Raw genomic sequence first — 121,896 nt, 5'->3', positions numbered from 1 at the left:
GCTATTGGAGCATGAAGAGCAGAAGCTGGTCGCAACTAAAATTTTTGTCAAGAAATAGACAACTGGAAATACACATGTTGTGAAAACTCAAAGAACAACAAACCAATGGAGCCTGCTGGTTACCATAGCGCTACATCCTTCAGCCTAGTTGTGGACATCGAGGAGTCCGAAACTTTTATCCACTTGTCGATCGTGGAAAGTCGGCCCTAGCACATTGCACTTGAATCCTACTTTGAAGTCGTCTTGTTTATATTGAACTAAACAGACGACTGCTTTTGATTGCGGCATCCACTTGCTGGCTTTGTGGTCACGTCGCGAAATATTTCGTAACCATGGCATCCTGGAGTTTTTACATTACGGGGAGCTCATGGAATAAGCTTCCAAGCTCTTTGCACCTTTTTTATCTGCATCGCCGCTAACAGCTTATGACATTACGGTTACCATGAGATATCTGATCGCATTAAAGGGACCGACAACCAATTTTCATGGTACCTATTTTCTTCAGCGCAATGGAAAGCTCACTGGTCAGAGTGCCTAATCACGGAATGGTAACGTGGAAAATGCCACGAAACATTTGTAATCAGAATTTTACCATCTGCGGCAAAGATGAAGTCATTATATACACGAGACAACATATGCTGCAAACAGTGAGCACGAGAGCGGTTCGTGTTCGAGCATGGCGAGTTACTGCGCATGCGCCGCGGCTCGACATGGTCCACTGGCGGCCGCGAAGGCAGCACCGCTTCTCACCGTGCAGCTCCTTTTACCTCATAAGCAGCACAGGATTGAGTGGGGCTGGATAATAATATACATACTCTAAATTTGAGGACTAATTATGGCACTCATGACAGCATCAGACTACGTACAGCAAAGTGATCGACCTCATAATCCAGCTTCAAGGCTTTTCCGCTAGGCTACGCGACATACCGGTTTTGTTACTTTTACACACGATTTAAAAGTATAAATCCTACCCACAACGCGAAAAGGATGCTGGAATCGGTCACTATATTTTACAGTCTTTTCATTAATACCAGGATCTAATCCCACGTTCTGGCCAGTTGTCGGTCCCTTTAAGCATGTAATGACAGAGCCAACGCAACAAAAAGAAACCACACATTTTCTTACTTGCGTGGCCAAGCATGTCTACTTCTAAGCTAGAGGGCTGGCTTGAGTTCGCCCTGGCGTTCACTTAAGAGTGGCCGTAGTTTACTGATGTGCAGCACCCCCGCGGTAGCATCTGAGAACATTGTTTCTCATGCGTTCCCCCATTTAAAATGCACCCATACGGCAGGCCACATCTCTTTTTTATTGAGCAGCCGTGCTTGAACACTACGCCAAGCGCCCATGCTTGCCCAATATGAACTGAACTGAAGCACATGAATGTGTTCTACCAACAATGCAAAAACAATTGGGAAGCAGCACAGGTCGGCAAACGCACTCATGAGTCGACTCACTCGGGCTCAGATTGAGCCGCGAGTCTGGGTGAGTAATATTTAGGTGAGCTTGAGTCCGGTTGAGAAACATTTTAGTGAGTCTAAGTCCGAGTGAGTCCGGTTGAGGAAAACTTTGGAGAGTCCCGAGTCCGAGTGAGCTCCACACCTACACCACTTCAGCATTACTATCAGCCTTATGACGGTTCACAGTTATACTCCTGTCGACACATACTTCAAAGCCCTAGAGTTCATACCCCAGCTCAATATTTGTTGATCAGAGGCGCGAGTTACGGGGGGGGGAGGTGCCATGACCTGCCCCCGAAAACTCTTTCACAGGAAGTCCTTGATAAAAATACTGTGTGCGAGTCATCTCTTTCAATAAAAATGTCCTTACTGGATTGCAACCGCTGATAACTCAGATTTGAGTACGAGATCAAAAGGACCCAAGAGCACCAATTATGTGAGATATCGGTGTGAAAGAACATTGAAACCATGGTTGATAAAGCCAATTATGCGCTAACGGACTCGTGAGTGTACTCACTCAGAGCCGCGAGTCCAAGTGATAATAATTTGGCGAGTTTGAGTCTGAGTGAGTCCGGCTGAGAAAAATTTCAGTGACTCTGAGTGAAGGAAAACATTTATTCAGCGAAGGAAAACATATCGCTGCCCATTCGCACCATCGTAGGTGCAACGTCTGGAGCTATCGCGCCGTACCTGCTGCTGCTCCTTTCTTTCAGAAGCGACACTTCTTTTTCAGAAATAGTTAATGACGGGTGGCTGATACAAGATGACTCCCTGATGTGGATGTGATATGCCTCAGCGAGCTCTCGTGTGGTGCAGTCATGGTGCCTAAACAGAATGACTTTATCTGAAAAGCGTGCTTCGCACCCACACTGCGCCCAATGCATCGTCAAATGCGTCAGTGTCCTTCCCTTCGAAGACGAGTGGTGCTCCCTTAGGCGTATGTTTAAGCAGCGACCAGTCTGCCCCACATACGCTTGTCCACATGTTAGAGGAATACAATAAACAAGGTTAGACGCACATGGAACAAAACTAACCTTGTGCTTAACAGCTTATTTCCAACCGTGGGGCACAGCTTAGCCAGTTTATTTTTGGCCGTAAAAACAACTTTCAGCCCATACCTATCGGCGGTCTTCTTAATTCGGTGTGACAGCGCATGTATTACGTACGGTATCACTGCTAATCTGCCCCATTCACGCTCCGGCTGGCGATGTTGGCTGCCTTTTGTACAGGCCATGTGGTGCGGTATCTGCCCATGAAACACATAACCTCTAGAAAACGTCTTTAAAACGTTTAAAAGCTCTATAAACCTCTATAAAACGTTTTATAAAGGTTTCGTGGGTGGTCACTAGACGACTGTGATGATGATGATGTGCCTCTACACATGGCTCATACCCACACTGGGGGATTGGCCAAGAATTGTTGACACGAAGTTTTAAAGTTATAACTCATCAGCTCAGGCCTCTGCTCATGCATACGCTAGACGACGATGCTTGCTTCCACTTTCTTCTCTCTACTCTTTCTCTTTTGTGCTATGCCTTACTCTCCTCCTCACTTCCCTTTCTCACTGCCTTGCTACACTATACAAGGCTAAGCCATGCTCTGCTAGCGTGCCTTTTCACTCGTATGGCTATTCATGTAAAGATTAATTAGAACTAACAGACAAGAACACCAAGGAAAGTCTAGGGGATGTTATTTCTAGTAATTATGATGTAAATGTGAAGAAAGTAAAGTGGACAAAAGAATAACTTGAACCTAAGAATTAATCTGAATTCTCAAAATACTCTTTCCCTTGGGGCGTCTTCTCTTGGCTTCAGCAACAGGAACGTCTGCTCAGCCCTATGCGATTCTCGGTGAGACATGAAGAATTCCCTGTTAACTTATTCGTGAACAAAATTTGGTACTCCAGACTTCCTTTCATTCATTCGTTCTTAAAATTTCGTTTATTCCTTCAGCAATTGATTTATTCCTCATTCTTTATATATATATATATATATAAAAAAAATATTAAATTAACCGCCGGTTTCATGGCCGATCCCCCGTAGTGGGTAAGAGCCAACAAACTGGAACAAGCAAGCAAGCAAGCAAGCAAACTTGCCGCTGGCAGGGACTGAACCTGCGAACTTCGAAAGTGCGTCCGATGCTCTACCAACCGAGCTACATCCACTGTAGCTCAGTTGGTACTTCATTGGTGCTTAAATTCCAGCACCAATGATACACAATATTTGTTACAAAATCTTTGCATGACACATTCTGAGAGGTCTAAACAGTTGAATTTAATGGACATTCGAATCTTCTGAACAAAAAGAAAACGAAGAAACTGCGTGAGCCAGCACAACTTTTCGTAAAGTCCAATGTGAAATGTTTTTCAGAACAAGTAGGTCAAATAAAGGCGTCACGCTACCATGACCACATGGTATGGTCGGTATCTGAGGTGCTAGTAAAAAGAGCAGGGAAGCAATCTTCTGGTCTACAGAAGAGAGGCAGCACCAAACAACCGGACTGACATCAACATATTTTATTTCAATGGAAAACAGGCCACCACTGCACTTCCACCTTTGTTGTGCATTGATAAGCAGGCAGTTAATGAAACAACACATCATAAACCTATATGAAACGGAGCATTTACACAAAGTTCACTGCCATCCCTGAATCTTGATCATTTAAGGGTGCATTCACGTATGCTCCACATACTGGCTATGCAGTTTTACCTTGTTTGTTTACAATTGTGTACCAGCATTATGCTCTTATGACAACATGGCATTGAATGCCTTGCTCAGCTTTTCAGCTGCAGTATTGAATGAGAATGAGTGCACTTGACGTCTCGACTGTTCTTCACCTGTCACCGAGTGATGTTCGTCTCTTACTTAAATGTTGAGATGTTCAATTAAGCGTTGCCACAATTGCTTCCACTACTGTTACTTCTATGTGTCCTGTAGTCTATTAAGCAAACCAGCACAAGGTACATAATTCACCATTTATGTGCAATACAAGCTAAATCCAGGCAGAATCAACTGAGGCAGGGAACCGTAGGCATCAAAACGGAACAAAAAAAGTGTTCTCAGCATGTTTGTTTGCATCTTGCAAGCCAATAGGTGATTTTCAATGAGCAACTCAACGCTTGACAGTAATTAAACAAATACAGCGCCTTTTTTCTGGCAAACATTCTCAAGCACTCATTGCACCCCTTATATTTCTAGTAGCAAATAAAAATCGAAACAAGACAGAAGTTCAGCGGAAGATGGAGGCTTGAAGCGATGAAAAATCATTGAATAGGGAGTCACTGGAGCTGAATGTTTCGACAAGAGGACTTGTCTTTGCCAGAGCAGCAACTTGCTTCCTTACAGCGTGTTCTTGTACACTTTGCTCACTGTCTCCCAACCTCAAAAGTGGAGGAGGAGAGGAGCAAGCTTGTGTGCAAAGAAAGGACAGGAAAGAAAGAAGGGAAGGAGGGGGTATAGTAGATGGAAACGTTGGCGCGACAAATGGAGGTTGGGTGTTTTGCAGTAAGGGAAGACATTCGCTGTTCAATGATATTTCACTTTTTGCAGGAAAGGGGTATTCTATGCTAAGGAAAAAACACAAAACACCAATTACTTGCAACTATACAAGCAAAAGGAAAAAGCCTGCTAGACTGATTTCAAATGAAACTGAGTTGTTCCTAGTGCTGCATTAATATCTTCAGAAATAAAAAAGAAAATTTACTGGAAGAGGAAAGGAGGGGACCTAGGCAGCCATTAAGACCAGTAATACTGCAGTAGTAAAAAAAAAAGAAAAACATTTCAAAATACTCACTCGAACAAATAATGCCCCACAAGCCTGCAGATTCTGACAAAGAAAATTTGGAACATGAGCTCTAGGTTGTACAGTGAGCTTGCAAAGTGGTGAATGACCATAAAGCACATGCATAACTCTGATCACAGGGCAAAGTGTAGATGAATGTGTGACAGCAATCAACACATTCTCAGCGATTCAATCCCCTCCACATGCACCAAGAGAGATGTCAACAGTCTGCAGTGGTGACTTTGTGGCATACAACATAACACTTTAATCACTTTAACCATGTTTAATGAAATATGTTAAATTCAAGTATTGAGCTTTTAAACATAAAAAAACACGCACACACACACACTCTGCACAACAAATTGGAAAAGCAAACCCACACAGTCAACTCACTGAGGGAGTAGCAGCAGAACACTCAAGCAGATAGGCATTTTTCAACTTGTTTTCCAGGCAGCGATTTTGCAAAATTGCTTGTGTGAAGCACCTAAGAGTACCATTAACTCAACTCTGACCTCCTCTACAAGTGAGGCCAGAAGGTGGCACAGCTTTGCTCTGTGTCACTGTTAATTAAACAACTTAAAACATGGTTACTCAACCGGGACAATGGGGAGCTTCAACAGCCAAAGCAATCATGATATGTATGCTCAGGTAGCACATCTAATCATAGCAAAGCGTTGTTCTACTGTATCAGTGAGAGCTGTACATTTTGAAACCACATCAACAAATGAAAAAACAAACAAGGCCTGTATGGTCGCACAACTTTCAACTTTATACCTCAAAATAAAGTACCAAAGCACGGCCAATTAAGCGTCCCTAATTTTGGACATTGCTGGCATGCATTTGGCACAGTACAGTGCCATCAACTTCGAAATGTGCAAAAATAACACCATTTATAAAGGCAACATGACTGTACATTCAGCATTCACCATCTAGTGTGGCAACGCTAAGCTGAGGATTTACAACAGATCTAGTGCTTAAAACATTTCACAAAAGACAGCTCAAGTTTAGAGAGCACCACGGTGTTCACATGGTAGGGAAGTCATGTAGTCAACGTGGGCTACACAAGCAGATACGCGTCACTCGTGTCACAAACACTGGAATAGTGCAATATGGCAGAAAAATAACGCCAACCACACGAGCACATTCAAAACGCATAAGGACTAGGGTCCACAAGATGAGATGTGGCTTTGCGTTCGTCCAGACAGTCAGCATCCCACTCAAGTGAAATGCAAGCAAATCTGGTGCTTACATATTTCACTTTGCACTCTTTGCTGAAGAGAGCTTCTCTTGATATAAAGTGCCAAATAGCACAAAAATTATAAGTATGGTGGTCATAAGTGTCTCAGTTCTTGTTTCACAGCACTTCTTGCTTGCAAAAACATTTGATCAGACTGCAACATACTAGTGATAAAAAACTGGGAATGCTTTTGATGTTGTCAAAGGAAACACCTGACTAGACAAACACCAACAAGCGCAAAAGAAGTCCAGAATGACACTTGCAAGCCAAAACAGGTAGCAAGAAAAAAATCTTGAAGAGGGAGAGGAGATGCAGGTGTAGAGTATGGACATTGCAGCATCAAAAAGGTATTTCTCCAGTGGGCACAGTCCGATGTGACGATTCAACTTGTCTTTGGCTGAGTGGTAACTTTTTTTTTTTTTAAGTAATTCTCATCACATGTTCAACATGACAAACCACCCAGTCACCCCAGTCATTCACTGGCAATGCAGGAAAATATTGTGTAACTAAAAAGGGGTCACAATTGGCTGTATGAAATGGAATGGCAAGACTTGTGACAATAAAAGTACGATGGGCTAACCCAGAAACTTGAGGCTAAAAACACAGCGTACACAGCTGACAAAAACACTGACACTGCAGAGCCCATAAAGCCGGGCAATCGAGGGTGAAAGCTTATAAATAGTAACTAAAAATGGCTGCTAGCATAAAACACTGGGCGTAAAACAGGCATTGTTAGAGCTATGCCAGAGACTTCAGTAAAGACAAGTTCAGTTCGCCAATGTCTCCCTGTAACAGCATTAAGCAACTTGAGAAAGCACAGAGTGGGATCCTGTGGAGAGGCAGCAAAGCATGCTGAACACAGAGTGAACTAGCCCACAGTTTGCACTAAACCATGAATGGGGAGACTGGCTGGTTGCCACTGCACAGCAGTTGTCATGCCGGGTGACAGTCCCTTCTGCACCGAGCAAGGAGTTGGGGCATATGTACACAGGTATATTTAAAGCTGGCCTCATGGCTGCGCCTCAGGAGCTGCTCCAGCAGGTGCAAAGTGGAGTCGAAACTGGGCTGCATCAAAAAAGTGGCACTGTGAGCGTAAGACTGCACATGAGCTTCACAGCTGTGTACTTACCGGACTTGGTGGCCTCTTCCACTGTGGCCTCTTTGCACTCGTGGCCCCGATGACCAACCAGGCCGCAGTTGTAGCAGCTGGCCACCTTGGCACTGGTGGGGGGAGGAGGCACCACCACAGAGGGCCCACCAAACGTGGCTAGGGGAACATAGGCTGCTGCCGTTGTAGGTGGGGCCACATAGCCCGCACCTGACAGGAATGACAAGTAGCCATTGCTCTGGTGGCCCGCATGTAGGAACGGGGGAAATGAGTGCTGTGGGAACACTCCTGCTGGCATTATTCCCACACTGTACATGGGCCCAAAGGTTGCTGTGGTTGTCACTGCGGGGTTACTATGGGATACGCCATCCGTGGCAGTCTTCACGACTGGTGCCAAGGCACGCACTGGCGCACGAGATGGGCCATAGGCTGGCCGATCAGTGAGCAACAAAAACCGGTGCTGAGGCTCCACCAGGACAGAGCCAGGAGGTGGGTACCGAAGGGGCATCACTGATGGTGGCTGGCTTCCTAGGCGGGCAGCTTCAGGTGGTATCACACTGGCAGCAGCCTCAGCGACTTCGCAGGCAGCAGGCCATTTAGCACCACCTGGACCATAGGAGCTACCTGTGAAAAGGAGACTAGTGTTGTGCAACTGATACAATAACAAATCTGGTTAAATAACCAACAAAATTTTCAGGCCTGCTCAATTAATTTTCCCACGGCAGGACAGTGAGCTGTACCATTAATTTAAGATCATGCAATTTATCATTTAAATTGTCAGGCATAGTTCATGTTGGCAATGTCTCAAGTATCATAGCTATGAGCAAGCCTATTCGCATTCATACTACGGCCCATACCATTTCCTTAGTTAGCAAGCAATCTTAGCTTTCTGAATGCTGTTGCAACAGTGGAAAGTTCCCAGCTGACTCCGCAGCAAACTTGACTTCCGTTCACAGGCTGACCTATTCTAGACAGAACATATCGCATAAAGATGTTTGTGACAAAGATAATTATGCGAGATACACTAACTATAAATCTGAATTTGTAATTTGTGGGCAGCTCACAAAGGTGAAAAATGAAACAGATGTTAAAGTGGAAAAAAAAAGGTTATTTAAAAGACATATGAGCAAGCATGGTATGTAGATTACTCTGTGCCGATCATGTTCGCAAAGTATGAAACAGCTATGTTGAACAGAAACGGTTTAAATTGAAAGCCATGTGTTGGTTGGAGACTGTGTGTCCAATTCTCCTAAGGGGGCCATGATTAGCGAGATTCTCAAAGCTACATGAACACCCTTTTTCAGGGGTGGGACAGTTCAGATTGCATTTTGAAAACTTTTGGAGGCAAAAAATTTGTATTTTAGAACAGGAAAACTGTGTCTTGAAGCAGCTAGCAAAAAAAGAATGCAAGAGAGCCCTTTTAGTTGCAAGGACAAATAATGTTCCACATCAGGATGAGGTAAAAGTTCAGAGGAAGATGGAATCTTGATGCGAAGAAAAATCCTTGGAACACTGGGTGTTGCTGGAGCCAACGCTTTGACAAGTGGACTTGCCTTCTTCAAGGCTGCAACTCAAGTTACAGCCTTGCATAAGACAAGCGACACCCGGTGTTCCAAGGATTTTTCATCATTCCACATAAGAGGCACGCACATGATAAACTTGCAAGCTGGGGGAAAAAAAAAATAAAGAATGAGGGCCTCTCTTCAGGCTCAGAACTGTTGAATGAATTTAGATGTCTTATTTTGACATCAAAGCTTTTGCCTTTTCTGAACTTTATCAAACAGTGGGCACAGAAAAATACAGGTGGGAATGTTGCCAGGCCAACGGTGCCTTCGAATTCTAAATGCGAAACCATGGGGGGAGGAAAGAAGTGATTGCGCCATGCAGCCAACCAACACGTGACCTATGCTTGGCGGACTATGAGCACGGTTCCCTTGAAACACTAAATTATCAACAGATCGTAAGCTTGTTTGGGAGCCTTTCCAACAGTAAACATATTTTTCACATATGATTCAGCAACTGTGGTTTATGACAACATATGCTTATAGTCTTCGTTTCAATGTTTGAGTGCGGCAGCCTGCTGTGCACATTGCTCCCGCTGCGCACACTGTTCTTTTGCAAGAATGTGTGCTCAGGGGTGCAACAGCAGAAATAGGATTTGGAGCAATTTTTGGAGCAACAAAATCCCGAATTTAGAGCAGTATAACAAAGAAACTTACTTTTCGAAAAGAAAAAAAATATGTACAAAACATTCGACATCAGCGAACTCGTGCACAGTGCATGTGAGCACTGCTATTCCAATAAAAGCGGTGTGCTGAACCACCCCACAGTGCAAACAATGACGAAGTCCACATTAGCATTTGCAGCGCCTGTCAAATCAACAAACAGGCGCTGCAAACGCTGATGTGGACCTGCCAACCTGGTGACCTCAAAATTCGGGAGACCGTCCCGAATGTGGGACTATATGCTGCCATAAAAGTCAGCGCGGTATAGTCAGATGTTAGACATACTTTTCCTGGCTTCAGTTTCATCTGGAATGTTCCACCCGAAATCACAGACAAAGCAGAATCAGTTTACATGGCTGCCAATTTCTGCTAAACTGGAGAGCAAACGAATAAATGGTTGTCGGCTTCTGTGTTTCGGAACAGTGTGGCACAATTTCAGGGAATATTACCGTTTGGCACAGCTGTACTACCACTGCTCTATATAAAACATACTGCTTACTGAGAGCAGCATTTTGAGCGAGTTGGTACTGAAGTAATACTGCTTACATCACCAATTATAAAACATGCCTTTGGTAAATCAACCAATGTAGAATGCGCAAGGTCACCGATGGAAATGTATGGTAAAACAAAATAGGAGAAACACTGATAGTAATAACAATGCATCTAATCACTATAAAAAAAGGTCCATAGTTTTATCTGCTCTAAATAATGCAGTACACATACTCGTTGAATTACCATAGCACAGAGAAACACAAACACATTTCACTCAATGACCTCAAAACACTGGCTTTCACAATGCTGGCATGATTAACGTAAGAAACATAAATGAGCATACATATCAAATTAATTGCTTTTCCCTTCTTTTAAATCATGCAAACTGCAGCATTAGGGCGTGGAGATGAAGGATGCCAGCAGATTCAAGGATTCACATTAGCTTTGGAACCAACATTGCAAATATGCCATAATGGATGGTGTGTTCCAGCAGAGCATGCGCAGTAAAATCAGCCACGCTTTTACAATACTAAAAAAGCCACTCTTACCGTGAGAAGAGGCTCGGTATGCTAGAAAAGATGCAAGAACAATATACAGGTGGCGATGCTGCCCTGAACTTTCTGCACAGCTTGCCACGACTTCATGACTTTCAACAGGTCTGCACAGGCCTAGTTAATATTTTAGTTGCAAAGGTGTACTACATTGTCTACTAAAAGATCCAAATACTGTACTTAGCAGTTTTTAGGTACTTTCGCTAAGCTTTAATGGCGCACACACCCATGCATGCACACACCATCATCAAAATCCATGGCATCACACTGACTCACTGACGCTGGGGTATTGGAGCTAAATTTTATTGAAACAAGAAAACCACTCACCATCACACTAAAGGAGATAGCATTTTCAAGAATACATGAATACAGCCCAAACTATTTTGGTGCACCTTTTCAGTGCTCCATCTCAATTCGTGTTTAGATTGTCAGACATCTGTCTGGTTAGACCACGTTTTGCTTGTGTGCAGGCTCTGAAACCACTTTATTTACCTTGAGTGGTACCACTTAGAGTGCCAATTCCATGACTGACAACTTATGTGACTTACAAATAGTCTATGCTGTATATGCAAATTTTTATTCCCAAGATCATCCAAAGCCACATTCACAAAGTGCATGCACACATGCAACATACTTCAGTATGTTATATGTAAACAAGCAGAGACAGGCAGCTGTTGTTCCCCAAGCAGTAACCCCCCCCCCCTCCTATAGCAAAATATACAAATTCACCAAGCCATCGCGGCAAGCTGTGAAAAGTTGTAAGCACACTTCCAGGCCTCAAAGAGCCCCTATACTCTTCCAACAATTTTTTTTTAAACATTTACAGGGCCCCTCACCAGGCCACATAGCAAATTTTAGTTAGACGCTGGAAGTTGTTGTATGCCGAATGAAGAGCAGTATGCCGCAAGAATTTTTCAAATCGGTTCATTACGAGCTGAGAAAAACAATAATTTGTAGTGGCGCGAAACCATGATGCGAGGAGGCGAGTTTCAAACCCTTGCCACTCGCCCCATGTAGCCTTAGCAAGCCAAATCCGTTCCCTGCCCTTTTCACTTGACACATACACATGAACACGTCATGCGCATGCATGGTCACGTGCGCATGACGTGCCCGAGCCAACCCGAGCACGCGAGCGGCGTTGCACGGCCGCTACCTTTTTTTTTATGTAGCGGCCGTGGGCGTTTTGTCGGCGTTCTCTGTGGTGTACAGCCTGTTTCTGCGGGACGGGCATGAAAGTTGAGACATTTGTACGGGCACGAGAGTGGCGGTATCATGAGCCGTTGTCGCATTAACGTTTACTTGGACGCGGTAGAATAAATGAGCATAATGAGTGCTCGAACGCGCCAGAATATTACTTTCGTTTCCAGGGCTGGCGTCTGCTCGATGCGCTAACCGCGGGGACACGAACGCATGGGAAAGGGGGGCACATTAGCCCCGCATCTCGCTGCAATTCACGAAAAAAAAAATGAAAAAGACGCACACATTCCCTTTGTGTGTCTCATTATTTCTCTCAAGTTTTATTAATCTATTCAAACAACAAATTACACAAACTACACATGTCGTGTCAAATAATTATCACAGTGTCACGTGCTACTGTTGGCGATGTCAGAGCACAGTCGTCTGCGTAGAGCAGCGACATCACAGCGCTACCATCTAGGTAGGGCCATTTTCTCATGTACATCATCCCCTCATTCTCTATAGCGCGCACCCGCGAGAAGAAGGGCAAGCAGCGTTCACCTTGAAATTTGACCCATTTCCGCGGCGCGTAGCATTGCAAATTTTGGCAGACGTGATCGTGAACGCCCATTGTATGAATTGCGCTCGTTAGCTCAAAATTGTCAAACCTGGTGAGGGGCCCTTTAAAGTAAAGAGGCACATCAAGTTCAGAATGCTGTTATGATTAACTATGCCAAATGCAGCAGCACTACAGGTCGCGGGCGCACCACAAAACCGAAAATCCCATGCTCCTTTCCAGTACCCTCATTGTGACGGTGCAGTGGTGATTTCAGCAGGGGGCACATGCTGTCGGTTGGTTGAAACAACGAACTATGACTTTCAGTTAGTCTGCTAGCAAGTATCCGTGTAGTCGGTGGCGTGCTGGCTCTTCCTCATGTGAACAATAACACGGCATTTATTCAGTATAGTAGAAACTTATCTCAACCCTATAATTGTGATTGTCAGGCCCGTTCCCACACATTTGTTTCCTCTAGGGCAAGCTTCCCGCAATGGAAGGCCAAGTTGCCAAGCCGTAGGCCTAATGAGCGCTAGCTGCCTCGTCGATAGTGGCCACGGTCAATTAAAGTTAGTTTGGTGCCAAGTGCACGAAATGCTTTGCAGTAGTTGCATTTTGGAAGGAGTGACTTACATCGTCAACGAAAATAAGGACGTGCATGGCACGTGCAACACTCAAGTGGTTAGCGGTCACCACTGCTTTCTGCACTGCGCACATGCCTGGGAAATCTAAAGGACGCAGGATTTGAGTGGGCATTCTACATAGTTCCTGTGCGGTGTGGTTCTGAGGGAAGTCCACATAAACGAGGAGGTCTGACAACTTGGTTGGCAATTTTCTGCTACAGCGCTTTCTTTATCTGCCGCGTTCATTTTGTCGGCACTGCAGGTGCACAGACATTAACTTTTCAACATTTGCAAATTTAAGTGAATGCAAATTTACAACCCAGCCATACGCTGCGATTCTCAAATTGTGTGGCTGCCTGTTCGTCATGTTTTGCACATGTGCAGCCTTTGAAAAATGCTGTTTTGGTTTAGTGTGGTACTGCTTATATAGTGCAGATATTCGTGACTTCGGCGACTTAAGTTATCAGCGGTTTATGCTGTATACCACACGAAGGGACAGACGCATGCACTTACTTTTCACTCATTTATTGCAAGCTTACATCCACACTGTTGCCAGACAGTGGGGACAAGCAATCAAACTTTCCATCGTTCAGTTTTGACGGCATTTCAGCCACTGTGCATGGAACGGCTGAGAGCAGCAGACGTCACGTTCAGACCAGAAAACCTATTAGTAGACTGCCAAGTCACAGAAGGCCACGGCTAAAGGCATTTTTGCCCATAGTGCCCCAAATAGAAAACTAAATATCGGAAACTCCGAATTGCCACTTCATGGAAAAAGTAATCTAAAAGAACATGATGCTGGGCTGGTTGGTTCATTTTAAGGGTAGACCACAAAAAAATATGGCCTGCGCTCCCCTCATTATTTGTTCGCGCTAAACAGCCATATTTTTTATGGTCTACCCTGTTTCATGGAAAATGGCAGCACAATAACCAGTTTCGTTTTCGTTCCTGGGACGAGTTGCTTTCCTTCCTATTCATGCGCTATTCATGTACTAATTATAGTACGTAGTGACTACAAATGATCAGTGGTCAATACATGCAGCATACATGGACCAATTATTGAAGAAACAGGCTTTTGAAGCAGCATGGAGTGGGCTCTCAGCTTTGGTGCAATTGGCACAGCAGTTCCACCACTGATAGTGATGTAGGAGCACTTGGCAAGGGGGAGAGACAGGCCGGGGTGATAGCAAGGGGAAGAGAGAATTGACCAGCTGCCGAATTGCCGAGCATCACATGCCTGTAACTACAATATTACGGCGCCATTCTGAAACGTTTCAGAGCTTCATGTTCCTTGTAGACTGGAAAATAACTGCCACTATACATATAACAAATTTTCCACATCAAGTGGTCTAGGGGCTCTTTAACAAGGAGTACTGTAACCACCGAGCTCGCATTACTAAGCTGAAAGTCACAGGCATGGACAGGATCACCATAGACCACCTTGACATATAGCTTAACAAGGTGTGGGTTTGAGCTAGTTGGTACTCCATGATCAACACTTCTTGCGCAAAATTTTCTCAGACAACGGACGAAACAGACACATATAGATTAAGAATTTCTGTGAGGTCATCTTGAATTCCCACAGTTGACATTCAAGGGACACCTAAGTGAAACAATGGATCAGTTTAGATTGATAAATTGTACTCTGAGAATTCTAATGTAGTTAATTTCACCATCATAGGTTTAATGATAGAGCAGAAAAATTAAGGTCAAAGATTCATTTTTAAATTTCATGCCGAAATCTCCACACATGACGTCGCGGATTTAAAAGTGCATTTTTTGTACTACTTTGGTAATGTTGGCTCAACAAAATTTCCTGAAACTTGGTATGTAACTTACTTCATTTTTACAGATGACCAACCACGTACGACCTTGTAGACTCCGTCAAAATCTGTGACATCACGGCATTTGGTGCAGAAATTTCAAGGTGGCATCGCCACCCCCGCATTTTCGTTTTGCACATTTTCTCGCTTACCAAGCATCTTCTCGCGGCAAGCGTGGAGATTTTGGTATTGCGAAAGAGTAATTTACTAATATGAGAAAAATCGTTTTTCCCTTTAGTCTCTCTTTCAAATATTAGTACTATAATGTTCAACCAGCCAAACAGCATATGCCTTTCATTACCAGTTGATGGTTGTGTGCTGTCATCCGAGCCTGAACTAGCTGGGCTGTGTGTGCGGACGGCTTTGAGTGCAGGTGGAGGAGAAGGGCTGGAACACTCTGAAGAGCAGGATGTGGTAGAACTCTCCCCACTAGCATGGCTAAAAGCAGCTGCTGTCCCGGCGTTCACGGTACGGTTGCTCAGCAATCCATTGGTGTGGCTCCTGCATACAGAATATGTCACGTGGACATTTATCGGGCTTGCATATCTGGCAGAATTACTCAACATGGATGGGCGGTGTACACTGAAATCAGTTTTGCAGCATGCTGAAGTTCCAGATGTGCACCCTTCATTCCAGTGGCTAAGGTAACAATGCATGAAATTTGCAAACATGAAAACTTGAAAAAAAGTTACCTCTCAGCTTCACAAATTATAAACTACAGTCGAACCTCGTTAATATGTACCCGCTTTAAACATACTAACAGTTAAAACGTAGTTGCGACGAATCCCCGACCGAGTCCCACAGAGCCCAATGCATTCGCTGACCGCTTAAGCTATAGTGGTTTGCCCTATGCCTACCGGTTAGTGCACACCCTGCGTACGCACTATGCCTACCGCCCTATGTCCCTATGGACCTCCTACCGCCCTATGGACCCTCTATGGCCTATGGGGGCGGGGAGGGGGGGGTACGCCCTATGCTTACCGGTTAGTGCGCACCCTGTGTACCATGGTAACTTTTTGTGTCATAAAATTTTACTGTGCCGCTGAACTTCCTAACGCCACAATGTGCCGCCAAAGGTTTTCCGTCTTTTTGAGAAGTGTGGAGATCAGTCGATCACCAATTCAGACTTCTGCACGATTGCGGCGACGCCTTTGCAGGTAAGCATTGGGAAAGAACGAAGGCGAGGTAGCGCGGCCACCGATGAACACGCCAGCATGCCTTATCGCCGACAACCTTATCACAATAAGTATCTTCAGCTATCTGCTCGGGTACGCATGTGGCGCAGCGTTACTTTATAAGCCTACTGCACGCTTTTATTAAGCGACAACCTGAATGCGCTGGGCCGCCGATCGGTGCCACCTCGTTGTGCGGGGCCGTGTTCAAGCGCACACCGCTTTGTAGAAACGAAAGCAGATTGCTGCTGCGAAGTTCAGCGTTGCGGGTCGTGGGCGCCGAGAAATCTCGCTGCATTGATGCTATCATGCTAAACGCACGCATACGGGTACAGCAAGCGTAGCACTGTTGTAACCATACTGCACGCTTTTATTAGGCAACCACCTAACACGCCTCCGTCTGCTAGAATGTCGCGGAGTGCACATCGCCTGCATGAAGCTTGTCATCGCTGCGTTAACTGAACAAGCTACTCGCCGCATCTGTGCACAATCTGGAGTGAAGTGGGTACGACGGACATTCCCACGACAAATGCACGCGTGCGGCACAGCAAGAAGCCCAGCAGTGACGGCATGAGCCGAGTAGGCAACGTGCTGCACGCAACTAGCCAGGAGACGATCGGCTCCATGCGGCCGTACCACGTTTCACTGGAACTGTGTCAGTTTTCGTGTAATAGCAGATCACGGTACAGACGCGTACACATATCGCGGAAAGCAGACACTGTCCGTTCTGTCGCTATGTAGGTCACTGCATTGACTGCGCATCCCGGACCCTGCAATAGTTTCGAAATGCTCTTTGGCGTCGCCACCACGCGCTATCAGGCGGTCGTGCAAGAGTGCCAGGATCTTTTCTTCACTTTGGCAAAAAGAAAGAAAAGGCTTTCCAGTGGGCACTTTAGTTCTCATTAATATTGTGTCTAACAACGAAAAGCGAGCCCTTAAAATTCATATTCTTTCCTTCATTCATAGCGAGGGTCTCGTTCTGGCAGACTTGATGCCTTCAGGTGGTATGTGAGGGATTAGTGGTCAGCTGCCAGCTCGTAAAAAGATAACGTGCTACGTGACGCCAACAGGCAGAAAAAGAGTGTTCCACACTCGCCGCCATGGCTGCGATTGGCGGTGACTAACACTCCTAGGTTTAAATGCACATATATACCCCATAAAGTGGACGGGAAGAAGAGCGCTGCCATAGCTCAGTGGTAGAGCATCTGACGAGTTATTCGAAGGTCGCAGGTTCAGTCCCTGCCAGCGGCAAGTTATCTTTTCGTCCACTTTACTTTCTTCACATTTATATCCGAATTGCTACAAATAACACCCCTGCACCTTCCTTGGCAATATTGTCTGTTAGTTCTCATTAATATTGTGTCTAACAAAGAAAATCGAACCCTTAAAATTCATCTTTGACATTTGTAAGTAGCCTTTTGTGATGAAGAGCGCAGCTGAATTCTACAGAGATTCCAGTTCTTTTTTTTAATGAGCTAGGCCTGATGTGGGTTCAACATTCAAGACGTGAATTTGATCTTGGAGTGTAACAAGGCAGTATAAACAAGAATTATGGTGTCCAAGTTAGTTGAATGCAAACTGCACCGTACAAAGTTGAGTGTTTTAGATGCTTATACAAGTGTTCCATGACACAGCAGATCACAAACTAACATACAGATATCTTCTTGTACATATTGAGGTTATGCAGGTTATGTATATGTAGCTATATATCATGGAGTTATCTGTAGTCTCATATCTGTGCCATTCTTTCATCGTACATTAATTCCCAATTGCTAATCATTGCACCCTTTACTAATATCATCTAGAAAAGACTGCAAGTAGCAGGTGTCCATTTACTACTTTGTGAATCCCATAACCATCAGCGCATAGTCTGACTGTAGGATACATACCATTACTAATATTAATATACATCATTTATAATTAATATACTTTCTGGGGTTCCACACGCTAAAACCATTTAAGACTATGAGGCAAACCACAGTGGAGGGCTGAAGATAATTTCGACCAACTGGGTTTCTTTAACGTGCACTGACAACGCACAGAATACGGGCTGTCATTTTGCCTCCATCTAAATATGACCACCATGGTCAAGATCGAACCCATCTTTCAGGTGAGCAGCTGAGCACTAACTACTGTGCCACTACGGCGGAGGTATATATATTGTTAACATAAAATAAAAGGCCCTAGCGCACTTCACATCTGACGAATTTGCCAATATCAAAGTACTCCAGCCTACTAGTACCATGAAGGTACAAAAAAAAAGGGGCGTGAGAGACGTGAATGTAGTGTTGCAGCACTAAGAGGGACGATATTATTGTTCATTATTTACACCACAAAAGATTATCCACAGGCACTAGTACATATGCCAAGGCTAATAATATATCTGGGGTTTACCATCCCAAAACAACGATATGATTATGAGGGACGCCGCAGTGGAGGGCTCCGGAAATTTCGACCACCTGGGGTTCTTTAAAGGGACACTAAAGGCAAATAACAATTTATGTCGCAGTGAAAGGTCAATGTGTGAGAAGATCTAAAACGTCAATAGTATCAACAGCAATGCTCTAGTAATCCAGAAATTAAGGTAAACGTAGCACATGATGTGTGCCACGAGTGGGATATTTTGGAAATGATCCCGATGACATCAAGAGTCCCGAGTACAATTAACCACTAGTAATCATACTAGCTGCGATAAAAAAAAGAACCTTCCGTGCATCACAAGACGTAATAAAATGCCGCTTGTTCGTTTCTGTTTGGAAAAAAGAACCAATTGGCGTTGACATGGGGAACGGCGCGAGGGGCTCAAAAGTTCCGTTTTTGCCGAGCTGCGCGTCTCAGTGGTAGTTTCGGTATCGCGTACTGCTGCATGTGCTTGTCTCTCGCTATTTTCGCATTGTTGATACTGTATACTTCTGCTACTGGCCAAGCTAAGCTCCGTTACAGTGAACTATACAGTTTCGGGGTTGTCTGTGGTTGCGTCTTGGCAAAGTTGATGGCCGCTGTTGCGCAAGAAACCGTAGCGTCGGCGGCCGGGCGGTAAACGCTGGGCAATGTTGGGCACGGCAGCTGCTGCGTCAGAAGGCCCGTTCAGGCAGGTTAAGTGCGCTAACGCCGTGCGTACCACTAAAACATGACTTTCTTTCAAAATAAGCGTTTCCTTGGCACGAAACAAACACTACGAGGTCTCTGGAATGCTATTTCGACAATCAACGTCGACTTAATATTTGCCTTTAGTGTCCCTTTAACGTGCACCTAAATGTAAGTACACGAGCCTCAAACATTTTTGCCTCCATCGAAAATGCAGCCGCCGCGGCCGTGATTCGATCCCCTGACCTTCGGGTCAGTAATCGAGCGCCATAACCACTAGACCATCGTGGCGGGGCATATGCCAAATGACGGTTTGACAGTGAAGGGCAAGATGGCAATGAGAACTTTGCTGGAGTAATATGCCATGGTTGCAAGAGCAGTGCTCTAGTGCATCCTCTGACATTATAGCTTGCAAGTTGCAATGGGATCCTATCCATGAGCTCTGCCACTTTGTAGGTCTGTATGTGAGGCATTGTCAGTTGGCCTTTCACTCAGCCTGACAATACCTGACAGGCTGGCCTGGAATGTAGCCTCAGCATGGCATATGACACAAGAACCAACTATACACACCATGTGGGACCACTACACACACATTCTTCACCTCTTACTGAATTGCAAGCAGACTTTACTGTGCATGCATCTAGCCTAGAGGATCACACCTTTTATAAGTAGCTGCTTACTTCAACGAGGCAATTTCTTTGAGCAGTCTCCTTGAACAACTAGCAGGAAGGCCTTTTTGCTTCATACTCTCTTCATTCATGGCTAGAACCTGAAATATGCAGCAAGAATAAATTACGCTTAAGTTATTGTAAGCACAGCACACAGCATACAAATGCACCAATGACATCCAGCCTGCCCCATATACATATCACTATTTACTTAGTTATACCAAGACTGATAAAAATGGAAAAAACCTGAGGTAGCATAATGTCAAACAATTCTGCCAAGATATTAAAATGCATCTGTCACTTGAAGAGTGATGCAATGCATTATCAAATTTACCGCTTTACCGTATAAATGCGTGTAAGGGCCGTACCCGTGTAAGGGCCCCACCCCGTTTTCTTGAAGTAGATATTCTTAAAAAAAAATCCGCGTAAGGGCTGCACCCACACTTTCCTCCGCCAATACGTATTTAAAATGCGCGCGCGTGTGAGAGCTTCCAGGCGTAGTCGATAGATGACGCAAGGGAACGCAACCATCATCATAATCACTAGACTATATTTTTTGGATTTTCTTCGTGTTAAGATGGTCATGAAGTGGGCTAAAAATTTTAACTTTTTCATTAGTGTTCATACACCCACCAACTAAAGGTTAAAGCGGGATTTTATCTTTAGCTTCTCACACTTCTATACAAACGCGCTATCCATATCGTCATTAGCATCGCCATCACCCAGGCATTCGTGTTCGGTTTGTGCAGTTATTTGCTGTAGTTTTCCGCACTGTTCGATGACCTTCGTGTTAGCTTGTTTTCTACACATCGTTCACGTTTTGGCAAGATGGGCAAGCACCTGAATAACTACACGGCTGGCTATAAGTTGAAGGTGATCGAGTATGCTCTCGAGTACGGGAAACGTGCCGCCGGCAGAAAATTCGACGTTGACGAGAAGTGTGTTCGACGTTGGTGCGCTCAAAAAGAAGCCTTGCGAATCACCAACAGCAATAAGCGCGCTTTCCGAGGAAAGCAGTGCAAGTTTCCCGATTTGGAAGAAGAGTTGCTCCGCTATGTGACTGAACTGCGGAACGATGGTTTTGCACTCACAACGGACATGCTGCGCATGGAGCTCGGTGTCAACTGACATTGTGTCCCGAAGTTTTAGAGTAACCGATATATCTAACAGCCTGGATGGCGCTGAAGATCACTGCATGTGGGGTGACGGTGCTTCGCAGCACATAATCTCGGACTCTGAGTCTGAGGACTCGTCGAGCGACGACGATTGAGCACGTATGTCGTATACTGCAATAAATGCTCTTCGTTCGCTAACTGGTGCGTTTTTACTTAAAAAAAAAAATGTCACGTGTATGGGCCGCACCCTGTAAATTGGCCCTCATTTCTTGAAAAAAAAAAGTGCGACCCTTACACGCGTTTATACGGTATCTGTTTTTATCCTCAGCATACCCGTTATGAAGCAGAAGACGATTGATGTGAAAGCAGAAATAGGAGAAAGCCAACAATATGTAACCAGTACATATGGTTTAAAGCACAACCCATGCATAGCCTTACACAATGCCCCACACAGTCATGGCGACCTTGCAGGTATATACACTTAAGGGGGGACTTTGCTTCAGAGACATATTTCTTTGTTTTTGAGTACATTTTTTATGAAACTTTCCCAGCTTATGTCTTTTTATGTCCCAATTTCAAATATGCAATTATTTTTCTATATTACAATATGCTGTTTTCAAAATATGAAATATGTCATGTATATTGTTGGGAGCAAGATTTATTTCTAAACTGTGAGAGTTACCAAGTAAAATCAGCATATCACAATAACCTGGAATGAATACTGTATGCAGTAAAACAAGAATGGATGTTCTAGGCCCATTTGAACAACAGTTATGGTATGTTGAACATTCCCAGCTTGATCCTAGTTTGACCATGCTCAACAACGCTCATTTGCCAAATGTTCAATGTACCATGACTTTTGTTCAAATAGGCCTAGAACATCCATTCTTGTTTTACTGCATACAGTATTCATTCCAGGTTATTGTGACATGCTGATTTACTTGATAACTCTCACAGTTTAGAAATAAAGCCTGCTCCCAACAATACAAAAACTGTTTGATAGTTTCAAAACTACATATTGTATTAGAACAATGATTGCACATTTGAAATCAGCACATAAAAATACATAAGCTGTGAAAGTGTCATTACGGCATGCTCAAAAACAAAAAAATTATGTTTCAGAAGCAGGGTCTTCCCTTAAATGTCTATAAAAGGAAGTATTCATTATAACAATTTATGTCAGAGTGAAAGGTCAATTTGTGAGTACGTCTAAAATGTCAATAGTATCAACAGCAGTGCTCTACTAATCAAGAAATTAAGGTAAATGCAGGACACGATATGCGCCACGAGTGGGACATAGTGAAAATTAGGCTTGCGCGAATATTCGAGCACTTCAAACAAATATTACAGTATTCGAATTCGCTTCGAAACGAATTTAAATTCTAGGAAATTTTGAAGTATTCGAAATGAACGAATAGACATATATAAACCGCATGTAACCCCCTGTAAAGGTGGTTTCACTGCAGTAGAGGTGTGCTATACCATGAATACACCTTTCCAAGAGAAATCCGCATACAGTAAAACCTCGTTAATTCATGATCACTGGGACTGTGAAAAATCTAAGCGGGTTTTCGAATTAACCAAACATACAAAAAGCGGGATGCAAGGAACTCTTATTTACTGGAAGTAATCAGAAGTGGAAAGTTTGCTGTTCCTGCTAGTTTGCGGCTACAAGGGTTATGTTTTCCAGCAATACCTGTTCCCAATTTTACCGCCAAACCGGGGAAACGGCGTCCCTCACTACTGCCAGTGCAAGAAAAAAAAGAAAGAGGAAAAAAAAAACGGTCTCGTGGTCAACTGAAATGCGTGCCTGCGGAAAAGACGTGCTTCGCTGCAACACAGTGGTGACAAGCGGACAGCATGTCACCTGCTCCTCGCAGCGTCAGCGCGTCGTGATGCGACCATTCGCCCATTCTTTCTGGTAAAATAAAGAATTTAATAATGACCAGTGTGATGGAATTTGCGATGTGTTCTGGGTGGAAAAGATGATCATTGAAGTTTTCGAAGTAGGCGTTGCAGGCAAGTACTCTGCCAGCAGTGAAGTGCGCAAATTGCCGTAACAACCGCCATTCGGAAGTTCGCATACATTGCGAATTCCGTCAGACTGCCCTTTATTATTTTCTCTATTTTCCCAGAAAGAATGGGTAAATCATAACGCGCTGACGCCGAGAGAAGCATGCGTCATGCTGCCCGCGTGTCGCTACTGTGTTGCAGTGAAGCAAGTCTTTTCCGCAGACGCACATTTCAGCTGACCATGAGACCACCTTTTGTTTAGTTTTTTTCTTGCGCTGGCAGCAGCAAGGCTGGGATGCTTCACATGTCACTAATTAGTATCGCTACACTGCATTGCTTTGTGGCTCCTAAGGGCCATCGTTTCTGTGGATTTGCAGCTAAATCGGGATCGGGGAATTGACACATGGCACCCAAAGTTTTCAGTACCAGCCCGGTCAGTACCGGGCTGGTACTGACCGCCATTTCAAATTATCCACTCAAATTTACAGTGCAGAATACGGGGCCAAGGAAATCCTTCTAATTATGCGGGATCTTGAATTACTGAGGTTTTACTGTATTACCCTCACATCGGTTCCTCATTTTTTTTTTTAAATTAAGTTTAAAAGCTTGTTATACCGGCTTATATGCTCAGAGTATAGTAAATCTTAAAACGTAACATGTTTTACAGGTTGTCACTTGCATTCTACCGAAAGTCAAGTACTGCTACTACTCAAAGTCGCTTCCACTTCCCTTTGAACCAAAAAGAATGACATATGCATATGACTTGTTTCAACTTTAAAAATATTGGGCTGGTTAGTTGGGTCATGACAAATATGCTCATTTTTCTTTATAATATGCGATATAAGCTATTCGAATTCGCTTCGACCAAATCACTATTCGCTTTGGACCTAAAATTTACTATTCGCACAAGCCTAGTGGAAATGATCCCGATGATGTCAAGAGTCCCGAGTAAAATTAACCACTAGTGATCAAACTAGCTGTGATAAAAAAAACAACCTTTCGTGCATCACAAGATGTAATAAAATGCTGCTTGTTCGTTTCTGTTTGATTTATGGAAAAAAGAACCTTTTCGCATTAGCGTGCGAAACGGCGCGAGTGGTTCAAAAGTTCCATTTATGCCTAGCTGCGCGTTTCAGTGGTAGTTTCAGTATCGCGTACTTGGCTCTCACTATTTTCGCACTGTTGATACTCTACTTCTGCTGCTCGCCAAGCTAAGCTCCTTTACAGTGAACTGTACAGTTTCGGAGTGGCCTGCGGCTGCGCCTTTGCAAGGTTAATGGCTGCTGTTGCGCCAGAAACCGCAGTGTCGGCGGCCGGGCAGTAAAGGCGGGCAACTTTGGGCACGGCAACTGCTACGTCAGAAGGCCGGTTCAGGCAAGTGATTTGAAGTGCTCTAACACCGTGCGGACAACTAAAATGTGATTTTTTTTTTTTCAAAAATAAGCATTTCCTTGGCACAAAACAAGCACTACAAGGTTTCTGGAACGCTATTTCAACAATCAACGTCGACATAATATTTGCCTTTAGTGTCCCTTTAAACCAACATTTCCAAGCCAACTTGACTCCAGAACAAAGCATTTAACAACTTTTTTGCTGGAGATGTTACACACTTCATAATTAGCCCAACCACAAAGCAATTCTGCTAAAAAGATTAGTTTTAAAGAAACTCACATCATCGAGGGTGCAGTTTTTAAACATGTGATAGTATTTCTTGAGATGAGCACGGTGCAGCAGCTCTTCAACTGATGCTGGTGTACCATCCCAATGCATCCTCGTCACAGCAGTACCAGTCCAAGGAGATGTGGCACGCGAGTTGCAGCCCGATGTTGGTGGCGATTCATAGGGCGACGCTGGTGCCGAGGAGAGAGGAGAGTTGCATGGCGATGGTCCCGCATGCTCAGTGCCCTGACCTGCACAGTTCACACTGCAAACGAGGGAAATTTGTTACACATACTACATCCAAGAAATGGTATGGTGAAACATAACATAACTGTAACTCAGTAATTGCCCTTTGATCAGATGATTGCTACCATACTTTCAAAATAGACATCTTGACACTGACGTCTTGGAGTTAAAAAGGGTTTTAATCACAGCATTAAAATAAATGACATTAAGATCACATCTGTCAAAGCACCTCTCAAAAACTTGAAAGTTTTTTCAGATTTAATCACGTGGCGTTTTATTTCTAAAAGAGCCAAATCGAGAAACCGAAATTGGACGAAATTTCACGGAAGCGTAAAGTACGCCTAAGCATCTTTCACTTTCAAAACAATTGTAATCAAAATGGGGCAATTCCCGATTGTAGCGTGAACTCAAAAAGGCTGTTCAAATCGAACCGAGTCAGATCCATTTAACCAGCGCTGCGTCAACAATCACGACCAAAACAATCAACATGGCCGCATCCAATCTGTTTCATTTGTTTCCTAGTTGCTTTGCTATCATGTTTTCGTTCCACAATTAGTTTTCCATGGGTGAGTTGGTAATCACTAAAGGACATGATATTGTAGAGCAATACTCGAATATAAAGAGTAAGCGGCCCACTTTCCTGCTTCTTTCTGCCTCTTAGTGCTCCTTTTAGAGTTTCACACTACAATATCATGTCCTTCTTCTGCTCCAAGAGTATATTTCAAATAGAATACGACTGAAATAAAGATATTGGGCACCAATCTATTCCTCGAAGAGGAAGAAGATATCCGAAACAGTGCGGTATAAAAGGAGCTACGAAGAGCTGAAGCATTTTTGAAAGCCTTAAATAGAATCCAAGAACAAGAAAACGCTGCCGACAGCCCAGAATGGTGCGCCTTTTGCCAGGAAGGACCACTCTCTCTTCAAGTCTAGTCACTGCCACTACGCCCATGCAACAAAGGACGGCGCCAACGAAAGCACAACGATGGTATTAATCTTATTGCAAAATATACTGCTATATCGTTCATTCGCTGCGATTTAGACTTCTTTTACGAGCTGATTCAAGCCTAAATGAAATGTTCCAATCTATATGAGCCAAATCCAAATTTTACTCCTGAATACCGATGATGGTGGGCTATATATACTTTAGCCACAATATAGATTTGAGGTATTTCGGTGACATGAGCACACTTGCAAAAAACTGTTGGAGCAGGCCCCACCATACTGCCAGCAGCAAAAAACTGCATTTCTCTCAGTTTCACTTAAAGGGACACTAAAGGCAAATAACAATTTATGTCAGAGTGAAAGCCCAATGTATGACAACGTCTAAAACGGCAATATTATCAACAGCAGTGCCCTACTTACCGAGAAATTAAGCTAAATGTATCACATGATGAGCGCCACAGGTGGCACATTTTGGAAATGATCCCGATGACGTGGGAGAGTTCGACTACAATTAATCACTCGTAATCAAACTAGCTGCAATAAAAAAAGAACCTTCCGTGCACCAAGAGACGTAAGAAAGTGCTGCTTGTTCATTTCTGTTTGATTCATGGAAAAAAGAACCTCTTTGGCGTTGCCATGGGGAATGGCACGTGTGGTTCAAAGGTTCCATTTTTGCCGAACTGCACTTCGCCCGGCACCCTGCTTCGCTCACGCGTTTGCGTCTCAGTGGTAGTTTCGGTATCGCGTACTGCCACATGTGTTTTGCGCGCTCGTGAAAGTCGCTCTGACAGAAAGTTCAACAAAATGCTGCATGCATGTGATGTTGCCGGATGCCCGAATGGCGCACGCCGCCAGTGCACGCTGCCGTCCAGTAAAGGTTGGCAATGTTGGGCACGGCAGCAGTGACATGAGAAACACCGCTTTCAGGCGGGTGATTTGAAATGCGCTAACACGATGCGGACCGTTAAAACGTGATTTTATTTCAAAATAAGCACTTCCTTGGCACAAAAGTAGCACTACGAGGTTTCTGACCGTTATTTCAACAATCAACGTCGACTTAATATTTGCCTTTAGTGTCCCTTTAAAGTGGACTTGGCTATTTTAGGAAAAAAAAAAATGCCCCATATGTAATTGAAAATGCTGAACCCTCTACAGGCTGTCAGAGAAAATACTACAATATATATGAGGCTAATGCAGCTACATCAAAAATTCATCCAGAGTTAAGAAAAATCACAGCATATCCACGGAGTGAATGATGATGAGTGGGCGAAGCTGCGGAGGTTCATCGGTAAACCGTGAATCTTCCGTGAATTATGCCCAGTACATCATCACCGACGTGAGATCGGGCGCATTTATACTAAAGGTTCGATGAGTTATGACGACTTGCAGCTCACTTTAATTTTACATGTACGCTGTGAATTTTCATTGTTTAGAAAACCATTGCTTTAGAAAACATCTGGTGTCTTTCGTTAAGCAGCTGGCGTCTTTTCGTTTTGCTTTAGAAACATCTGGCGTTCTTTCGTTTTGCTTTTACAAAACATCTGGCGTCTTTCGTTGGTTTATTTCATCAATCAACGGCGTTTTGAACAAAATTTTTATTGTTTAATCACGCACAGGAGAACTCTCACCAGGCACTACCTTGGAGGTAAACAATGGCTGCTAATGGGAATGAGAGACAGAAGAAGTCGGCTTTTAGCTAACACTTACACTTCTACTTCTACTAACGTTTCCTACTGGAACATGCCAATGGCTGCTAATGGGGAATGAGAGACAGAAGAATTCGGCTTTTAGTTAACGCGCACGCTGCGAATTTTTTATTGTTCAACAATGCACAGGAAAAATCTCCCACCGGCACCACCTTGGAGGTCAAAGCGTAAGACTGATTACGCACTACGACTACTACGACTACGAGGGACAAACGGGTGCCGCCTTAAGGAGCTTCGCCCCTAAAAAGATTGAAGGGGTGGGGCGAGGGCAAGCTGACCTCATGTGCTCTTTCTGCATAGGGATTTCACATGCTGCTGCCTGGCTTGCTAAAGAGTGTGCCTATACTATAAATTTAAGTTATTTTGCATTGACAAGACCAACACAACCTTACCTGGGACCCACGATAGGTGGCATCATGGAGCCAACAGTTGGGGCCAGAAGAGGCGGTGCTCTGGTTATTGGGGCATCTGCACTGCCCCCATAGAAGGCCAGCAGCCCCACACGAGGATCTTCAGGAGCCATGGGCAAGCTCGTCTCGGGCACCACAGCAGCAGAGGGCACGAAGCCAGGCTTGCCACACGGCGTTGGCTCAAAGAAAGGGCCCACCAATTCATTCTCCAGGTAGCTTGGTGGAAGGCTCGCAACCCAGCTGCATAAGCAGGTCACACTAACGTATGCAAGACTTTCTGCCAACGGTTATTCAGAAAATAACTGGCTTTTGTTCATGCACAAGGTTTCTTCTAACGTTCTGTCTAAGAGTACATTTTTAAGCAAAGAGACTTCACACACCTAAAGATTCCTTAATGTGGTTGCCTTTAAGAATAAACCTCGTTAGAAAATGTGCTGGTTCCACGTTTTCTTTTACTGCTCGAAGAACCCTTGGAAAACTACTCAAGAGCTTTAATAGTGATATTTCTGGTTTAAAGGGACCGACAACTGATTAATCTCGACCCAGTTTTTTTCCGGCGCGACAGGAAGCTTACCCTTCGTAGCGTTTGTAGCTGCAGTGGTTTATCCTAAAAGCACGTAGTTATTTTTTATAAGCAGTATTTTTCGATCTGAAAGGCTCCAAACACGCATGAAGGCTTGCTCCAGCAACGCTGATAATTCATAGCAATGCCGCTAGCACTTGTGAAAGCTGTCGTTGTTCTGCTTTCGCAGGAGTTACTGTAGCTATGCTTAACCACCATTATTTTGAGCTTTCCAGCCATTTTTGAAAATAGCAAGCTGTTACAATGAGATGACGTGGCTTTATACACCTTCTCCGTATTTGTACAGCGTTGTGCGCGCCTGCGACAAAGGTTGCCTGCGCCTGTGTCATGGATGGCTTTTCGCGGCATGGGATCATTACGCCAAGCGAAGGCAGCGCCACTTCGTTGCATACAACTAACGCAGGCCTATATGTACATTTTTATGGAGTAATATCTTTTAATATAAAGAAATGAACAATATTTCAGTACTAACAGAAAAGTCATCGAACGCATACACCAATCAATGGTCACATGACCGGCTTCATTGGACCGTGTATGATTTTGCCGCCAGAGGCGCTAAAGGTCATTTTTCGCGACTTTCAATGAAGAAATAAAAATATAAATCCGCGTCTCACGAGATAAACAGGGTTGGTTTGAGTCAATGCGATGGACAATCTTTCCGTTAGTGCAGTCATCTCATTTCATGTTCTGGGCAGTTGTCGGTCCCTTTAACTATCGTGACATTACCATAATCCCACCTATGCAGTGCCATTTAGAATTTGTGGAGAAGATATGTACATTCCTACAAGAGGGTGTGAGTACAGTGATAGAATTCTGTGGCAAAAAGTGGATTAGGATGAACTTTCCTTCAACTGTGATGCTATATCCCTGAGAAACCCGTATTGAGTTTTCGTTGTACCTTTGTGCTTGTCGGGCGGATGAAAATTTTTCCTTTTGAAAATTTCAATTTTGACATTACTCTTTATTCTACACAACAGAAAGTACAAACTGACTTTAGTCCAATGGGCCAAATTAATTTAACTACCTCAAATATATTTATCATGCTGAAAGTTAAGTTTGTTGGAAACAGTAGTTCAAACTTTTTTTTTTTTGCTCCAGTACAGTGAGAACAGTTCATTTTCAGTTCGACTACAAGGTGAGCAAAATAGTTAACACTGATTTGAAACAATTTATTTTTCTTTGCCTTATCAACTTAGCACGAAATTTACATTTACTTTACAGAAAATCTCAATCGGGCCCCTGAGCTAAAGGGCACCAGTAAGGACTAGAAAAAGTGCACACATGCTATTCTTTATGCCACAAGCGGTTTAAAAAATCACATGGAAGTACACCTCAGAGGCAATAGCAGTTCACTTTGTACTGGACCTACTTCAGTTTACATACAAGTGATGTCAAAAGTGACTGCCTAGCTAGGAATTGCTTTATTTCAGTTATATATACCTGTACATACAACCATGATTGACTCACGAATTTCCAATACTCATGAGTTCATTACTAATATGTCTGCCAACCTACATATCACACTAGGAACCTACATAATAGTGCTGCTACTTCTAAGACAGCAGCAACCTTGTCTACATTGTTAAAAAATTAGGTAGCTACACAAGTGTAGGCCTACCTGAACTGAAAAGTTCATGCGTCTTAGTTTTGTCCTGGAGTGATAAAGTGGTCACAACATTGCCATTTAGTTCCCGTACAAAAGGATATATAGCTTTTTTTCCCCGGTCAGTTTTTATTCAATACTTTGTTTCTTTACTGGCACTCGTACAAGCGATGCCTGTGCCATTTGTGCAATTTCATCCTATTGTACGATGTGCTTTATGAAGTGCTCTATATTGCCAATGGTGTTTTAAGGAAGAATTTGCAGCACATCTAGCATGTCATGAACAGAAGAACTTTTCAACATCACACCATTATGTAAGGATGTCAAAGTGAGCGAAACACTGCAGTTAAAATCTTACTTGAAATATTCCGAGAGTTCGAACATTCCATCCAGCTCCTCATTTTTTTCTACGCAGGCTAGAAAAAGAAAAAAGAAAAGAACAAGGGAAAAGGTTAATGTGATAAATGGACAAAAAGAGAAGAGCGAAAAAGAAAGCCTTTTGTGCCGCAAGTCTTGAAAAGCTCTCCAGTAGCAATCAGCTGTGCATATATACAACTGCTATAGTTAAGAGAGTTGCTGGCATTCCGCTAAACGATTTTGTGTTCCTGGAATGTGAGCAGAGACTACGTAATACCATGCAAGGTCCAAGATTCCAAAGCAACACAGGGGCTATGATAAATGCAGTAGTGGAAAGTAAATTTTGCACTAGCTGCAACACATATGTGGGCACCAAAAGTACAGTACGCCACATACATCGGGGCACAATCATGGCCGGACAGGAAAGGTGCACGTGAGCGTGCCTGCTAGATACCAGGCTCTACCCTAAGCAAACTGCGCTTGCTATGTGAAAGCAGTGGAAACATGCAAGGTTTATGTGTGGGCTTGCATGCATTGTGACTGACCTAATTTAAAGCGATTTTGGCAAGTGTCATCGCTACCTTGAAGTTTCTACACCAGCTTCCCAAGACATTAGGGGCTTTTAGCTTGTACGTATACCTCTTTGCATTACCGTTTTACCGGATACCGGAAAGAATATGCACATGCGCGGGCCTTTACGCAACGTAGACTTTTATGCAACGTAAACTACTCGCCGGATAGGCTTTACGTTGACGGCCCTATCTCGTAAATCCACCTTCGTTCGTGGTTACTCGCGATATTCGCTTGGCGGAGTATCCAGCCGCTGAGTAAAAATAAGCCAAAGTGAGAGCGCCAATTGCGATCACCTTGTTTGAGCCTGATTACCGAAGCTAGAGTTACCTAGAATACCAAAGTCAAACGTGAAAGGCCTAAAGCCCCGGACAGCCTGGATAGGTGGTGCAATCTAGCGGGGCCAAGATGAACCAGGCAAGCACAAAATTGTTATTTCATGGTGAAACATGGTGCTACAATTTCTAGTGTAAATGTCTTGCAGTGGCATAATTAAGAATGAATTTCCTTTTTAATCAATTTTTCCCTCAAGAACACTAGGCAAAAACAAACGTGTCCATGACTGTGGTTGCATGAAGCGTCACAAGATGTCAACACCATCGTCCGGTAACCCAGTATTCCTACACCCCTTAGTGTATACCGGGATACTGCACACGCTAAAAACCTCTCATGATTTGCCGCAGTGGTAATTCAATATTATCTAAATTAAATATACTTTAAATGCAGTTATCACCATTTAGTGGTTTGCGCAAATGTAAAGGTATACGGTTACCTATGGGTAGCTAAAACTTTTCTAAAACATGCGTTTCGATAACACGGTAAATGCAATTCGGTATTCAGGTAACACAGTAACGTTAAAAAGTATCCCTATTGTCCCTATTGATTGGTGCAATGCACTCGGGTGAACCTTTGTCATTGATGCGAATGGCGACGTCAATAGATACTGAATGGTGTCTCAAAAGAGAGACCTTTCAAATTTCTTAGTCGTTTTAGATTGGTGTTAAAAGCAAAACAAAAAGTCACATTTTTCACTGTCAATAAATGCACTGAAAGTATTTGTTTTCACATTTCGTGCTCACATTATTTACATTAATTAAAAATATTGATGAAAATTTTGCAAGCATCAGGAGAGCTCTTTTCTCCTTCAGTTTGTTATGCAGCTACATCTCATTTGCTATCATCATGACCACAGGTGTAGTCATTGTGCATGACTTTAGAGCATTAACAGCAGACATACTATTACTTTCTCTAGTGGCAGATGATAGCTTCGGCTAAGTGAATTTCTGTTCAGAAGAATGCTTCCATGGCATTGGATGATAGCCTTTTGAAATGACAAACCACCAACAAAGCTTCACCTGACTGCATCGCAGTCACTTAAACCTCTCTAAATTAGGTGAAGTGTAATGCATGTAATCCAAGCACGCTTTGCGCGAGCAGCAGACGACACACCACAAGTTCAACCTCTTGCACAATCATGTAAAAGGGATAGAAGGGTTATAACCTTGCAGGCGCTTGCCTATCAACCATGCCTGGTTGTTTTGCCCACCAAAAGATGATACCGAAAGCAACAGCACTTGCTCTCGCTCCCGTTTGAAGGCGCTGTACGCAGCCACTACAGAGTGCAGGCCACACGTTTGAGTGTTCGCCTTTATAAAGGACCACACTGTATTTGTGATCACAAGAAAAGATATGAAAAACATTCGTTTTAGTTCTGTCACTGATTCGAGACCTCACTACATCCACTAACTGCAGTCCATTTCGCCAAATGCTCACACGGCTGAAATCTGCTTCTATACAGTGAAAAAGTTTTAGCAAGTTAAAGAACTTGAAATTCACCCTGGTAAGAATGCCTAATGAGAGCCGTTTTGTACTCCACATTTATAGTTGATAAGGAAGGCCAAAGATAACATACTGGCTCCATGAAATAATAATGAAAAGTATTTTATTAAACAAATGGCTGAAGGAGTTAATTTTTCACATCGGCAAAGCTACACAAAAAGCGGAAGTGCTGTAGTTCATTCATTTTTGTCTAACTTAGCCACAATATTTGTGTAATGAAATTAAATTACTGACACCTTTGTTCAGGCCAATTGAACAGCACTCTCGTTAATTTGCAAAATATATTGTACAAGGAAAAAGACAGGGAACATGCAAGTTGCATGCAAAAATATTCAACACAACACACAAGGTACACCAATTAAGATGATTAAAGTTTATACTAAAGTTGTTGCTGCGCTGTTACGATAACAAAGCCCTAATAGCATACTGCAACCTTTGGATGATGTAGCTCACGTCTAAAATTTCTACAGTATCTCTACAGTAACCTGTGTGTATTAACAACCAGCACTCACAGGTTAACAAGTTGATCAAAATCCTGACTGGAGCTAAATCAGTAGGAGAAAAAAATACAATGTAGAGACAATGTGATCACATTACAATATAATAATTATTGGGGGTTTTTGTCCCAAAACCACGATATAATTATGAGGGACGTCGTAGTGAAGGGCTCTGGAAAATTCAACCATCTGGTGTTCTTTAATGTCCACAGAAATCTAAGCACGTGGGCCTCGAGAATCTCGCCTCCATCTATGTGGCCGCCATGGCCGGGATTCATAACCACTAGACCACTGTGGCAAGCATGTGACAGCATTAACATGAAGTTGAACAAAAAGAAACAAAAAGTAGAAAGATCAAGGTCGTGCACAGCATGCACACAAGCTGTAGTAACGTTGGGAAAGCGTACACAGAAGGCAACACACGCATGGTGAAAGCTCACTGAAATAATGCCCAATATGATGCATGGGGGTTTGGTGCAGCAGGTAAGGGAGTTAGGCGCACCCATGTGCAGAAATGGGTGTCGTGAGTAGAGCGACCCTATAGAAAGACAGTGTGGAGCACTTAGAAGCAGACCGGTATGCCGCAAACACACATATGCGCTCGCCATACAGCAGGGTTTTGGCATTCCATTCTTTGGAAGAGCACAGTGCGGAAAGTGTTAAGGTAGCAAGGCTGACATTTGAAAAACAAAAATGTGCATGCATACACAAGGAAGTAATAGATAAGCAAAGGGAATTGACTGGTTGCATGTACAAAGCCTTTAAGAGAGACAGCTGCAATACTTTAATCAGTAAGTGACCAACTCCACTCAGTGCTTCATATGCAGAGTGTGAGCAGGAAAATTTAGTACAGGTGATACTTTGAATGTAGCCTTAACATTTTCCGGTCCATTGTCGGGCCCCTCCCGACAATGCAACACTGTTACAGCAGCGCGCGATCGGGCACTGCTCTGCATAGTACTGGGGAAAGGGGCTTTCTTAATTTGTCCTGCTGCCAAAAATTATTCAAAGTTCACCAGTCTTTCTAACGGTTAAATATCATACAGACTGTATCTTGTTCTTGATTGTATGCTTGTACAATTGGCACAATTCATTGATTTAACTAGAAGAAGTAAAATATACTGTTTTAAGCATGTAATGCTTTCAGCTCCCATTGTCGTCGACCTTCAACTGACCTTAAGCCAAAAGCCAGGGCCGTTTTATGGGCACTCAAATGAGACCATCAGGGCAACCAGTCAAAAGTTAAGAAAATGCAATCTCTGGTCCCCAACCTTTTATACAGGACCACATTACATACGCAAGTTACTGCCCCAACAAGTTACAAAAAATAATGCTTCCGAGTTCCTTAATGTTTTTTCACAATACCACTCAAGCAGCAACTTCTAGTTCCACTTCTAGTTTTGTTTGTCATTTCCAACAGTAACGTTACAAAGGCATGTACAGGGCACCATACACTTCACCTGTGCTCTTTTAAGTGGCATTGGTAGGCAAGTTTCACGGCATGGATTGCCACCTCATTCAAGAGATGGCGCCGTACTGTGTGGGGCACATCGAAGCTGCATACGCTAGGCAAAGCCCAAGATTTATCCCACACAGTGACAGGGAACAACGGTGTCCATATGGACCAGTGCACAGTATGGCTTGGTGTGGAGGGGTGTGCTTTTGCCAACATGCACTATACCCATTTAAGATTGTGGCTAGTATCATCTCCAAGCAATCTGCTTTGCCGATAGCCAGTTCCCCATGCTGACATCTACTCTCCATTACGGCAGGGCCAGCCATTGCTTATAACTCAAACATAAAACAAGTTCAGCAAGACGAGTGGGCTAGACTCTCACCTGCCTCCAGAGTTCTCAATTGGTGCTTTTGCGTTCGGAAACTCATTTTGTTCCCCATAAACAAAAGTCATGTCTACAACATAAGAGTTCTCAAGACAGCTGTCGAGCCTTCAGCATTCATTGAATTGAGAACTTCTTCTTGGCCTAGTTGGTATTGCTTACTGTATGACATTTTGCCGCTAGTGAAAACAACATACACAAGAAAGCCACGAACACGATGACATGGGCGGCGCACGAGAGCTGCACATGACAACAGTTTCTCGTTACTACTGGAACAAAACCAGAGAACCTATCAAAGAATGCTATTGTACAAATTAGATCATGAAGTATGACTCAAGTGCAAGATTTCAGCCTTGCTGGATAATGCTAACTGTGAAGTAATTTTTTGTACTTGTAAGGTTAAACAAACAAGATAGGTTGCCCAAAACAAAGTGTAACTGATCTTCACTTTAATTATTTTTAAAAACTGATAGTACATTGTACATGATGCATAAGAAATCAGTTATGGCCATTATACGAGTTGAGACGCACGGCTCACACTTCATCTGGCACCACACCGTTGAGAAGAGATTGTCATGAAAGCCCGAAGTCCAAAATCTTGCTTAAAAATGCAAAATGACATGTTCTTGCAGTTCTCATAGTTAAAGTGATAGCGAACATGGGGCTCCAAGATGCTAAACAAAAATAGCATTATCAAGAAAACAAGCCAAGGCATTAGGCTAGAACATTCCTGCATGCAAAGTTCAATGTTCAATATCTTTCAACATGGCTAGGAAGCTTCAGACATACCCGGTAGCTGAGGAATTGCCTTTCCACTACACGATGGGTCAGAAGCACTCAGACGAGAGAGCTGGAAAATTGAACCATGACATAAATGAAGGTTAAATGCGACCCAGTTGTATAAACTAAAACACAATATCAGTGAGTGACTATCATGGCTTAGTGTTTATAACCATAGTACTAGTATTATGAAGACAGCCTACCTTCTGAGAAAGGCCAGAGATCTCCTGAAATGAACGCACCACCTCTGTCTGGTGTCTGTCCGACCACTGTAGGCTCAGTTTGACTGACCTCTTACACTGAGGCTCAGGCTTCACCTCAATACTAGAGAGGCGTGCTGAAAAGCAAGTGAAGCAGCCACATTTACACCTGGTTTTCTACAGCACATGGAACAGATAAATACTAAGTGAAGTTTTACAAACCAACATATCTTTTAAATACATGTCAATGTAAACATGATAAGAGAGGTGAGTGAGTGAGTGAGTGAGTGAGTGAGTGAGTGAGTGAGTGAGTGAGTGAGTGAGTGAGTGAGTGAGTGAGTGAGTGAGTGAGTGAGTGAGTGAGTGAGTGAGTGAATAAACTTTATTACAAGATCCGGCATGTTTGTGGTCCGGGCTAGACCGCACAGGTAGACACCAGGAGCCCTGTCTCCCTATAGCCTCCCTGGCCTGCTGGATAGCCCATCTTTGGTCTTCGACCTCCGAGCTGAGCAGCACTAGCCGCCACCGCTCCCAGAGGGCCTCAGGAGATCTTGTTGATAGGTTGGGACATTCCCACAGTATGTTTATACAAAGCATAGTTTGCATTTGTTGTCCGGGTATTGGCCGCGAGATCGAGCAGAGTCGCCGCCTGGCGGCTACTGGCTGAAGCGCGCCTAGTGTGGATTGCTTCCTGCGTCGTCTGCTAGCCACGTTCTCAAAGGGCGGTTTGTTCTGTTATGTTAGCGCGAGTTTAACTGCTCATATGTATACTTAACATGGTGTACAGAAGCAAATGGGCTTGCTCGGCTGCATGCGCATTATAATAAGATCAATTGAGTGCGACTTTCGAGAGGGCTGTGTATTGGTGTCGTACCCTTCGTTCGCCAGAATCATTTCAGTGTTGGTGCCGCTTTCTGGTTTAAGCACGTCGTAAAGTGCGCTTGGCATAGTCCCAAACAAAAGGAGCATTAAATGGTGTCTGAATGCCACGTTTTAGCGACTCGGTGGTAAACAAAAGCGAGGCTCATGCACTTTCACGTTGTTGTTAGGTGTATAACTGCGGCACTGTAGTTCATGATGAGCTTTAGTTGTGCTTAAATGTTCTTTTATTGTACGGTCGTGGTTCCACTACAGCGAAATATTTCTATCGAGTGAAGTCTGACACTTCGGTACTCAAACTGTCCCCTAAAAAAAAAAAAAGACAATGGAATGACACGGCAGTGATAAAACGGAGTTCCCGCGCGCAATTTTAACTTTGGGCGAAATTTATGCAGAAACACCCATGTGCTTAGATTTAGGTACGCTTTGAAGAACCCAGATGTTTAAAATTAATCCCGACGGCGTGCCTTACATTTTTGTCGTATAATGTCACGCAAAACCTCATCCTTTTTTTAATACTATCTTGAGCGTTTGTGTGGAGTTGTTATAAATTGATGGAAGGCAGCGGACATGATTAGTTTGAGGGAAAAAAAACCCTTATTCCATAAAATAACCGGACCTTTGTTGCATCACTGTCGTGCACATAATCAATCGATGAAAAATCTGTGCTAAACACTCTTACATGCGTATGCGTATTCGCGCGAACAGTGCTATTGAACTCACTGCACAGGAATATGGGCTGGTATACTAATGAAGAAGAAGTAAACACTTAAGTAGTTCAGGCGTGCTACAGCAGTGCGTAGTACACAGAACACAAGGTAAACACATACAGAGAAAGCAACAAAAAATGTCGCATAGTGCGTAAGCGCAGACTGTCACCCAAAGCGAGCATACCTTTCATTGGCAGATTGCGCTTGTCTCACTAGTAATAGTAACGTTGGATGATTTTCGTGCATCGATTCAACAATGAAGAGCGTATATATTACCAGTAAGCTGCAATCAACGCATTTTATTCGCCGACAATCGGCTCAAACAGCTCACAATGAAGCGCTGCTGTGTGCATTTGTATACGCGCCACCGACCGCCTCTCCACACTAACGCGGCGACGGTGCTGCCTCCTATAGGTCGATCTCGCGGCGAATAGGCGTGGGTAGCTCCTGTGGAGGTGCACAGGGTTTGGGTAGGAGTTTGTAGCAGTCGGTATCCAGATGCTTGTTTCCTGTCTAGACTCGGGTGAGGTGGGGGGTAGACGCAACTCGTCTCTCTGTAGTGTTTTTAGCTTGACAAGTCATTATGCAATGCAAACTTGCATTTCAATATTTCCAATCAGTGACAACATGATAGAATTTTGTATATAGCGCCAAGTGCAAGTTTAATAATTAGTGACCAAAACTAATGTAACACACTTCATTGCGGGGAATGTGATCCAAAATAATTGTTCTATCAGGTTCGACAAGAAGTTCGACATGTTGCTGTTATCACAGCTGCTAATCAGCGATATTTCTATCATCAAAAGATCCCAAACTGCATAATAACCAGTGTCATCAGTGTGTAACAAGTATTTCAGTTCATTTCATCAGGCATGCAATACATAATCTGTAAGAGGTCAATATTAGTAAGAAATCATTTCTGTAATTATGAAGACTGGCCATGATCTGACTTTGATATTGATGTGACAGGCTCAAACATTTTTCCGCAACATTTTAAATGTGCTTCCAGTGAAATATGTGAAATATGAACATTAGGGCCATAGGAATACAGTCTAAATTTGTGACTGAAGGACTTAGCATAGGCATAAGCAAAATGCCCAAATGAACTATATTCTGACGCACAGATGAAAGTGATCCACTTCAAGAAGAAATGGCTTCTAATAAGCAATTTTTCTGACAGGTGATTCCACACTTGACACTTTCTACACTGACGAGTTGCTTGACAGAGTAAATGAAACAGAAACGTGGAGTAGAAAAACACATCCAGCTATTGAATGCCATGCCCAATAATGCACTTCAGATGCACAGGCACTTCAATTCTAATGATGTCAGTATACATGAAGTGTCCCTTTTACGGAAGATGTTTCGAAGGCACTGAATGCAAGTGTAGCTCTTAGTATACATGAAGTGTCCTTTTTACGGAAGATGTTTCAAAGGCACTGAATGCAAATGCAGCTCTTTTTAAAGCAGCTATGAGGAAGATAAGGAAAGAGGAATAATACAGTGATGGCTTTTCCATATGGGTGCAGAGCATAATTACAGCAAAATGTTGCAACAACTGACAACCTCACAGCAGAAGACCAATCCGAAGAATGAAAGTTGAATTGTGAAATCTAGATGTAAAACGAATGCACAACCTTTCTGCACACTGTGGGCACGACTGCAGCCTTGCACATAAGGTGGAGGTGCTACTGCATCAGCCGGTACAGGATAGGGAGGCATGAAGGGCATAGTGTAGGGCACGCAAGGAACCATGTAGCTCTCGACGGGGGCTGCCACAGCCATGCCCTGAGAAAATAAGAAGAAGCAAACTTGTTATCCACTTCTACCGAAAACAGCAGCTGGTGACCCCATGTCATAATGCAGGACTTTACACATCATAGTTTGAAACCAAATGAGGCTAGTGTGTGCAAGAAATCTCAATTGATTTTGCTGTAAGACACAAATATCAATAAAAACGAGCAGTACCAGTGTAAGCCCTATTTTTTAAAATAGTATTTGCCTGATGTTTGGTGGTCCTGAGTCCTGAGACCTACATGACTTTAATGACCCAGCAGAATGACCTCCCGACAATAGGGATCTTAACCAGCATGACGGTCCGTGGACTTATGATCAAGTGTGCTAAGTCAAACAACAAGGCTATGAAGAAGTGTCACCAGTTGGTTTATCAGTCCCATGGTCACTTTAAATACTAGTGCGAGTGTTTAGAGGTAGACTTAGGATTTATAAAGCACTACTTATGCACTGTCTAGCTGCTGAACTGAGAATATTGGTTTCAATTTGCCAGCTTACAAGCTGCACCAAGAAGTGGTTTCTTTCTTTTCAGCGGCACAACATTGATACACAATTCTTGGTATTTATGACTACGAAAGAAGAAAAGCTTGCCAGCATCAGGCATAAGATCCCAAACAAGCATGGAAGGTTGGCCACAGCAACAGCCATCAGCTTAAGAAAGTATATTTTCAAGTAGTAGTGGAGCTGGATGGTGTGCTACAAGAATACCACTTTTGAGTAAGATGTTGATTTCTTTCTTTGTGATTACACTGAATACACAATATCAAGAACTTCTCTAGAGATATAAGTGGTGTATACAGCAGCAAATCAGGGGCTTCTGCAGGGTCCCGAATACATTCTTTAGAGTTCTCAACTAGACTATAAAGATGAAGATGTCAGTAAACAACAGCCAAATTATAAAAAGATTAAACACATAAAAAAACCCTGAACTATTCATTCAGCCAATCTTAAGTAGGCTACCTAACAAACTTGTAAACACTTGTAAAAGCACTGGGAAAACGGGCATAGAAAGGCTTGTTTTATTTTTATAAAAGTAATTGTGTTTGGAGTTGTGCCAACGATACCGAGGCACAGTTTGCCACTTTACTCAACTACTGAGCATATCCTAACTGTGTATGGCCTATAATGGACATTATGTTGTCTAGTTTAAGACTGCACAATTACTTTGCCAAATGTGTAAGCAAATAAAAATAGGTTTTGAGAGGCAGGCGGAAAAAGCGACAGGACTTGACCGCATGTGGCACGACTTCAAGTAGCGATATTGAAGACAGGCTTGTTGGTTTAACATTAGTCAACAAACCAGCACAGAATTACAACAGAGACAAGAAGGCCACCACCACAGTGCTGAGGTGGAGTCCTTTCTTGTCGACAATGTAACTGAGCACTGGTTTTTTGACAAACTCGAGCAAAGCTTGCCATCGAATGCTTCACATTAAAACACTGGTGAACAGGGGCCTCCAACGTTATGTCTGTAGACATCTTGTGTTTGGCCCATGCAGCCCTGAGTAGTTTTTATATGGCTTTTACATTCGCAAAAATTTTTCAACAGTTAGTGCTTTTCATGGTGTTCTTTCACTGTTAGCAGCTGTCCTCAGTTAAATGTGCACTTAAGGTTTGTCCAGTGCTCTTTCCCAGTGGCAATGCAAAACTCATAAATGGCTTTTAGTGCCTCAGTGACCTACGAGACGCCACAGGGGAAGGCTCTCGATTAAATCTGGATGCCTTTGTCTTTTATGTACAGTGCCCACAATGAAACAAAGCAGAACTAAGAGGAACACTCCCTATGCTCAATTACTAGAGAGTAGATGTCATGATGCTACAAGTCTTTCCACTAACATTGACGTGGATTGATCAAACTGTAGACGATGGAGAAAAAGACTATGTGCACTAGTTAGCTCCAATAAGAAGCATTTCATTTACATTTAGCACTTTACATCTAAACCTAAAGTATTTTGTGCTTCAACATCAGTAAAATGTCACTGGCAATGTTTTCCAGCAGAAATGCTAGTGGCAAGTAAAGCATATTACTCATGAGATGTCCACTCTCAAATTAAACCAAGTACATTCATGGTACAAAATTACTGCTGAAGATGCAAATTCTAAGGAATGGTGAGCAGCCGAAGACCAAGTTAACTGTTCTCGTAACACCCTGCATGGGACAGTATAACATGCTGCAAGATGCACGGATCACATCACGGTATGTTAAACAGTGTTACACAATACACTTGCAATCCCAATTTCTCGGCTGCGATGGGCTCTCTTTCATAGCTTAAACAACACAGCCAACCGTAATCAACAAAACTGATCCCAATTGGCCCCAATCAGCATCAAAAGTGAACATCTGACACAGAAAAGCAACTGCTCGTATCCCTTTCCCCTCTGGAAAACAAGGTATATAACGGGCCCAGCCTCAACATCAGTAGTCCAACATGTCTGTCAGCACTGCTGTTGCTGTGAAATAAGGACACACCAAAATATTGCTAGAGGTACCGGTCATGTACCCCTAACAAGCTTTTGTGTACATCTCTAAGAAGCCTTTCAAGAGCACTGAATAAGAACAAAAAAATCCTATACTGCTCAGAAAACTCTTCACTACTACAATACACTTCGTTTTTGGTCTTGAGTCTCAGTAATATATGTTGCTAAATTTATGTACTGCACTTTAGCTCAAGTGGAAAAATCCTGGAGGGTAGTTGGCATATTTCAGACTGCTGACAGGAGACGCGTGAAAGTGGCCCGTGCAGGGCTCTTGCAAATTCAACTTGACACACTGAGTAGAATGTATGTGAGGAAGCTTTGAACAAGGCGTACATCCAATTTTACTTGCGAGCAAACAGTATTCCAAAGTTTGCTATTTGTAGCCCAGGATCCTTAAAAGTTGAATGTATGAAAGTTGGAAGGCAGAGGTGCAAATGGTGAAAAGAGGGCAACTCCAATATCCGAAATTGCAGTACGATTAACTGGGTAAAAACATTTTTCATGTCACTGTGTTAGCGGTAAATGAAAAACCACGTAAACTTTAACGCGGTGCAAGAAAGGGGGTGTGGCGGTACCATAACGGAGTGAAGAAGGATCATTTTGCCCGGCACGAACTTTTTGCTAAAGCACAACTTCTTGATGGCTCAGTCAAAAGCTGGCCATAAACGTCCCAGAATCGTTTCAGATCAGCGTGCATGATCGCATGCACGCTGATCTGCCATATGACAGGGCCAAAAACAGGCTTTGTTTTCTCACTTTCCATTTCAACAAGCGAATCAGTTACGCGATACATGAATGCTCACGTACTCACTGCAGCCAGCATGCGAGAAATAGACGTCATGGATGTAGAGAATTATCTTTACCACGCGCGAAAGAGGGATAATTGTGTTCGAAAATAGGTGGGCAGGGCATCTAAATGACTAAAAGGCTAAACAAACTTCATATAACAAGGAAAGTCACAAGAGAATATATTAAGTTTACTGACAGCGGTCTCAGCTGAGCGTACACTACGCGTACGCAGTATGTGGCGAATGCTCAATGAAACTGGAGCCCGTGTGCCGCAATCTCCGCACGCCGAAAGCACCGGTATCCGCGGCTAGCGGACTGTCCAACGCGATTTAGCCTGCGATGACGCCTCACAGCAAATTAACCTTTCAACATGAAAAAAACAAACAGAAGAGGTTAATATAAAAAGATGCGACGAAAACAGCTGGTCAGAAAGTCCTGTCAAAGTGGTGAAACCTTCCGAGCCGCGCAAAACCGCAAAGTGTCCGCACCCACCTGAGCTGCCCAAAGACTCTCCAGCTTTTCGCGGAACTTGACGAACTCTGAGCGCTCGTCAAAGCTGAACGACGGATGATGCGTGGCCATGGTGAACAGAAGCAGCATCTCTTCCAGGGTCTTTGTGTCGTACGTCTCATGTTTGGCGCACTTCATCTCTTCGAACAGGGCTTCGAAGATTGCATGCGAGCAACTGCGGTTGGAGAGGTGCAGCAAGGCTAGCGAAGTGATCAGCTTACTTCGCGATACAGCGTCCCTAACATTGGTGCACTTGGACAGCTCGTTGAAGTTATTTGCGCGCAGTTCTGCTTCTCGGAAGTACGCGTAGTCCTTGCTAGCTAAATCTTCTACGCAAGTGCCCAAAAACCGCAGCTCCAAGGGTAAGCACAAGTTGAGCAAACCACACATGGTATCTATCCTTACCGCACCATTTAACTGTTTAAACCACGAATATATTTCTTCTTTGCACACCATGGCGCATCACTGGGCGGCGAGGGAATACCTCTTCGGCAAATTACTAGATAACCTCAAACCGACGAAAACCACTTGCTCGCCATTACTCATCTGCCTGACAGCAGGCCGACTTTTTCATCCGGGGATGCGGGCCAGCCAGCGCTAGAAGCAGCAGCCAATCATAGGCCGCTCTGGATTTACCCCAACACCCAGTTGATCATTTACAGCCAAAGCAAAAAAAACTCAAGCAACAACAACCGAATTAAAATGACAACAACCATTTTCCGAATGAAAGATAGGTGAGAAGTTTCTTACCAGCACAATAATTTATTACACTATAATTGTCGACTTTTACCGCAAGAAAGCGCAGCAGTCGTGACGTGTGAGGCGGAGTCAGCGGAGCCACTCGGACGGGCGATATCTGGCAAGCAGTGACTAGCGAACTTTCGGCAGTAGCTTTCCTGTTTCACTCGGCGTTCAACGTTTCGCACGTTTAACTGCAGCCATGGCCACGCCGACGAAAACCTACACGCTAGCCGAAATCGAGAAGCACAACGAAAAGTATTCGGCATGGTTACTAATCCACAACGCAGTGTACGACGTGACGAAATTCATGGAAGAGGTACGTGATCCCCGATTATTTCGTCCTTGAGACGTAGAAGGAAAGTGTGACCGCGGCATCCGCATTTATTTGCATTGTCACCAGCGGCCACTGCATAAGCTCGTATGGCGTTTGTAAGCTATTTGTAACTATTTGTGTCACTCCGTGAGGCATCGCACTGTGTGCACGATTTATATAGCCTCGCCACTGGGTATGAAGTAGCTCGTCGTGCGCCCTCCAGAATGTTCTCGGCTGCATGCCATGCGTCCAGGTTCTTTGCTCCCATCTGTCAGGTGAACCACAGTCAGCGCAGGTGCGCGATCGTCGGGGTTTGTCGCATGTAGTTTTTCTACTCTTTGTCATTAGCTCTTCCGCCGGCGGATGCATGGCAGTGTAGCGCTCTTTAAAACAAGCAGGTATCGAATCGCGAGCACTTGCCTCCACATAAATGCATCTGTATTTCCCCCCGGTTTACGTAAATATGTTTTTCCCCTTCCGTCCTATTACCTGTACAAAAACCCACGTCTGGTGCTTTAACCTAACGCGGGCGCGTGTGTGTCGACCGTGAGCGGGATTCTTGCTGGCGGGAAGGCTTTCGACTAGGTTTTCCTTGAGGATAACGGCAGACAGCCCTGTACCAATATAGCTCTGAAAGACCTTGACAAAAAGTTACCCCGAAGCCCTGCATCAGGAAAGAGGGTAAAGATCTGGAAACTATTTTAAAAAATATTTTTTCCCCTCTGGAACTGAATACTGCGTAGCTTATTGTCGGCGCCGTATCTTATCATGTTACTTATTTCACCTAAATCGAAGGTCACGGAGTAAGAAATTGCATATTCTGCCCTGCCACTCCACAGAAGTGCTGGGTCTTGCTTTAGCGTGTTTCTTTAGAGGGGCCCTGCGGACTCTTGAGAAAAGAGCCGGCGGGGCAAAGGGAAGTAATTAGTTGCGAAGACTTGCGGTAATAGTTCGTGCACGGATCTTTGCCCTACACCTTTATCTCATAATGAGGGCAAGGACTGGCATAGGCCCATTGTTTGCCTGCAACACCATTGAGGCTGCAGGATGTGCTACACAATTGGTGTTTCAATGGGACAGAGAAAAGAATCAATACAGATGGCAGCATTTTATTATTTCAGCACCCAGGCGGTGAAGAAGTTCTTTTGGAGCAGGCTGGTAAATACTTCGTGTGTCTATGCTTGCATGTTTTTGGTGTGGTTGGCTCTACGTAATCTTCAAATTACATAATTAGATTGCAAGTGTAACCTCTGATTTCTTATTCTGCAGGAAAGCATGCAACTGAAGCATTTGAAGATGTTGGACATTCCACAGATGCCAGAGAGTTGATGAAACAGTACAAGATTGGCGATCTTTGTGAGGTACTTGAAACGTGTTCAGTGAACTTAGTTACTTGATTGATAATGCAACACGAGAACGGGACTAGGATGGATGGAAAGACAACGGGGTGGCATTTTCAGTGCTCTCTCGTCAAAAAAACTCGTTTCTTTTTTTGTACTAGTCCTGTCTTCGTGCTGTATATTAAAGCATAAACCATTTTACAACTAGCCAAGCTGTTAATCCTGCTTATACTTACTCAAGTTTGTATTGTAGTTATTAATATCTTCTCTTTTTTACAGGAGGACCAGAAGAAAATTGGTCAGGTTGCTGTGAGTGTGTTATCCGATATGTAGTGTGGGCATTTTGGCTCATTTGTTTTAACTTGTGATGTAAACTCCATTTTTCTTTTACAGAAGAAAACTCAGTGGGCAGCTTCCACCTCCAACGAAAGGTACTACTTCATTCAGCAAAAGATATATTTAAAGTCTTCCTTTGATAGCAGTGCATATTTATTGCTAAGTAGTCTCTTGCTTACTGCAGGATGCTGCTAAAGTTAAAAAAAGAAAAAGAAAGGTATACATGCTGCATGCCGGGTTCTACTTTAGCAAGATCTGTATATTTAGTACCCTTCCACAGTTCTCGCAGTTTCCTAACAGTATTTTTAAACACTCAATATCTGTGCATGTTTCATAGGTGTAGGGTCGTGCTTCTGCAAGAGAGAAGTACATTGTGTCTCTTTAAATTTCTGTGTATATCTGTTCTTCTGATTTGTTGTGCTTTCTTTACAGATATGCAGCTTGTAAGGCGCAAATACTTTTGTTCTTCGGTCTAAAGTTCAGTTATCTACCTTAATTCCATTAAGTGCTGTTAATTCAGAGTTGTAGCTAAAATGAAAATGACAGTACTGTCGCTGACGACTTTTAGGGAAAGTTGTTATAGTCTCCACAATTATTTCTTCAGCTTCTGATTACATTTATAAGTACCTCTTGTAATAAGACACCCACTGTTTCGTGTGCAAGGTACTTGTGGGTTTTATCTCGGATTGTCACATGAGTTTTCTCAGTTCCAACAGATGGTGGGCTTCCTGTGCAGTAAACAGGAAGTGGGACAGGTTCACTCCAATTGTGACCCTTTTATAGACCAAGATCTTGTTGATTTTTTTATATTCAATTTAGTACACTTTGACATAAATGTTTTAATTGGTACGTTTCAAATGTAAGCTGTAAGATTATAATTAGTACACATGTGAACAAACTGTCTTTTGTCAGCTTGGCTTGCAATGCTATTTAAAATTCACTGATGAAGGTGTGCAAAAACCATGAAAGGAAAAGCAGCGTGCAAACATTTCTGCACTCATGCCTATTTGCATCACATCCAAGTGGTTTTGATCTTATCGGACCTGCCTTGCTAATTCTCATGCCATTTGGCTTTGTTTTTTTTTTTTTTTTTTAGAGGACCCCTCACCAGGCAAATTTTTGTTGTGCAGTGTCAGTTGTAAGGCGCTGTTATCGAGGAAATGTTATCAAAGTAATTATCTTGAGAGTCAGTCTACTTGAATTCTTCAAGTTTATTCATTATTGGAGGAGTTAAAGAAATTGACCTGTCCTGTTACCATGCTGGCAAGGAGGTGAGAGCCACTCTCAGCAGACTCTTCCCCCCTTTTAACTCTGCGTCCACAAGCGGCATACATTCCCTTTGTTCCCAAATCTGCCGGAACAGAGGGACTGGGTCATGTTCACCTTACTGTCCCACTTCCTTCGTTTTCTGTTTTGCATCTCCTAGCCCCACCGCGTGCTATGCATTGCATAATGAACCGCAGTCGCGCAGCATGGCCGTTGGCGTTTCGTGCAGTGCGCATCCATGTTACTTTCACTCTCTCTCATTAATGCTTTTATGCCCTGGACTATTGCAAAAATCCACATTAATTTGTGCATTACCATTATGTCATCATACACTACGAAAAATGTATGTGAAGTACATGACAATCAATAGTGCTGCAAAAAAAAATTTTTTTAATACAGTAGCTTTTTTTATTATTGACTGCACAACACTGTGTTAACCTAAAAAAAAAAGGAGTGGCCATTTTATGCTTGGTTTCAGACTGTATATTTGTCTCAGTAAAACCGCAGAATGAGCATGATCTGCCTTACTAACATTAACCTGACAAAGTTTAGGGAACTACATATTGGATGGTCAAAACTACGGTCATTAGGTTTGTGTAAACGCTAGTGGATTTGGCTGATAGGACGTTGAGGTGTGTTGGCTTGCTCAGCCCTCTTGACAAAATGCAAGCAAGTTTAGTTGGGCTGGCCCAATTTCTGGCTGGACTTTGTGCCCTCGAGCTGTGTTAAATGAAACTGTGTGGTGCTGTCGTTAGCTTGCAACAGGGTACTGCATTTAATCGTAGAAGTTGAGTTAGCAACAGGTTTTTAGGGTCAGACAAGTCTGTAATGGGAATTGACTTGTGAAGGTATTGTAAGAAAGAAGGCATTGGGGTGAGTTTTTGGAGTTATACTGCTGGTCACCTCTAAATGCCACTAGTTTCCTTTGGCCACATGCCCAAGCGCTTCATAAGGCTGTTTCTTGTGAATGGGTTGTTTTTAGGCTTACCCACATTTTCCTACTTTTTCGTGCGGTATTTTCCAAAAGCAGAGCAGTGAATGGCAGCAGCATGTGCACGGCATGCAGCTGTTGTAATTATGCTCTCTTGCAGCTCCTGGATGAGCTGGCTGATTCCTGTAGGCGTGGCAGCTGCTGCCTCCATTTTGTACCGACTTTTCCTGTCCTACGGCGCTCATCAGTGAAACCTCTGTGTGGCTGTGAGGGCGAACTGACCAGGTGGCCGGGAGGCAACAAAAAAGCTTATTGTCAGCGGCATTTGCTTTCTTCACTATTGGGGCCAGCATGTAATCGAGATACCATGTTAACATTTTTTGGTACTGTACAATTTATTGTTGTAAGCCTTGGTGAAAAATATACGCCTTTGCAAGCATTTGTTTTGTGCTCGGTCACTTTCGAAGCTTGTGAAAAGCCACCATTTCGGTGTTGTTGCAATAAAAAGCTACTGGCCTGAGCCAGCTGTCGCTAGCCTTTGGGAAGAAAACCACTAAGTTTATATACAACATTCACTACCAGAAAATTTTAAGCTCTCGCTAATGACAGGTGCGCGCTGCCTTTGTTTTAGTGGTAGAAAAGTATTTGTATAAATCTACTGTAGTGCAACATGACTGCAGTGATGCTGTGATTTAGGCACTTTACCAGTTCTTAAGCTGTAGCTGTGCTTATTATGCTCAATTGCCAGTCAATGCATGTTATTACCATTGAGAAGTGGTGTTTGCCTCTGAGCTTCCCATTTGGCAAGCATTGTCTCGGGTGTGGTTAGCAATAAAGGAATAGAGGTTGGCTCTTACTATACAAACAGCAGTATTATCTCATGGGCCTAACATCTGTAAAGCCTTTAAAGAAACCTACATCTAAAACACCTGACCTTGCAGGAATTGCATGCATCTTATGAAAGCTCCTTCCGAAGTGTCTGAACTTTCATAGACTTCACTTTGCCATGGAGCTGCATACAGTACACGAGGCCAATTGCTTGGGACAAGGAGACCCTTGGCCACAAGCATACCATTTTGATGTGCTGTTGTGATACATATGTCACTTTGTTATGCAGAACTCTGCGATATGATTGACCCTGTGTCCACATTTTCTGCCTGTTGCTGGAGCATTCCACTTGGCTCTTCAATGCTAAGGCAGGAAATGAAACACTTATACTGCATCAGTGTGCTTTGAAACAACTGTTAAAGTAACAGCATATGCTTGATTGTACGAGGCTGAGGGGCTCATGTAGCAACAACATTGAAAGAAAAAAAAAAATTCATGCAGAAACCTCTGCTGATAGTTAGCATTGTACTTTACTTGCATGGTGAAGTTGCTTATTCTACAGGGAGAAATACTATATTTTCTTGACGATGAACTGCTGTTCAGTACTGCCGAGATTGCAGTTAGTTCAAGAGACCACCACCCTCTACATGGTGAGTAAAGCAACACTACATTGTGAAAACTCCCCGAAAGTGTTCTTTCTTCATAGTGTTGTAAGGTGAGATTATAACGTAAACTGACGCTAAGCATGCCATTGATTCTTGGCATCGAAACTCATTTATACACGAGCACAAAGAGGTATGGGTCATGCCCTAGTATTAATGTTGCAAAAACAATAGTCATTTTATTGCCAGAATCCCAGTTGAATTCTGCAGTGCTGAAACAAGAGGAAAATGATTCTATCAGTCCTATGGGCAACTATGTGACTGCTGCCTCAGTAGCACAAAATTTTGGGTAAGGTGTGTATTTTTTATCGGAGCTGCCTTTATAATAAAATGCCACAAAGTGGTGAAGTTTTAATTACCCTCTCTAAAATATAGCCAATTTCACATGAGCATTACCCTCAGCAGTTTTTCAGCACGCATTTGTAGACGTCGGGTATGGTGTCCCCTCAGAAGAACGTTAGCACGAGAGACCGTTCCGCCCAGTTGTCATTCGTGCTAACCTTTCTCTGCGGTGACTGTACTTGTACTTTAACGCAACCAGAGCAAAGCCACAGGGTCGTCAACCGTTAACCTTTATTTAACATCTAAGTGGACAGTGCATGTACATACATGCTGGTTAGTGGATGCAGCATAAATGGACTATGGTCTTGAAGGTTGGTGCCACCGAACCCCCAGGTAATGCCAAGGAGTTCTGATGGTCCTTAGCACTTTGCATCATTTCCAGTGAGCAGTAATGGCTGCATTTTTAGTGATAATATCAAAGACATTTACTCACACTGGTATATATCCACATTACCTAGGACGACGCTTCATATATGGTCCAAAATAGCATTGCTATTTACCTTCAGCATTGCGATGCTTAGGCACACTGCCTATATTACCCGAGACCTATTTCATTATAGCCTCTTCTTGGACTAAAATGAATAAAATTTCAGTGACCGAAAGTACTATTGCATGTTCAGATGAAAGGCTTGCCGTCAGCATAATAACTTCTGGAAACTTCAGTGGCAATTCGCAATTTTGGAGGAAAAAAAAAAAAAAAGCTGACCATTTTTTATGATCACCTTTCCCTTCTCACTACAGGCAGGGCATTTGCTTTTATTTTATATGCCCACCTCCAATTTTCATGACCCTTTCTTTCTCCTACTCGTAAAAAAAAAGCCAAGTTATCATCATCCCCTCATACATGTGTGTTATTGATAACCTTGTGCTGTTGCAGTTGTCCTGGCGAACACTGCAAGTCTTTCATTATATGTTATGGCAATCAGTCCAAAACAGAGAAAAAACCATGATAAGTAAGGCACCCAGTGGATTTTTGCTGAATTCTTCAGGCATTTATTATAGTCTTATTACAAGATACTGCAGTTGGTCACAGTACTATCTGTATAACAATCAAAAATACACGGTGTTTGCTAATGAGTACTTTTGTATCATTGTATCTGCGCAACATTGCTGACACAGGTCTTCAAAGGCTATTGTCATAGTGAACTTCCATGCACCATATTCTGGGAGCATGTGTGTGGAAAATTGACCCCCCTGTGAAGGAGGTCTTCCAGGGATTTGAGTGGTGCAATGCAGGGTGTGAAGATCGACACAATGATGTATAGGAAGGCAGAGATCCCAGCCACCGGAACAGATAGGATAATGAGTACAATAAGCCAGAAGAGGGACCACAGGCAGCTGCCTCCACTTCCTGCTCCCATGGCTACCTGGAACAGTTACGACTGCATTTCATTAATTATATCTTCAAATTTTGTTTTACAGGGTACAACTGTGGTACCTCTTTCAATGTGCATCATCCATAGCTCTTCTGAGAAATTATGTAGTATCTTAATAATCCTCACCTAGTTAGCTGGATTTCAAACTTTCTTTGAAATTTTGTCCGTTGCAGCTGGACCGGCTCTGCCACAAATGATGCAACATCTGGAGCGCCTTAAAGGGGTCCTGAACCACTTTTCCAAGCAATATTGAATGACCTCTGTATCTGAGTTTCCCTGTGTCGCCGGAGACCTGTATCGCCACAAAAATTTCTTGAATTCATTGAGAAGGAGCAGAGTTCCAGGGATTTATCGCAAGCTTTAAATGCTTCCTCTCTTCTCTCATCCTGGCAAGTGTGCTGGAAACTACACGTGGAGGGGTGGGACAGGGGAAAGAAGCTACATCAGTGCACGTCATGACCTTGGGCGCATGTGATGAAATGCGATCGCTCTCTCCAGTTGAGATTCCTGTGTGGCTACTGTGTAACAGCATACTATGGAGTGCGGCGCCGGCGAGTGGTGGCACCGCATGGCAAGAAGCACATCTAATCCAAACGCTGCTCTTGATTTATGCCAGCTATTGGCCAGTAGCATGCTGCCAGCTGTTCGATGTCAAACAGCTGGCTCCGAAGTGAGGACGGGCCTCTGTATGACAAGAGGGCGCCTGAAAAAATGGCAACTTTCTAAGCTCTCCTTGCAGCACAGGACTGAAAGATTTGGCTGAGCTGTTCATAACAGTGTTTGCTTTGCACAGGATGCATTTTTTTACCAAGCCCGAGGGGTGGTTCAGGAGCCCTTTAAAGGAGCGTTCTTGGGCCGCAGCTTTTGTACATCAACTTGACATTCTCGAATTGCAGCACGTCACTATATTTCATATCGCATTGTTAAAACTTTTTTTATTGCTTGGAAGGTTGCCCTTAGGCATAACATAGTGAAGTAGAACAAAAGGTGTATCATGCATAAATGAACAAGTTTGTTTAGTGCAAAAAGTGTACTAAGTATCAGTGAAACAAACAAATGTAAAATGCTGTAAGGGACCCTGCTGGTGCCTAGTACAGATTAATGACAATAAAGGGAATAAGGGGGGGGGGGACTCCTAATAGATTATGTAAAATGTGTGCAGAAGCATGTCATCAAATGATTAAACTTGAATGGCCCCCTTTTCCCAACTTTAAATAGCATTTCTCTGCATTGGAAATGTATTAGCTGCACAATGCAAGGCTCATTTCTTTCACATGCTTTACCATGAGAGCTATGTCATTTTTCAAGTATCAAGACAAACTGTGCTTGTACCTGCTGGTTGTAAGAATGACTATCACTATTAGCTTGGCAAATTGCCTTGCAATAAAGCTTTACAGTCACGAAAAAGGTCCATTGCAGTTGAGTGCATATCAAATGTAAAAGAAGGGTTTCAAGTGTCTGTCAACATAAACCATTCTCCTCTGCGACTCTGCGATCACCTCTGCGACTAAAGAAATTGTCCCGCTCATGCATTCAGCAAATTTCTCTGAAGGCAGAGTCACTGGCCATCCAGCTCATGAGGTCAGTCTGGAGTGCATTTGCCTTTGAGGAGGAAATGCCGCAGACTTTTAAAGTTGTATCAGACTATACAGACGAAAATGATTCAAGACACCGAGGTTTTTCCTTGCATCCACTAGTTTCATAAATCCGAGATTACTGAAAAATGCTGCCTCCTCATAGTGTAATGGCAGTGCCAGCTTAAATACATTGCAATATATTTTTCAGTCAAGTTGTATCATTTTAGTCAAGAACTGCAGCATCTAAATATGTGCCATATTTTGCAAAATTTATTTTTTCAGACTAGCGGATGCTAGAAGCTGGGTGCTTAACATAACCTTGCATATACTAAAGAGCTTGCTTTGGAGCGGTACATGAGCTCTGAGCAGTTCTAAAAATGCATTCCCCTATGCCTGCGCCCACATATATTTCTGTCTGATATAACTTTCAGGAAGGTTAAAAGTGCAATGAAAGGAGGTCAGGCAGTATAAGAACAATCATAGCATTTTTAGTTGTGCTGCGATTGTATACATTCGTAAAATTGGTGAACTCGATGATTGCAGTTCAACAATTTCAGAAGCTGTATTTGCAATATAAAAATATTTTTATTTGGCTATTACATATTGGCACCACTTGTCATGCACTGGCATGCTCACGATTTGTATTGAATGCATAAATGGACCAGCATTCAGACTCGAAGCGGTAGCTTAATCACCAGTACAGTTGCTACACTTCTCTCTAAAAAATACACGTGTCTCAAGCCTGTAACTTGGTAAATCATAAGCTTTTGATGAGACCATGCAACTAGATTTTTTTTATTTATGGTCCCCATGTCAAAACTACAAATGTTGCAGAAGGATGGAGATGACACTAGCTGTGTATGCGAATAAATGCATACAGGCATGCAGCTTTTAGTCATAAATATACATAGCTGGCACTTTTAAGCAACAACTTGGCATTGGAGGCTGTCCAAAAGGAATGACAGTTTCCAAGTCCAGATATGCATACCTTTGCAAAAGACGCTTTTCAGGTCACGACAGCTCTCTGGAAAATATTGGGCTCGTCGAGTTCTCTCTTTGTGTGTGGGACCCGCCCCGCAGGACACTTATATGCTTAGTCTTATCTGTCGCTAGTGGCTGCCTCCCACCATGAGTCGCGTCACTTGTTTTGTATTGATAGCGTACTGAATCGCTTTGCACTTTCAGGCTTTCAGGCTTTCAGTCCACATTAGTTGCTTATATCACACTGGTGCAATGATTGTCTTTCATTAGTAATGGGAAAGAAATTTTCTAGACTAAGGTTTGTAGCACAGATAGACTCAATGTAAGTGCAAGCTGCAATTATGCAGTAATTGCTCCACTTTCTGGCTGAGACTAAAATCTGTTAATGTTACCTGCTTCCTGTGTTGCTTTTTGCATAGTACTTTACTGTTCATGTTTGTGTGTATAGATTTCAGAGGACTGAGCAGAAATATTGTGATGATGGTATTGCTGGCAACAGGAATACCCTCTTAGAAGCAAGACTCTAGAGTTTGAACTAGTCTTAAAAGCATGTTTGGGGCCATATATAGAAAAATTCTCATTTCTGTGGCTCCTTGATTGCCAGGATCAGGCACTCAATTGGACAAATTATAATTATAAGAAATTAATACAGTCAGATAAAAAGACTCTTTACAAAGCACAGCCCATTCATGGTTATGTGCCCTTTCTCCAGCTGCATAGACATGTCAAAAAGTTGTATATGTACATGTCAGGTGATACCACCTGTACATTTACAGCAAGACTGCTTACAGAAATTTGATTACTAAAAGTACAGAAATTGCAAAATTAAACTGCAGTCTTCTTGGCAGCCGATCGTTGCTTTGCTCGCAACATGGTCCTCAGCTTCGGTGAGATTGGTACAGTTGCCCTCATGCAATACCTTGGCTTGGTTGTTGCTGCACATGGAGTAAACAAGAAAAAGTATAAAGCATAGGAATAATGCCCGGCTCCTGCACAAGTATTAGTGAAGCACCAAATACGAGACTCTGTGTGTGAACACATCCACAAATAACAAGCCTGCCTTGTCAATCATGTACATGCTAATGTAAAGACCAAAACAAGCTTTTTACAATCTCTAGCGAGACACATCCCTCGTATGAACCTTAGTAACTCTTATCTTAAACGGCGGCTCTAAGAGGTATGTGTGCTCTGCCTGTTTATCACGACTGCTGATAGCACGGCACCGAGGACATAGGATAAAGATACGCACATAAAAGAAATTGTATTACTATCTTACATGGGAGTGACACCCGCACTTGCATGTATCACTGCTGCTGCCACTGAATGCGAGTTCATTCAACCCAACGAAAAGCTCAGTTTTATTTAAATTAAACATGGTAACCATGAAGAGCAAGTGAATTCTGGAAGTACAAAACTGGCAATGTTTTCTTGTGACTCATTTATACTACATTATGGCCTTCCTAAGCAGAAAAGCTTGTACTGCAACATGAAAAAAGCACCCTGAACATTCTTTAAAGAAGCGCATAGCCAAACAAATTGGCTATGTGCGTCTTTACCATAACAAAAGTAAACCTGCTGGCCATACTAGTCCCATTTGACTGCACATTTTTTTCATATTTTGACAATTGCTTTGGTGTCTTTTGCAAACAGTCCTGCATCCATAAGTCAGAAGCTGAGAACATACATTCTCTCATTATATGTGTGAGAGCAGAAGGCATATTACTTGTAAATCTATCATTTTTCTGAAATGTGTACAGTAGCTTTACTAAGAAGTGTATTTTACTGCAGGGACAAATTACGGCCCCATGAAACTAATTGAGCAATTATTAAAATATAATTACTTTTGTTTTAGTACTTTCCTCTCAACCTATATAGTACAGATACAGGTAATAAAACAAGCTGGTTGACCCCTTCAAGTGTGTACTCTGCAGACATTTGAACAATGTTTATCTTCACTAATCGCTTACAATTTCTTAAAATTTTTGTTGGTCATCTTTCCCTATTTTCTTGTGACAAAACCAACAGTGAAGCTGAAAACATGCTCGATGTGTGTGCAGTGGAGGGAAAAGCAGTGTTATATAATGCATAAACACCTTGTGCACAAGGCATTTGTGTAGAAGGTGATTGTTTATCGATCCCATAATGCTCCATATAGGTCCCCTATAAAGTGCAGTGCTTTGTTGCTGCTAGATAAAGGAGCTTGCAGCAGGGCCTAGGAAAGCTGAAAAAAATTGTCCATAGGTGATTTATAGGCATTAGCATCTGATTTGACCATTCTATTGCTATAACTAGGGCAGCACTGCTGTAGCCAGAGCATTGCAGGTTCGAACTGTCAGCCCATGTATGGTGAAGCATGAAGATTAGGCAGTAAACAATACCTAGTCTTGCCAGTTTGAACACGTGCATTAGCAAATCAGTTCTAAGAAAGCCCTCAAGATAGGGAAAAATTATCACCTACCCATTCATAGTGCCAAGATACAGAGGAAATCCAAACGGATTCCTCAGAAATAAAGTTTAGCTGACAAAAAATTCGTCCTGGTCTTGGATTCAATACCAGGACCACCATCTTTCCGGGGTGGTTTCTCTACAATCCGAGTTAACCAGGAGGCTAGCAGACCACAGCAGGAGGAAGGCGAATTAATCGACGGCTTGAAGCAACGTTACTAGAACAAACTCAGTTTAAAAGCTCCGCCGGAGAGGCGGTCCGCGTGGCGGTCATGAGAACTAGTGGCGCTGCAGTCACGTCTAGCTCCCGCGGCTGGCGCTTGTTATGATCGGCGCCGCCGATGTACGAGCGCACGTGGGTTACAGCGTCGTCTGCGCTTTGTTAGCTCGTCATTTTTGCGACTGTTCTTGACCAGGCTTAGCGTCTCGTACGAAGACACGTGCATGATGTACGAAGCGTAACGAGGGCGAACAGATTCACGGTGCGGTATGCCGACTTGCTTTGCGCCGGGCTGAAACGGCGGCTACCGCAACGACGACTCCGCTTCACGACACTTCTTCGGACCTGCAAAAGACCCTACGCCATTCAAGCTTTGCATCGCAAAGATAGAAAGCTTACTGCGAAATGCAAGGTCTGTGACGTTCATTTTGAAAGTGACGACATTGTAAAGCACTATCGTCGTGTCGTTGCGGGACAAGAAGTTTTGATCCCATTTGGAAAGTGGGAACTCGCGCCAGGTCCGTGCCGCGCTCGTTGCCAGCACTTCCACCCCACATTTCAAAGCCAAAATGTTCGGGGTTTAGGCGCAAATCCACCCCAAAACGCACGGCTTCCCGCGAAAGCCCAGTGCCCAATTTCGAGAAGCCGCCAGAAATAGAACAGCAAAGCGAAAGGCAGGCGATTACCTACGCTACCGAAACTGAGAGTTGCATCACACTGACATTCGATCAGTTGTCAGCTGTCGCTATGCCTTCAAAGCAGTGGATTTTGGAGAGATTTTACGACGAGGTATTGAACAAGATGTGCGGAATATTTTACACTCGCCAGCTCGGGAACGGGCTGCTCAGCGCAAAAATTTGACACGGTACACATAGAAAAGACGAGGACCAGCGCTGGTCCTCGTCTTTTCTATGTGTACCGTGTCAAATTTTTTGCGCTGAGCAGTTTAATAATGGAATAGCAACTAGCCCACTTCCGCACTTTGCTTAGGGAACGGAGACTTACTTGTGCAAAAGATAACTGTAGTTGACGAGCAGTTTAACTGCGTAGTGAACGGCTACAGCACGAAACGCAAACGGCTGTCGTACAGTGTAAGGAGTGCTGCGGGCATGGAACATCTGCTCGGTGAAGTTGAAAAACTGAAATTGAATACTGACAACTCTTCTAGCGACAGAGTACGCGCGAATAACTGCTCGGTGCTCACATCACGGCCGATCTGTTCGAATTGTTTAAGGCACCGTAGAAGGATGCGACGTAGAAAGATGAGACACCGAAAATACAACTATCCGCTGAAAAAATTGCTCAGAGACGACATCTATTCGATGTAATCGCACACTGAGATTTCATTTACCGAGTTCTCGTAAAATTTTCCGATTTTGGGTCAGTATCCCTTTAACCGTCGCGCAAACGTGTCTTCTAAACATTGCAAAGCATTGGTGATGTTTTTCGAGAAAGCTTTTTTCAATAATTTTGTAGAAACATGAGTACTGTTTTTCTAGAACGTCTTTGTATCTCGAGTAAGTACGCTTCTTTGCGCACTATAAAGGCTTTTACAAACTTGTTGGGTTGTTCTCGGTCTAGATAAGACGGCAGCGGCTAAAATTGTGGTGGTAGTTATAAAAATTACTCTGAAAACCCTCATTCGCTTAGAAACTCCTATGCTTGGAAGTTAAGCGCAATGTAGACAGCTCAAATATTGTCACAGGGTCGTGACGTCGACGAAGGCAGCAGTCAGCAGGTCCGAGATGAAAACACTTTATTTGGCGGAACTTGTGGCCGGGAAACTGAAAGTCAAACTACGGCAATACACTGCTAGCAGCGAACAGAGCGTCGACCGTCGATCAACTGACAAGCGGTCAAGCGCGTCGGCTTTTATACAGGCGCTATGGAACTTTCCAGCGATATCGCTGGTGGCGGCGTTATCTCTCGACAACTGGAACATTCGCGTGCAGCGCCCAATCTTACCAAAACGATCTATTACATTCGCGAAGCTTCTCGAACACTGCTTCGCGGACAGCGTCGAGCGTTGATAACCGTCCTTGCTGGTCAAACCCGAATACATCACAATAAAACAAGAAGTGGGCGTGGCAATATATAGACCGAACATCGATTCTTAGCCAATCAATGAACAACGCACGCGGGCCAATGCATACAGACGACCTTATGCATATCCACCTAAGTATCCGCCTAACTAGTACAATAAGAAAGTTGCCGCGCAGTTGCCGCGAGCAACTGCGCGGCGCAGCGCAGCGTTATGTCGTGGAAGCAGACGACGCGCCGATAGTGGCGCAAGACGGAACAGCAGCGCCGCTACTTCTCGCGACCGCCGTTCGGACCACCCTCCTCCGCTGGCGGAGATACGGAGCTTTGAAACTGAGTTTGTTCTAGTAACGTTGGGCTTGAAGCACATGACCACTGTTCTTACAGCAGTCAGGTGCATATGAGAAGATTGAAGAGCAAGTAGGAAGAACATTATGAACATTCTTTTGTTCTCCAAGATAAAAAAAATGTTCACACTTATATACAATATCTTCAGGCAATCTGTGCACATTACTATAACACACAGCAGTTAAAGGCAGTCATTTCTGTTCATTTCCTTTGTGACACCATTTTACCAGTCTCCCAATACATGATCATAAGTCTTTCATTCCGAGCGTGAAAGCCATTCACAGGTGGGCTTATTGAGTTCATAACACCTTTGAGAGTCTGAGTGTATAAATACATTAAAAAGTCAGTGGTGTTGAGGATTGGGCGAGTTGGTTTTTCATTCTTAACTGGTACAGCACAACAAAGAAAACGAAGAACCAGCCGAGCTGACCAACAGAAGGTACAATGACAGTTCTGTTTCTTCTTTTGGCTGGCTCTGCTGGCTCTTCCTTTTCCTTGTTGCACTATGCCAGTTAAGACTGAGCCCATGAGAGTGAACCTGCCTGAATTCAATTTCAGGCAAGTGTTCCCCAAAACCTCAATATGATTATGAGGCACACTGTAGTGGGGGACTGGATTAATTATGACCACCTGGAGTTCGTTAATGTGCACCTAAATATAAGTACACAGATGTTCTTGCATTTTGCCCCCATCGAAATGCGGCTGCTTAGGCCGGGAGTCGAACCCATGTCCTTGAGCTCAGCAAATTAACGAAATATGCAACCTTACTAGCGCAACATTGTGCTGCACGTCCTAAAATTTTATCTTCCTGCAGCGAGTATTTTTACAGTGCAAACTGCAATGCCACTGACTACAGGCACGTAGGCAAGGGGGGGGGCCCGGCCCCCCCCCCCCCCCCCCCCCCGAAATTCGTCCGGCCTTCCATATTCCCGGGCAACTTTTGTTTTATTTTTGCCATGGAAATGGCAAAAATAAACCCCCCCCCCCCCCCCCCCCCCGAAAAAAAATCCTGGCTACGTGCCTGACTGACTATACTGACCAAAGCAAGGTCTTTCATACTTTCAATTATCAACAGGTTGAGAAGGTGTACTCAACCAATGATTTGAGGTCGAATGGTTAGACCGTTAGAACAGTGCAGTGTTAGAGTTAGATCACCTAATATACCACTACTCCAGTGATTTGGCTTTAAAAAACTCACCGTTCATTTTTGAGCGAAGGCGAGTAGGGGTTTTGAAGAAATAGTTGTGGATGAATTCCGCCATTGTAGGCTGTGCTTTGCTTGGTACTGTCCTGCTTTGTACATTCTGCATAGGCACAAATAACAATATTGCATTAGTGTGAGTAAGTGTGCTGTTTCTTTATGTCCACAGCAAGATCAAATACTCCGAAGTGTAAGCAAGCAAATCTTACATCAACAGTGTGTTGGCAGGGCTGGCTAACAAGGAGCATTTACTCCCAAATGTGTGAGCCCTACTTAAGCAGTCCAAACAGTTTCAAAACCTGCAGATAATGGGCCTGCAAAATTACCTGTATTTGCAAAATACAGGTAATATTAAGTGCAATTGCAAAAAGATGGAGAAAACACAAACTTGCCCAACGAAACTTGCTCTGTGTGTCGTCTTCTTGTTCCCGTCTTTGTGCGCTTAACGATTTCCTAATAATGTGTCATTAGCATAGCTACAGGAGGTTTTAGAATGTACATCCAAGTATTGTGTAAGCTGAAACTTCTTTTAGAGGTTCTACTTATCATTTAGGGACATATTTCAGATGTTCTTTAACTCTTTGCATTTCATGGGAAAGAATATAATCAGGTTAATGTGCCTGGAAGGAACAACAAAGCATTAATTAAGTATAAGTGTGCAGATATTAATTAATAATATTAATTATGTACAAGTGTGTATATATATGTTCATGTGTAATATTGCCTCACTGCCAAATTAAATGAAAGGGTTGCAGGCTAGTCAAGCTGTCCGAGGACAGCTTTTTTTCTGCAATCCTCCAATTTGTACTTTGCAAAGATGGCAAATAAACAATTTCAATTTCATTACAGTGGCTTAATAAAAAGTGGAAGCTCTGAAGGGACAGTGGGCTCCACGTAGTAAACATCAAGGCCTTTATGCTTAACACAAGTGACAGGCACCCTCATGCAAGTGTTACAGAAGACGCGCCTTGGAACGTTCATTATGGAGATTACTCTGTCCCTCTGCAGCATCGAACTAAAGTAGTGAAACAAAGCTGCAGTACAAGAAAAAACAATTGGAATTAACTAGCAAAATACATGCAGAATTTAAGATTTGAAATTATGCTTATGGGGTCCCATGGAACAAGATTCCAGCCAGGTTGAAGAGCCATGTTTACAATCAATGGTACAACTCCAATGCTGTATGGAATTGAACTGCTTCTAACATTGATGTTCATCGTATAGGTGATGCAAGTGAAGAAAATCAAGCCTCCCGATGTAAGAAAAAGGGGTTTATTAAGATGAAACCGTAGCTGAATGCAGTGGGTAGCTGCTGTTCAGTGTGGTTCAAAGGCACGAGAATGCTTCGTCCCGTTCATCATTGCTCTTGTTCCAAGAAACTGCCCCGCATGCTGAAGTTCACAAAATGTTTGATTTCAGCAGGTACAGATGTTGAACAAACCATTCAACAGTGATCCACTTGGTAGACTCAAGGTACGGGATCTTGTCTTGCCACCCCTTCCTCTCTTGAGCTCCTACATTTGAACAATACTCCATAGTTGTCGCGGCTTGTTGCACTTTTGTAGAGGGACGAGGTCATGGACTTGGGGCTTGGCATTGTTCTGTGATCTTATCGATATTTAGGTTGGGAAATGTGGATCCAGATCTTGACAGTCTCTATAAATGTATGTGATTGGCCGGGAATTTATTGCTGCTTCTACTTGTTTGTAGCTGGTTCCTTCGTAAGCAATTTTTTTCCGATGCACTTTTTCAACGTCAGCATGACAGACTTGATAAGTCTTGTAAAAACCGCCCCACCACGGTGCATGATCGGCAATAAATTTTTATTTTATATGATAGTTAGCGATGAATTTACAAACTTCCTTTTTCAATGAGTGCCACAGTCTCGAAAGCTGTCTTGCTCTTCTTGAATGCTAAGGTGTTATCTGAATGTATGACAGAACGAAGCCCCACGCTGCGGGACAAAGCGTCTGAAAGTGTTGAGAGAGCTTGTGGTGCTCATATTTTCAACTAGTTAGAGATGAACAGCTCTAATGACGGCACACATGAACAGGCAAATACACACTTTGGCATAGCCATCTGAATGTTTAACATACAAGGGACTTGCAAAACCTAGTCCTTTTACTTAAGTAGGATCCGAAGTGGTCACTTTCAGGTTGTAATTGGTGCAGTTACTTTGGAAAAAGGTCCGACGTAGTGTTGGCACACGACACATTCTCCGATGACTCTCTCGACTAGCTGCCATCCTCATAATACCCAGAATTTTTCCCTTATCTGTAAATATGTATCACAAACTCCTGCAAGACGAGAAGCTCGCTGTAGTAGTGATGCTTCGGTAAGACGATTGGATCGTTTCCGTCGTGAGATTTCTTGCTGAACTGTAGACGACCTGCGGCTCAAAGAACTCCATTGTCAAGGAAATAGGTCATGTTTCGAAGAGTAGAATCTTTTTTAAGCTGAGCTCCTTTATAGACGTGGTCAATTTTTTGACAAAAGGCTAAGCTTTGAGCCTTTTTTTATCCAGTATAATTAGCTGGCTTGTATTTCTTGTGCACTCGCGGCTTCCTGGGACACACTTTTCGTCTTCATCTACGAGGCAAATCATAGTATCCAAGCTGTAACACAGTGTAGTCTGGAAGAAGAACTGTATTTGTGAATGTCCATAATTGGTGGCTTGGTTTGTATGGCTACTTGCAAGGATTGTGCCTGATGAATATGTTCCTTTGCAATAGTGGAAAATCGGGCGAGTTTTGTATAAGATGTGGTGGCCACTCATTCTTTTCACAAGTAAGCTAGTCGTGTCCTGTTCACTAGAGTGAAACTCCTCTTGCAAAAAAATCAGCAGGGTTCTGCTTTTCAGGGCAGTGCCTCCAAAATGTGACATCCACTTTACTCTGAATCTCAGTTACCCTGTGGCGAAAGAAGACTTTCCATTTGCTAAAATCCACCGGGTTATGCAGTACAGGGCAATCATTGAGTCTGTCCAAAACTGCTCTGATGTTATGTCCTCGGCTAGCTTTTGATGCATGTTATATATTCACGCCAAGATGAGACAGGCTAGCATCTTGAGTCTGGCAAGGCTTGTGTCCTTCATTGGCGCTACCCTGGTCTTGCAAAAGATGCATCGTTGAGCTTTTGTCATTTGTACTTCCTCCTTTGCAAATGTAGCATATGGCGCCTGCAGGCTGGCTTACTGACGTGAGCGAAAAAAATACAGTGCGTATTTGTCACCAAGTCCATGCACACCCTGTTGGCAGAAGCAGCAAATTTCAATACCGCAGAGCTATGGAAGTTCATTGCACCAACTCTTCCATTCCTGTGGAGCGCCCAGTGGCAGCTGTTCTTCCCAGTCAACACCTCTCCTCAAGCTTTTAAAAACAGATCTTCATCCTTATTGTGAAAGGTGTCAGGATGAACCGTTTGGTTTTGGTTCTTTGTTGAACAAACTCCGTAGCATTTCCCAGGTTAAACAACAGTACATCAGTGTCAGTGGAGCACTGTGAAAGTATTTAATACACATTGGGTACCAAGAATGTGACCTATGTAGGCAGCCAGTGACGGAACCGTAAATAAGTGAGCTGATATACATCTGAGCAAAAAACTTTGATGCACATAAGTCTCCTTAAAGGAGTACTGACACGATTTTGAGGCATCATAAAAGGGACATATTTTGTTCCCTTGACATGCAGTGTTAATGCTCTCCACAAACTGGAGCAAGGAAGCACGTATAAAATATTTTAGTTTCATTTTAAAGTTTTTGTCACCCAGCATCTGCAAGCCAACCCCATCGCAATGGACATTATCATGACAACTCAACACAGTTCGCGGGGTTTATGAACTCTTGTGTCCTGGATGCGGCCAAAACTGTTGTCGCAGTAGGTGGACTGCAATTCATCCTCACTGTTATTTGCAACACCTACAACTTACGGCAGACTAAAGAGTGCTGCTAGTAAGTCAGGAGTTCCTGTTCCCAAGTGACTTTGACATACATGGCACTGTGTTTGCATGTCACTGTGATGCCACCGCTCGATACTGAAACCGAAAGTCGTTTCTTAAGGTAGCGGTATTTAAAATACACTCAATGTGTCCCGAGGCACCGCAGTACTCTATTGCTCTTGACACCAGTGTTTTTATTTAGAGCAACAATACAGAATTTCTAAAGTTCGTGTCAGCACTCCTTTAAGTGCACTGAATGTGAAAGAAACGCGGAGCACATAGAGAGACACGTAGTAGACTGAGATAGCTAAGAAGGCCATGGCTTGCCTTGGCATGTCAACTACATATCAATGTCGATGTCACGTCACACTGTCGCATGATGTCACTTGGTCATGTGCTCAAATTGGGCAATGTCAATTTTGACAATGTGCAGCCCAAATTTTGGGAGTGGATGAGGTCTGTTTTGAACGTGGATGAACCCAATTTATGGAGTGGGCCAGGTGGGTTGCATTTCAAATTGGGCCAAATAAAATTTTTGGGTGTGGGCCAGGTCAGTTTTATTGCAATAGCAATTATATAGGACCTCCTGGCGCATTTTTGCTGTTGCCATTGGTGCTGCTGTGAGGTTCCGTATGGAGTCCAAATCGATAACATTGCCCCGCACGTCGTATGTTCTATGCGAGAGTGAAAGCTTGCAAGGGCTGCTGATGATTGTTGCTCAAGCGGAGATGAAATGCGCCGGCCGTCTCCATCACAGGAAAGGTGCATGGGAGTATCTTTGAGGGGTGGACGGAGGAGGGGACTGTGGAGGTCTGGCAAGAAATTCGTACATTGACCGGCAGGGCGTGGCCACCTGTGGTCGTGCATGCCGTATCTTTACAGGAGTCAGCAAACTGCTCATACCTTTGTATGTGTTGTGTTCTCATAGCAAAGTTTGTTGAGGCCATACACAGCACGGAGGTCCCTTCACTCGCTGCAGTGGCTACGTTTCCTTAGGCCAGGTCACATGCTAAAGGACTGAGCAGCTAGACTTACTTCGCATAACATTCCGATTTGTATTCTGGTTGCCCTCACATTCATTGCTTTGCCCTTGCAGCGAAAATGACTTTCTATTTGACATTGAAATGCGATGCTATCATCTGGTCACATGGGTATTGGTGCTATGTGACCAGATGCTGGACAATGGATTTTTTTGCTTCATGGGAGATACTATAATACTTTCACATTAAAATACAGCGTTCTATAACTCACGCAAAAAAAAAAAAATTTTCAAACTCCACCTGCTATTTTCTTAACATTCAGACAGTTCTCATTTATCCATTAATGGTCCTCAAGAAAAATCTCACGTGGCCCAAGACTCTTGGTAAAGATTCATTTATCAGGATCTCTTGATATTACGAACTTTGTGACCACTTGAGCAAAGGCCTTTCCATTATTCCACAAATGTGAAATGTCTCAAAACAATCTGCAGCAGAAAAGTTCCATAGTGGTCCTTGGTACAAAGAACGCAAACTGAGCCGTGATTGCTAGAACAAAAGAATTTCAAGGGCAGTTTTCATGACAGCAGTCCATTAACTGAAAATATAATTCATAATCATCATTTCCAGTCCATTTTATATCTACTGGAGGATCTCCTGGAGGATCTACTGGAGGACTAATGATCTCCAATTTACCCCATCTTGTGCGAGCTGGTTACATTTTAAGCCTATGAGCTTCCTGATTTCGTCACTAACTGCCAACCATCCTCAGCTACGTCTCCCATTCCTTGGTATCCATACTATCGCTCTAACTGACCATCCTTCCTATTACTTGACCTACTCTTGCCCACAGTTTCTTCATGTAAGCTAGTATGTCGGTTACCGCTGTTTGTGTAATTATCTGTGTAAAATTGAAGCTATTAGCAAAGTGAACTTCACTGTTTCTGAGATAATGTAACCAGCCTCAAGCACTCAGTGCGTGTAATAGTGTGCATTTTAGAAGGCTGATACCTTCGGTCATACACAAGTACGTGAAAGAGAAAATAAAAAGAGAGAGTAAGCAAAATGCCACTTTCTAAACACAATTATTTGATGAAAAGTTTACGAAAAACTGCTGTTACTTTTGATGGTACGTTTGTAGTGAAAGATTTATTATAATCTATCTATCTAGTGAACAATCCAAATAGCCTATACAGTCGCCTTGCATGCATATGGAGCGCTTGGCAACATACGCAATGAGTCGTTTTCACGATGCCACGGCGCACGCCGTGGCATCATTTTCCTCTAGCGGAAAAGCCGCGAAACGCCTACTGATCTCAGAGGAGGCTTTCGTTCTGGCGATACCAGTTGTCTCAGCCGCTACCAAAACCCTACCAAAACGGCAGAGGGCAGCAGCACAGGAAAATGTAAAAGGCGGATAGTCTGTTTACGTGGTGGCAGACATTTTTTTGCCACCAGTGCGCGCATGATGATCACCTGGCAGTCAAACACTGCCACAATGGTGGATGAAGGGTCTTGCTTTAACGTATACTAGAATGAGCTAGCTCAGTGTCCCCTGCACTCGCCTGAGGTGCAAAAAAGCACTGGCTGTCACACAGGCCAATTATCACTTTCTAGTTGGTGAGCACTTTACTTACGAATGGCATAAAACATTTGCAAATTTAAAAGTTGCTCAGCGTCCACTGGCTAATTCAAATTTGCAACAACAGTTTGTTGGTGCCATGCACGCCAACTGTGAATTCCTGCCACCATACATACACAGACAAAAAGAACTAAATACAGAAAAGGCACAGGACAACTGTCATTGCACTTAACATCACTCTCAGAGACATGTGCCACCATGTTTTTGCTTCCTCAACTACACAAAAGTTTTGCTGTCTACTGAACAAAAAGCCACGAAAATATGCTTTAGGTCACAACACTGGTGAGGAATTCAGAAAACAAAGTAAGACGAACCAAACAGTGGCTTTGTGAATTTTTCTGAATTATAAGCTGAACAATTTCATTATAACAAAGATGCGCGAATGAAGGCGAACACAAATAAAACGCACAAGGTAGGTGCCCGTACTGTGTTTCTTAGCACTGTAACCACGCTTCATAATTCCCGTAACTAACCAGTCCTGCACGAAGAATTTCCACCCAGCTGAGGACGCGACAGGTACTCACACGAACCGATGTTGCAGGCTTGCTTGGGTCGCCTTTACGCGTTGCATTTCCTAGGGGTTTCGTAGAGGGTGCTCGCACTTTATTTTCAAGGCCTTTCTTGAAAGTGGCTGCAAAAAAAAAAAAAAAAACAACGGTGGTTTGAGTCACAGGCGCAATAGCACATGATAAGAGAAAATTGTAGTTGCTATGGAGACATGGAGCGATATTGTGCGCGTTGAGGTTAAAGGTACGACAAAACAAACGGACTCAATAAAAGGATCACCGGCAGTGAACTTTAAACAAAATAGTACACAGTAAGATTTGTTCATTTTAGTGACCACCGTAATGCTGTAAAGGCGAGTCCTTTAGTAAGAAAGAGCAGGCTTGGTCGTCAGGGGATGAGAAAATAGACGTACTTGCCGCCGGTTTCACAGGCTTCGCCTGAGCTACATTCAAGGTCCGTAGGGCTTTACGTCGCGGCAATGGTGAAGTTAGTGAATCCTTGTGACTCTCTGCAAGAATGAAGCACAAGTGTTAAGTATCATGCAAAACGCGTGCGAGACGGAAGCTCTAACCGAAGTATTCCTCCGGTGGAACGGCGTTCGTGTCCTCTCCAAGTTCAAAATCAAAATATTTCGGGCAGTTGAACTCCCATGCTTCGGTCATGATATTCAACTTGTTCACAGCGGGTGACAGCCGTGTGACAGCCTGAGAGCGACTGAGAAATTTCATCACAAGACCGACATAATCTCATGAAAGTTTCTTTGAAGGTGGCGGCATGTGGCGGGTCGGCGGTAAAGTGAGCTCACTTTATCGGCGGGTCGCCGTTGTCGATAATGATGATAATGGTAGCCTAGCGGCACAGCGATTCAAAAGGCAAAGAAATTATTAAAAATGCAAAAGTAAGACTGCTTTCTCAGTAGCATTACCTCAGTATTGAAGTTAATGTTGCTGGTATGTAATAGTACACTGAAAGAAAGGGTTCTAAGCTGGAACATCGCCTTTTTTTTAAAAAAAGCAGACGTTTAGGGGAAGATCGGATCGAAGTATCTAAGCTTGAAGAGAGGAAAAATTCGAGAACACGAGGCACGACGAGGTGTCGCCGGAGCTTACATTTCGACTAAAATTCCCCATCTAGGGGGGACTTCTTCAGTTTCGACAAGCGGACTTGTCTTCTTCAAGGCTGCAGATACAGTACACATTTTTTTTTTTTTTGTGCGGCTGTACTTTATCAAACATTCCAGCGCGGAAATTTTATATATATATATATATATATATATATATATACGTATATATATATATATATATATATATATATATATATATATATATATATATATATATATATATATATATATATATATATACGTGTGTGTGTTGTTCGTATCAACATTTCTTTTGCTAATTATTCCTTCCCATTTTGCACAGACGGCATTTTCTCGGCCTATGCCATCTTTCAATATCCCATAACAGTTCCTGATTAACGTTACGATACGCCGCTAATAATGTCTAGACAAGACCCGTATGTTTACTGTTCCAGATATTTCTGTGGACTGCGTTAGAACAAATAGGTTATTGTCTAACTGCTTGCCAATTCGAAATCCATTCAGTTAATCTCTTAAAATATTGTTATGTTCTGTGCATATGTTTCCATTTTTAATTTTATTGCCTGCATCGCCAACCTGTGTAGTACCGATGTAATGGTTAACTGCATGTCTATATGAGCGAATGTTAATTTCTCTCCCTTGTCTTTATACATTAAGTTCATCCTACTTTGTCGCCACACGGTGGTCTAGTGGTGACACGAAGGTCGCGGGATCGAATCACGGCCGCGGCGGCCGCATTTTCGATGGAGGCGAAAATGCGTGAGGCCCGTGTACTTAGATTTAGGTGCAAGTTAAAGAACCCCAGGTGGTCAAAATTTCCGGAGCCCTCCACTACCGCGTCCCTTACAATCATATCTTGGGTTTGGGATGTTAAACCCGGACAATTATGATTATACTTAACATGTTATTATTATTATACATAACAGGCAAATACCAGTACCACATACTCGCACAAACTACGGTAGAGCCAGACTTGAATATTGCATATACCAGCACTTTCCAACTCCTTAAAAACCCATATTAATTTTCGTGCCCCATTCCGTGTGTTCAAATCAGCTAGATGTGCGTGATTATTTGATGAAGCCATAAATATTTTTCTTTGCTCAAAACTAAATAATATTTCATGTTCTGTGCATCATACAGAAACAGTGTTCTGATGTTCATTGTATATATAGTGAGTTTTATATTTTCTTTGTATTATGCTGTTTGTTTTCGCTTACAGTACGGTCCAAATGCAGTTAAAGGGAACACTCGAATGAGCATCGTTTATATTGCTTTGCCCTCTAACTTCAGGTGGATTTGGAAGCATTGCCCGTGCACGGTCTGTCAAAAGGAGTCAAAGCTATCAACTACCAGCACCCTTATAGAAATCTAAGCCACTATGCTTTTGCAAGAGAACTAGATAGGACGGCGCCCATGGCAAATATATTTCCGCGGCTTTCGTGATGGTAATGATAGTGATTATTATTATTATTATTATTATTATTATTATTATTATTATTATTATTATTATTATTATTATTATTATTATTATTATTATTATTATGATTATTATTATTTATGTGCAAGAAAAAGCCATGTGGCTGTTCTGGGCAAGCGTATGAATGGTTTCTTGATTGATTGTTCACTACAGTGGACTAGAGCCGTCTTGCACATCCACGCATCGTACGACACACCAGAAGTCCACAAGGTTAGAAAAAATGTGAAAGAAGAAATGGACCTTGCCGCTGTCGTCTCGCTTTGCACGAAAAGTTCGCAAATTACAATAGAACCACACAAAAGAGATCGACCAAGTAGGCGTGTAATTGGCTCTTATCGTTTTTGGCTACATCACCATGAAATGTATTGTTCAAAATTACTTATTGCGTTCATCAAATCTCATACTATATGCCTACGTTTTTTTTTTTATCAACGCTAATGATGCATTCAAAAATTTGTTCCGGCAAACCCTGTGGTCACATATACTATTGCTTTTTTGCGGCGCCAGTGCTCATTTTGATTGTGAACAATGGTTGCCAAGAAAAACGCCTTCTTTATATTTGACATATGACGTACGCGCATAGGACACATTTCCTCCGTCGGCTGCAGTCTAGACCAAGGGTCTCAAATACGCGGCCCGCGGACCTCTCGCTAGCGAACAGCGGCACGTGCCTGTCTTCATCGCATGTTTTTTTTTTTTTTATTATTATTTTCTTAAGGGCAGTTATCAGCTACACAGGCATGACTTGTCTAAAGCATTTTCTTAGGGAACCCCTGCGGTCAACATGTGTTGATACATAACCGTGAAACAAAACTCTATATTTCAGAATCGTCGTCCAGATTTTAGTCATTTTGGAAGTAGATATAAGTTGTTGGAACGGCGGTGCGAAATCGCCTTCATATATGACCCATATATGAGATAGCGGAAAGTTATTTCAAATGGCAACGTTATCCGTTTGAAACATTAGCCTTTTTTTGCGTGTGATTTTCAAATACTGCTTATGTTCTCGCGTATTTAATTTTTAGTTTTTATTAATGGCGTTTTCCTTTTGGAGAACTCGAGCAGAGGCGCCATGCCGTGAAGAGAGCCGCGGCAGAGCAGGGCAATGCAGGGCCACTCAATCCGCCCGTGGAATGCGGCGCGCATCCTAAGAGCAGCAGGGATGGTACCAGTGATAGTTCTCTGCGGGACAGCGGCAGAACACGTGTGAAATCCGACGCAGAATTGCTGCGAGGCTCGCTCGTGTAAACTACGTCAACATCACTGGGGTCAGACTACACCTGGCTGCTGTTATTGCCCTCGCCCTCACCGGCAGAAGCAAAATAACAAAACGAAACGAATGAGAAAGATATCAAGATGAAATAGCTCTCGGCAAATCACGGCCGGACTGTGTTTGTGATCACTACGAGAAACGTGTATAGGGGTGTTGTACATGTATACATCCTTCAGTTTTTCGCAATTTTCTCGCTTGTTAAAGCTCAGTTCGCAGTAATCATGGCACGAATGCGATCGTAATAGGATAATTTGCCATTGCAGGTCTACTTCCTGTATCTCTTTGGTGCTCTTGTGCACGAGGCCTTCCAATGGAGACACGGGCGCTGCAGTCGACATGATACGACTTCACGATCACGTGATGTCACCTTGCTTCACGGAACCTTGCTCTAAAGACGGGAAGCCGGCGGCCCGAGCGCGTTTCTTTCTTTGAGTTTCCCCCTTCAATCAGCCTCGTTTCACAACCAATTTATGTGCTCTGCCACAACAAGAGCTTGGAAAGCGTGATCAATGTTTTCGGTGATGCTGTGTGACACAATTAGTGCACCGCGCATGCTAAAAGAGCAGGGTGCACTTTAACATTTACGGTTTTACTTCAAGGATAACGAACATAACGACGCATGGCTGATAAAGCTAGCTGAGAAGGGGCAATGAGCCGAAGTCCCGCACACGTGTGCAGCAAGCACCTAAGGCGACTTTGTCTGCAGACTAGGAACGCAAATGTTAATTTGGTGAGCGACAGTGAGTTCACATGTGGCACTTCCCTCTTCACGTGAGGACGCCAACACCACGAAGTCTTCTCAAAAATTACTTCGGGGAAGTCATTCCTCACAGTCCACCCCATCCTACGCACGCTGATCGGGGGAAATGTCGTGGGGAAGGCACCGATACACAGCGAAAAATGAGGAGGGGTACGCAATTTGATGGCAGAAATCAGTCTGTGAACGAATTTCTGATTTGAAAAAGACAAGAAAGAAACCTTGCAGGAAATCCCATACTTAGTTTTTTTTTTCTTTCGTTATTTCAAGCGATAAGTTCCGTGGCGAAGCTAGAAGGAGGTTTGGGAAGTTCAACCTCCCACCGCCCCGATATTATTACATTTTGTATATGTATGTATATGCAGACACATACAAAAACATGCCAGATCACACATAAAGGGAAGTCAGAACCCCAGAAAAAAAACTTTTTGTCTGCGACCCGGGATAGGTACGTTCATGGTTAAAATCATGCTTATGTGGAAGCGGGCTTAACCGACCTTTTTACCTCATTGCTTTTCATGGGCTTGAATATGAGCAAAAAAAAAAGGGGGGGGGGGACGAGAGGAATTCGGAAGTCGTGGCGCAGGGACATGCCCATGCAAGGGCTACAGATTATAGCGCACGCCTTCACCTCCTCGAGAACAATTTCAATACAGACGATACGCTGGACCAGATGAAAAAAGGCAGTGCTGCTTACGCAGACAAAGCGCCGACAAATTGAATGTCGGAAGCGACAGGCTTTCAGAAGATGTGTGTTTCGTTTGTTGAAGGAAAGGAGCACGATATTTAACTAGTCAAAGGAGTCTCTAGCCTCACGTGTGGTACCAGGGGAGAAGAAGGCGAGGAAGGGGGTGTTGGAACAGTGTGGGGGCATCCCCCACTGGTTTCGAACCTGTAGGGGCAACCTTTCCACGAGGCGCGGGGCGCTAGCGCCCCGATGTGTCCTCTGGAAGTCCCCGAGCGCATGTCGGGCTGTCTCGGCTCGGCGCCCCCTCCGAAGTGGCGGCCGGGGAACTTGTACCTCCTTGACCCCCCTTAGTTACGCCACTGGACCCGTCTGTACATCTGTGTGAAATCCACTGCATGTGCTGCTCTCTGTAGGCCCCCCAGGTCCCGTCAAGCTGTTTTGTACAGCTTTTTGCCTGGGGGACCCGCAACAAGTGTGTTGGAAATAAAGTGGATTCCGATTCTGATACTTTGTCACGAACTGTCGGTATTTGCCTGTCCTGTAAGCATTTTTCTACGGCTTTCAACAGTGCTTCTCTACTGTTATGTCCTAGTTCAGGGGTCTCAAATTCACCTCAGCTAGCGGGCCGCAGTTAGGAAATAGTCTCCCGCAACCGCAAGGGCCAGGACAGTGAAGAAGCTTGAGCGTTCCCATTGAAAAAAGGCCTTTTCCACGTCTCATATATATGGGTCATTTCTGAAGGGGATTGGACGTCAGGTTTCGAAAAAAACATATCGAAACTGATCACCAGAATGACTGAAATTTGGACGCCGATTCTGCAATAGCTTAATCCTTCCACCGCGTGTGGTGCCTCACGAAAAAAAAAAAGCCGCACCTCCCCGAAGGGGATCGTGAGGAAATGCGAATGCATTTGGGTGCACCCGATGAGTGTGCGATTAATTAATGAAGAGGGACGAGAGTGTGCACGTAGAGGCGTAATGCTCAAGTTGCACTGTGTTACACTTCGTCCTAGTGGTATCGTCGCCGCGAGAGGTTCGACTTCACCGACTTCCATCGCTATCAAGACACCAAAGCGCGCGCTCCCTGCATGATATATATAGGTCCGAGCGCGGAGAGGAGGAGCGCCCGAGCTCTCTCTCCGCCGAGCGAGCTCCGCGATGCGAGCGTCCTCACCGGGTACACTCCTCTCCCTTACCCTCCGCTGCTCCGCGATGCGAGCGCCATCACACGCCCGCGCGCTCCTCCTCTCCCTTACCCTCCGCCGCTCACCACTCGCTCCGGTTGCTAGGCGCGGCGCAGCTGTTGCTAGGGGCGAGGAGGAGCGCGCGCGGAAAGATAACACCTGTGCGCACGCCGGCCAGGGACGCAGGACAACCCCCGACTAAGAAATGCATTCGCATTTAAAATGCTTGAGACCAGTGACGTCTGTGTAGCTCATAAACATACTCATTAAAAAATTAAAGGAGAAAAGGATATGGGTCGAAGACAGTCCTGTGCGGGCCTCACTGCTAACGAGTTGTGCTCGGGCCGCATGCGGCCGCGTGTTTGAGACCCCTGCCTAGCGATCCTATGTGGCTCAAAAATACCCTATCTGCGGCCGGGGATTTCTGTCAACCAGCGATCACATTCGTGCACCTTTGGTCTTTGCTTCGACCAAGGAGGAGGAGGAGGAGAAGAAGAAGAAAAACGGAAAGACAGGGAGGTTAGCCAGTTCTCAGACCGGCTGGCTACCCTGTGCTGGGGAGAGGGGAGGGGGGAGTGAAAGATGATAGAAAAGAGATGTTACAAAAAGAAGAAAAAAAAAACCAATAGTACTATAAACGACACTGCTTAAAGTCTGTCTATGAGACTAGTTTTGCGCAAAAAGCGCAACAACGCTTTCAAAGCTTTCTGTGCCGAGGATGGTTTCGGCCAGTGTCCCAAGATCTTTTCCTCCGACAGTGGACGATTGTCAAGCCTATTGAACACTTTCGACAATTCTTCTCGTTGTGCACTGAAGCGAGGACACTCACAGAGAAGATGGGCGATTGTCTCCTCGCAGCTACAGTTATCACATGTCGGGCTGCTGGCCATTCGTGAAGGCCACCCCGAGCCACAGGCGGCACAGGAGCGTCTCCTCAGCCCTAGTTATTCCCGACGGAAGACGGAGCTGTATATTCGGGTCCAAGTTGTGAAGACGGGCGTTGGTAAATTCCGTCGAGTTCCACTGTGCCAGTGTCAGTTCACGTGCATGGGAACGAAGCCTTGTTGCGGCGTCCGTTCTTGACAGCGGTATAGCTGCCCAATGGAGAGCATCATGGGCAGATCGGGCAGCTTCATCAGCACGGTCATTTCCGTAGATAGCGCAATGGCCCGGTATCCACTGATAGATTAGGCTGTGGTGCTTCTCAATGGCGCGGTGATGAAGCAGTCTTATGTCAGCGACTAACTGTTCATTTGGTCCATGACGATATGGGGACATAATGCACTGGAGCGCTGCTTTGGAGTCAGAGAAGACTGACCACGCCTGTGGCGTTTCTTCCACTACGAACTCTATATGAGCAGCACGGACGGCGGTGAGTTCTGCAGCCGTCGATGATGTCAAATGCGACGTCTTGAACTTTATGGTGACGGATTTCTCGGGTATGACCACTGCCCCTGCTGAGCTTGTAGAAGAAACTGAACCGTCAGTATAAATGTGAAGGCGTCCACTGTGTTTTTCGTGCAGGAACAATAGAGTGGCTTGCTGTAGGGCCAGATATGACGAGTGTTTTTTCTTTTGTATACCGGGAATGGTTATCAGGGCTTCCAGTGGATGTAGACACCACAACGGCAACGGCGGTCTTGCTGCGTGCGTGAAGTTCGTGGGAATCACTGCGCTATGCGAAGCAATTATTCCGCTGAACGCAGAGTGTGGCCTAGCAGCTGGAAGTGAGGCGAGGTGGTGTGATGGAATCCGGGCGGCATGTCTTATGTGCATTCTTAAAGGGACACTAAAGGCAAATAACAATTTATGTCAGAGTGAAAGATCAATGTATGACAACTTCTAAAACGGCTATATTATCAACAGCAGTGCCCTACTTACCGAGAAATTAAGCTAAATGTATCACATGATGAGCGCCACGAGTGGGACATTTTCGAAGTGATCCCGATGACGTATGGAAGTCGGCCTACCATAAATCACTAGTAATCAAACTAGCAGCAGTAAAAAAAGCACATTCCGAGCATCAAAAGACGTAATAAAATGCTGTTTGTTCGTTTCCGCGTGATTCATGGAAAACAAAACCTCCGTGGCGTTGCCATGGGGAACGGCGCGCGTGGTTCAAAGGTTCCGTTTTCGCCGAACTGCGCCTCGCCCGTCTCAGTGGTAGTTTCGGGATCGCGTACTGCCGTGCGTGTTTTGCGCGCTCGTGAAAGCCGCTCTGACAGAAAGTTCCACAAAATGCCGCATGCGTGTGATATTGCCGGATGCCCGAATGGTGCACAACGCCAGTGCTGCAGCAAGGAAACCGGTGTGTCTTTTCATTGGGTGCCGCGGAATGAACCCTAACGCTCTAAGTGGCTTAGTGTCATGCCATTGCGCCAGTGTGCTAAACAGACAAAACCTCTGCGTGTGCGCTCGCTGCACTTTCGTGCTGAGGATTACGAGACCAACCGCAACTTGGTGAAGGCTTTGAATGTGCCCATCCGAGCAAGTCTTTGCCGCAGCGCCGTTGTGGGTACTGTGGGTCCCGCTACTTCCGCTCGGCTGCTACTAGTGTCGGCGGCCGCGCAGTAAAAGCGGGCAACGTTGGGAAAGGCAGCAGTGACGTATGAGAGTCGTATTTTCAGGCGGGAGATTTGAAGCGCGCTAACGCGATGCGGACCACTAAAAACGTGATTTTATTTCAAAATAAGCACTTCCTTGGCACAAAAGCAGCACTACGAGGTTTCTGAACCGCTATTTCAACAATCAACGTCGACTTAATATTTGCCTTTAGTGTCCCTTTAAAGAATCGACGTGAATGTATGTTGTGATGGGGTGATCACGAGCGATGACGACAGTCGCTGCTGAGGACGCGCATCTCGGAAGCCCAAGGCATATCCTCAGTGCTTGAGCTTGGATCGACTGGAGTACGCGTAAGTTTGTTCTTCGGGTCCTGCCCAGTACAGGTAAACTGTAGCGCATGAACCCGAGGAAAAGTGCAATATGCAGTTGAAGCATCGCTCGTACAGATGCACCCCACGATTTTCCCGCAAGAAACTTTAGGACGTGTGTGATCATGGCGAGCTTCTTTTTCATGTAGGCGATCTGGGGACTCCAGGACAAGTCGCGGTCTATGATTACTCCCAGGAAACAGTGGGACTTCACGTAGCTGATCGTGCGCCCATTGATTTTGATGACGTATGTGGTCATTACCTTGCGCGTAAACGCAACCACTGAGCATTTCTCAGACGACAGTTCCAGTCCCCGTCCTTGGAGGTAGTTTGCCATCAGTGTAGCCGCTCGCTGAAGCCTGGCTCGCGTGACCCCTGACGCCCAGATGCAGATGTCGTCTGCGTATATTGACAGATGCACAGACCGCGGAAGAACGTCAACAAGACCGATGAGCGCAAGGTTAAAGAGTATGGGGCTCAGGACTCCACCCTGAGGTACGCCGCGACAAGTACAATGTTGCGTTGTTGTACCATCTTCTGTCTGAACAAAGAAGGTTCTGTCCTTCAAATAGCTGTAAATCCAGTGATAGACGCGGCCCCCCAATCCAATGTTACCCAAGGCGTCCAGGATGGCTTCATGAAATACATTGTCATATGCGCCTTTCACGTCCAAGAACATTGCTGCAGATAATCTCTTTATGCTTTTTTGTTGCTGCACAGACGTGACAAGGTCAACATTACCTATAGAAGACCGTCCACGCCGAAAGCCGGTCATAGCATCAGGGTATTCGCCTTTTCGGTCGGTTTCAATATTGCGATAAAAGCAGCACGTGTTGCACCCAAGAAACTTCCGGTCACTTCAATTATCACTCTCTAACGCCGAAACAGAAAGCGGATTTTTTATGTAGTGCCAGAATAAGGAAAGACTCTTTTTCCGCTTTCAGGTAAAAGGAAGGCGCTTATAGTGAAGCCCTAACTTTTTTAATGTTGCGTGTGCAGCTTAGAAGAATATTCATTTAAAACGTTTGGCCATACACAGGGAGAAAAGCGTTGAAGATGTGCGGGCTACTCGCCAAGGCTTTTGTTCCCCGCCAATGATACTAGGCAACGCCGGCGCACAAAACCGGAAGCCGTCCAGCAGCTGTGTTTGTAAACAGCGAAAGGGTCTATATCTCGTTATGCTCCAGGTACCACTCTATGCGAGTCAGTATCATCCTAGTCAAGGCGGTGATGCGGGCTAGTTGGTTTGAATCACTAGTAACCATATTTGTAGCGCAAAAAAACCAGACGTAGACACAAGTAAGGAACGCATACACAGGACGGGCGCTAGACATCAACTGATTTATTACTACGGACAACATAAAAAGCCAAAAACCGTCGGACATGAGCGCATGCGCACCATCACACTCCGAGGTGCTTCCTTATACCTGCGTCACCACGTTTTACCACCTTACATGCGCAAGATTTCCTTTCAGATATTCAAGCTCTTTACAAGACAAGGCTATCGACGCAACACTGACACATTTTCTTTCATTCTCACTTATAGCAAACGCTTCTATAATTTCTCGCGTTGCCTGGTCCTTGCCTTTCTTAAGCACACGTGTGGTGGTGAGTTCTGGAGCACAGCCACACCGGCGGCAATGGTCCGCCAAATGTCCCCCCGCTGCCTGCGCATCAACTGCCGCACGGTGCTCTCGCAATCTGTCATTAAGACAGCGCCCGGTTTGTCCTTTGTAGCATCTGCCACAAGTAAGGGGTATCTTGTACACGACACCCGTCTCGCAAGGTACAAACGGTGTCGCGTGCTTTTTGGAGCACGCACTTTTTTCTTTGCGACCATTCACCACAGGGCACATACGGCCCAGCTTCTCTGGAGCAGAGAAAACCACCGACACACCGCATTTTGCTGCCACCTTCTTTAGCCGATGGGAGAAGCGGTGAATGTATGGCAAGGCTACAGGCCACGCACTTGGCTTGCCAGAGGGCCTGGATCGAGCGCCCGTCCTGTGTATGTGTTCCTTACTTGTGTCTACGTCTGGTTTTTTTGCGCTACAAATATGGTTACCAGTATCATCCTCTCCATCACCTTTCCAAAACAGCTGGCAAGCGCGATGGGTCGATAGGAGGCCAAGTCCAGAGGAGATTTACCTGGTTTGAGCAGGGGGACAAGTCGGCTGGACTTCCACGAAGGAGGAACCAATCCGTTACACCACGAGTCGTTGTATACCGCTAGGAGGGCGCGCCGAGCTGCTTGTCCGAGGTTACAAAGGGCCATGTACGTGACGCCATCAGGTGATGACGAACGCTTGCATGCTGCCAAAGCTGCCTGAAGCTCCTCTGCAGAGAACAGGTTGTCCATCCGGGAATCTCTGGACATCGGCGCTTTTCCTAGGTTACTCAGGGTGCTCCCGGACCCCTTATTGGCAACTCTGGCGCAGAAGTCTTCTGCCACATCAACTTCGCGTCGACTTTGGTGGAGAGCGAGGCATTTGAAAGGGCGGTGCTGTTGTGGCAATGTTCGTAAGCCGCGGACGATTATCCATATTTGCGATAGGGGTTTGTGGGGATCAAGCGACTCGCACAATGATTTCCATCGTAGCGACTGGAGTGCGTTGATTCGACGCTGAATCTTCTTTTGCAGACGCCTCGCCTCCCTCAAGTCATAGATGGATTTTGTGCGTCTATATCGTCGTTCAGCACGACGACGGACTGCTCGGAGCCGCTCTAATTCCACTTCGTATTCGCAAAACTGCGATGAAGATGTGAAATTATATGAAGCGTCTTGAGTAGCCGCTTTGATTATGTCTTCTAAGCTTTCGAGAGAAACTTCTTGATTTTCCTCGCACCGCTTCTCTGTGGATGATCTGTACTTGGACCAATCGATGCGTGAAGGGGCGGTGATCTGCGACTTGCTTAGGCCCTTGATCTTAATATAGGTGGGGATGTGGCCACTTCCATGGGTTTCATTGTCCGCAAACCAATGTACCTTGGTACTTAGGCTACGTGGCACAAAAGTTAGGTCGAGACAGCTGCTATATGTCAGACCCCGTAAAAACGTAGGACTGCCGTCGTTTAAACAGTATAGTTCATGGTCAGACGCGAACGAAGATACCTGTCGTCCCCGACGATCTGTCTTCAGGCTTCCCCACAATGGGTGATGAGCGTTGAAATCGCCGGTAATAATCCACGGTCCAGGTGTTGCACTGTCAAAGCGGCCTGAAGGTGAAATATATACGCCTACTAGTGTGAAATTCAGGTTATTACGTTTAACAGTAAGGCACACGTATTGGTTGCTGTCATCAGGTGGTACTGGATGCTCGATATAGGTGAGTTCGCACCTGATAAAAACGATGACTTTACTACTGTCGTTGCAGGTAGCAGACTTGAATGCTTCGTATTTAGACAATCGTATCGCGCTGTGAAGGCGTGGCTCACAAATGACGATAATCGGAAACTGAAATATCCGACATGCGGGGTTTAAGGCCTCGGGCATTCCACTGGAATATTGACGCCTCTTTCACTTCTTTACTGAAGGGCTGCAGAGGAGGAGCCTCCTCCTCTGCTTCGACCAAAATCTCTACAATGTATTTGCGCCTTCTCTAAAGTTTATCTCCAATTTTTTATTGACTTCATCCTTTAGTTGCTTCAACTTTCCCGGTGATGCTTCACGTCGTTTCTCAATCTCTTCCAGAATTTCCCGAATTTTTCAGCGACTCTACCCACTCCCGCGCGGGAGCGGTACCTGCATGGTGTCACAAGAAGAAACCGCAAGCGCCGTGCCCACGAGGCTAAATGATTACGATCAACAGTGTACTATTACTATAGTGCAGTATAACCGCCAAAGTAAGCCAGTTTTCAATTCAAGAGGAGCAACACGAATGAAAAAATCGCCCGGAGGAAGCATGTGAGAGAACGTGCTTCGACATATAATGCCAACGATGCGCCAAACACGGGAATTGCGTGAAGAAGGCGTCAAAATTTATACTCGTGTATTCATTTTTGAAATCACGCACTGCACTAGAACATTGAAAACTGGCACTCTCTCGGCACCGCAAGAAAAGTACAAGTGCAGCCGACATCGGCAGAGTTAAAAAAAAAAAAAAAAAAAACAATGTAATGCGCGTCCTCCGATCGCGCATTGTTAGCGACAACAAGCCCAAGCTTAGGCGTCCATGTTTACGAAAGTGTTCAGAGCGCACTGTAATTGCTGTACCGAAGAAAAGAAAAAGTTTTACCGGATCAGCGATGCATGGATGATCGCCGGAGGAGCATCACCATCATGAACGTCGGAGGCGAGGTTTGTCAGGTGGCTCCGGTCTGGTGAGATAGAGGCGGGAACTCGGGCAAGGTGTTCCGAACGGGCCTGCTTCGATGACGCTCACTGAGTGCAGGCAACAGGAACGCAGGCTTGATGGCCAGATTGGGGCGTGCTGCTAACACGGGCTCGGAGATCGAGCTCCCGCTCCGTAAACACCATCAGGCCCGAACCGACGTTAGCCCGACCGCACGTTGAAAGTGTGCGTACTCTCGGCTCGTTGGATTCCCCGGAGCCCATATCTCACACGCGTGGGAGAAGTGCTTGCTTGATTTGATTTACACGTCACGCTGCCTCCATGCGTTATTTCGGAGACGACGCGAGATTTAGTGTGGTAGGTGTGAGAAAATTAAAGGAATGGATTTAAATTGATATCTACTAAGAATAATATCACAAGATGGGAAGCGAATTGAGCTGGACAATTGCTTCGAGTCAATAATGAATTCGTGGACAGCGGTGCCAACATCTTAGTGAGTGTATATGTACCCGAGGGCTGAAGCTCCAAAGGAAATGAGTACAGCGACAGTCAATTCGACGCCAATTTTGCGAAATACACTTACAAAGATTTTTATTCTCAAAGTAGAAATGCGGCAGCGTGCATGATAAAAAAAAAGTGGTCATTTGATCGCTCCCTTTTTCCCCCTCCGCATTCCAGATTTTAACCATGTTTACTGCAGAATCTTTAACGGTGGTAGCATGTGAGCATGTGTGCGAGTGCCGCCGTGTATCCGCACGAGGGGCACGTGCCGCTGGGGTACCCGTCGGTAAAGGGTCTGTTGTTATCATAGGTCGGCAAACTAACTCATTAGTCGACTCGCTCAGACTCAGATCGGGCCGTGAGGCCGAGTCTGAGTGAGTCCGGGTGAGTAATATTCTGGTGAGGTTGAGTACGAGTGAGCCCGGTTGAGAAAAAAAAATTTAGTGAGTCTGAGTCCGAGTGAGCCCGGTTGAGGAAAATATTGGTGAGTCTGAGTCCGAGTGAGCCCTAAGTGTAAAATATATTTCTTGAGTGAGTCTGAGTGACCTCCACCTTTTATTGCCGATCTATGGTTCTATCAACTCATCTTCAGCAATACTATCAGCCTTATATCGGCTTATGTTTATAATCAAGTCTATTCACACATATCTAAGCGCAATAGCGTTCAGGCGCCACCTCAATATTTATTGATCAGAGGTGCGAGTTAGGGGGGGGGGGCGCCATGACCCCCCCCCCCTCCCGCGTGCTCTTTCACGTGAAGTTCTAGATAACACTATCTCGTGCAGATCGCGTATTTCATAAAAATGTCCTTACTGGAGTGAAATCGCTGATAACTCGTATCTGAAGGTACAATAAAAGGCATATCGTAGAGCGCCGATTATGTGAGACGTTGGCGTTATAGACCTTATGCAAAATTGCTGCCATCTGTCGGAGGTTTGACGAAGCTACCCATTGGGCGCCATGTTGGAGGCTTGTGGCCGAATCGTATTCCTGTCGCTGCTATAACTTCTTGCTCGTATCTGCTTTGATAGTGGGCAATCGGGGCATAAAAACGTCAGACGAGTGTGCAAGGGCCTGTACACGTTACCGGCATTTCCTACTTATTACGTTGACGGTTATTACGTGTACCTCATAGCGAGAAAAAAATACAAGTTTGACACCGCGAGTCACATGTACGCCTGCCGTCATCGAGAATGAAACTTTACGCTAGGTCACAAATTTGGTCTGTCTTTTTTCAGCGTAGCGAATAAAGCGTTGTTAGCTATCTGAATATCATGCGTGTAGTATAGGACGGATGGGAAGAAGCGTTAACGCGCGACACGTATAGGCACAGCGATGACGGAAAGAAAGTGCTGTAGACCCCATTTAAAACGTATTTCGTAAGGGACAGCCTATGTCGAGCTGATGTATTGTGCATCTAATTTTAAACTAAAGGCGTTGTCCTCGTTTTTATTTTTTAAATAAAAAATATTTCGCAGCTTAGCCACCAACGTATGTTATGTATAAAATTACTGCACGATTAAAATGTAAGATATTTGCGCATCTCATGCACGTGAAAAGTGAACATGAAAAGTGTTTTGTTTCCAAGCTGTAGATGCCGATCCAGCTGGTGTGTTATTCAATATCCTTCCGACATGTGTTCCTATATAAAACGATACGCCAAAATCTCGTGCACATCGTCGCTTTCAGGGCCTACTGGTAAACACGGCGTTAGCCTTACAATGTCAACCCTTAGCGGCAAGGCAGTTTTGCGTCGCCGACTGAACGCCTGCGAAACCACCAGCGGTAGCGCACCCACGGTCGAATGCAGCACATTTCGCGGAATAGCATTTTGTTAGTTTCATAAGAAAAGTGCCACGCACTTGAAGCACCTGTTAAGATTTCCTAGCACACAGGGGTGGATACAGGACTTTTCCGAAGGGTGATCAGCTTTTGGGAGCAACTAATGTTTCTTCTGGGGGTATAAATTAAACAAAAAAGTAAGGGGTGGGGGCGGTCAGGATATCCGGGCCACCCGTCTGAATCTGGCAGTGATACCACATGAAATGCTTGAAAAATACGCATAGTGAAACAATACGCGCGCCAAGCATCTCACCAAACGTTACCTTGTTAATCTCCACAGTCGAAAACAAACTACAAACAACACGCTGCAGCACAATCGGTCCGTTCACTGAGAATCAATGACGCGCACGAGCTACCTGTCTAACACGTAATTGTTATCGCAATGCAATAAACAAGGTAATGTCAACAGCAGCGCAGGCATGTGCGAGTAGCCGCGATGCATCTTTGAAGGTCGTACACGAAGCGGGTTTGTCTGTGCCTGTAAGCGAAAACTGTCACGTTCCGGCATGACATGAAAGAATGTTCTCTCATGAGTGCCGATGCTGTCACATACCTCATATATTAAGAACGGCGAGCGTAAGCACGGCGTTAGTCATAAGCAGTAGCCGGAGCAACGAAACGATCTGCTGATTATCGTCGACCGTGAGGAAATCTAATAATATGAAGGTTAGTTTCCTGCACACCTTTTTTTCAGCATCGCCGTTTCCTCAATCTGAGCAACACGGCACAAGAAAATATGCTGGCATTGCCACTCTTGTCAGCCGCCACACGTTCATACGCACGCTCCATGTGTGCACATGCGGAGCACGCTTAGCCTTGAACATGGCGGAAATGCGCACGGCGGCCGCTAGATGGCAGCAATTTTGCATAAGGTCTACATTGCCATCATGATAGAAAAAACTAATTTTACGCTAACGAACTCATGAGTTGACTCACTCAGACTGATGTCAAGCCTTGAGTCTGAGTCTGAGTGTGTGCGGCTCAGTGTTATGTTGCTAATTTTAGTGAGTCTGAGTCCGAGTGAGTCCGGTTGAGGAATATTTTGGTGAGTCTGAGTCCGAGTGAGCCCTGAGAGCAAAATATATTTCTTGAGTGAGTCTGAGTGAGCTCCAATTTTTTTTTGCCGACCTCTGGTTGTTATTACTGCAGAATTTATTGGCGTGGTAAATTTACGTAGTTTATCAGGCCGCCGAACTACGTAAATTGACCACGTCAATAAATTCTGCAACGGTAGCAACAGACCCTCTGACCTTGGTAGCCACCGCGCTCACGGCATCTTTTGATTCGAAACTTTGATTCGCTCTCACATGAGGCGTTCGAAGAGTCGACTTAATGCAAATCATATGGACAGCTGGCTCTTTGTGGCTCATTTATCTTACACGAGTAATAATTGCTGGGGTTTAACGTCCCAAAACGCCAGCATGATTATGAGAGACGCCGTAGCAGAGGGCTCCGTAAATTTCGACCACCTGGGGTTCTTTAACGTGCACCTAGATCTAAGTACACGGGCCTCAAGAATTTTCGCCTCCATCGAAAATGCGGCCGCCGCGGCCGGGATTCGATACCGCGACCTTCGGCTCAGCAGTCGAGTACCATCACCACTATAGACCACCGTGGCGGGTATCATGCACGAGTGCAGCCAGGCTTTCGCCTTTTTGTGTTACAAGAGTGTAACGCCTGCCCAATTTTTTTTTATATACAACTATATAGCGCGGAGCTGCAGTTCGGCAGATGTGCCTTGGGCAGAATGCTTTCGTGCCCTTCGTGGACGTAATTTTTCCCGTGCTCAAAGGCGCTGAACTACATCACTCGATCGTGCGGCTTCAAAGGGGAACCGTGCATGCAATACCAACGCGACTCACCATCAGACTCGTGACAATGGCCTGCATATGTATATACTTGTCATTAGTACCGCTAGTATAACAGGCAGGAAAGTGTTTTATGCAAGTGACTTGAAATTTTATTATTTATCATTATTATTATTATCACTTTCTTTTGTCACCGAAGCGGGCTCAGTAAGCCGACATGCCAACATTAATGGAGCCTCGATCATTTGCATGATAAGTACTCGCCGTTGCGAAAACCTTAGCCGCCGCGATCTTTGCGTGTGTATACATATATCGCAACTAAAAAAAGAAAGGAAGAAAAAGAAGTACAATTAACATTCGAAACAGACACATCATCAACTTGCAAAACTAGCTTACAGGGGACTTCGGTTATTGTATAGTGTCCGCGGCGAGGCATTCGGTCTAATTAAGAGGCTGCGCGCCGGTCGCATCGGTTCCCGTCTGGTGCCTTCGCTGAGAGGCAGGGCGGCGTCATTAGCGCGTGACGTCAGTATGGAAGAAAAGAAACACTGCTGATTGCAGCGGCGGTAACCTCCCGTAAAAGCAATAAAAATAGAGTAAAAGAATGCTGGCAAAAAAAAAAAAACAAACAGTCATCTCGTTCCCAGTGTGCCCGAATGCTTAATTAGTAAAATTGTCACAAACTGTCTGTGGTTATGTGTTACTGTTCTGATTTATGCACAATGACAACGCCGCTGTTATATAGTGCAACGAGGTATGCGAAGCCGGCTACCGTGCACGGTTCGCATACCTCGCCGTGTCCGGCATCCGCACGAAGTATCCTGAGCCCTTCAGTACTATTGAGGGACCCTGCTGTTGTGATTGTGAATCCAGAAAGGGTGCATGGGGGGGGGGGGGGGGCAAGAAATTCCTTTCCTGGAAGGGTTCCTATGTTCCCGCGGTGACAACGTGGCCGTTGGCCTGGCTTCCGCTGACGCTGTCTTCCTTCCAGCAGTGCAGTCCTGGATGATCCAGTATAAAAAATGTCATGCCGAAAGTGCGGTATTAATTTTGAGAGTGGCCGCATGTGTCTATTATTTGCTGGTTGTCGCTGGCTTTCATTAAACGGACAGTTTTTTTTTTACCTTCCTCCGTATTTGTCATTGTTCAATCTTTAAACTGATGGTCAGCGATTGTGCTCAGTCGTATCCATTCATCTCGTACCCACGTCCTGTGAGTCTGTCATTTCATATTATAGGTTTCAAAACAGGAGAAAGTGCCTCAGATCAGGCTGGGCGACGTTTCGATAGGGGACCTATCTTTGTCAAAGGCGCCTTGTCATCCCTGGCGTGTTAGTTTTAAGGGGTTCGTTATGAAGTCATGTCCAGCGGTGGCGCGTCTGTTGCTGTTGGTAATTTCTGCCTGGAAAGAGAGAAACTCGAAAGCAGAGGAGTGTAGCCCTTGCCACATTTCAAGAGAGTTTGCAAACACGTTCGGGTCTGCCATGTCAGAGTTAAAGGAAGTTGCAAAGAAAGAAAAAAAAAAGGAAAAAAAGGGGGGGGGGGTACAACCAAGCGAGAGGGCGAGTGCAGCCATCACAAAGAGCTGCAGAAGGTGGTGAGGAAGGAAACTACAGGCGGGGAGAAAAACCGGGCGGCTTACGTTTAAATGTCCGCCAAGGAGCTGCAGAAGGTGGTGGGGAAGGCAGCTACAAACGAAAAAAAAAAAAAAAAGAAGGTACTCGGGCGGCGTACGTTTAAAATTACGCCTGCCTACTTTAAGTGATATTGCAAGGGTTGCCTGAAAAGCAAGCTCCTGCCTAATGGGTGAAGTAATTGGCTGGCATATGCATCCAGTGTCGTCGGTGGCTTCCAAAAATTGGGCGCCCGTGACTAAGAGGGTAAAAAAAAGAAAAAAGGAGAAAGGAACGATGGGCGGCCGGTGGGGTGGGGGAACAATCAGAATAAGTCTCGTAGAACTTCCTGAGAAGGCGAGGGCTGTGACAATGTTGGCCAGAAGCGGCCTTTGGAGCGCGGAAAGGGGGAAGGAAACCGTGGTTCGGATTCACTAGAAAATGAAAACACCTTAAGAGTATAATATCTACACGTATGTGCACATTTATACATGCAAGGTTAAGAGATATTAAAAAAGAATATTGATAGTGTATTATGGGAGCTGGTCAGGATTTTATTTTGCGAATAGGTTAAGGTTTTTGAAAGCTGAGCGTACTTCATGTCTCTTAATATTATAGGAATCATGCTATGGCTTTTAACGATTCCAAATTACCACGAGCTAGATTTATTCCTGATGGGTGTAGGGATATGTTTGCAGACTTCCCTGCGCAGCGAGGGAAGTCTGCAGACCCCACACATACCTTCGGTACATTGATGACATACTTATAATATGGGGTCACGGCAGGGACAATCTAGCTAAATTTACATCATTCCTAAACTCCTTTCATCCAACGATAAAGTTCACGTCCGAGACCTCAGCTGAGTGCATCAACTTTCTTGACACAACCATATATCTTGAGAATGGTATATTAAAGACAACGCTGTATAAAAAACCATTTGACAAGCAACAATACCTAGATTATACTAGCCATCACCCAAAACATTGTAAACAGGGCATTTTCAGGAGCCAAGCAACAAGGTTACGTCGCATATGCGTAGAGGATCAGGATTACGTAAACAGACTTACCACCCTAAAAGAAACACTAGCAAACAGAAGCCATCCAAACGCGTTCCTTAATAAGGGTTACACGGACGCACTAAAACTAGATCGCACTGAGACACTCAAACCACGCCCTAAAACCACAACAACAACAACGCCTCTTCTCATTACAAAATTTTCCAACGCACTTCCGAACATAAACAACATCCTCGCAAAATACTATCCGATTCTAACAACCAACCAGAAACTTAAAAAAATCTTCCCCGAACCGCCTAAGGTTGCCTACAGACGCAACGCCAATTTTAAAGATATGCTCGTACATGCAAAACTCGCAACAAGAACTACACCAACGTCTGGACCCTGTGGGCGTCCAAGATGTTCTACGTGCAAACATATACAGCCAGCCACCAACGTAAAAAGCACAGCATCCGATTACCTTCACAAGGTAACATCGAACTTCACGTGCACCTCAAACAGCACAACCTACCAAAAGCAGTAGCCAGCCACTTCAATCAAAAAGACCACAATTTCGATCAAGCCAAACTTTACATTCTACAAACAAACTTCCGGTCACCACGTGAGAGGAAATGCATGGAATCGTATTTGATACACAAATTTCAATCCCTACACCCATCAGGAATAAATCTAGCTCGTGGTAATTTGGAATCATTAAAAGCCATAGCATGATTCCTATAATATTAAGAGACATGAAGTACGCTCAGCTTTCAAAAACCTTAACCTATTCGCAAAATAAAATCCTGACCAGCTCCCATAATACACTATCAATATTCTTTTTTAATATCTCTTAACCTTGCATGTATAAATGTGCACATACGTGTAGATATTATACTCATAAGATGTTTTCATTTTCTAGTGAATCCGAACCACGGTTTCCTTCCCCCTTTCCGCGCTCCAAAGGCCGCTTCTGGCCAGCATTGTCACAGCCCTCGCCTTCTCAGGAAGTTCTACGAGTCTTATTCCGATTGTTCCCCCCCGGCCGCCCCTCGTTCCTTTCTCCTTTTTTCGTTTTAAAGACGATAGTCTTTCTTGGGGAACTTAAACGCAGAAATTTTGGTCTGTCTGTCTTTCTGTCTGTCTTTCTGTTTGTCGGCACGTCCCTCGATTCAGCCACTCGGCCAAAGTTGAACCACTTGCCCAAGGGCCAGCCGTCTTGAACTGGTACGGCTGTTCATACTTGTGAACGTTGTCGATCAAAAAGTAAATATCATGCATATCTGAGGTGCAACATCACTAGGTAAATATTAGGTGGCGTGTTCCTTTAATAGAAAATGCATACATACGTAATTTTAAGGACCCTAGTTTCTTAAGCTGCGCTGAAAATGCATAAGAATGGAAGTTTGAGCGAGTTGGTATGCGTTCATCTTTGTTGAAACAGCGCTCACTAGACGACGACGAAGTAAAAGAAGGCACAGGACAGGCAGCGCCTGTCCTGTGCCTTACTTCGTCGTCGTCTAGTGAGCGCTGTTTCAACAAAGCTGAAAATGCGACTGCGCTGAAATTTGCCTTCCTCCGTGCCCTTCGCACGAGCTCATTGTTGTGTTTCGGTTTCGGTTCTGTTGCACTGTACGAATGCCATGGGTTGGTGTAAAAACTTTAGTTTTGAGAAGGCCAAGAAGGTGAAAAAAATATTTAAAAAATGAAAAAGCAGCGTTGTGGGCGGCCTTCAGGCTGCCGGTTGTGGGCGCCGCTCTGGCGTTCCTGTTTTACCCAGGCGACGTGTAAATAAAAGAGTGTGTGGAGAGTACTCGTTGAGTGCGGACGTTTCTCTGCTTCAGCGCTTCGCGCCAAACCGCGTTTTCGGGCTGGCTGGCGTCCCCGCCGGTCGCGTTCACTCTTAAAAAAAAGGTTGTAGTACTTACTAACTTCGGCTTACTAACTACTTGTCACATATGTTACTACCCTGTTAGTAAGTGCGGTTAGTAACGGGGAGGTTAGTAACCGTTACAACCCTCGCCGTTACAAAGGCACTTAGTAGCGGTTACTACCCTTTTCGTTGCTAACTAGTAAAATACGTAGTAACGGTTACTACCAAAAAAACATTAGTAACCGTGATCCTTTTGTCTTTTGTTTTTATAACGGTCAAATTCGCGAGCATCAACATTGCGATATATCATTAGGTAATTATGCACAGCATGTCATGAATCAGAACAGCACACACACACACAACGACAAGGCTACGCGACACGTGTAATTCAAAAGTGTTTCCAGGAGTATATATAGCCCTACCTCTGGGGTACGCAGCTGGTGCCGGTGAGCAGCTAGGCTTTAGAATAAATAGTTTAAATTATGCGCCTATATTTATATAGCGTACAATTTTATTAGGTGCACGAGGTAACGTAGCGTAAGACTTTTATTCAAGCACATTAAGACAATCAATATGTTATGTCTATTTTGCGTAATATCGTCTCAACATGGCCTAATGTACAAGACCCAAGAAGGGTACTAAGCTTACTAATATCGCCTCAATGAACTTGAATGGATCCCCGTGCTAGTGAATAGGTTGTAAAAAGCTCGTAATAATAACTTCTAAGATTCGTTTAACAAGTTCGTTTAACAGGTGCACGGCAAAAAGTTAGTAACGGTACGCAAGAGGTAGTAACCGTTGCAACTTTTAAGTGTCTGCTAACGTAGGTAGTAAAAAGGTAGCAAAACGTTAGTAAAGGTCCAAGAAAGCTAGTAACAGCTGCTGTTACTAACTATTTGCTCGTGGTTACAAGCTTTTTCCTAACTTTTTTTTAAGAGTGTTGGTCACCGCCGGTCTTCGCCTGCTGCTGCGCCGGGACTACCAGCACGCAACACAGCACTCATGTTTCCCGACGTATTGCCAGATGGCGTCCATATCTCACACAGCGCCTCTTCTATCGTCTTTACACGACATTTGCAGCGAAGCACGCAGATACGCGGCCAATTTTTTTTCCCCTCTTAGTCACGGGCGCCCAATTTTTGGAAGCCACCGACGACACTGGATGCATATGCCAGCCAATTACTTCACCCATTAAGCAGGAGCTTGCTTTTCAGGCAACCCTTTCAATATCACTTAAAGTAGGCAGGCGGCAGTGCTGGGCAGTATCGAAGATACATGTATCTTAGATACTATCTTAGATACTCATTGGGTATCTTGTATCTGTATCGCGATACGTCTCGCAAGACGTGTATCAGTATCTGTATTTCCGATACATTCAAGAGTGTATCGTGTATCTTAAGATACAAGATACTGCGATCGCAACACCACCGTGTGAAATAATAAACGATGACTGAACTCCGCTTCTCAAGCTGATCCTTCAGCCGCTAAGCCACCAGAATACAACTAAGGGCAGCGGCATTATTTTATCTTTCCGCCAGAGTGATCCAGCGCGGGCAGGCGATGCGCTCTCAGCGTCCCTATTGATGGAACAGAATCACGTGGTAGCGCTCGTGTCATCTCGACAGACGAACGCGCGAACGTCTACGCCCAGCCGACCTTTTGTTTTCTTGTTGTATTGCGATAGCAGTTATATGGCCGCCGTCATGCACCATATATATATATATATATATATATATATATATATATATATATATATATATATATATATATATATATATATATATATATATATATATATATATATATATATATATACAAGCCACAAAGAAAAATATTTCAGAAATGCTTCCCGACGCGCGGAATCGAACGGCTGACCTCTCGCTCCGAAACGCGCGGCACGAAGAGTACCGTCTTACAACATGGTAACGGCGACCTATTTATATCCCCCATTTACTTCAGCGTGCTTTCTTACTCACCAGTGAGAGGGCGCGAAGTGCGCGCGGGGCGCGCTTTAAATGTCGTCGCCCCGGCCCCGCTCCTGTGAACGCCGATGCTCTTCTCCCTACAGGGCGTGGTCGCCTTCGTGCGCTTATCTCGAGAAAAGAAGGGGGGTGGAGCGGGGGGTTGTATGTCTTGTGCTCTTTCCGGGATGTCCGCCCTGAAGTCACAGAGTGTACGAAGGTCACTTCGCTCGCTGCAGCGGCCGCGTTTGCTGAAGCAGCGCTGTTCAAACAGAAATAAGTAACTGCGACATTTAGTTCGCGCTCGTCTTGTGTGTACCTGTTCGTTCGTTTCGTGCTTCCTGCTTTATGTTTCAGCAGTGCGCTTCAAGTATCGAGCTGTGACGCATGATAGTTCGCGCTCGTCCTGTGTGGTTTTTTTTTTGTGCGTCCTGGGGCTCGAGCGACGTGCTGGCAATTTCGAGCTGCTTTCTGTTCTTCGGGTTACATTCCAATTTGTTGCTATCGCATTCATTGCTTCGCCGTTGCGGCGAAACTGTGACATTTTTTTTCTTTTTAGTTGTCTGAGTACCATGGCAGTTGTCTCTTGCCCACTGTCCTGTGTCACGTACTCCAATGTGTGCAGCGTCATTTGCACACATTCTGATGCCGCTGTAGTGTTGTTATCAAAATTTCTCTTGCGTTGTGCTTCGTTATGAGGTCTGAAGAATGCAAGAATAGGGTTGCTTTGTGTCTCGTGGCTTTCACACATCGGCGACTTGAAGGAACTCGTGGATGTATGTTTGACACACATGTAATGAGATTGACTTATATGTAAGTAAGATTCTACCAGCAATAGCATCATCGGTACCGATACTCGATCTAACAGAACAAGCTTTCAGCTAACAGAAGCTATCTTGGCGTATATATATATATATATATATATATATATATATATTGCACTTGAGTGTACTGTTATGGCAAGTCGATGTTGAGAACAGATACATAATAATCTGCGCGTGCCTGGAGTATGCAATAACAGAAATTCTGCTTACTACTTCGTAAAATACGAAATTCAGTTTCCGTTATAATAACGTAAATTATTAGGAGTCATCTTAAAGATATTGGCAAAGCAATATGAGAAACATTTTTCCACCAAATGCTCCGTTTTTCTCATGAGCGTCCCAAAGAGCCGTTTTGCGCTATTCTCCATAGGCACTGATGTTTCTCTGGTCTTACCTTAAATGCTTACCCACCGCGGGGGTCTCGAGGTTATGGTGCTTGACTGCTGGCCCGAAGGTCGCGGCGGCCACATTTGAATGGAGGCAAAATGCTAGGGGCCCGTATGCTTATATTTAGGTTTTAGAAACCCGGGAGGTCGAAATTTCCGCAGCTCTCCACTACGGTGTCCCTCACAATCATATCGTGATTTTGGGACGTAGAATGAAACAATTATTATTAGGTCTTACGGTGCCGCTGTATCGGTTTCTATACTTATTCATCGTGTTTGACACTAAACCGCTATAAGTGGCAATATATAGTGCGATTAGCGGCGGTGTCCTGCGGCGCTTTGTGCAACTATACAATACGTCTGAGATATTTCTGGGCTGCACATGTTCTCTGGTAGAAGAAATATTGTTAAAAGATTGCGCGTTATTGAGTACGTCGCCAACGAATGCTCTACGTCAGCAAATTAGTAGGATATAAAAGTCATTGCAGCTTTATGTCCTGTACGTGTAAACACGACGCGTCGCAAAGAATGTCGCTACCAGCATTCTTGCTGGTGTACACTTGTCCTGTGATCTGGTATTGCGAAAACCGTAATACGTTTAAGGGCAAGGTAGAACTTCACAAGGGTGTTTGCACCATCGTGCGGAAGCTTCTCATTGAAGGTCTTGTGATTAGATGGCAACCCGATAGCGCGTCGGCAAGCAGAGCAGCGACTGCCGCCGATTTCACAAGCGACAAGCAAAAACTGCTATTAGCGAAGAATACAAAGAGCTGTCATGTTAAGCAGCTAAATCAACGCCAATAGGTTGTTCCGGAATAAAACTATATATCTTGAGCAAGAAATACAAAACTTTTGAGATACTAACGGATGTTTTATTCAAATGAAACAAAATTAGCCGCAGTTAATAAATTTTGAAGCGAGCATTTTTGTGCATAGGCGTTTAGTGCTACATTATTGATCGATAATAACAAATTTGCGAATGTATCGGAGTATCTTAAGATACAATAGACCATTTTCAAGCACACGAGCGCCACCAACGAACGCGCAAGCGCTCATAAGAAAAGTGTGTACGCCGCAGCAGCCGCCGCGACGTGCGCGCGGGCCTCGCGCTGTCGCTTTGCGCTTGCGCCGTGCCAGGACATCTTAGACGCAGTGAATTTGGCAAGGTGCAACACGTTACTGCGCAATTCAATCACGAACTTCAGTGTTTAGCTGCGACGGCCTCTCCATCTGTCCCACTGTTGGACCAGCTGAGCGGCTCAGAAGCGGCACCTTTTACTTATTATTTTTTTTTTTGCGCCGGTGCGCCTTACGCCATAAATGAAAAAAAAAAAAAACACAACTCTGTTGCCTGTGAAGTGTAGGAGCGGTGTATGATTCGCAGATGCATTTAATTGGAATCTGCAGCGTCTATCGACATCTTGTAGTCGGCATTTGGGGAAATGAGATACATTCACTGACTCGCTCGCACCATATATGTAAAGAACGATAAATGCCTACTAACCTTCGTTGGTACTATAACTACAAGTTGGAATAATACTTAGAACAAAGAAAGAAAAAAGCAGTACAGGGAAGAAAATGCACAAACCATCTAGCACTAACCCACAACTGAAAAGCATATATACAAAAATGGAGGTGCATTGCGCATGTCACAATGAGGCACAAATAGTCAAAGAACCAAGGCGCGTGTTCACGGTCGATTAATAAAGTTGAATTCCTTGTGTTTTAATGACTGAGATGGTTGACTGACACATCGTGTCGCGTTATTTGTGACATGATATGCCTCCAAAATTTCTCGCGTTGTCTGATTAGGTTGATGGTACAGAATTACTGTGCTTTCGAAGATGCGATTACATTTGCATAACTGACATAGCGATGTAAGATGACACGGCTCCATTAAATGAATTTCGACGCTCACCGAGGTGCATGTTAATACATCGACCAGTCTGGCCAATGTACATGTGGACACAAGAAAGAGAAATTTGTGGTGAACTCCTACACAATTGACGAAACAATTGGCACTCCTCTGACCGCATTTTTCCTTGCCCCCTGCAGAACCCTGGCGACATTAATGCGACTATTTGGGGCGGCAAACACAACCTTCACCCCCACATCGCTTCCCTAAATTCTTCAGGCCATGCGACTTCTTATAAATATGTGGAATAACTGCAATATTTCTAGTTTCTTCATTATTCACGGATGGAGGACGTCCGTATTAATCTTTCTTTGCCATGAGAACCGATTTTCGAAAACCGATGCAACGATACGCAGGATATCCCGCCTCTTTAAGGCGATCACTTTGCAGCTTGGAACTATTGCTCATCTTATGTGCGCAAGTTTTTTTTCTAATGCCGTGCGTAAGCATGACATCACGATTCCTCGTTTAACAATATTCTAATGCGACGACGCGAAATTAAACACCGATTTCGCTGAACGTGGACTATACTGCCCGCAGACATGATCCGCAGTGAAACTTAAAGGCATGAATCAAGAAACTGCCAATTTTCAGAGTAAGGCATCTCGTAAGTGAATTCTAGTCCCATCCCTTTTCCTTTTTCTTTAAACACGTTTAGAATGTGCTCACTTCTTTGTGCATCGCGTGACTTGTCAATTAAAATCAAATTATCATCTTATATCTGAAGACCATAACACCTCTACAGTTTGGTTAAAACCGGTCACAAGCCGCTATGGCATTAAATTCCATAGCGGCTTGTGAACTAGTAATCATTGAATAAATGCGAATTCGGTGTTCCAGCTCACATTGCTCACAATAGCACGTTTTGACCGCATGTATCGGCACGTGTGATAACTCGCATGCCGCTTAGCTGCTACATCCGGTACACATCCGCTCGGTAACATCTACACTGACTGCATCATTCCTTTCGCATTTCATGCGTAGAGATACATGCAGGTGCGTTCAGACGTGTAGTATTTAGGATTTAATAATAGCCAGCCATCAGCGACGCGTTTTTTTTTCGTTTGGTGCTCCCACAGCGCCAACGAGCAGCGAGCGACGGAACATCCGGCGGGCTCGCCGTACACACTTTTCCCATAGTGCTTCGCGCGCCCGCGGGGGGTTCTGGGATTGCTTGAAAATGGTATCGGATACAATCAGCGTTGCGGTATCTTGTATCTGTATCTCAAATACTTCTTGCCTGAGTATCTTGTATCGTATCGCGATACAATTTCAAAGTATCTTTGCCCAGCCCTGGCAGGCGGAATTTTAAACGTACGCCGCCCGAGTACCTCTCTCTCTCTCTCTTTTTTTTTTCGTTTGTAGCTGCCTTCCCCACCACCTTCTGCAGCTCCTTGGCGGACATTTAAACGTAAGCCACCCGGTTTTTCTCCCCGCCTGTAGTTTCCTTCCTCACCACCTTCTGCAGCTCTTTGTGATGGCTGCACTCGCCCTCTCGCTTGGTTGTACCCCCCCCCCTTTCCTTTTTTTTTCTTTCTTTGCAACTTCCTTTAACTCTGACATGGCAGACCCGAACGTGTTTGCAAACTCTCTTGAAATGTGGCAAGGGCTACACTCCTCTGCTTTCGAGTTACTCTCTTTCCAGGCAGAAATTACCAACAGCAACAGACGCGCCACCGCTGGACATGACGTCATCACTAACCCCTTAAAACTAACACGCCAGGGATGACAAGGCGCCTTTGACAAAGATAGGTCCCCTATCGAAACGTCGGCCAGCCTGATCTGAGGCACTTTCTCCTGTTTTGAAACCTATAACGTGTATCCATCCGTCGGCTCCCTTCTTGATCTTGTCATTTCATATAGCATGATTACAAAACAGCGCATGATAGCGTGTACGCTGTAAATATATGGAGCTTGATATGGAAACTGTATGGTAATCCATAAAACATTTCGCAAAATTTAGTTTTGTTTTTGCGAGCTTGAAACTGATCATGTCTGTAGAAAAATGCTTTCCATTTCTTTTTTGTCACTTTCGTTCTTAACGTTGCTTCCCATGCTAGTACGTCGACATAGTCCATCGTCGCACGAATGAAAAACCTATACTCCGTTTCATACATCAGGTGCAACGCTGCAGAGGCTATAGCGATACTGATTGCAGTACATGCATTCGCACCATGAAATAGCCTGATGACACGTTACCACCCGCAGTGTGATTTCTTTTCGTCTTTAGGCCGAGTAATAAATGACGATGCTTTGTGCCTCAGATATAAACAAACCCCGTCATATGGTTCTCGATAAGTTGTCCTGGACCGCGTCTCTTTGTTTTCGCTTTGAGGCGTTTTATTTGCAGCCCTTTGTGACGCATCACGCCCGCGCTCGTGCTGGGCTCGCACGAGCGCTTACAACGACGAAAGCAGAGGCGGAGAGTACGGGGGGGCTTGCGCCCCCCCTGGCGCCGGCCCAGGGTATTTTTTAAGAGCTTGGCTTATAGGTCCCCGGGTCGTCCTGTCTGGCAGATATTTCACAGGAGGCTGTTTATGCCCGCATCTTTTTCATTTCGGCCATCTAAAGTTCGGCACATGGGCCTGCGACAAGTCAAACATTCAGTGGGAAAATGCCCCTCACACGGATTTTTACGTGCAGAACATGTTGTGCTGATGAACAACTGAAGCGACGACTTAAGTTATGATAAATTAAAAAAATCACCGGCGATTATGATACTGCCTAATTCGCTGAGCGCAGCCTCGTGTTCGGGTAACGCCAGATGTGTTTGAAGTTTTGACTATCCGCAGTTGTAGCAATGTAACATTCGTTACATATTGCCGCAGAAACTGCCAGCGCTCGAGTGCTACGCACACTATATACTCTGTGCATTGCAGCTGTCGCGAACAAAGTGAAACGCCCACAGCCCCGTTACGACAAGCAAAGCCAGCCGCAGTGCACGTGCCAGCCCTGCATGCGCACGAGCGACAGAGGAAGAAAGCGAGGTTAGAGGCCAGTATCTCGTGATATCGACAGGCTCCGTGTTCGCTCTCTTTCGTCCTCGTTCGCGCTATCGGATACGCCGCCGACGCCAACGGCGATGCCGCTCAACGCAGGAACGGACGCCTAAGAGCTGCGCTCTAATTGTCTTGAACCCCGTAGTGAATGGTTTTGAGATCACAAAAATGATACTGAGAATACAATGCAATCCTGACACAGTCAGTCAGTGAACGCTTTCGCACAAACTTACTCGCCAATAAAAAAACGGGTAATTTCTTGGTTGCCTACATATTGGTACCCTTCGACATGCCTGCTATAGAAGTGCCGAGAAAAGATTGTACGCAGTTTTGATTTATCAGTAAAGGGTTTTACTAAAAGTTCGGCCACCAATGAGCAACTCCATTACTCGTCCACATTCATAACCGCAGCTTCGCACAAGGTGTAGTGGTAGCAAATGGTATTTGCTACCATCTCAGACTTACTTTCGGCCATCTTGAATTGAACTCACTGGCATATAATTAAAGCTTCCCGTGATAGCGTTATCCTACTGTCTCCTGTATGGCCCGTGTTTTAACAAAGTAAAGCCTAACCCCACGCATTGCGTGAATCGACTTCACGCGACGCGGTCAACGAAAAAGGTCGCTCACGCGACCTTTTTCGCTTCGAGCCAAGAGTCACGAGGTGGATCGATGTCTTTGTGTAAATTGAAAAATAAATCTAGGGTCTTCCACTTACAGATCTTCATTATGATATCGCGGGCACTCAAGAGGCCAAAGTTACATCAAATTCTTTAATTTGGAAGTTGGACTCCTCTCTCTCTCTCTCTCTATATATATATATATATCTATATATATATATATATATATATGTGTGTGAAGAGTGAGAGAGGAATGTGGCAGAGCAAGTCAGGCCCCCGCCCCCTCCGGTAAAATGAAAACTCTCCGCCTATGGACGAAAGCCAAGCACGAGACGGGCGTACTCACACACCTTGCTGGCCGAACTTGTTGCATACCTTCCGCAGCGTTGCACTTGATGTATGAAAAGGAGTATAGTCAACCCTGTGTCGCACTCATTTCTCCTCTCTAATAGGCGTTTCCGAGTTCAAAATGCACAATGAACTAAACTATAGTTTAGTTTTCGCGTATTTCCTTCCTGTAAGCAGATATGTTTGCACGGCGCGAAGCCATGTTCCCGACGTGCTATCGAGGTTCCTGCCCTTGATGCGGAGGAAGTCCTATATCACATTACCTGGGGCTGCTCGAAGCATCCTCCACAACTGACAGACACAGACATGACACCAACACACAGGTTGCAGCAGCGTGAGGCGCGGCTGTCCACCTCTTACCTGGCCGACCAGAAAGCGCTGAACGACCACGTTGAACGGGCGGCTGAGGCCAATGGGGCCCTCGACTAAAGCGAGGGCCCCATTGCAAATGTAAGAGGGCCCCAAATGTAAGAGTGACTTACATTTCATTCAAGTTTTTCTGTTCTGCACGGCGCGTTGACTTCGAAGAGCTCGGGCCGTTTCTGCATGGCTGACCTTTAAAAAAAACTGGCTGCGGCAGTATACACATACGCATTAATTTCGAAAAAAAGAAAATGCATTATCTTCGACGTTAGTCTGAAGACATCGCAAATATATCGATCCTCGGTGCAGCACACTCCTATGCCTATGAACTTTTTCGCTTTACGGCACATCCTTGTTTGCGCTACGCTAAAACTCTTTGAAATGGCGTTCCTCAAAGACATTGAGTGCGCGGAACACGTTAGCGCTGAGGTGAGCATTTTACTCGGTACTGAAGCCCTGCGTCAAGCTACTCTGCGTTTGTCAGCAATTAGCAGTGCATCGCCTATACATGGCTGAGCCAAGCAGGGAAATAAACAGAACCAGGAGACATACACTAATTCCACTGTGCTCCTCTGATCGGCCTCCGCGCGACACCGACTCAATGAAAGCGTCACAGAAGGCTTAGTAAACGCCCACAATGGTGCAAGCCCGCCTCACTTTTTTCCGTAACACGCGCGCCCGGCTCTTTGTTACTGACCGGCTGACTCGAGTCCAATGCACTCGCTTCACTGAAGAAGAAGAAGAAGAAGAAAAATGGAGGCGCAGCTTTCTCTCGTCAGCAAGTCGCTCATTTGATCGCCTTCTGCCATCTCTAACCACCCTTCCCATCATCTATCCTTACGTAATTTCTTATCTTATGCTTTCCTTTTTGTCAGGCCTTCGATGTAAAAATAAACAACCACTTGCTTTGTTCCCAACCCCTATACTAACGTTAAGTAATTCAAATATATCGTTCTGGAGCAGCACTGCAGCGACTACGAGAGAGGAACGATTTCGGAATCCCGAGGTTCTTTAATGTGCTCCCAAAGCAGAAACGCCAAGAAATATAGGCATATATCGCACGCTACTAGGTTTAAGCGGCGACATTTGCTTCGTATGTACTGGTGGGAATCTCGCAGAGGAATTTTCACGCATCGTGTTTTTAGTGGCATTAAACCTTGTGTGCATTCCGTTCCTTGAGCTTTATATTTGTGCAGCGCTCGTTGAGTTTTCCCATTCTTGCAGGTGTTGCTGTAAAAAAAGAAAAAAAAAAAGACGAAGAAGAAGAAAGGTAAAAAATGCCGTTACCATTCGGATGGAGCCGGATTTAGACCATCTCGTCGACGCTTCTGCTACGCTTTCAAAGCGAAAGCCTGTGAGGTGTGCGGCCACGTACACACGTCTTGCATACTCACCGTGCTCGCTCTTCATTCGACGGCCGCTACGTAGAGGCGAGTGGGCAGTGACTCGATTCGCCACTCGAAATAAGGACAGAGACTCTTTTAGCGGAAAAAAAAAGAGAGAGATATATATTTTATTCTCTGAGGGTGAGAATATCAACAGGCTGAAATATCGCCATAGGCTTCACTATTGTACATCATCACAAAGAGCAACACGTGAGCGCCTTGAGGACAAAGCGAGTAGTGAGTGACGCGAGCGCATTCGGGACGCCGCTCTGGCATGTCAGTCGGCACTGATGTACGCAGGTAGATTGGTTATAGCACGTGCGGGCCGCGCTCAATGAGTACCGGAGGTGATCAGAAACGATATCGTCACCTGAATTACGATTGCATTGCGTAGTAGCAAAACGGAACAGAATAACCACGCTCCCTCCCGTTTCTTATGTGTGTGTGCATGTACTTTTTCTTCCGTTTTCTTGGGAATACGCTTCTCACGGAGCATTTATATTCAGGCATGTTTGCTTAAGTCAGGGCCATATTACAAAAGCTGTGTAAGCAAGCACGCGATGGCATCGTAATGCGAGTACGCAGTGGAAAGGAGCCGTAACTTGTGCGTAGTGCGCGGTGAAGAGTGCAGTGACTGCAAACAGTGTACGACGACCCAATAGAGCGCGATGCGCGGAGAGTGCAGAGAGACATGCACGAGGACACAGGGAGAGCTCCTCACCGGAGCAAACACTTCGATATAAAGGCATTGAGTACGACGACCCCCGCAGTCAATCCTTCACTTACTTCGCAATAGTACACGAATAAAAACAAACGAACAAACATACAAGGACAGCTGCTGCAGTGGGTTTTAGGCACGCGCCGGGCTGCGGCCATCTCGGGCTGCCGACCTATAATGATACTTTTCTCACCGGGCTGATCAACGAATGGCGCGATGGTCGGCCCCTATGAAACAGCATAAAACTACGCAATAGCGTGTGACGCGGGTCAATGTATACAGCAGGCGAGCGTGACGAAATGTCCGCGTAACGGTCGCGACATATCAAGCGTAATAACGTCCATTAGGCGAAAGTATCGAATGACGTGCGTCACTCCTTTGACATTAAACCTTGGCTGAAACGATGGAAGCGATGCGACTGCATGTGTCAGCAACGTGGAACGTTTTTGCTCCGCTTTGTTAAGTGAAAAGGCAAACCAATTAGTTGCAAGGACGTTGTCGGCGGCGTGACTGCGCGTACATACGTGTCAAGTGTGCTCCTAGTGTATTGAGGTACGTCAGCGTTTTCGCAATAGGGCCGCGCCCGAGTAACGAAAGTTGAATTCCGAGACTTGCGCGACGTTTTGCTGTGATGGGTCTGCCATGGGCTTGCGCCAGCCAAGCACCCAACGAGAGTTTGTGTAGCGCCTCGACCAAAGTTCCTGTTTTGTCGTCGCATCCAGATCGGAAAAGTCGTCAAAAAGTTCGAAACCCGCAGAGCTCTCAGGTGACCACCACACTTGTCAACATGTCTCTGGTCAGCTAATAACAATTGTTGGGGTTTAACGGTCTCTGGTCAGCTATAATGCAACCACGCGTATATTCTTTGCAATAGTTTCCTCTGTGTCGATATGTCATCGCTGTAGCATCGCGTTTTATGGGCGCGAATGACGTGTGAGAGACTGGGCTGAGCGTTCTGCGTTGTCCGCCTTCTCCGCACCAAGGTTCCCGAAATATCATTCGCGGTATCGTTCCTGTCCACCAATGCGACTATCGTGACGTATCGTGACGAATATCGCGACGTATCGTGCCGGACTTACCCGACCTTCGAACTAAAGCCCTGCACGAAACGTCGCGACGCTTCGGCACGTGCGTGCATAATCCATCCCGAGTCGTCAATTATTGGGCGAACATTTCCGCATCTTCTTCGTCTCCCTCTCCGTACAAAAGCCAGTCCGAGAGTGGCACTCCTCATAACTCGAAAGGCGCTGCAGAAGCACGCCTCCTCGTCGTCTGAAGGAGTCACTCCGATGTCGTTCGTGCACGTGCACGCGGAACCGCGAACATGCGTACAATTCCCGACCACGAAGTTTCGAGCGAAATCTGCACGACATCGCTGCACGACACTGAATCACCAAGTGATCGAAGGGGCACGTTTGGCCTGGAGACATGCTTACTTTCTGTCAGAACGTACACAAACAGCGTTCAGTTGTTTAACTGAAAGCCACGGGGTCTTAGTGCTGAAAGAGACAACAAACTCGAGCAGTGCTTGAATCACGGTTACACGCGCAGGTATGTGTACCTGCGCGTTAGGTGTCCTCGTTAGGCGTCCATCGAAAGCCGCGTATACATGTGTAGTGTGCCGTGCATACCTTCTGCGCAAGCAGGTGTTGCTTCGAAAGTATACGGAATCGAAGTTTAACGGACGTATACGAAATAATCCAAGAAGGCATTGCGCGTGCGCAGTATCACCCATGCCTCGCCTGCCTTACCGTTGGTGTCAGCGCTCGAGTACTCGTGGAAGTTTAGCGTATTTACGAATATCTAAAATTATCTTGACTGCCTGCGCAGGATAGCTATACGCAGTTGTTGAATGTGCCGTATCTGCACAGCAGATTCTGCAGTTCTCTTCCCATGTTTTGCTTATATTTGTTTTGTTTTCTAGACGTGAAGTCACAATAGTCTGCGTGTTAGTGCGTATTTTGTTGAGGCGCTTAACAGCTTAACGTAAGGGAACGGCACACTCGCTCCCCGAAGCGAAAAAAAGAAGCGTGGTTGCTGCACGTTGTCTATAGCGTTTATACCCGGATTTAAGCTATTATAGACTTGCCTGTGGCGAGGCATACTCTATATCCGTTGCCTTTCGTGCATTCATCTCCTAATTAAGGCTTGTCACTCGCTCGTACTTCCAATATACCGACTGATCTCATTTTATATCTAGTTGCTCTAATTACGCTTTCTTCCTTGGAGTAACAGTGAGATGTGTCCCTGCAGACGAAATCTATGTCCTCGCCGCTATGACGATGAGCACCATGAATCTGCGTTCGTGGCGTCACGTCTAAGCTGGCGAGCTATTTATATATATTCACATTCACGTGCCCACATGTATGACACGATGATCTTGCGATATGCGTGCGTTCATAAAAGGAAGTTTCTTTGAGGGTTAATAAAAAAAAATCTAGCGTGAAATTTTGCAAAAAAACTCATGGAACTCAAGTTGAAAGAAAAACAAACGAGGGCTTCCTGCTGTTCTCTCATTTTCTCAGGCCTGTATTTCTACAAGTTCTTACAAATACAGGCCATAACGTGATGCACGCGTCCTCGATCTGCATGCGTGAAATCGAAGCTGCCGAGCGGTGCTCCAATATGGTGGCTTTGATAACGTCAGTGCAGACGACACGTACATTGGTGTGTCGCTACTTATTTCTTCTTGTGCGCGCACATTTTGTTTGGCTCGCCGGGAAATTAATTCATAAGCGATCTTAAAGAATGTGTGAACGACCTATTCGGCAAATTTTTTGTATTGAACTGCGCGAAAAAAAGCAACGACCTTCAGAAGCAGTCGCCTTTTAAAGTTTGATGTGGCGTCCGTTTTGTCTGCTCCAATAAAAAAATTTTTTAGTGGCACTTTGCTTATCTTCGACAGTTGAAAGGATGATCACGAATGAATTAATCAGCTCGTTGTAATCGTTAGCCGCGATCTGCCTCCAAACGGCGCGCGCACTTATTCTCGCAGGTTTCCATTACGGAGATTATAGCTCAGTGCGTGCGGATACCCCTGCCCCATGTCGCCGGGAGCATTTCGTAATCGCGTTTCGAAACTATACGGCTGTCCGCGCGTGAGTGTTCGTGTCCACGTTCACTGCAGCGCGCACAGCTTCACACGCGCTCACGCTTTCTGTGCGAAACGAATGGCTGAAATCAGCTCGCTCGCAAAACTAGACGTACGAAGGATGAAAAAATAAGCCTCGGTTTGTACTGTGTGTGGTTTTGTACTTCGGTTAATTGTCACCGGTGCGAGGTATAAGGTTGGGAAGGGGAGGATATGGCTCTCAACAAAAGCGGGCCAGGCCGCCCGTCTCCATGTCGTGCGCGGCGAGCGTTTTGTGCTGCAGGGCTGTCCGCGTGTGGACCAAGAATTTTCGTCTTTGGCGGGGTGCTGCGGGTCAGGCGGAAGGAACGACCACGATGCTTGCCGCCAATGTTCACTCGACATCAGCTGTCACGAAACCAAACACGCAGACCCTCTGCAGGCCGCACCCACAGGTGAGGGTCAAGATCATATGCGCCCAACGCGGGCGTGACTGTGAGATAATCGGGCCTATGGCACCCGACCAGAGGCCAACACCGACGTATACTAAAAGCTGCGTCACTGCCGTGACCATTAGTGGGTCTCTACGGTTTGTCGTCCCGGACTGTCCAGGACTGCCCGAGTCACTAAATACGAAACGCCCACTGCATGAAGGCGGCACTTGGAGTAATTCCAGACAGACGGATAATCGAAGAGCTCCCTCTTTAGTGCACCGAGGATGCTCAGTGATTGGCCACCGACATTTGGAATGTGCGAGGAGAGAATAAGGAACTCTACAATGCCACTGCCTCGTTCATCTGACATCCGATAAAACCAACTTACACGGCTCACGTACTGTCTTTGTGTTGCAGTGCCCGCCTCAGAATGGCCCAAGTTTCGCACTGCGGGCTTGTTGGCACGCCATCTTGGAATACAGTGTAACACAGACACGACGACGGCACGAGACGAGTTCACGAGCTGTTCGAGTGTTCTCGTCTCGTTTGCGCTATCACTGTGTATGTTCTAAGATAGTATAGCAACGCGGCAGTGTTCCAAAACGAAACTATTTAGATGTTTTGTTAGGTCAACGAGCCAGCGAAGCTTCGTCAGAAAAGCTTCGGTGACCGCCGTACAGGACGCGATAACCGAGACGTGGTATATATATATATATATAAAAAAAATGTCTGAGGAGTTATGGCATGCGTTAATGGTTACTTCCTTCGTATAAGCACAATGCCCTAAACTCTGAACTAACTTTCAAGAGGGGCGATAGCTGAGACAAGATCTGTAACAGTGATATGTTTCTAAGTGATATAAGCGATCCACTCGAATTGGAATTTTTTCTCCGCGCAAAATGAAAAAGAAAGAGGCACGTTCGTGCTTAACATCTGCGCATTATACTGACACTGTAATAGCGTGCAAAAATGGGCTAGTTGGTTGGTCTCCATGGTAAAAGCAGCTCAAAAAGACGGCAACACGAGAAGAAGAACGACACAGGACAGCACCTGTTCTGCGTCGTTATTCTTCTCGTGTTGCCGTATTTTTGAGCTGCTTTTACCGTGAAGTGACACTGTATTCGGTACGTAAGTTTTGTTATTCGCGTATTTAAGCTCAGAGAACGCCAGAACGCTTGACAATAACTTGTCTGGTCGGGATGAAATGCGGACGAAGACATCTGGCCATTTCTTTTTTGTTGTAGGCCTCGACTGTTATATTCAACTGTATGCTAATTAAGCCCAACTTCAGTAACGCTAACCCATATTTCCCAAGAATTTCTTGGCTCCGTTCGTTTTGTTTATTGTCCATCCCGGCGCCGAATGACGGATCTCGTCGATAGCGAGGACCCGCGGCTTCGAGCGAGTCAGTGACGACGGGCCTGATAGCTACTATAAGAATCGTTATGAAATACTGCTCCCATCACCCCCATGCTGACAGGCCGAAAGTGGAGCGGTGAGCACCCTTTCGAAGGAATCATGCGGACATGCGACACCGAAACAACTCGTGCCGCTTTCCCTGTCAATCATTTAAGCTTTGTGCCCACGTCCCCGCCTGCTCCGGCGCTTCCTTTTCGGGCCGCCACAAGGCCCTTCAAAGCGTCACACCATCAATCCTGACCTTGCTGGGGGAGCTTTTTTTTTTTTTCGTCAGGCGCCAGCGGTGCTCGTGACTGGGCCACTCAAGCTTTCGTACAGTCCAAAGAGGAATATAGTAAAGTACACCGCAGTAACTTTATCTCTCGTGGAGTACGCACCTTAAACGCGCACTCATTTGTCCCGCACACATACAGCTGAAGAGTGGAATCACCTGTCCGTCAACGCTAGCTGCCGCCATTAATCGTACCAAGCACTTTAATGAAACCTCACGCGACATTTTATTTTCAGTTTTTTTTTTCGAATCGAGCACCGTGATTACTTACGCCATTTATGCGTCTGCATTTATACAATCTGTTACACGACGAATTATGTTAGATGCCGGGTTCTTAGGCATTAAAAAAAGCTCGTTTTAGGCGTCAAAAATAGGCAGACAAAAAAACGTTTTAGGCCTTCAATATCGTAAATATAGGCAAAAACTTTCACATAAATGCAAATAATTTAAAAAGAAGACTTGCGCGACCTCTATCTACGACAAGAAAACAAGAATCTTATTGCTTAAGATGACACAAAGGCGCCAACAGTTGAACATGCAATTGTGCTTTGTCCCGCACGGTTCTCACAACACGGACTCTCCCTTGTTTTGTAGGGCGAGTCAAGCGTCCAATGTCGAATCAACACACTCCTGGGTGTCTTTTCGGCATGACTTAGAAGGGCAGAGCAGGAGCAGACAGCCAGATCGCTAAAAGACCAGAAGGGAGGAATTCCTCGTAGCAGTGACCATAGGCGGAGAGCACGGGGGGGGGGCTCGGGGGCTCGGGGGCTCGGGGATTCGGGCCCCCTCCGGACGGCTTCATGAAGGGCAGAGCCCTTCCCTGGCGCCGGACCGAGATGTTTTTTAAGAGCGTGGCTTAGGTCCCCGTCCATTGACAACGCACTGTGTGCCGTCCTGTCGGGCAGCTATTTCACAAAGGCCTGCTTATTTTCCAGCTTCTTTTTCCTTTCAGGCTTTTAAAATTCGGATCATGGGCCAGTGACGACATTCAGTGGAAAATGCCCCTCAAATGGATTTGTATGTGCAGAATATGTTGTGTTGAGTCTTGAACCACGTAGCGCCTTGTTTTTCAGAATACAAAAATGATACTGAGCAATCCCGACACAGTCAGGCAGTGAATTCTTTCGCACAGACTTGGTCGCCAATGAAGAAGGGTAATTTCTTGGTTGCCTACAAAAGGGTAGCCTTCGAAATGCCTGCCTATATATTTGCAGAGAAAAGATGGTACGCATTTTTGATTTATTAGCAAAGGGTTTTACTACCATTTCCGTGACCGAAGAGCAACTCAGGTACTCGTCCAGAAAACAACCTCTGGCGGAAAAGTTTGCAAGCCCAGCTTAGCACAAGATGTACTGGTAGCAAATGGTATCTGCTACCACTCACAGATGCTGTCACTGATGCTAACACAGATGATATCAAATGGTATTTCCTACCATCTGATAATTATTTTTGGCCATCTTAAATTGAATTCACTGGCATTATTAAAGCTCCCTGTGCCAGCATTAGTCTACTCTCTCCTGTCTGGTGCATGTTTTAACAAAGTAAGCGGGCATATCAACTACAAAATTCGGCAGATATCACGCATTGTGGCAATCGATTTTGTGCGATGAAGTCATCGAGTAGTGGCCTTTGCGGCCTTTTTTGCTTTGAACCAAGCGTTACGTGGTGGTTCGATGTCGTTGCGTAAACTGAAAAGTAAATCTGGAGTCTCCCACTGGAGACCTTCATAATGATATCGCGGTGTCGGCACCTAAGAGTTAGTACTAAAGTTATATTCACCTCTTTCATTTGGAAGTCGGATTTCTCTCTCTCTCATCTTCTCTCTTCTCTCTCTCTCTCTCTATATATATATATATATATCTGCTAGGAGGAATGAGAGTCACTGCCATAGGCGGCGAGTTTTCATATTCCCGGCAGGGGCGGAGGCCCGGAATATGAAAACTCGCCGCCTATGGCAGTGACTCTCATTCCTCCTAGAATTACTGTATATGCTACCTTTAGGCAGCAGAGTTGCGCATCTGTTTTCCAAACGCAGCTAGCAACCATGCATTGCGGAGAAGCTGACGCTCGGGCCAATTTTTGTTTTTCTCGACGCCACCGCTGTCATCATCACGCCAATACTAGTCATCGACAGCCAATGTTTATGGCCGGCCTTCGACACGCCAGACATGTTCATCGGCGACGCGGTAGGCATGTCGCCTGCAAAAATGGAGTGCGACTTCACCGCATAGCTGTGGTTGCTAGCCGGACCTATGCGCTACTCTGCTACCTAAAGGTAGCATATACAGTGACTCTAATTCCTCCTAGCAGAGAGGTACCCCCCTCCCCGCCCCCCCCCCCCCAAAAAAAAAGCTTTCAATTTTGCGTGTGTGTACATACACGCACGCATACAAACGCATGCATGAACATACATAAAGTATGGTTAAGATTAAGTATAAGATGAGAATCATGGGACGACCTTTAGCCAAATGCTAAAGTCGTCCCATCTGGCTCTCACTTGCTCTGCACGTGCTGTCCGGATGCGTCGACCGGCGGTGATGTAAACAGAGAGTTGAAGAAAAAGAAAGTGTCGGGATTCCGGTCTTCGGTCCCCCTTTCCTTAACACGGGTGTGAAATCGCACTGTTGTCCTTGGGCTTTTCTCGCAATGTGCCGAAATCACCCTTTGTTACTCTGCTTTCCGTTTGCCGTGCTGGGTTGAAACAAGGTGACAAGGAAGCAGGAAACCGCGATGTTTGCAGAGTCGCGTCGCAAACCGTCGAGAAGGACGCGGCAGTGACGACGCTGCGCGTGGCTGCGAATGCATATTATATGTAAAGCGAAGTCGTTGCGGCTCGCTGAAAGAGCCGGCTGCACTGCCCACGGAGATTACCAATTCGTGCACGTTTTTACTCAGTTCGACATGAACTTGTAATGAAGCGGCAAAAAGAAAGAGAAAAAAAAAGAACAGAAAAAGAAAGGAAGGAGCGCGACGGCGCGGCATACGCGTCGATATGGGATACTGCGCCGATAGCTGCACAGACACTTATTCGGCTGTGGCTGGTGAGAGAGGTTAACACGCATGCGCAGAACGAAATAACTAAGTCTGTCAACACGAACGGAGCAACCGCGGCAGCGCGGTCGTTCGCGTTAACCTCGTAGCAAACTGTAGCTTACATATGTCTCTCCCAAGGCTTTGCGGTGCAGAACCAGGCGAGGCTGAGCGGAACGGCACCGCAGAAGGCTTTGAAGACGCGCGACTGTGTGTTTTACACTCAGAAACCCATACATCCGCCCTCAACTCACTTTTCAATCTTGCTGTTAAACCTTCGCTTGAACCTGTGGGTACAGGGCCACCTCAGCATCTGTAGAGCAGGTTTCCATCGGATTCTGACTTGCAGCACAGGCCCGGCAGCTTGTAAGATAAATTAACCCGAGAGGGACGATATACCGCACAAGCGACAGAACGTTGCTCAGGCAGGCACTTCGGTCCGCGATTCGCTTCACTTGGTTCGTACATGGCACATATACATACGGCTGAGAGCTATAGACTTGAGACCGCAAATGTTAAAGGAAAAAAAAAACGACGTGTTATTATTATTATTATTATTATTATTATTATTATTATTATTATTATTATTATTATTATTATTATTATTATTTTGTTTGTATGTGTGTGTGTGTCAACTTGGAGACTGATATGAATTGCTATATCTAACTCCGCATGGTCGACAGATGCAATGAGCCGAAAAATCACACGTTGTTGCACGGCTGTGCAATAAGACGCAACAATTTTTTTTTTCATGCTGTTGCTGTGCAGACTCTCCGAACTTTTGCTCCAAGGCAAAGTAGTCGCATGCAAAGTGCACTCGACCACTTTGCACACCGCGTTGGAGCTCCACATTGGTCACGAAAATGACAGCAACGTTTTCTACGTCGCTTACATAGAAATGAAGATATTTGATATTTTATCCGCCAGGGGGGTTTGCTGCACAGTCGCGTACATACCTCGGAAGACGAAAAAAAAAAAAAAAAGCTTGAGGACAGAAAGCCAGCGGCGTGCACGGCTGCGCTTGGCCGGGCATACCATATACAATATATATAGTAATGCACTGTATATATATGTACGTGCGCTGCACTCTCACAGATTACATGCATGCGTACATTTCTATGTATACAGTCTACGAGTCGGCCATAGTCTTTTTCTACGTTTTTATTCTTTTTCCACCGCATCGGCACTTGGCATGGCTTTCATCAGGTGGGATACAAAAATAATTTCTCTCAGAGCGCGGAAGTTTTCTTGCTGGAAGCCTGTATTTATATTAATCCTGCGCCTGCATCCAACCTGACTTCTATGTGTATATAGTATTGACGAAGCCACAAAAGTTAGCGAGAATGGCACTCTTCGCATTATTTTTTATGGTAAAAGTTTCTCGTTCGCCGACACAACAAAGGGTGTGCTTATAATTTATCCTCCGGGTGCATACGTAACCGCTTGTGACTGCGAGGGCACCTTCTTTCTTCTTAAGGGTAAATTGAGACGCTGCTCATATAGCGCATGGGCTGCAAGCAGCCGCTGACACCCAACCTTCCTGCGTGGCCTTTCTGTACAGTTGGATACGACGCGGGTAATCTGCGAAGCGTGTTCGTCGTTTCAAGTCCTTTAAACACGACAAGACAGACTTCCATCCCGTAAGCAAGAGAAAGAGGGGGGGGGGGGACAGTTAACAATGCACTCATATCAAAAGCAAGCAAGGCTCACAGAACGCACAAACATCTTTCTTTTTTCATTTCCGCTGAAAATCACAACTGCAAGTTCAACACCAACAATATATATATATATCATATGTGAAGTTATAAAACCCATTGAGTAAAATCAACATTTTCTTCCAGCGGTCGAGGCAAGTCAGTATGTAAACACAACAGCATGGAGTTGGGTGTCACACACACACACACACACGTATATATAGTATGCATAAGCACAATCGCCAGACTCTCAACATAGGCTTTCTGTGAAACATATAAGTCATAAAAACTCTCAGTGCGATGACATACTCGCCCTGCGTGTCGAGAACGCCAAGAAAATAAGTGCTGAGTGACGTATACGTATGTGCACCTCAGGCTATACAAGCTGATCGTGTCCATACAGGCGGGCTCATGATAAAGCGCTTGACTGATGTCACTGGTATTGGTAAACGATGCTCGAGCTTTTTCTCTCATCTACCTGCAAGTGCACGCAGTGCGTTCGCGAAGAGTTCACTTAACGCTATCTCACGGTCTTGGATGGGTCTGAACGCGCGAGTGCTCGCATCACGGTATTTTACGGCGGATTCCACTCGTCGTTCTCAGTAAGCTTGACTCGTAGAGCGAGCACTCGGTTCACGTTCGCATTGCACAAATCTACCAGAGGAATGCATTATGCCCTGTCGTGAATCGGATGCAGCGCACAACTACAGCCGGCAGAACGCGACGGGCTCCAAAATTATCGCTCGAATGCGTGTCTTGACAGCTGCCCGCGGAATGGAGTGGTCCCAAACGATCTAGCGTAGGATGTGAACTGAATGGCCTAGCCAAATAAATTAAGAACGCAGGGAAGCAAAGAAAGAAGTATATATTGTAAGCGCATTTAACGTACTTCATCGTTCTCGTTTGTACACAGCCATCATCGTCATCCCTGTTTTTCTTATCCTTCGTGTTTTGTGCCGAGGCAGACACTGCGGAATAAACGGTTCTGCTGGCGTTCTGCTATGCTAGCTATGCTAGCAAAGTTGCGTATAAAGCGACGTCAGTAGGACGCCAGACCTAGAAAGCTGCGCCACGCCTTTTGGTTGGATGGTCGAGGGAACTGTAGTACAGCTGCGACCTTGGCAGGGTCTGGCTGGATGCCGTCTTTCGAAACGACGTGACCGAGGACTGATACTTTTGCTGGCGAATGTGCACTTTTTTTGTATTTATCTGAAGGCCAGCGGTGGAAAGGCACTCGAGTACCTCATCTAATCGTTCAAGATGTTGGGTAAAGGTAGATGAAAAAACAACGATGTCATCTAAGTAATAGAGGCAGGTCCTCCATTTTAGGCCACGAAGAACGGTATCAATCATGCGCTCGAATGTGGCTGGAGCGTTGCACAGGCCAAATGGCATTACATTAAATTCATAAAGCACGTCCAGCGTAGCAAAGGCGTTGTTTTCTTTGTCAGTCTCGTTCATGGGGATTTGCCAATAGCCCGATCGCAGGTCAGGCTGGAAAAATATTTCGCCCCTTGGAGTGTGTCTAAAGCGTCATCAATTCGAGACATAGGGTATACGACCTTGCGCGTGATCTTATTTAGCGCTCGGTAATCAACGCAGAAAAGAACGGAGCCATTCTTTTTCTTGACTAAAACGACCGGAGAAGCCCGGGAACTGGAAGAGGGTCGTATTATACTTCGTGATAGCATGTCGTCAACTTGTTCTTCAATTACTTTCCTTTCCGACTGCGAAACACGATATGGACGACGGCGTATAACTCCCGAACCGTCGGTTTCAATGCGGTGTACAGCCACGGAAGTATGGCTCAGTGTTGTGGTACAGCTGTCGAAGCAGGCTTTGTGCTTAGCTAAAAGCGCCAGTAGCGCTTCGGACTGTGCAGAGGTTGGGTCGGAACCGATCACTGCTCGCAAAGAGGAAGAACTCGAAGCTGAAGCTGGTACTGGTGATGAAGACGGGCAAAGTGCTGCGATGGAGATAAGTGGAGGGGCGTCTATCGTCGCCACAGTCATCCCCTTGGGCAGCAGCATGGATTCTGCAGTTGTGCTGCAGACAGGCAGAAGGGCGCGGCCACAGGACAACCGGAGGGGACAAGAGGCGACGAGAATTCCACGCGAAGTGCAGCGAGCAGAAGGGGCAACCAGTGCGTCACCATCGGCTACTTGGCTAGATGTGACAGCTACCACGAGTTCGTGACCAGGGGGCAGAACGCAGTCTTCAGCGACAGCCAAGTTGAAGAGCGAGGGCGACGGGGCCGATATGGATGCTTCCGTTGTATCCGTGATGTGAGCGACATTCTCTTTACATGATATAACGGCGGAGGCAGAATGTAGGAAGTCCCAGCCGAGGATAAGTTCACGAACGCACGTGGGCAACAGAAACATCTCGATGTGGTGACGTATGCCGTCAATGAAGACACGAGCCGTACACTGTCCGTCGGGTTGAATCTGTACGTTATTTGCGCCGTGCAACACAGGTCCTACATCAGGTGTTCTGACTTTACGGAGCCGCGAGCACAAGTCGCTACGCAAAACGGAAGTGGTGGCACCTCCACTCCAGCCAGCACCTCCACCATTGTGAACGACGCCGGACGACCGGACCAGAGAACGCCAGCAGGACCGTTTATTCCGCAGTGTCTGCCTCGGCACAAAACACGAAGAAGAACAGGGGTGATGATGGCTATGTACAAATGAGAACGACGAAGTACGTTAAATGTGCATACAATATATATATATATATATATATATATATATATATATATATATTATATATATATATATATATATAATATATATATATATATATATATATATATATATGAAAGGATGGGTGGGGGCATTTCTCCGCACTGGCTCGAGGAATTCAGTTTAGGGCATATTCAGATAGCGGGGTATTCTATGGACCGAGGAACAAGTCCTCACTCAAAGCCTTGCTGTATTAGTTTAGACCGCATTTCGCTTCTTATTTCGGTATGATTTGGGCATAATTTACTGTAGGCTACGGTGCAGCAAAATTTCACTTTTATAGCGACAAATAACGTCTTCTTAGGTGTGGCCCACGATACATATGTAAGGCGCGTGTGCACACCGTGTGCGTTTCTTTAAAGCACCGTGAACGAATGCGCAATCGGGACCGACGCACAAACGTTTTCTGCGCCTCGAGGAGGAGGTTGAAGTGGCGCGCGCGATTTTTGCACTGCAGCGGCTGCCGTTGGAGCATGTGGCTTGCCTAGAGGCAACCCGAGACAGCGTACACAGCCCTCGCGCATTTAAAAAAAAACTAGCGCTTTGATCGGTTCGCAATTACCCACACAAACACACACGCACACACACGTGAAAGTTACCTCGTATACGGCGCACTGCGAGCGGGCACACGACAGAGGCACGCAGTCACTCGGCAAGCAGAGCAGGAGCGCTGCGGCGGATGAGAGCGGCACGTCCGCCGCCCCTCCGTGTGCCACACTCGGAAGCCACACCCCGTGCACGGCTACACGCCATCAGTGCGCGAGTTATTGCATCGCAAGTAAGCGCGTCGACACAGAGCTATACATGATGCAGGGTGCGAGTCCTCATGCACATAACAGGGTCCACGCAGGCTGACCACAGTGGGGCGGTGCGAGTGTGTCCCGGGGGTAGCAGTGAAAAGAGCCATGATGATCAGCCTGGGTTCTGTACCTGCCTCCACGCGGCAACAATCCGCGGCTGTCGCGCGGCCAGTTCCGGCGGCTTCTCCCAAGCGTTTCTACCAGGGGTGAGCAGCGCAGCTTGCTGTGCACGGGACGGGGGAGGGGAGCAAGCAGAGCGGAGCAGTCACACATGCTGGCCACGACACGCAATGCGCGACAGACCCGATCGAGAGGCTGCGTTTGGTCCGCCTTGCTTTCTAAGAATGTGTTGCTTCACGCTGCCCTGATCTGATTACTAGGGCCTATTCACCTTCATTCAAGAACATGCCATACACTGCGCCTGTAGAACAAGAAACAAACGTTCACTTTCAAGGTTGGAATTGTATATTGGACAAGCAGAGCACGCTTCCGAAAGTGAAATTGCCAGCAAGAGCTCTAAAGTTACAGTGTAGGCTTTTCCATTGTGCGGGCCCTCACGAGGCGTGCGAACGGATTCGTCGTGAAATATACATGCTATAACTCTTTAAACGGAACAGAGAATGCAGCACGCCATCGCGAAAACCTCGCTTTCTCTGAGCCGCTGTTCCATAGCCTGAGTTGCACTTTATTGTTCCGGTGTGCCAAGCTGAGTTCACCTGGTGTCTTTTTGTGCTTGCACAATTCCTCGTCACTGAGTCCATTCCGCTCCACGTCGCGACAACGTGTTGCTCACAAAAGGGAGCAGTGGTCCGCAGTATTAACGTTAAAATCGAGCAGCAGCAAGTCTTGCTGCGAGTTTGACGCTTTCCTTACTACGCTCAACATATTGGCGTCCGCACAGTTCGTAACATCGCAAATAATAGCCCTGAGTTTTTGATTAGGGGCCTCAAACGTCTTGGGGCCCCAAAGAAATAGAGTCGAGGCCACTACGCATGCGCGAGACCCAAACAGCGTTTGGGTTATGCGCTGGGGCCGCTATTTCTCGAATTTAGCGGGAACCCCAAAGCCTGCCTCAAAAGCTTTGCGGCAAACAGACATGACGGCACCTACTGACGGCACCCACTTAGCCAAGACTAGATTGACCTAGAATAGGGGGAGTATCTAAAGCGCCGCAGACCCTATCGGAAACCTCTTGGCTCCTGCTTGACCCAGAGCGAGCACACGCAAAGGGCTTTGGGGCCCCAAACTTTTAGGGCGCCTATTCGGAAACTCCCTAACTAAGGCTGGGAGTACAGAAAATAACTCAGCGATATCGTTGTACAGGAAAGCAGTGGTCTCGAAGCGAGCATAACTGCACTGGCACTTTATCTGAGGCGTTTAGGCACGATAGATGCCGTTGGCAAAGACGCCACCGCATTGCCTTTGTGGTCGAGAAGACAAGAAACCTTACAGTTGCGGTAGAACAAGACAAACCTCATCCTGGAGGCTTCAGGCGGACGTTTCCCTTGTTCGCACACTGTTGATACTTCCCTGTCATTCTGAAAACTCAATGTTCTTTTTATGCATACCGTATTTTCTCACCCACAACTCGCACCTTCAACAACGATTCGCTGAGAGTTTGCTAAAAATCATCCCCGCGTACTGCCGCGAAGCTAGCTTTTTTGCATTGCTGCTAAGTGCTGCCGTGAACCCACCTTTGCAAACCAGAATTCGCATTTTGTGTTTTGACTTTAGCTCCACATTTTAAAACTTTTTTTTTTTTTGTGCAGGTTATTTCCTGGTGAAACATGCAAGGTACGTACGACTTTTCACGTCTATGGTCGATGGTCAGAAAATGTCGTTTGCTGTAGTTTGCTGGATTGTCGTTAATTTGCGGAATAAGAATAACAGATCGCGCGCGCGGACATTACAACAGTTGTACGAAGGTATATATACTGAACACGCAGCATGCTGGTTTTCAATTTGAAAGGGACAGTGTTTAACAATTAAGTGAGCTGTGGCTTGCTTAGTAGTCACATATATTGCGCGAATTCTGCATTCCACTTATAATCCAGGAGGCTGCTCGTGAGCGTGCGGTGTAAAGTTGTGCTCACTTTACGACATGCAGGCGCAGCCAGGTCCGTCCTGATCACTCGACAGCACCAGCTCGGAAGTGCAACTACCCTAACGAGGTGCCGAAGGGAGACACACGGGGGGCGACACACAGCGGCCTCCAGAATGGCGACAGTCGATTTGGCGGATTATGTCGGGGATATCGCGCTCTCGAGAGCAGCCCGCGAGGCTAGCCAGAACTCGACGGTGCCGCTGTGCACGCGCTGGCGACGTCAGCTAAGGGAGGCGTAGGGTCACTCCACAATTTCCAATGCACGAGGAAACGGGCCCTGCTTCTTAGCGCAAGCTTGAAAAAGTCGCGATGCAAGACTGAAGAGAGTTGGGCTGCAGTGTTTCATCAGCACCTCTCAGTCTGTGCGGCGGCACTCGCTGAGAGCTCAGCTGGATGGCCCCGGCGGGCGAGGGCGCTGCTCCGAGGACTCGTCAGCGCCAAATGAATGTGCAGAGTGAATGAGAGGGGCAACGCTTTCAGCGTGAAGCGCAGGAGGAAAGCGGTAGATATGCCAATCGATGCTTATTTGTTGGTGTGCACTTGCACTCGGTCGTGGTGTGCGTAGAATGAGCTGGACGGGCACCTGACTGCGCCTATACCGCTGGGTATATGTATATAGCATATCTACATGTATATGGCAAGAGCAGTCCTCAGGATCTCAGCCATTTAAAGGCAGTGCAGCAGATGGCAACTCAAGACAAAGAAGACCACAGGCCGAGGCGCTTCTTTGTCTTCTGTTGCCGTCTTTTGCGTTGGATCTAAAATGAACTTCACGTCTAGTATCGCTAGTGGCGTCGAAATTGTGCATGAGAATCAGGCTGCTTAATCTTTTTTTAATTGCAATAATGCAGTTTAATAGCGAGACTCACTCTGTGCGTTCTGGTTTACGATATCAATAATTTAGTGAGGCCTATGCCTTGCTGCACTGTCAACACTTTGTACTTGCTGTGGCTAATTGAGTAGATTATTATAACTTACAACTTGACAACTAACATTTAAATTCATCACCTAGACTGAAGAAACGCGTAGAGAGCGTCGAAGGGGCATCCGTAAGTGCCTTTGCGAAAACCTTTGCGACGTTTCTCTTTGCAGACCAATAAAGAACGCTCCCCTTGACAGTTGGTTTATCGAATACAGTTCATATAGGTGCCCGCAGCGGAGCGACTGAGTCGCGTTGCCGCCGCATTAAAGGTGGAAATCGTATCAGGGCAAGGTGAACAATCCAAAGCTCACAAGCGACACCATCCGCCTCTATTCAGCGACAAAGGCTTGCGCTTGGCTTCGTGGGGGAGGAGTATAGAAAGAAGACGACGAGGAGCGAAGTGGACGCAGCATGTAGCCAAGGAGTGTTTGGCTGTCGATAGAACCCCTTCAGAACGTTCGAAAATTCACAACATCTCTCTAAGAGAGATGGATTAGGGCTTGTACTTGCATAACAGCCGAAGCGACCCGGAAGACCAGGTGGCAGCCGATCGTTATGTCAAACATATATCCATTGGCGAAGGCGGCTGACTGATCACAGTTTGTTGTTACGAACTAAAACACTTGGAAATTAAGCGCCAGATTACGAGCGGGCTGAAGACACTTCACAAAATAAAGTGTTTGCTAAGGTAGTCGGTCGCGTGCGATTGAAACGAACACTGCACGTTCCGCGAAGAATCGGGTCCGCATTGTAATGAAGAAAAGCCACCTCCTTCGTTACGGATGACGCATCGATTCAAGCAAGTCGTGTAGCATTGTGGACAAATAAAACGGGGATGAGGCGAATAACGCGAAGAAATTCACAAGGAGAAGGTTGTGGTTCGAATGCGGAGGTTATTTTATCATAGCAAGTGCCGCATTCCTTTTCAGTTGGCGTTTCGGCCACCTTCCGTGAGCGCACAAGCGTGATATGGCTAATCCGCCAACCTGGCATGCGAGCCCGCCGCGGATCAACGACCGCGCGCTAAGCTGGAACGATATCGTCAGCAATGGCATAGTTCCAGTGCTAAAGCGTGGCCAGATGCATTATCGTATACAGTAATACGGGGCAACTGATATTTATCCTAAAGTGTTTCATCCAATCAGATTTACTGTATATAGGGAAAAGAACCCGGTTGTGCGGTTGATTTGTTTCTCTGCTAATGACAATAGGCGCAGGGATTACCGTATTGCCCGGGCTGTTCGCATACGGCAATACGGCGGCGATACTAAATAGTTCTAAGGATGATGCTTAAGTCCGTCATGCGCCATGCCGCAACTTAGGATTCGCGAAAACCAATGACGTCATCACTTGACCAATGAGTAGAATAAAATCTTTGTTTTTTTTTTATTCGATCATATAGGGCTTGAATAGCCCCATTCGCGTTTTCTTTTCTTTTTTTTTTTCGTCCGCCATGATACAGCGACTAAACGCTCAACTGCTAGGCTTCGTCAAGCTTAGGCGGTGCTGGATAAGCCGACTCAAAACACAAGAGAGTAGTTGAGTTAAGAAACCACCTTTCAGACATTATGAAGATATGATGTGTATATTTGTGCAATTGAAGTGTAAATTTACTCATCTTTCCGTAGAGATTACAACTCTCTTCTGTTGCGAAGCCCGCGCTAGGGGAAGTATTATAGCTCCAGTGTCGTGTCCGCTAGGTGTTTACTATTGCCGCGGAGATCGAGCTCGGGAAGTGGCCCTCAACGCGAACGAACTGGCGATGTCGCGCGAGAAGACAACCCCCACCATAAGCGGAACAAGAATGTTTCCAGCAGCGGGCAAGCTACGTTTAGTGAAGGAAGCTTTAGCGCGCAAGATGTCGGTATGTACATATATGCACATTTCACCTCACGGCCTGCTCTGTATTTGCAAATCTTCCTTCTCGGTCGGCTTGTGCGCTCCTACATGGCCGGCGAAAAGTGCCATGCTGATGAGACTGTTTGGAACAACATGTCGACTTGGCGTCATTTAAAGGCCAACACGTGCGGCAACGAGACGAGCTGCGAAAGCACTGAAAGCTCGACTAAAAGCGCGCTTTCCGGGTCCATATAAGTGCCGGGATAGTAGCACCTGAAGCATGCTCTGGCTTAGCGGAGTGCGTGGTGAAGCCTCTCATATTATATATGTATACACTACAGTACAAGTAAGCACCTCACGTCGTATTGCAGGATTGGCTTGATCCGCTAATCCGACAACTTTTGCGAGTGACAGAGACGACATGCGGCACAACACGTCACCGCGGGTGTAGTAAGCCCTATTGCTATTTCAGTACAGGCTGAACAAAACTTGCTTCGTCACGCACTCCCCTGCTACGATTGAGGAAGCTAAGAGTTCAAGCTGTGGCTGTCATTTTGTTCTGCTTTTGATCGACATTGTTTCGACTCGTGTCGAGTTATTGGCTCTGTGTGTGTGGAAATTTGGGGCGCACAGATCGGCTGATGGGCCTCGCAGGCAAGTAGAAATCCCTTCTCCTGCATAGAAAAATAGATCGACTTTGGTCTATACACAGGCACGCTAATCGTGCAAAGGACGTCCCATGCACTCAAGATGGCGACAAGTGTAACCAACGGGCTGCAGCCGTAACGGCTACTATGAGAAAAAGAAGAAAAAGAAAGTTGCACGTCCGTACTATGGTCATTTATAAAGTTTGTGCTATGGAAAGCCGTGAAGGATCCACGAGGGACACACGCATGCAACTTGACGCACGATTTAATTTCTTCCATTAAGTGTACTCTATCCCACAGCACGTCGTCATTCGAGACCGTGCAGATCTTCCACCGAAAGGTGAAGACCGTTCTCTGAGACCATTTCATTTCGGGCGTCCAGGAATGGCTTCGCTTCGGGAAATAATTCGCTATCTCCGTAGGCACGATTCCTAAGCACGTCTCTTTTTTTTATTACGCGTAAGGCAGGGACAAGTTTCGATTTCGTTGGTTCGATAAAGATGGCTGATGGGACACGGTGGGCGTAGACTGATAATTCGCTTTCTGAATTTCTGAAAGAACGGTTGCTTGGGCTGGTTGGTGATTTAGCATCGACATAATTGCACAGCGCAAATTGAACGAGGACGGAGAGCGTACACGGAGTGTACTCTCTCCATCTTGTACTGTGTACTGTCTCCGTCCTCGTTCGTTTTGCGCTGTGCAAATATGTCGATGCTGAATTTCTGTCTCGATCACAGTGTTACACTCAGCTCTTGTCGACAGAAACTAGGCGATCACAAGGATTTCTTTCGTGCCCATGGTTGGGAAACATTTTAGCCGCACAGCTTCATCATTGATGCCAAGGTAGTTCTCTGCGCAAGCGTACACAGTGCTATGCTTGTAATGCGCATAGGCTTAGCATCTTTTGTATATCCCGTCATGGATGCCTTCCTGGTTCCATTTTTCTGGGACGATAGTACGAAGTTTATGAATGACCATTGTATACAGAGGGCGCCTCGGAGGTGAACGGCATCGTGCTCATGATAAATGCAACGCGATGCATGCCGCCCGCTTTCTCAACCGTGCCTCTGCGTGCAGTAATTAGGTTGCAGGAAAGCTTAAACGAACGCCAAACGCTCCGTACTGTATAGGCTGTACTACAGGCCTCCGTGGAAGGCCTTCTGGAAAGCGTATGGCCACATACTGTTTCATGTGACAAGTCCTGGTCGTGAACGATGGATCTGAATTTGTTGATATTGCCTGTCTACGTTTGTTTGGTTTTTTGTTTGTTTTGGACCCCGGCATGGTGTGTACTCGTCGAGTAAAAGGCAAGTCCAGAATATCGCATAGAAACGAGGACAGAGCGCGTGCGACAAGCCAATGGCGGCCACCGTTTGGAAGCAGGCGAGGGTGGGCATGCTGACACGGCCACTGGAGGAGCTTACAAGTTCACCCACGCTCAAGTATAGGCATGCTAAACGGACGCTCGTGCAAGCGCACAGGCATCTTGGGAGATTTTGCCTGCTCCGGGTGGCACTTCTATGGACACGTGTCTTGCCGTCGCCGCTATTCGCCTGGCACAGGAAGTTCTACACTGCCAATG

At 45.2% G+C, this 121,896-nt stretch overlaps 4 protein-coding genes across 5 annotated transcripts in view; 1 reads left to right on the top strand and 3 right to left on the bottom strand.

Annotated features, from left to right (window-relative positions):
* Window positions 1-3,957: 3,957 nt before the first annotated feature.
* On the bottom strand, window positions 3,958-44,088 carry LOC119376527 (zinc finger CCHC domain-containing protein 14). Of its 2 annotated transcripts, none has more exons than XM_037646327.2 (11): window positions 43,459-44,088; window positions 39,543-39,693; window positions 36,320-36,453; window positions 36,126-36,186; window positions 30,594-30,651; window positions 28,032-28,289; window positions 24,755-25,007; window positions 19,968-20,056; window positions 15,330-15,529; window positions 7,604-8,206; window positions 3,958-7,539 (listed from the first exon to the last, which is right to left on the bottom strand). In XM_037646327.2, exons 1-11 carry the CDS (start codon window positions 43,930-43,932, stop codon window positions 7,484-7,486), a joined length of 2,337 nt encoding a protein of 778 aa, XP_037502255.1. In that variant the 5' UTR covers window positions 43,933-44,088; the 3' UTR covers window positions 3,958-7,483. The 2 variants fall into 2 exon arrangements, with proteins under 2 accessions (XP_037502255.1, XP_049266992.1); XM_049411035.1 differs by having other exon boundaries at window positions 39,555-39,693.
* A 183-nt stretch (window positions 44,089-44,271) lies between these two features.
* On the top strand, window positions 44,272-48,842 carry LOC119376550 (cytochrome b5). The gene is made up of 6 exons (XM_037646343.2): window positions 44,272-44,533; window positions 45,652-45,688; window positions 45,800-45,891; window positions 46,150-46,179; window positions 46,264-46,301; window positions 48,564-48,842. The coding sequence occupies exons 1-6, from the start codon at window positions 44,417-44,419 to the stop codon at window positions 48,652-48,654; spliced, it is 405 nt and encodes a 134-aa protein (XP_037502271.1). The 5' UTR covers window positions 44,272-44,416; the 3' UTR covers window positions 48,655-48,842.
* A 2,756-nt stretch (window positions 48,843-51,598) lies between these two features.
* On the bottom strand, window positions 51,599-68,260 carry LOC119376540 (uncharacterized). Its single transcript, XM_049411043.1, has 5 exons — window positions 68,057-68,260; window positions 67,898-67,993; window positions 67,503-67,609; window positions 60,421-60,526; window positions 51,599-55,104 (listed from the first exon to the last, which is right to left on the bottom strand). Exons 1-5 carry the CDS (start codon window positions 68,211-68,213, stop codon window positions 54,995-54,997), a joined length of 576 nt encoding a protein of 191 aa, XP_049267000.1. The 5' UTR covers window positions 68,214-68,260; the 3' UTR covers window positions 51,599-54,994.
* A 46,056-nt stretch (window positions 68,261-114,316) lies between these two features.
* Window positions 114,317-121,896, bottom strand: part of LOC119382219 (uncharacterized) — a 16,827-nt gene continuing 9,247 nt past the window's right edge. Inside the window, exon 8 of the mRNA XM_037649934.2 lies at window positions 114,317-115,025. The gene's annotated coding sequence lies outside the window, so the exon portion shown is untranslated. The remainder of the gene's footprint in view (window positions 115,026-121,896) is intronic.

Source organism: Rhipicephalus sanguineus, chromosome 1 (assembly GCF_013339695.2).
Source record: "Rhipicephalus sanguineus isolate Rsan-2018 chromosome 1, BIME_Rsan_1.4, whole genome shotgun sequence".
Lineage (NCBI taxonomy): Eukaryota > Metazoa > Arthropoda > Arachnida > Ixodida > Ixodidae > Rhipicephalus > Rhipicephalus sanguineus.
Note: the sequence above shows the minus strand (reverse complement) of the source record. Positions and strands in the feature narration are given on the sequence as shown.

Excerpts from the sequence above, each read along its gene's own strand:
- LOC119376527 (XM_037646327.2), bottom strand. The coding sequence starts at position 43,932 with ATGGTGTGCAAAGAAGAAATATATTCGTGGTTTAAACAGTTAAATGGT. Across the intron at positions 25,008-28,031 it reads CCACCTATCGTGGGTCCCAG|TGTGAACTGTGCAGGTCAGG; the intron begins GTAAGGTTGTGT and ends CCTCGTTTGCAG. Across the intron at positions 7,540-7,603 it reads GGAAGAGGCCACCAAGTCCG|CCCAGTTTCGACTCCACTTT; the intron begins GTAAGTACACAG and ends TTTTTGATGCAG.
- LOC119376550 (XM_037646343.2), top strand. The coding sequence starts at position 44,417 with ATGGCCACGCCGACGAAAACCTACACGCTAGCCGAAATCGAGAAGCAC. Across the intron at positions 46,180-46,263 it reads AGAAAATTGGTCAGGTTGCT|AAGAAAACTCAGTGGGCAGC; the intron begins GTGAGTGTGTTA and ends TTTCTTTTACAG. Across the intron at positions 46,302-48,563 it reads GCTTCCACCTCCAACGAAAG|CTCCTGGATGAGCTGGCTGA; the intron begins GTACTACTTCAT and ends GCTCTCTTGCAG.
- LOC119376540 (XM_049411043.1), bottom strand. The coding sequence starts at position 68,213 with ATGAAATTTCTCAGTCGCTCTCAGGCTGTCACACGGCTGTCACCCGCT. Across the intron at positions 67,610-67,897 it reads GCCTGTGAAACCGGCGGCAA|CCACTTTCAAGAAAGGCCTT; the intron begins GTACGTCTATTT and ends TTTTTTTTGCAG. Across the intron at positions 60,527-67,502 it reads AGCCTGCAACATCGGTTCGT|AATGTACAAAGCAGGACAGT; the intron begins GTGAGTACCTGT and ends GTGCCTATGCAG.